Source organism: Rhea pennata, chromosome 14 (assembly GCF_028389875.1).
Source record: "Rhea pennata isolate bPtePen1 chromosome 14, bPtePen1.pri, whole genome shotgun sequence".
Taxonomy (NCBI): Eukaryota; Metazoa; Chordata; class Aves; order Rheiformes; family Rheidae; genus Rhea; species Rhea pennata.
In genome coordinates, this window is record NC_084676.1 from 21,285,583 (window position 1) to 21,429,761 (window position 144,179).

Sequence of the window (144,179 nt, forward strand, 5' to 3'; positions counted from 1 at the left end):
TAAATTTCATGACAGCAATATTATATAGCTGTTTGCAGCTGCTTCTGGTCCAACTAAATATTCCAAGTTGATGTTTTCATTTTGGCCCACTGGAGTCCGATAATTCGTACAGTCTATTCAAAACACAGAAATGAGAGCAAAGACTCCATACAATAAAGCACAGGGGTATGCTACTAGGAGTTGTTGCCCTTCCATTGCTAAGGCAGAAATAAAGATTTTGGAAGCAGAAAAGCTGCACCAGCCAATGATTCCAGCAGTGAGAATAATTCCCATCATTCCCCTGTAAAGATAAAAACAAAATAAAAGGAAAAAAAGCATTTAAGAGTTGTGTATGCATGCTTATAGTCATAACTGGACTCTGTTTCTAATACCTTCTAAAACTTCCAAAATAATCTGAGGACTTTCACTTTTTAAATGAAACAGAATTCCAGTATGGATTTCATAACTGTATTATTCAATTATGAAAAAAGTCTAAATTAACTTTTTGTGAATATGAAACCTACGTGTTGAATAAAGAAACTGTAGCAAGTTGTTTCTTGTTACTTTCCAATTCCTAACTTCTTGCAGCTATGAAGAATCAAACTGATTTTCTCCTTCTCTGGAGATATTCAAAGCCTGCCCAGATGCAACCCTGTCTAAAATGCTCTAGGTGACCCTGCTTTCGCAGGGGGGTTGGACTAGATGATCTCCAGAGGTCCCTTCCAACCTTATTGATTCTATGATTTGACAAATTCAATTTCCTGTCTCAACTTAAAAATTATCTTTTAAACTTTAGAGGTACTGAGATTTGTCAGATTAAAGGTTGACTAAAATCATAGCTTAACATTGTTATTTGAGTGCACGTATTTAAAAGCTGTGAATTGACTTACAAAACAAAATTTATTCAGTGTCTGAAGACTCTCAATATTTGTATTTTTCCAGTTACTACAAATTCCTATCATACTCAAATTACAAGCAGTTTCTAAACTGAACGTGATACCAGATTATAAAATTTATGTACTTACTGCAACGAAAATACAACTGCAAAAGCGGAAAGTAAGATCATAGGAAGAAGACAGTATCCAAGGACACTGGCAACACAGCCAAATGAGACACCCGTCATGCTCATTAGGTTCAGGAGACAAAACATCCCTAAACATCCGATTGCACTTATTCCATACACGTAACCAAACTGAATTTTACCAGCCTAAACAAAAACAAAAACAAGAAAAACAAGCAGATTAATGCAAGTTAGTTACATAACTGCACAAGTAGTGTATTTGACACACAAAATGAATGTTTACAAAATCTTTTTTTCCTTTGTCTTCCTCCGCCTCAAATTTCTACATTCAAATTCAACAGACCATTTTTCCACAATCTGAATTTCAGAACATATGTACATTTACACACCCAATAGGCACATTTATGCATCCTGATAGTAAGTTTATGTATTCTGATAAGCATATTTTGATCAAAAAAAAAAATCTTATTCTTTGAGTTGGGCTGCAAAAGCATATGAATTCTTTAGGTTTACTCAATTAGCTTTGCTAGCGGATTTTTCTCTAAAGATTAGCTGCAGGGTTTTGTATTAGTGCAATAATAATCTTTATTATTATTTAAAGATCAAAAAATTTAAAGTCAGGAACTTCTTGACAAATCCAGACCTAAAGTACTTTATTCACGATAGACTCCATGGAGTTATTGCATAATATAAACTTAGAATTCCTAGGAATAGACTAAGCTGAACTGGAAAGCACCATGCACAAACCACAGAAAACATATGCATCCTACAGTCAGATCCATGCTTCCCTCATAGCATTTTTCAAAATTCACATGCTGTAGCTGTATCCATCTTTACAGAAAGATGACTATGAAGATTCCAGCTACTGAAAGCTTTTGAAATCTGTCTCCCAAACCTAACTTGCAAACCAAGTTTATTTTATGACCTATCTCTTCCTCAAGTGCTATAGAAAACAATATCTGCTCCAAACTTTTCTTTTTGTTAGGCTGAGATTGTTTTCTCTCACAGAATAGGCCTGTTATTTCTTTGATCATCTTTCAATGATTATTTAAAAGAACATGTTTTGCTTTACATGGCAAGCAACAGGGAGCACACAAACTAAGTAATGATGTTTCAGAGGGCAAAAATCCTGAGAGCTACGGAAGGTAACATCTTAAAACATTCTCTTCATAGTATGACATTTTTTAAGTACCCAGTTACATTTTTATTCAATAATTTTCTTAAAAAAAATTACAGGAGAAAGTGATAACTTCTTAATAAGAGAACATTCAAATGTATCCATTATAAAAGGAACATGTTCATCAATTCTACTGGCCCAGTTTCCATAATTAAAGGTCACTTATAAAAGTAGGCTTACAGTCCCCTTGGTACCAAAATATTGTTCCAAGGGTTGTGGTAACGTGAGATTTTACACAAAAATTAAATAAAATGCCTGAAGACATTTATAAGGAAGACTGATTAAAAATACTGAAGTTTTCAGTGACAAAGAAGCCCGTCTGTTCCTACTCTATCATTTACTAATTGACACTTGAGTCATTACAGCACAATCTTATTTCAATTAAGCTCAGCAGAAAAGAAAAGAAACAGGCTTTAGCCTGTCCTGACCTATTAAGGAATACAAGCATTTTAAAAGGAGGATTACTTTTTAAAGTATTTTATCAAATTGGCTCTTAATATTGAAAATCAAGCCTAATATATTAATTGTATCAAAACTTTAAATCACTTTTTACATATTAATTTTAAACTTACTTGCCTAATGACTCCTCTGGAATATCAGTCAAGGGAACAACGTACAAAGAGTATGGAGAAAATAGATGCAGTGAAACAAAACAGAAATAATCTTAAATTTTAAACCCAATAAAAGTTAAAAAAAATTTAAAGGAAGATATGGACTAAACATACAGAATGTTTTATTAGTCCATTGTTCTGATTCCTGATAATGCAGAAGCTAAAAAAGACACTTCAAAAAAAAAAAAAAAAAAAAAAGTATGATTCTGAAAGTAAGACATTCCAAGGCATACAGAAAGAAAAAAATATGAAAAAAACTGAGAATGTGGGTGTCACACCCATTTGTATGACAAAAGAGCCACATTCCTCAAAAGCAAAATACGAAAAACAGTATGTATACCGCAGGAATAATTAGCAGGCAAAACCTAAGTACTAAAGATCTGATTCAAAATCCTCTGAAGAAAACAGATAGTAACCTCAATAATTTCAATGGGCTTTGTATCAAGCCCCAACACCTCTCTGACTGAACTAAAAATTCTTAGCCAGGATTTTTTTTTTTTTTTTAATGGCCTCCATGCTAAGACGTTTCTTAGGATCAACCTAGAGGGTAACATGGCTTCTTTCCCATGTTTCTGGTAGTGTTAAAACCACAAACAGTAATATTTTGCAATCAATATCTTACCAGTAATAATGTGGCTCCAAAAGCTAGACAAAAGACCATTGGTCCAGCCAAATCAGTCTCATTCATGATGCTGCCATCTGCTACTTTTAACGGATGCAGCACTGTTAGTGTCTTCTGCCAGATGTGGTCGAAATTGATCCCTAATTCTACAAGTTAAATGAAAAGGATTATGTATATTTATTTTATTTATTTCTTTTTTTTCCCTTTCCTGTTGCCCCCATTTGCTTCACTGATAGTTTTCCCTGCCCCTCCACTTGTAAACCTCCTCAAAGTACCATTCCTATGGAGACCAGAGAATTGAGTCATTCCATCTTTCCTCAAGGAGCTGTGTGTGCTGCCTCCACAAATTCCAAGTGTCAAATGCTCTGAAGCAACAGGCTGATTTTTACAGGACCAGTTAAGAGCATAAGCACAGTATTCTGGGTTAGACCAAAAGTCCATGTAGCCTAGTATCCTACCCCTGTAAGTGGCCAAAAGTAGACATGCAAGAAAGAGTGTAAGAACAAATCATGCATATTCCCCAAGTATTCTCCAAGTATTCACTGACTGATGGCTCAAAGACTTCTAATTCAGCTGAATGCAGCTACTATTTGCCCAATTCAAACATTGAGATTTTTTATGAGCATCTATAAACAAATATATTTTGTGAATAATGGGGAGGAAAAAAAAACACAGCTGGGTGGAGGAAAATCACGCATATCCATCTCTCTAACCAGCAGAAGCAGTAACAGTACAGTTTTTTTGTTTTCCGTTGTTTGGTACGGAACAATGATGTATACAAGCTGGAAACTCAAACCTCAATACATATACTTTTAATATATATCTATTCCGGCATACTAAGTAGGCTGTATTCTGATAAGAATTTCTGAAATGTTTGGCACGTCTCTTTAGCAATAAAAATTTCAGTTTCAATCAATTATGTGGTCAGAACAAAGATCATCAATTTCTTTTACAAAAAAGGCCAGTCTTAAGTATTGTTTGCTAACTGCAAACTAAAACAGCAAAAGTTCACTAGGAAACTGTATTTCACATACTGAAATACGGTATATGAAATACAGTTAATCAAAAAAATTTCAAGTAGAGAATATATACTGTACTATTCAACAGAAGTAAACAACATATACCCCTACTACTCATCGCCTGTGAGGAGTTTTGGATTTGGGCTATAAAGAACAAGTTATACCTTCTAATAGAGGAGGTTCATCCTCAAAACTACTTCCATAAAAAGACTGTGCTGAAGTTGGAGTATACGTCTGCGTTGGCTGATAAATCTGCCCTGTGTAAGGTTGCTGCTGTTGCATCATTTCTGGAGGGATAAATCCACTTTGCTGAGAATACTCATAGCCTCCATATTGCCTATAAAGAACATCATGTTATGAACAGATATAGAATTTGTTTTAAATACCTCCCTCCCCTACAAATCCAAAGCTTATTTTTGATAAAACATCAGGATAATATACAACAAACAATCCCATCTATCCTGTACTCAAGTACAAGCTTTTTAGGAATACAGCTATGCTCATCAACTAAAACCCTCACAAACAATACAAATGTAACGTACACAAGACAACTCTAGTTGCAAATATGCCAGTATTTGGAGAGCAAGGAGGTGTTAAGGTAAAGACTTTGATAAACAGTGTTATAAATTGATTACATTACTACTACAGGTTGTAGACCTGTCAAACAGCAGGAGAAATTTACATCTCAAACCTACTCAAATATTGTCCCTTAATTACCACTGATGCCTTATTTGATGCCAGCATTGAGTTGCTATTTAGAATGTTTATTTGCAAACTCACTATTCAAAAACAGAGTTCCTTACATGATTATTGCTTTTGTTCCCCTTCATAGTTCAAAAACAAGGTTTTAAAAAAAAAGGGGTAGTTTCCTTCTTCGTTCACATTATATGCTATAATACTACTTGACATAAATGTACAAAAAAGCATTATGACACAGGCATTAAACACATTATGACATCTACCTCCAAGACACGATGCAAGGGGGAAAGAAAAGAGTATGTAATTTTTCAGTTTATTTCATATATTCTCAATTAGTTACTAACTACTCAAATTATCTCTAGAATACTTCCTATTGTAGATTTAATGTATAGAAAAAAATATTGCTGTACTGCATCTTTAAAAACAATTGCTCAACAGACTTATCTTCTCTCATTCCTAAAGAATCTGACAAGCTATTCTTGCCACCAACCATTTCCAAGTCTGACTACAGAGATTTCAGTAAACATCTCTACAATAACTTACTTCTAAAATTAAGAAAAAAGGAAAACCCCAAGTTCAGTTCTCTCTTCACGTGTAAGTGGAGCTCAACCATATTGCAGCACTACAATTCTTACACATATCTACCTTTTTAATACAGCACCATGATCATGCATAAGTCATAATTAAAAAAAAAAAAAAAAAAATCTCAGCCTGAATCTAGACGTTCACAAAGTAGTCCTAAAAGCTCCCACGACGTTGAAAAGTCTGCCATGATTTCCTACAAATTTGGCACCTGGACTGATTTCTACTCCCTGGGTGACTGGGGAAGGACTTATGGAACAACAATGTTTCCTCTCCTAAAGACTTAGACAGAAGGAAACAATAGCCTTAAAAATAAGCATGCCTAAGCTATAATTACTATTATAGAATCTCTCTTTCAAGCTTCTAAATTTTGTTTAAAAATGCAGAAAAATGGGTATTCAACATATAACCGTTCTGTATTGTAAAATATAGGAAAACGCTTTATACTGTGGAATACAGGGATATAAATGGTGCTGCTCATAGAACACTGCAAGGGGCATTTGCTTGCGGGCAGCAGCAACCGGCTGCAGCGCCAGGCCCTTTCTGAACATATTTAGGCTTTCTCAAGCGGATCTCGGGTGAGGCTTCGTCCCCAGGAGGCGCGAGCGGGGCTGCCGGCGGACAGGGGCGAGGGGAGCTCGGGGAGCGTGCACGAGTTACTTGCTGTAGGGCCCCCCGCTGCCGCTGTAGTCATAGGGCTGCGCCTGGTCGTCGATGCTGTAACTCGTCTGGAAGAAGTCTGCGCTGAAGCTGTCAAACCCGGACATGGTAAGCGATCTGCAAGAGAGCAGAGCGGCTGCTCCACACCCCCGCGGCCCTCAAGGGCCTCGAGGAGCCCGAGGAGCCCGGTGCGCCGCGGGCGCGGCGCTGCGCTGCGCTGCGCCGGCCGCCTCGTCTCCGCGGGCCGCGCGCCCCCACAGCGCCGCGGCGGCCTCCCCCGCCCGGGCCCCGGCGCCCCGGCCCGCCGGCCCCGGCCCCGGCCCCGCCGCCCGGCCCTCACCCCGCCGCCCGGCCGCTGCGACGTGTCACGGCCCCGCCGCCGCCGCACCGCTTCCGGGCCACGGGGCCGCGCGTGCGCGCGGGCCGCCCGCCCCGCCCCGCCCCGCCCCGCCCCGCCCCGCCCCGCAGCCGCGCGTGCGCCGCCGCCGCGCACGCGCGTTGCCACGGAGACAGCGGGGATGAGGCGGGCGGACAAGATGGCGGCCGCGCGCCCGCTCCTGACTGGATTCCGTTAACCCGTGCGTCGCTGACCGCCGGCGGGTGTCGGGGTTTTGCCCCATCTCGGAGCCCCTTCCTCCCTTTTAAGCCTACTTTCAGACGTGGGCGTTTTTATAATTATTTTCATCTCTCATTCTTTTGCTTAAACTTTGAAGAGAAGTAGAGCAGTTGCTTGTTAATTAATGCATGTGAGGAATGTAGTTCTGCCCAGATTGTGCTGTCTTTAGGGAATGCTTCCCAAGACAGGTTTTATGACATTAAATCACCAAAACGTTCGTAAAGAAAGATTTCCTAGTGCTCTCCGCTGTGTGATGAGTACTGCAGTGTTTGTCAATCTCCCATCTCACCTGTTTTATTACCTGATTAAATTTGCTTTTGTGCAGAAGAGATTTCAAATTTGCAGGTCAGGTTCCTGTGTTAGTGAATTCTGATCTGTCCTATGCTTCACTGTGTCAGTAAAACATTGGATCAGCTAAAACCAGCATCACATAAATCAATTAATCTTGTCTGAGTTCTGTTATTTTCAAATGTAACATGATTTTTTTTCCACGAGGTTGTGATAAATACGCTAGTAGCCCTGTGCCTTAATAGCTAGTAAAAACAAAAAATCACAATAAAAGTATGTCTAGGGTTGATAGAGCATCTGGAAAATATGTTTATCTTGACTTCATAAAATTTCATATATAGATTAATACAACATTTTACATATTTAATACTTTACTTTTGAGGGAGTCTCTGATCTGAGTTACTGGTTTTTTGTGTTGCCTTTTAGATTACTTCATGCTCATCCCTGCTGGCATGAAGCTTTCGCACCCACTGATGCACTTAGGTGAGAGGGGTCTCAGCACTCCCCTACTGGTATGTATCTCACCTTAAACCTGCAAAACTCATGTGAGTATCATGTGTCCGTGGGAGGACAACTTTTTTTTATATTCTTACATGTTATAAAATGCTTGGTCAACATGAACAAAGTTCTGATTTGTGTGTTCATTGTTCATATCATATGCAAACATGCTGTGATTCCAGAAGCTCCTGGATTATAATAAAGCATTAATGATCAGTGCCTCCTTTATTGCTTTGCATCCTCATATGCTCTGACAGTCAGCTATCCTAGCTGTAAAATAGGAAGAATAATGCTGATTTATCTTCAGGTGGAGCTGTAATGCACCGTGTAATTGCTAATTGTTATTTATTAACTTCAGTGTTCTTTCCTAGTGCAACCACCAATTAAATGTAAAGATCTGAATACTGTTTGTACCTTCTTCAATATTACCCTCTCCAAAAAGTCTGCAGAAATCCAGTATGCAAATCTTGCTGTGATCATGCAGAGCAGACGTGATGGTGTAAAAAAATTGCCAGAAAATTGATCTTTCTTTATTCAGGAAGCAAAGAAATGGAAGCAGGTGTCTGGTGATTAAAGTAATAGTTGTACATTCCTCCCGTCTCTCATTCACTGCTGCATTTGCAGTTAGTCCTTAATCAGTCTGGAAAACCTTTTGGAGCAGGCAGAGGGAGAGACTGATTTTTATTGGGTAAAAATAGAATAGAAATACAAAAATTGCTGCTCCCTGTGCTAGTATTGTGGCTATGGGAGGCAGTGGCTGTGTTTGTGTGCTATAAGTTTATACACTGGTTCTGGGTTAAGGGTTGATTTTACCTCCCTCATCCTTCTTCCACTCCATTTCACTTTAATAGATCCATATTGTTTAAGGCTTCAAGTAGATGAGGTGGATTTTCTCCATAGTGATGCTTTTAATTTAACTTCTTAAAGTATAACACAAAGGCAAACAAGTTTATAGCAGTTGCCAGGTTCTTTTTATTTATGCTCATCACTGTCATCTGTTTTCACTACAATTTACATGCATAGATAACATCAGAAGGTTTTTAGAAAAGATTTAATATTAAAGAATTTGAACTCACAGTGGAAGTCACAGGCTAGACAAAAATATTGCTAGTGCTATGGATTTTCTTGTCTTTACTGAAGACTAGCTATTAGCCTGTCCCTTTCAAATAAACTGCAAGATCTGGGAATACTGTAGGAAAGAAGGGTGAAGTGAGGCTGACAAAAGGATGTGGAATTGAGAAAGAATGACTGGGACAGACTGAGATCGATATGAAATAACTATGGACTAGGAGAGACCTGCAGGAAAGATCTGCAGATGGCTTAGGAGCTGAGCAGGAGTGAGATGGAGACATGCCTGAAGGTGCAGGAGAGTCTAACTCTGAAGAAGATACTCTAACATGAAGAAACAGCAGTCTAACTAGGGACTACCTGGCGATGCAGAACACCACTGAGTTAAAGTTGCACAGACTTTATTTGCCAGCATTACCTAGCTTTTGTGTGCCTATCTTTCCAATTTGATAATCTTCACCTTTACTTTGAGTGTTGATAAACATAGTTGGCAGAGAATATTTCTGTACATCTCCAGTGTTTGCTTAGATTGTACCAAGAGAAGTTACAGTTCTGTTCACTGTGCTCAGGAGCCTCCTTTCCTTTGCATCCCCTGGTCAGTCACTCCATTTATCCTTCTAGTGTCATCACCTTGCTCCCTTTTTTTTTTGTGTAGGGCCAGGGGAAAAGGCTGTACTCCAACTCTGGTAATTAGAATTTGTTTTTATTAACTACCTAGGGTATTAGCATTCACTGCTGACTCAGATGGGTTTTGTTGTGGACAGAGTCAGGGAAAACCCCAGCTGAAGTAGTTAGCTGAAACTTCAAAATGAAATGAATCATAATTGGCACTTTATTGTTGTTGCTGAGTAGGTACATGGTAATGAGGTTTAGAAATGTGTTAGTTGTGCACTCAAAAACAGCTGCAGTCCCATGCTTGATGTAGCCTGACTTATGATATGCATGCTGGAACTGAACACTGGCCACTTGGGCACAAATGCTTCTGCACAAGTCCCTATTTTGAAATACATGTACATTTTTCTTCCTTTTTTTCACTTCAGCTTTTATTTTTTGGGACACAGTCACAGTTACTTTATTACAAAACTCTCATATATGTAATCTTCTTCCAGTGAGATCATTGTACCTAAAGTATAGCCCTGCTGTAAGCTTTTCCTGCAAAACTTATCTTGTGGTGCAGTGTGTACTCTGACTCCTGAGAACAGCCTTCCAGAAAATAAGCGTTTGTAGAACTGAATGAAGTAACAGTGGAGGAATTACACCCACAGATAATACAGAGATCAGTAACTGTGTTATAAGCTTCTTCTTGCAAATTTATCCTTCAGGTGAATTAGCATTTGAAGGGTGAGAAGATACCAGCTTTCCTGGAAGACCTGTGGAGCGTGCAGACCAAATCTGATGCTGATGACTTTGTGCCACTTTGCTGAGCTGTGTTACCTTGTTGCAGTTCACTGGACAGTAAAATGAGACCCCTGTCCCAGTCTCAAATCCCAGCCAATGTGCTGTTTAATTGTGATTTGCTGGTGAAATGCTCTTTGGCTAGAAATCTATTTGGGTTTGCTTAGATTATTAGAATTTACTCACAGCTTAGGTCTGAGCTTTTGTTAATTAGCTTTCTGTGTTTGCCCTAGGCATCTCACCATTACTTCAGGGTATCAGTTGTCTGCTTTAGGGTTGCAGGCTCAACTTCTGTGCAGCAGCTTGTAGTTGGATACAGGCCTGTGGGGACAAGAGACAGCAGACTTTGAAGCTACACAACTGCTTTCTTCTTGCATAATTTGACACGTGTATCAGGCTGGGCAGTACTAAGGGGAACGGGGGGAATGTCATCTTTTTTACACCTCCCTCTCCAGCAAATTCTTTCTGGAACTAGGCACATCAGTGAACCCTTCACTTTCCAGTGAAGCACCAAAGAGTTGCCCGCTGGTATAAGCAAGGCTATAGAACTCATCAGCTGAGGATACAAGGACACAGAATAAGTGTAATACTTCTGTCTGGCCTTGGTTGCTGAAAAAAGGGCCAGGTTCAATTTTTAGGAGTCACAAGCTCAACTTCCTACCTGGAGTTCTGGGAAAATTAGATCAATGGTGCTCAAGGAGATAAACTTCTCCACTCCCAGTGAATCAACCAGCTTAACAAAGTGGCACCTTATTGCAGGGGAAAAGGAATGATATATAATAGTAACCAACTTGTCTATTCCTGAACTGTAACAGCAGTCACTTAACATCATTTTTTCTGATTTTTTCATGAGGGCTGCTAGGGCTGATGGCTGCTTCATGCTTCCTGTACCTGATTCTCAGTAACAATTTATGATGGTTATGTCCAAGAACCTAATCTTGTCAAGGCAACTGCAGACCCAGTAATGCGCATAGCTCACTCCTGCAAGGTGCTCCTACTTTCCTAGCCACGTATCTTCTTTAAAATCAATGATTTATATTGCCTAGCAAAAGCTCAACTAGTGTACAAGACTACACAGAGAACTTATTACACCAAAAGTTTCTTCAGCAAACTGTCCTGCCCCATTTAGAATTTTCCTTTTGCACATGAAGGTAAAGTTACTGCCTTTGAATAGTGTAAGTCCTCACCCCATGGATGTGTAGGAATACTTTTCACACAGCTCTTTCCCTTCTGTCCGATGTTGATGGGGGGGGGGAGGCTCTCACTATATTCCCTTAGGACATGCACGTATTTGAGGCTCCTTGTGCACACCATGACTTCCAAAGCCGTGACAACAGCCACTAAAGCTGATGACAGCTGGGTTTTTTGTTTGTTTGTTTGTTTGTTTTTATGTTAGAGCAGAGAATAGGAAGCCTCCAAAAACCTCTACAGGCTGCATATAAACAGTCTGTCTCGCCATGTTTGGTGGCATTACCTGGTTGCATGGTAAGCCACCAAACACTGTCTGGCCTCCACAGGCCTGTTCTTGAAGGACCAACTCTAGCTGCATGTGAGCTTGTGGATAGGGAATATGGTTTTGCAAGATAACCTTGAAATGGATCCAAGTTGGAAGAACAAAAACACTGAGAAAATTAATGTATAGATTACACAGTGCCTACATTATACAAAGATATTACCCAGTGAGGACCAAATTCTCTTTTAGCTACAACATTAAAAAACACACTACATTTACATCAGTATAAATAATAGAATAATTTGAAAAGGACTTTGGAAATGTGGGAGGAAGGGGAAAAAGAAAGAAGAAAGGAAGAATCTGCTGAAGCAGGGTTTGTTACATCAAAACTTGCAAGAGAGAAAGAGAGTCCCTTACAAAAGGGTAATAGAAAACAATTTTTCTTTGGGTTTAACCAATCCTAGGATTTTTATGCGAGTGCAGTTGACATCTCTGTCTGCTTATACATGCCAGGATGTATTGAGTCATAAACTCATGGGATTGTGCAGCAGACTGTTTTGTGGAGCAATGTCCATAAAGTCCTAAAAGATTTGTCAATGTTGGATATATCAGCTCCTGGTCAAAATATTATCTGATGTGCAGTGATTGTTATTATTCAAAACAGTGGAACATGACTCCCCTTATTGTCAGTTTTTGAAAACCTAGGGCCTGGTGCAGTGAGGTTGCTTTGGATTTGATGTTGGATAATGGAAGCATAGTTTTCTTTGCAGAAGCTGTGCCCACTCCCTGTATGTTATATAATAGAAAAAAGAAAATGTTTTTGCCTGTCTTCTATTTGAATTGTCTGCTTTCCACCATGCCCACATGCTAAGCAGCTGTGAAAGCCATTCTTCGCCTTTTCTGATGAAAATACATTATGCACTGGAGTTATGAATTAAAGATCTGGGGTAGAACTGTATAATGCTTTACTACGTGTTTTTTAATAAGGCCTGCTTATGGTACTCGTGTTTTTTTTGCTAGCAAGTCCTTTTCTTGGAGAGATTCTGCCATTTAGAGTTTCTTTATGCTTTTTCTCCAAAGTGAAAGATTTGTTAGGACTTCCCATTCACACATACTGGTAGATTTCAACAGATGAATTTTCACTGTGTGTAATTCACACTGCTGCATCAATGGATAATGTGTTATTTTAACTCGGTACCATACTTCTTATCTGACTAAGTTCTTGGGAACACAGTTTCCAGAGCTACCTGAGAGATGCAAGACCATGCTACTCTAGGAATTGGACACACCTTTTACAAAAATGTCGAGATTAAAGAGTTGTTATTCTGCAGCAGCCTGGAATATATTCCTTCCAGGGCTCTTTTACTGTTCTGTAGTAGAGATTTAGATTGGATTGGGAGTCTGAGTGGAAGTGCCAGCATTTGCCTACAGGACTTGGTGTCTGATTCTCACGGAAATCAGCGCTCTGACAACCAGCGAGATTCGCATCTCATACATCTTGACCCAGACATTTTGTTTTCTCCTTCTGTACCTTGCCACCTTTGCCAGTAGTTGCACAGTTCTCTGTGGTTTTATGGAGCCTTGTCCTGAAAACGTTGTGTTGGCTCGGTATTGCATTATGAGACTGCTGTGGAACACTGAACATTGCAGTATCTGTGGCTGAAGACTCTTAGGTGGCACCTTGAAGTCATTTCTGGATCAAAGTGTAAGCCTAGGACTGGAAGTACTGTTTTGCTTTCTTTCTTTTTTATTTTAACTATTGTGTGTAAAAATCTCCTGTAGTGATCAAGTTCCCACTGGGCTTTAGCTGAAATCTTCTCTCTAAAATCCAACTTAAAATTCTTTCCAAAATTACTCCTTCAGTTTCTACTTGAAATTATTTCCTACTTCCCTGAATGCCTTAAAGTTCTATGTAGTGTTGCTAAATGCTGATAAATACCTTCTACATTTCTTATTTTATGTGGGTGACTTGATTCATATTTATAGCTCGTGTATTCACACTGTGAGATGTAAGGTGATATGTGTACTTATCATTACTACTATAGACTTAGCTAAATACTAGCCTTTCTCATATTCATTGCTGCTGCTTTTTAAAGACATACCTTTTTTAGCACCCACAAAATCTGATGAAGTCAGTTGTCCCATGATTCCTGAAAACCTGAGTGCTAATATATCACTTTATCATAAGCAATGACCTCAAAACTGTGACTGATGTCACATCATTAGTATATCGGATTTAAGCATAGCTCTGCTGTGACTTTTGGAACATAAACTTTTAAGCTTGGGCTAAATTTTCCTCTAGCTGCATTGAAGGTTATGCTGGCCTCTGTTAAAAGTGGAACATGCTTCATCTTCCACCTTTTGATAGATGCTGCTTTTCTTTTCATCAGAGAACTAGTGCTGGATTTCAAATGAGCTGCTTTGGTTTTGCAGCTGAATAGGTAAGATCCTAAGTGTGGTCCTGACACATATTTTACATTTAGGTCACCAGTGTATTTGGCCCAGATTTTGAAGTTTCACTCTTTTCAGGCTGTGTTTTGATGAATTTGGCCAATGTCTCGTATTTAGCAGGGAAGCATTATGTGATGCTTATACTCTGAAAGTCACCGCATCAAAGGAAATTATGTGATATTATAGCAAAATGATTGGAACATCCTGTGTAAGAAGTGAGAGTATGTCTTGAATTTCTTTCTTTTATTATTTGAAAAGTGCAGATGCATTTCTAAAGCTGTTGTGATTAAAATTTTGAGGTATTTGTTCTTTTCAAAGGGCAGTCATGATTATAATTTTTCAAACAGACATGGAGCTTAAACGTCTCAGTATTCGCTAATCACATGGTATCCATGTCACAGTGCTTCACAGAACTTTGTCAGGAATCACAGTTTTTTTCATAAGACCTCTTATCACCAAGCCATTCTCAAAGCAGCTTGAACATCTGACTTACTGCGTTGATTCTCTGTGCCCCCAAATGTCTGTCCCAGGAAATCTGTATTGCCCATCTTGGTGATTCAGATTTTAACCATACTATGTGATCACAAATGATTTTGGTCCTTGTTTGAACAAGATTAATATTAACTGACCAGAGTGAATTGATCTAAAACTCCTGCCCTGCCAACAAAACATTGCTGGCCTTATGAAAACTGGCCTAAATATAATTACAGCATAACAACTAGCATTAATAACTAATGTATTTGAAAAATCCCATGCAAAACTCCTTGCTTTGTGGGGCAGCACTCATGAGCTAAAATCCTAAGGGAAGCCTGTCTTTTAATCTGAGTGGTCATGCAGATGCCAAAGTCTTTGTCTTGACTGTACCAGCCTTTTAAAAATGTACTGAAAACATCTAAATTAACAAGTTCTCATGTCATACCTTTAAATCTCATTCTAGGGATTATGAAGCACCTGTCTTCAGCTGGTCTACAGGAACTGCAATACTTTGTCATATCTCTAAGATAAAATACGCAGCCTCTATAGTATTCCAAGCTTCTGTTGGTTTGAAAATATTAAGTCAAATCTGGAGTAAGATACAGAGCCTTGACTCAGGAGCCTAGCCATTGCTTCTGAAGTAATGAATTAGGTAAAAATCAAGGATTTGATTAACTGTTTAACTGCCAGGTTTAAGTTTGAAAATCTCTAAGTATACAAACTATGATTCCCTCAGCCTTTAAACACATGCTTTTTAAATTACCATATTGTGTTTTTAATACATGCATTTTGAATTATACCTGTTTTTTTCAGGAGAATTTCACCTAAGTATGTGCAACTCAAGCAAAAATTAAGTGGGCATGGTAATTTCTACAGAAAAAAAATCACTCTTAGCACTTTGAGTTTAGGTTTTGGTTAATGTTGGAATAGAAGACTTTATTACACACTTACCATTCTGAGTAACTTATTTTTGCCTAAAACTGATGTGTGCTAAACATAAAATCAGCCTTTTCCAATTCAAGCACATTGCTCAGTGACCTGTGTTAGCACTGGTCAGTGCAAGATGTCATCCTGCGTCGGCGGGATATTTAGGCCATTTCGTGGATTAATTTCGCTGCTGTCCTGGTCGCATGTCCAGCCCGCGGCATTCGCCGCACGCTCTGCGCACAGAAGCGGCCCGGGGCGCGGGAGCCGCCGCCCCGCGCTCATTCGCCGCCGCTTCTCCCCGCGCCGCGCTGGAGCAGCTCCGAGCAGCCGCGGGAGGCGCGGAAGGGCCGGCGCGGACGCGAGGCGGCGGTGCCCGCGCGGCTTGCGCGGCGCGGCTGCCGCTGTCCCCCCGCCCCCCAGAGCGGGACACGGGCGATGCGCGCAGGCTGCGCGCGCGGGGCAGACACTTGTCCGAACTGGGGGGGGGCGGCGCGCTGCGGCGGGGCCGCCCCGGCCGCCCGCCCGCGGCCGCGCAGCGCAGCGCGCCTTGCGCGGGCAGCCCGCGGCGCTGGCGCCGGCCCGACTCCTTTAGGATGATGTAATCGGCGCTGCCCGCACTGCCGGGGCCGCGCGGCGCCAGCGGCAGCGCCGGCCGGCGCGGGGCGCAGCGGAGCGCGGCGCGGCGGAGCGCGGCGGGGCGGAGCAGAGCGGAGCGGAGCGGAGCGGAGCGCGGCGCCGCCCGGCCCTGCCCCGCGCCCGCGCCCGCGCCCGTGTCCGCGCCCGTGTCCGCGCCCGCGCCGGGATGGACGCGCCGCCGCCGCCGCCCGCCGCCCGCGGACCCCGCGCGTTCTGCAAGTCATCCGCGCCGCTGCCTCCGCGAGCGGCAGCCCGCGCCCGCCCGCGCTCCTCGGGAGCCCGGCGGGACTGACCGCGGGGGCTGCGCCTTTCCCCCCGTCCTCCAGCGTCTTGCCGTGCCCGCGGGTTTCTCCGCTCACCCGCTGTGGGGAACTTTCCTGTGACTCGGTGTAACTCCTGAGCGCTGCGCGGATGCCGCTGGAGCACTTTCCTTGCCTCCGCTGCCCCTTGCTGGGGCTGGATGTGGTACCAGCTGGGCTGCGAGTGCCCCTGCCTGTGTCCGGAGGGTTCTGAAACGCTGCTTTCCTTTGCAAGAGCTGTGCGTTACTTGTAACCCAGGTAAGACCCGATGCTCTCGTTCTCTTACCTGCATGGCTAAATTAGGTGTTTGTTTAGAGATGAAGTATGTATTTTCTTTTAAACTGATTTTATACATTTATAGATAGTTCTCCCATGGATCAGTACTTGTGAGAAAGAAAAACAGAACTTGCCAAACCAGATCTATTTAGCAGGAGATCTAACTTAGCTTTCTAAGCTAATCTGCTTTTCTTCTGTTACAACTTTTATGATGCCTTACTGTGTCTCTTATTTTCTTTGCTCCTTTAACAGGTCTGTGAATGAGCATAGGCTTGGTTTGACCTTGATTTTGATGGCTTTTTTGGAAGATCTAATGATGTGATTGCATTTCACGAAGTGATTGCTCTCCAGCCTCTATTGCTGAGGGTATAAGCCACTTCTGCCACACAGTCACTCATGGACATTTCAGATTTTTCCTTAAACAAATCGTTTGGCTTTGTTTTCTTTCCTCACTTCTCATTTTCCCCATGTTTCTCCTTAATGTCAGGAGCCTTATTCTACGCTTTGATGTGATTGATAATCCTCCTGCTCCCTGCTGCTGATTTCTGTTCTGAAGTACAATGGCTCTAAGTGGCAACTGCAGGACTTACCTGCCTCCGAGAGAGCAGGGGACTGGTCTGCACTCCTTCCCAGAGGTAGTGGAGCTGAATGTGGGTGGCCAGGTTTACTTCACTCGCCATTCCACCTTGGTTGGCACCCCTCACTCCCTGCTCTGGAAAATGTTCACCCCAAAGAGAGACACAGCCAATGATCTAGCCAAGGACTCCAAGGGAAGATTCTTCATCGACAGAGACGGTTTCCTTTTCCGCTATATTCTGGACTATCTCAGGGACAAGCAAGTAGTTCTGCCTGACCACTTCCCAGAGAAGGGAAGGCTCAAGAGGGAGGCTGAGTATTTCCAGCTCCCGGACTTGGTCAAACTCTTGACTCCTGATGACATCAAGCAAAGCCCTGATGATTATTGTCACAGTGACTACGAAGAGGTCTCCCAAAGCAGCGACACAAGAATCTGCCCACCCTCCTCGCTCCTACCATCTGATCGGAAGTGGGGATTCATTACCATTGGGTACCGAGGGTCGTGCACTATTGGCAGGGAGAGCCAAGCAGATGCCAAATTCAGGAGGGTCCCAAGGATTTTGGTTTGTGGAAGGATTGCTCTGGTCAAAGAGGTCTTTGGGGAAAGTTTGAATGAGAGCAGAGACCCAGACAGGGCTCCGGAAAGGTACACCTCCCGGTTTTATCTCAAGTTCAAGCACCTGGAAAGGGCTTTCGACATGTTGTCTGAATGTGGATTCCACATGGTGGCCTGTAACTCCTCAGTGACAGCTTCCTTCGTCACTCAGTACACAGACGACAAGGTTTGGTCCAGCTACACTGAATATGTCTTCTACCGTAAGTACAAGAAATTTTTGAGGGAAAGATAGCCGTGTATTCCCAGTCTGTTTCCTCTGCTGTCTGTATGATTCTCAACGCACAAACAGCCCAGATTTCCTTGTATCTGCATGGACTGGAGCCTTATTTCGATCCAAGGGGATATGCTTCAGTTTAAGCTTTCAAATTGTAAACTAATGCTGAGCTCAGTGGCATGGTCTTGGCTAGGTGGCAGCACAGACTGCCAAAAACACCCCATCCCTGAGCTGGGTGCCGCTGTCTTTGGCTGTGTGCATCGGCCATCTGACCGCCTTACACGCTTCCTAAGGATGCGCTGGATGCAATGTACGCCTTGCAAACACACTGCAGATTTGATTACAGAAAATCTTCAAATGAGATTTGGTTTACAAAGGTAATGGCTGCTTGATTATAGTCGAGCACAGTTGGCCAAGCTGTGAGCAAACCTGACACACTTCCACGCAGGGAAGGGAAAACAAAACCCTGTCCCGCAGCTGCTTTTCAGCAGGGGCACTTTCTTGGAGCTAACTGATGTGCTCTGAAAAGAAGGCCCAGTGCAGAGAGAGGCAAGTTGCTGTATCTTGTTATGCAACATGCCTATTAAAAACAAACTGTCCTCGTAATGAGAAGTATCTGCCCTGCTTACTGCAATCACATCAGCTCGCATACTGTTGTAGTAATTTTAGCTGATAGCTCTAGCAGGCTCATTAACTTTCTAAGCTGATATTCAGGTAGAGGCATGGTTACCAGTGGTAACACGAGGGTAATTTTGATTCTATAATTCTGTATCAGAAAATCGTTCCACAACTGCTGTGCTTAAATATTCAAGAGGTTTGTGAGGCTATTTTCATCCATTTTCATTTCAAGGGGTGCAGGATGGAACATTTCCTGGTCCATTTGTAGAAATGGGCTTTAGGCAGCTGCTGCTTTGGACAGAGAGATTCAAAGAAGGATAATAACTGCTTTGTCTGCAAACCTGTTATGCTGCATGTGGTGGTTACAGTTAGTTTCCTCAGTAATGTGCAGAGTTGGCAAAAGTTTTAGATGAAAGATATATCAGAAAGTGAATAGTTTGTGCGCCATCTACTCTTATGCCTAGGCTCAACAGGCAGCCCTAATCTGCTTATGTAATGATGCTTGAGTTAGCGTTCTGAAAAACCATCTGCATTTTTGACATGCATAGATTTACTTAAAATTAGTTTTCTAGCTGGGCTTCTCAGCAGAATAGTTCAAAGGTCTTGAATCCGCTTATATTCAGATTAAGATGGATGATTCCTATAACTAGGTGTCTTGTATTTGAAATTGTAGTGTCTTACACAAGATATAGGAGGAGAATTAATGTAGTTAAAGGAATGGATTAGAGTAAATTGTGTTTACATTAAAACCAGAAAAATATAAATTATTTATAGAAACTAGGGTTTAATAATTGAAGAGAGGCCCAAAATAGATGTTACATGAATTAACATGTACAGACTACTGATTTCCATATGATCTGAATTATTTTTCTGCAGGGACTGCCAGTTGCTTCCAAAACATTACAATTAGTATTAGGTACTGAGATGAAAGGTACCTCAGAAATTTTGGAGAGAGAATGTGTACAGGAGGGTTCCTGAAATCTTCCTTCACCAATACAGAAAAAGCTCAATCCAATTAAAGTTCCTGGAAAGACTCTTACCTCACTCAAAAGGCTTTGAATTTGGCTTATATCAATCTTGTGGATTTTTGACACTGATGGAGTCATAGAGATGGGTTCTTCGAAGGGTCTTTCCCTTGGTAAAAGCTAGACCAATGACCATGATGCCAAATCACTCTCTTTTATCTACATCCAAATCTTACTATTACGTTTTCTGCCATTTGCTGTGACAGTTGTTGGGTTGCAGAGCTGCTACAGCTGCGTGTTTGTAGTCTGGCTGCAGCCAGGCTCGATGTAAGAGCAGGTACAAGACCTATCAAATTCACCAAAAGCGGAAGAACGCTTTTGTATCAAAGCTCTGAAAGTCATTTCATTTGAAACTTTGAGGACCAGTAAAGTTGACATCTGGCTTTATAGTGGAACATTACAACTTCTCCACAGCTGCTTAGCCATGGTGTTTTAAATAGAAGCTGCCAGCTGTGCTTATATAAGCGTTAATTCATCAAGCAGTTGTGATCAGGTCGATGGGCCTAGACATGAGAGGTGTCTAATACAACTGCTTAGATATGTGTAAAGGTGTTCTTTGTAGAGCAGCTTGGTATCTCCTGTGAAATGCATAGCTGAGGTGTTCTTCAGAGCTGGGAAAAGATTATTTTCAGAACGAGGTAGGACAGAAGGAGGCAAATTTTACTGATACACCAAATATATGGTATGCTCCAATTACTACTGAGGAGCTATACGCCTGTTGTTGGCATGAAGATAACGAATATTCTGGATGTGCAGTCCATTTGAAAGAAGATCAGATGGACTGAAGGGGGTGTAAACTGTGCAGCTGCTCACATGGGTACAGTATATGCTGTTAACAAAATAGTGTGATTAATATTGTATGACATTTTCTCCCCTTGTCCAAATATAGGTGCTATTAAGGCTAACGGGAGATTCATGTTCTCTGTGGAGGAAATTTTCCCGAAACGCAGGGCTCACAGAAGTATCCAGTACAACCCTGCAGCTGTTCTGCAGAGAGGGTGGCGAGATGGGCTGCAGGGCAGGCACACAGCGTGATGGTGCAGTCCTCAGCACAGCTGGGCTCTACTCCTATTTCAAATAAGCTAATGCAAAGGAGAGTTTGGAGACAGTCTGTGGTGATACGTTAGGGCCCTAATCGCATGGTTCTTTGAAATGCAATTTCTGTATGGGGAATAGGCAGGAGTCACAGTCTATATTCCTGCTCACAGGTGGAATCTGAGTTGAGGTTGTGCTCACGTTTTTTCTTCGTTGTCTCCAGTTTCTCTTGAGTCAAGGAAGATTTCTTAGATTTTATATTGGATAAGGCTGGATTTCTGATTTCCGTATTTCTGTTTTTTTTCTCTCTCTTGTTTTGATGATCTTGAAGTAGAACTTCATCTACAAGCATTTTCATTTTTGGAGAGGGTAATAGCCTGCACATGAGTCATCCTTTTTAAATACTTTCAAAAGGATAAATCAATGTCTGTTAAATGTTGGGGGCTGGCTCAGCCCTTTGTAGCATAACCCCATTCCTGACTTCACAGTCGCAGATGCATCTCCTCCACCATCTTCTATAACTACAATCCTTTTACTACAAGCCTTTTGCTTGACTCCAGCCTTGCTGTATTGCCAGGACTGTGGGCTACAATCTCACCCATGGACCTTGTGAGTGCCAGAGTTAGAAGTACTGAACAGCTGGGGACAGAGAAGGCTTCTGACAGCAGGTCAGCCACACAGCCAGCTGGGTGTCTGCATCTCTTCAGAGAAGCTAGAAATTCAGGTGAAAAGACATGGCAAAGTGGGATGGAATGCAGAAGAAACAGCATCTCAACCCCTGTCTACATGTTGCTTTTGCCACAGAGAGCCCTGGTGTCACATTCCTCTCTCGGCTTGTCCATAGCTGATACTGTAATTGGCTGTCAAAACAGTTCATAGTACAGAGGGGATAAAATCTTGACTGTGATGGAGGTGTTGGACCAGATGATCTCCAGAGGTCCCTTCCAACCTCAACCATTCTGTGTCAAAACCCCTTCCTTTACTCTCGTGGCTCCCTGCAAAGCTGTGGGTAGCACCAGTAGGTAGCATGGCTTACACCCTGGGAGCAGGTTGCCCTCTGCTTAGCTGAAGCAATGAAAACTAGGGGTGGGGGAAAGGAGAGCTACTGTGCAGAAAAGAACAAATATGTAAAAAGTACAGATGGAGGAAAGTTACACATGCCTTGGCAAGAACGAGCTAGGAAGAAGGCAGAGGAAGGGCAGAGAGAAGGACTGACAACTCTACCAACGTACAGTGGGGGAGGATTTAGTATGTCAAGTGTTCGATTTATCTCAAGTATTTTCTCACAACAACCAGATTGAGAGGGGTTGGCAGAGCACCTTCAAGTTCACTAACAGAAGAGAATGCAGAGATTTAGACAGAGAGCTATCCCTGTGACTGTCCCTACTGGTCCTAAAGTCATGTTTCAAAGTCTGGGCAAGCATAGGAAAATCAGACTCATTTCCTTAAGCTTTGCCACGTGTCTACCACTTCATAACTGCACCCTTGGAGCAGCTCAAGCACCTGAAGCTCAAAGGAAACTTTGAGGCAGTCGTGGCACTATGTGTCTGTAAGCCGAAAATTAATCAATTAGGCTCTTGCTCCTGACAGACATCTTCTGCCTCCACTCACTGTAGTGACAGTTGTTAATTTTGGCCTTGTTCTCACCTCGCTCTATCAAGACAATGCTGGTTGACTATGGTTTTCACTTGCTGGTGGGAGCCTGATATGCAGAGGTGGTTGTGAAGTAGACTTTGTATTATCCTGGGATAAGCAGGGTAGGGCAATGCAGGAGAAAAGATAAATCCTAAATGACGCCTTCTGTGAATGCATGTGTATGGCCTTTTGTGGGAAATGTATATCTGGGATCATTGCTTTGTCAGTGGTACAGCATATTCTACCTGAGATCTCTGTAACCTGCTGCAGCCTGACGCTTGGTACATGTGAACAGAGCTAAAAGATCATATACTACTGTACATATCACTGACTCGTAAGTGAATTGTGTGGTAGAAGTTTGACTAAGAAAGTGGGATGTTCTTGCTCAGTAACACCTACAGCTATGCTGTCAAAAGGGTTAGATATAGAAGATAAATATTACCTATTTTTCTCCTCCTTTATACTGATAACTGTTGTATTTTCTAGTAGTTTGTTGTGTCTGATTTTAAATCGGTGAAGATCAAAATGAACCAAAAGGTTAAAAAAATCAAGCCCATTGAATAGCGCAATATTCAATTCCTGTTGACATGAGATGTTTTTGTTTCCAGGGAATTTTTGTCATCACCAATGAATCTGGCCCATCATGCTGAATAAAAATCTGCCTCAGCTCTCACAAGGTTGCCTCAAATTTGCCTCAACTCTCACTCTCTCCTGCACTTCGTGGGGGTAGAGAATACTCAGCCCTACCTGTTAGCATATTTATGTGAGTCACAAAGACCTTGCTCATAGGTCTTTTGATCAGACTTGGATGATGATGGAATTTTTTTCCAGTTTGTCATGCCAGACTGAAAAGCTTCCAGAGCTTGATTAGAGGCATTCCATGGATGACAAATGCTATTATTTATTAGAAACCAGTAGTGTCAAATCTGACAGTCTGAAAATCTTCAGCTCTATAGTTAACTGAAGCAAAACTTGGCAAAAAGAGTAGTTCACTCTCCCTACTTTAAAAAGGATACTTTCCACCAATGTATAACCGGTAAGGATAGCCTTTAGATGCTAGCCCTTTTCTCTAACCAGTATTCACTGTGTGGATGGTTTTCCTATATATCTCTTCAGATTTGATCTTCATTGATTTGAAAGTTTGGTAGAAATGATTGGCATGAATATATAGATCTATTACCTTGCTGCTCTAAAATACCTCCAGCTACTGCAATACCTGCTCAGCACTTTAATAGATTTATTGCAATGGAAAATACATAGTAGTGTGTCCAGAGTTCATGTAGGTCTCTGCTGTGGGAGGGGGTCTGTAATGTTATGAGATACATTTAGGGCCCAGGAAGAGGCTGTTGCTTGGCTTTTAGTCTCGTTGGCTTGCTGCGTGTGGGAACACACAGGACTTGCTGGGCCTTTCAGATCGTCTCTCAGCATGGCTCTGTGCATGGTAGCAGAAGTTGCTTCATCATGCAGGGTCATATTGTACCAGCAGTTTTAAACAAATCGTCATAAGAAGTCGATTCTAAGACCTTTAGGGAGAAGTCCTTCAGAATTCAGCAGAGACAAAATCAGCAGGAGATCTAGTCTCTTCTAGGATGTAACGCTAAAGGCCTGTAAAATCTATAAAGAGCTAGCTCCGTGTCTCTTCAGTCATCCTAGAAACCATGGAGCATATGTAGTTCTTAATCCTTTTAGCAGCATTGACAAAAAGAAGTTGATAGTCTGTACTTTTCCATATAAACATTGGGTCTTTTTGTTTGAAAAGGGTTAAATAACAATGATAACTACTTAGCAATACATATCTGCTGTGTGCCTCAGCTCACATCTGCTTATCTTGGTGACAGAAGCTTTACTGCTGTGTTTTTCCTCTTGTCAGCAATTCAGAGAAAACCAGACTTCAGGAAGGCGAGATTGTTTCTTTTCGGAATGGGTGTCTCCAGAAGATTTTTGACTTTTTTTTTTTTTTTCAATGATAGGTAATGCAGGTATCAGGGAGTTACTGGGAGGATTCCCAGTGAGTTCGGTGAGCGGGGAGCCTGCCCCTAGGAGCAGAGAGGACTCAGCCTTAGTGTTCCTGGCAGCCATGTCTGTTGCTTGAGAATTAACAGGTATTAAACTAAAGGCAGAATCTCATGTATTGGTGGTGCTGCTGTGTAATCCAGAAGGCAACTCTAATGACTAAATGACTAGCCAAGGAGGGTTGGCACCCTTCTTGAGAAAGCATCCTAGAAAAAAATCAACATATTTTAAATTGCAATCCAACCACTTCAAAACTGGATGTTATCCAGGAACACTGCACCAGATCCCATGATACCATTTTGGTGTACTGACTGATCAGAGGAGAATCTTACTGTAATAAAACTAGATAGCTATCTGTGAGCTGTTTTTCCTCAGTGTCCTGGGAAGGTCTGGGAACAAGAGCCTCATGCTCAGCGCTCTGGATTCCTGCGGAGGGAGAATGGCATGTGCAGAGTTCCGGTGCAGGGCTCCTCAGAGCACGCCGGATGGCAGCCGTAGTGGTGACTGGTTGGGTTGCTCTCTGTGGACCCGTGTACAACTGCTCCCAACTGCCAGATTTCTAGAGCTTTATTCAGTCTGATTAGTTCAGATGTTTTTTTGAAATTTGCTGAGATGTTGTTGTTTTTCTTACAAAAAACAAAATTAGAAAGAGCAAAGGAGTGTAAATAAGAAAACATAACACATATTTATGGTTCAGTGCAAAATGAGCAACATATTGTATATACGCATATATAAACATTTCATTGCAGCAAGTTTTTTTTTTTTTTTTTTTTTTTTTTAAGCCATCCTGGATTAGTTTGAATTTATAGCCACTACATTTTCTCAGTTTGTTCTTTTTTTAGCTTTTCAAGTTCAAGGCTAACATACAGTAAATACAGAAAATACAGAAACAAAGTTTGAATTACATCTTTGCCAAAAATAAGAGTAATTGAATCTTGCTCAGAAACTTATTTTTTGTAAAGGAAGAAAATAGACTTCAGGTGAGTTAGAGTTGGTGGAATTGCTTAAATAGTCTCCAAAATGGAATGGCAAATGAGTAGGCCATGCCAAAGGATATTGCTTTAGTGAGCTTATCCTGCTGCTTTCAGAAGATGTGCTTAAGTTAATGCTGAAATAAAATAAAACCATTATTATGCCTTCTAATTTTAAGCTAAATGCTTATATTACATACATTTCAGCAATACTATGTTAGAGTAACTCTTAAGGAATGATAGAGGTTGAGCTTCAAATCTGATCGTGTGATAATGCGTGTTATTGTGCTGACTTGGGGAGTGCTGAACACCCGTAATACCTCTTAAGTCCATAAAAATTCAGTTCTGATGACTGATAGGTAATATAAAAGCTTAATGCATAAGATAAAGTCTGCCTTTAATGGTCAAGTGTAGGATGCCTAGTATTTACTTCAGTGCTAATGGCCCTTACTAAGATCATTGGACTTTTGGAATGAATATCCCTTGCTTTTTTTCTCTGCTAATGGTATCTGGATAAATAAAATGAAGAATAAACAGCAGCATGCTGGGCATCAAAGAACTGTTTGGCTGTTTCTCTTATTTTTCCCAAATAAACTTGTTGAATTTGCCTCCTAATAATGTTTAAAAGACAGCTAGTAGACTAGCATTGTGCTAATACTTTTTACATTTTGATAACTGGCTATGAACATTGTTGAAATACCCATAAATATAAACCATTCAATTAGAGTGTGGTCCTATTGACTACTTCTTATTGAATATCAGTCACATAAAGTGCTGTGCTGTGTGTGAGCTGAACGCTGGTGGGAGCGCTCTGCAGCTGTGGCAACGGAGCGGGCATAGGGAGCTGACGCATAAATCCCTAGTATTAATAATTTGCTAGCGCTTCTCCTGAATCTACTAACAAAGTGATTAGCAATTTGTAATAACTGATTGATTAGCTGCTAAGGCAGCTAAAAAAATCCTCTAACAAAAATATAATGATAAAAAAAACAACTCTTGCCATCTTGATTTCTAATCTATCCTGAAACTGTATTGTATACAAATAACTGTATTTAATGAGTACTGTGTCTCAGCGCGATGCCAGAGTGGTGTACCGGTTGCCCTCGGAGTGGGACTGCAGCAAGGAGCACCTTGGGGCAGCTTTCAGTCTGCCCAAAGCGATGGGACAGGAGGGCAGCATCATTTCCACTTAACAGCATCATTTTGGTCCTCCTTACACAGGATTTTTACCTAGGGAGAGCATAGGAATTTCTTCAATATAGAGTGGGGGCTTGGGGAAAATTGACTGCTATTCAGGTCTTCACCATTCTTAAATTGTTGGTTCCCTTTATAGGATGAAAGCATTCGTAGGCACATTCGCCTTGCTCCTTCGCTTCTGATGACTCCCAGCTCTTAATGTGCTTTGGAAGTAGCCTTTTATAACTGTGGAGATATGTGATAATTCGAAGAATTCAAAAATCAAACTCCTTTATGTCGTAATTTGAAAATCTCTATAGCTGTGCTCCAGACACAGGGATCTAGAATTTGATTTATTTCCATGCTTGAGATTAGAGATTTGAAAATTTTGTACTTTTTTTTCCAGCAAGGTTTTGGTATGTGTTTCTAGAATAACAGACTTACTTCTGAGGGAATGGCAGCGTGTCACATGCTCTCATGCTAGCTCTGACCTCAGCTCACATTTGGGAGTAAAGTTCCATGTGCACTCATCTTTGGCCAGGTCCTGAAGCCAAACTGAAAGAAAAATTCTCCTCTCTGCATATTTTGGAAGAGTCTAATGCTCATTTTAAGAACTTCAGACTGAGTTTCCATCAAACTGAATCAGAGTATATTTTTACACCAAAATTAAATCAGGGTGAACTAGAACCCAGTGAAACATGCTGATTTTGACTAAATTTTGCATGTTTAATGTTCTCAGAGCCAAAAACTAAGACCAAAACTTGAGTGAGCAAAATATACCATCAGAGAGCTTGCAAAAATGTTTATTTGTGCTCCTATGAAGGGAATTTTACTGACTTTTTCTCAGCTGAGAGCTTTCATTGATAATGTAGAAAAATTCAACACTTTCTTCCACATTTTCAAAGGCTAATTCCAACACTGGAAAGTAAAGGTGACTTTTTAAAAATTTATTATTTGTATACTCATACAAAATATGGTTACTGATCATCAGCTAAACTGAATCTAACACATGGATCCAGAATGCACGACTTCAGAACAAATTTGAACAGATTTTTGTCTTACAATGTCATTATCTTAGGAACTGCACTGGCAAATGAGCCAGTTGCTAATCATTTCCCGAAAGCTGCGTTTCTTTTGTTTTATTAATTCCATGATTATATACTATAGTCTGAGCGCATTTTTCCATCTGATTTTCCCTTCTGTCACCCCTGCTCAATTTGTAAATAGAACGACTCTCTCTGGATCCTGCCATCACATTCTAAACCACTAGATTTTAGGTTAAAGAGGTTTTGTACCTATAGTGTGATTGAATTCTTTCATTCCCTTGGACATGGTTTAACCTAAACTGCTTGCAGTCCAAGAGTGTCTTTACTTTCTGTGGTGAAGCCACAAAGGTATATCCAAGATGCAAAGGTATGTATTTTTGAGCTTGGGGGTAGCATAGTTTCTAGGTGCTCTTGATTTCTTTAATTTGTTCTCATTTCAAGAGAAGAAAATCCTTTATTCTCTGAAGTCAGTGCATATGTATTATATGAGGAATAACTCATTCCCTACCAAACTCAGAGTTTGCAGATAGAAAGCTGGTTTGCCTTCCCTTGAGTAGGCAAAGAATATTTAAATAAGGATGCTGATAAAAATGCTTTTGTCAATAAAGATTTGATTAATGAATCTGTTGTTATAAAGAGTCCCATAGGTGAAGGCAGAAGTCAAAAGATATCATTTCTTGCAAAGAACCTGAAAAGTTAGCTCGTGTTTGTGCTATGAGAATTTCCACAATTCAGTGACATCCCCGCTGCTGCGGCATCTCGGGGGAGAGGCCAGATCCCTCCTTGCTGATTCATTAGGTTCCTTGATGCAGTCTCCAGGCTGGCTTTTTGCTAAGATCAGCGCACCACTACCTCCCCAAAGAAAGATGTTTCTGATTTTAGAAGTCCAATGAACATTTTCTGAAGTTATCATAAAGACGGGAGATTTAGTAGCAATATTTATTCTATATACTCAGCAAGGGTTTTGATGCCCTTCATGATAGAAATAAATAAATAAACAAATAAATAAAATTCCCTCCCAGAAGGACAATATTTTCACACTATTTGTACATAAAATGGAAATGGATGTTACAGCTTGTTTTTTCCTGTTTTGTACGTGTTTGGGTTTTTATGTTCATAGGATGGGTGATGAATACAACTGAACCTACCTTACATTTTTAAGATGCAAACAAACTTCTCATGCATGGGATTAAGTAGACCATTTTTATCAACCCACGGTAATCTGCCATCCGTGGAACCTGGTGGATCTTCTGCAGATGGTTAATGGAGAGAATCAAACTCAAATTTAGTTTTCATCTGCTTTTAAATCTAAAATACTTGAATTGTAACTAGGACATGTCAGTATTTACTTTATAAATATTTCCTGGGATTAAAAAGGCAGAATAACCTTTCCTGGGTGGAAAATAAATGTGAAAGACTAGAGAAGATGATGCATTTTAACCTTTAACAATTGCATCCGCTTTCTCAAACAGTGGCTCCAGGTGTCTGTTCATGCTCCTAGAAAAGAGGTGGCACATTGGCAACTCAGTCAAGTCAGTGCAGGGAAAGTGACTGGTTCTTCAGCTTTTCCACCTGCATCTCTTTGTGTCTCTGATTTCTAAAAATAAGATAAATGGTTCAGAGCACCCTGTTCCTTATTAGTGAGACATTTTCCTTCCATTTTGATCACATGTTGCACACTGATGTGTTGCTGTTAATTCTGTTCCAGAATTAACTTCGCTGTAGTGGAGTAGGGGTTGGAGTTTGTTTGTGTATTTGTTGTGCAGCAATAAGAAGCTTGTGATCAAACTGAGTCTGGGTGCAAATAGGCAAAAGCCATGGTTCCCATAGGATTTGCATCTGCTGGTACCAGACCTGAGTTTCCTTCAAGTTCTAGATTTTTTTCCCAAGCAACACTCCAGATAGTTTTCCTATCTTTTGTTTTGGGCTTAGTGTTACAGATGAAACCAACAGAACTGATGCAGTGATACAGATTTGCATCCTACCAAGAGATGAAGTTGTGGAAACTCAATCTGAACAGATAGATTCAATGCCCAGTGGAGTTTGAGACCAAACCCTGGATCTAAACATCTTCTCTTTGGGGAGAATTTGCTGGCTCAAAACATAGCAATTCAAATATGGGTTTCCATCTCTGCAAAACAGAAAGAAGACAACAAAAGATAGAAAATGTTCATCTGGCCTGTCTGGAGAAACATCATCTCTTTAGATTTTGAAAATCTCAGCCTTGAAGGACAATAGTGAAACTCCCCATCCCCTTAATGTTATTTTTAGATAAAAAATGAGAAAAATTGTGCTTAAATGCAATCTCCTGATTCACGTATCAGTGTATCCAACCTTTGAGAGAGGTGATTGTCTTCCTGGGTGGCTCTGGTATCGCAGTTAGTAACAATATCTGTGGTTCTTCTGTAGATTCATTAATGGTCTGTAGTGCTTGATAAATCTTGTTCTCTTTATGTTGGCAGGTCTTGAGACAGCCTGGAGACAGATCTGCAGCCACTTCCGTACGCAAACATGTTTTGCTGTATTTTTTGCTTTTGTATGTTTTGCTTTTTTTTTCAGTCTCACTTACTCAGTTTGTGATCTCTGTGGGGAAAGAACAACCTTTTCCTGTACAGGTAGTGTGTGCGAACAGCAGACTCCAAATCCTTCTAGTCATTCACTACTAGAATAACAATAATTTGCAACAGATAACTCATCCCTAATAGCATAAAAATTATTTGAATGCTAGTAGGTGGTGTCGGAGGTCTTGGGGACTCCTACCACTGTGCAGAGTGTGGTTTGGGAGTGCTTCAGAGTCCTCCCTGGGCCAGGTACAGCCCGTCCTTGGGCAGAAGCTGTTTTCTTCACAGCTTGTCAAGTACAGTCACTTGGGCCTCGCAAAGCTGCGCAGGTTGGGGGTGGGAAGAGGGAGGCCTGACTTTGCACATTTTACTGAAGCAAGATGCGTCAAAGATTTTTGTGGCTGTCGTGGCATTTCATGTCAACATAGTTCAGGCTATAAAGCTGGAAAAATCCAAATTTAGAAAGGTTTTGCTAGTGGCTTCAGCACAAATGGCATCATCCTTGAAATGCGTCTAAATACATTAATAGATTTTTCTTTGCAAGAAGGCAGTCAATATACTGACTGAGAAACAAGAGCAAGCCTTTCCATAAGCCATTTTAAAAGAAGCCTCTTTACAGTGCATCAGCTAATGAAAATGCAGTGGTAACCAATCATTTTCTGGATGAAAGCTAAAAGCTGCATGACAGTAAATAAATAATTGCAGAGAAGCATTACACATAGATTTATTTTTGAGGCACAGAACTTAATTAAATTTCATGAATATGCCTGTGTGCTTTCATTGATTAGGAAAAAAAAATGTGTTTGTCCTGTATCTTAAAGATTTACTCACCTGACAGTGTTTTGCCTTGCTCCCCTCTCCTTCCTCAGTTTCATTCACTTTATAGCCTCATGCAGTGCAAAGAGGACAATTTTCTATTTTTCTTGCTTGAAGAAATTGATCCTAAGATGTACAGGAAGTGATGTATGGTTTGTAGCTATACAATATAGCTAAACAAAAAAATCACTGAAAAATGCTTGACAGCTATTATATTAATTTCTATTTTACAATGGATTTTTTTCCCACTGGGACCAATGAAAACTGTGTAAAGGCTTTCAGCAGCCTTTCTAATTAGTTAAAAGATGGTCCAACTCTTGCTAGGCTAATTTGTCAGGGTAGTTTTTTTAGACACGTCACAATTCTTTTTCGCCATTTAATTCAAACTCATCCCTGAATTCACAGTACTTGTTGCAAGGGCGAGGGCAGCTGCCCAACGTCCAGCAACAGCCAGTGGTTGCTTGTTCCCCACCTGGGTCAGCACCAAGCAGCCTGATTCATTCTGCTACAAGCTGGCTCCTTTGAGGTCTCCATCTCATTAAAGTGTGGTAGCAAGTTGTTTTGTAAATGAGGAGGCTGCTGTCCTTGCTAACATAATTGTGATTTGGCATATTGGTACAGTATTAAAATTCCAATTGAACAGATGGTGTCAGGATTTTAACTTATGCTTATGAGATGCAGATGGTCCAAGTAGTGAACTTGCATGGTAGTTATTTTTATTTTGAACTTTCTGACTGTTGTTATTATTGCTGTACTTGCCATTTTTGACTTTCAGGGTGTGCGTGCATGCATATACACGTGTGTGCAAGTATTCTCATAATCTCTTTTCCTTGTAACTTTAGATTGAAAACAACCCTATTTCTGCCTAAAAACTCCTCTCGCTATCTTTACACTTTCCTTGCTGGTGGCCCTTTTCCTTCACCTTAGACCTGTTGCTGTTCTCCTTGAAACGTGTGCAGAGGAGGACCTGACTGGAGCGATTACAGTTCAGAGCTCTCCAGAGATGTGAGTGCTGTGTGCTCAGCTTATTCTCCTCCAGGGGAAAATTGCCCTCTTTGTTACCAAGGAGAATAAATCCCAAGCCAGGCTCACAGAAACCAGGCCCTGAAACGTCTCCATGGCTCCAAATCCCAAGGCAGGGTTTGTGCAAACATGTACTGCTGAATGGCAAACGTAAATCTGGTGTAACTGAAAATGCTAGGGCAGGCTTCTGGTCTTGGTTGCACTGGAATAAATCCAGATCAACTCGACATTTATACCAGCAAGGATCTGATGCTTACTATCTAGTACTGGCTTGAAACACAGGCTTATTTTTTGCCACAATCTATAAGCTTCTTTCTTCATTTACAGATTTTTTTAGAAATCTTGTTACAGATTATTAAAGGCTACCCAAATATTTTACATCTACTACACGGTCTGAATTTTCATGCAGAGATATCATTTTTTTCATAAAGCGCCTGTACGTGTTTTCCATCCTGTTTTTCCTGCCGGTGTCAGGTGCCAGGCTGGACCCCTGGACTGTGCTCCTGGCACCAAGCTCTTCCCACGGGATGGTGGTGCAGGGGACAGGGCTGTGCAATGGTGTCTTCCCAGGCTCTGAACGGGCACGGGGAATTGCGTGGGCTCCCACTAGAACCCACATTTACACCCCTGTTTTTTCAGATTTGTTATTCCTCGAGCTCATTCCCCCTCAGGAGTGCTCATGTGGTGGGTTCATCCTCCCTTCTGTGCAATGAGCCTTTTACTCTTAGGTTGTTCTTGAGTTCGGGGACAACCACACTGTACTGGTGGCTGTTAAAGGGAGACAGTGCCCTCAGGCTGGCTTTCATAAAAATGAGCATGGTGCTTGCCTTAGCAGAGGCAGCGGGACGACGAGTCCAAATCCAGCCTGAAGGGAGAGGTTTGTTGCCCCAGACTCGGTTTAGTTGTAGCATCAGCCTCCTGCCCGGCCCCAGGGCTGGTCGCAGGGAAGCTTGCCCCAGTCTGCAATGCCAGGGCTTCATTTAGAGCCCAGCTCAGAAAGGAGGTGACATCCAGTACCTCTTATATTTTAAAAGAACTGTAGATATTTGAGATTTTAGATTGAGGAGAGGCTGGTTCCCGGGAGTAAGTGTCTGCCTGGCTCGCCTGTGACAAGGCAGCGCATACTGACTGCGGCCAAGTAGCTGAACTAGCCCAAATACATCTTAGTCTGTTACCTGTCCTTCATGCATTTCACGTTTACATCCTGGCGACAGAGGCTGGAGAGGAGGTTTCCACGGAAGACGAGGCAACCGTATGGTGTATGGGCAAAGAGGAAAGTTGCAGGTGTAGGTATAATCAGGTTCATTTATTCCTCCCTCATGCCTCCTGCCGTTACTCATTCCTCTCACATGCAAAAATCTCCCTACCACTTATTAAAGCCCACACTGTTCTCAAAGACACTCTGCTAGTCCTCCCAGCTCCCAAGCATTTTAAGACCGGCTCTGTCTTACCACTGTCTAGTGGGCCAGAGCACTTTCCTGTGGCTGGTCAGAAGTCCCAGCTCGGAGCCCTTCTTCTCCCTTTTCTCCTGCTCCCCGTGAAACTGGGGGAGAACGTGCAGCGAGTGTCCGGGGTGTCCCCTCCCCGGCTGCGGGAGGAGGCCTCTGCCGTCCCTCGCGGCTCGCCCCGTGCGCCTCTCGCAGAGGGGCCTGCAGCCCCCGACGCGCAAAGGCTTCCCGGGAGCTGCTGGAGCGCCCAGAAACTGTAACGTCCCACCTATTACTGATAATTAGTATTTTCCATAATTATCTTGGCTCAGAATGACATTGACTGAGAAGCTTGTGCACTAGCCAGAGGTACTTTAGCTAATTTGTTTTTTCTCAGGGTACCTCAGGAGAGTAAGTTTTGTGTAGCTTCTGAGCTGCCTGGTCATGGGCACATCGGGGAAGGGCACAGCGCAACCTCTATTCTGCTCTTAGAGGCTTCTGTGGATGTTTAAGTATTAATGGGGACAGAGTAAATGGGGGATGAGTAATGAATATTTCATGAAAACCATTACAGCATTGTATATGAAAGCAACTTCTGTCATCACATCCTTGCAGCTGCTGCCGTACCTTAGACGATGGATTTTTTCTTTCTGGTTACCTGATCTGCAGTGAGTCATGAGTCAGTGACAGAGTAAAAGGCACAATGCACTAATTCAATCTGCCATGTTTTCCCTCGGAAGCATAAATATTTGAAAGTTTGCATTGCTGTTTCTGAATGAATGGATTAAAGAGCTCTGAAATATTAACTTATTGCACTTTACGCTACGTTTGAAATATTACCTTCAAAATCAAAACCACTCTGGTCTGTGAAATGTGAAAGGTATCTCCCTCTTTCCCCCTCTGCTAAATCCTACAGGGTTTGGGAGAGCTAAATAGTCCTACAGAAATGGAAGTCAGGAAAAGAGGGAATAACAACTCAGGACTAATGCGTTTGCTGGACTGTAATTCACTGTGGCTCCTGTGGATGCAGCAGAGCAGCTGCACAGGCTCTCTGGTCGCACGCGGCTCCTGCCCCTTGTGTGCCCAGCACGGAGAGAAAGGAGGTGGCCGTGAAGCAGAAGTGAAATTGCATTTCACGCCGGGAGGCTCGGGGAAGCCGCAGGCACCGGCACCAGGCGCCGTGGCCTCGAGCTGTGCTCCTGGTGTCTGGGTGGCCACGTTGCCACCGCAGAATCACGCTCTGTCCAAGCTAGTGTTGCTGCTGGGAAGACAAATTCCTTTTGTCCAAATTCCAGGAAACTAGGTTCTTCTCAGCCCCTGCTCCCGTTGCTCAGAGCATATCTTCTTTCCGTGCTAATGCTGCCAGCTGCCCAAGTCAGCAGGAGCAGCGATGCAGGGCAGCAGTGCCAGGCTGGAGCCCTACTCCCTTGGGATCATGTTGTGTCAGACCCGAGCAATACTACCACGCTGTCTGTGAAGGCTGTGAGCAACATTGCCTGCCTTCGCGGGTGCGAGGAGCCTCTCTTCTGTTCGCTTTTAACTGCTGAGGCTTTTGCTGCTGGAGCAGGGTCCTCCTGCCTCGAGGAAGAGCCCTGGCCACCCTTGCGGGCAGCCTGGCAGGAGCTATGTTGATTGATGATGACAGAACCTCTCTTGAGATCCCAGGGTTGAAGATGTGTCCAAGGGTGAAACATTAACATAAAGGCTCCTGGCACACACCGCTTTATTCTTCAAACCTAGGACCGGCAGTATGAGAGCAGTCTGCATTTCAGAGGCGAGCGAGAGCCGGGCGGCTGGCTGCAGTGAGTGCAGCAGGGATGCTGGGACGGCTGCCCTGGAGAAATGAGGCTGTGGCCTTGGAGATACATGATTAGAGCTGAAGCTTTGCTCTCCCAGCCGTTGAGCCCGGCCTTTTGGCTGGTGCAGGCCCAGCTGGAGTGCAAGCTATTGCACCAAACTGTAGGTGCAAAATCATCGCTGCTTGTTTGCACGCTGCTTTCAGCCCTGAGCATTGGATCCGGACTGCAACATGGCCCCTGCTCCCGCTTGGCCCAGCCCGGCAAAGCCGGCGCGTGGAAGGGCTCTGCTGGCACCTGCACAGTCCTGGCCACCGGGTGTTTCCCGTTGTCCCGCTTCCACATGACACGCGTGCATCTCTCCCGCTTCCCGCTTAATGCCAGCAGCAGTCATTCCCCGGTGCGTGGTCCAGAGGGACTGCCCTCGCCTCCCTCATCGGCCCCCTGGTGACTTGGAACCAAACAAGTCCAGGAAATCAGTGGCAATGACTGACTTAGGCCACATCTGGGTTCAGCGTGAGGCATAAGAAAATCCTCAAAATGACTCCAATGTTACATTAGATAGCAAAGAATTAAAAAAAACTGAATCCAAATATCATAATCCACGTGTCTGCCACGTGTCTGTCTGGCTTGTGACACAAACCACCTCCCGAGGGAGAGAGAAATTTTCCTGCATTCAGATTTCATTAGGCTGAATCGCACCTTGCAGGGTCAGGCTTTCCTTCTGCATTGTTTGCGAGCTGCTTGCACAGGAAAACACTGTATGGAGAAACCCAGAAAAAAATCAGTAATGAAGACATTTGCAAGTTCTGTGACCTGGTTTTGAATATATTCCAAAAGCCAAAAAAAAAGTGAAATTCAATAAATAAAATATAGCTGGAATGTATTTGCCCAGCTGTAGTGATAACTTTAGTTACATAATGTATTTTTTGTTTGTAGATGCAGCTTTACGTAGTCACGGCTACAGAACAGATTAAACACTGTTGGAAAAAGTGATCAGAAATTTTGTTTGCAATCATGCTGTAGCTCTTCTCTAAATATTGGAAGCATTTTAAATTGGTTTTGTATTGATAATGGCATTGTAATGCTTTTTCTTGCTTGTCGAGATCCTCATTGTTTTAACACACTTATTCCCACGGGATGAAGTTATCTGAAGAAAACAGATTAAGTTAAACCTGAAAGAACGTTTCGTTACAGAAAATCGTATTTCCTTAAAAGGGCTTTGCACAGGGTTATTCGATATTTGATTGTATTTCTAACCATGTAAGTAAACAGTGCTGCTGGCTAGAGCACACTGGTCAGCTCTCTGGCTGCAGTGCCGTGGTCCACGTTCATAAATACATGCGCCCTGAGGCAGGGATATTTAAGAACAGCGGGAGCGAAGTGAGGAGAGCTGGTCCGATGGGGAGGCGAGAACGGCCAGCACGAGGGAGAGCGGCGTGCCGTGATGGTGCGGCGCCCCACGGGTGCCGGCCGCCTCCAAGCGTGCCCCATCCTGTGTCCTGGCCGGTTGTGCAGCGAGCCATGCCGGGTAATTTCTGTGCTGCAAGGAGGCAGGTTGGAGCGGCTGGATAGCTCTGCTCCTACATAAATGAGGCTTTAGTTCATGGACTTTCATACCTTGGATTTTGAATCCAAAGCATTTTCTTTTCCTCCTGTCTGAAGCTCCAAACCAAGAAAGACGTGCGAGTCGGGTGAAATGCTCGTCTGTATTTTTGCCTGTCAAAATATGCTCCACAATGTTCTGCACCAACTTAACATACAATGGCAGAGCCGCTCCTGAGAGGTATGTCAGGGTTGAGAAACTTATAAAGACATCATTTGCCATGAGCCGTTTGCCTGTACAGGATTCACATTTTTATGGCACTGTTCTGACCATGTCCCCTGGGATATATCTTCCTGTAAGAGAGTTTCCTTCGTAGGAAAGGGACACATGTGGTGTGTCCCAGAAGGAAACTGAATCCATCTGATTATCCCTTGCTCATCAGTGCTTCAACCTCACAGGTACTGTACTGATAGAAGGCCCTGGGTAAAAATGCATAAATCTCGTCATGATTTCGGAGCCAGAAAGACTGTTATGCTCATTCACTAATACCGTTAAACACAGAACTAGCTTCTAGAACCGGAAACAAGGAAAGGTTGCCATGTGCTCAGATATAGGATGATATAAAATCTTTCTTGACACCATGTTTTCTGTTCAAAAATGTACAATTGGACATTAAAGAATAATCCTATGTGTCTTCCTCTAGAACGTGTCACTGGCCACTGGAAGAAATCAGATACAGATCAGACAGACCTTTGGATAGTCACAGTATGGCCACTTTCACATTATGTTCCTGTGGGGTTTGCTCACAGCAGCGAGTAGTTTGCCCTCCTGTGCTGGAGGTGACAGTGTTTCCTGCCCTGAGCTTACTTGGACAGACTGGGGAATAGTAGGAGCTGTGATAAGTGGTTTGCAAAATCATGCCTGTGCTTATAAAACTGAAGGCCTGCTTGTAAAATAGCACTATTGTCTTTGCAGTGATTTAGAAAATCCTAACTAGTGACCTGACCTTGAGACAGTAAGTTTACAGGCTTTTCCTGCAACCACAGGTCTCAGAAAAAAAACAACAAAAATCCCATAACCATGCTGTCTTTAGGCAGGTGGATGAGGATAAACATCAGCTGTCTTGAAAAGCTCAGAAAGAATTATAAGAGTTGGCAGTGCTGATGCGTATGTTGTACTCTGTTTATGTTTATTGCAATGAAGAATATGATAGAAAACCCACATAACCAGTATTTCAGCTAACCAAAAGCTGACTTATTTGTTCATTTTTATTGATGCTGTGATCTCTGGTGAGAAAATAATTGGCTTAAGAATCGCAAGCCTACTCCACTTAAAATCACTCGCAGTTTTCTTCGGTGGAAGCAGTAGGTGACCCCATGCAGAGTAAACAAACAAATATGCTTCTTACTTATGTACCAATTATGTGTTAGATAATTTAAATTCCAAAGTATCTAGTTTGATTTTCACTAATTATTGTGCTGTCTTCTTGCATATGTCTTTACTTGACTAATTGCAGTTTTTTAAACTTCTAATTGCACTGCAAAATATCTGTAGGTTGGTAATGCTATGAGTTTTCCATCACAGGCTCTGTTGGGAAAGTGAACTTGTTTGAAAGCAGTATATGATGTATATATTACAGTCAAAAATACCTCTTTTGTGCATAGGGTAGGAATGTTCTACATTTTAGCTGACCTCAGACTGGGCGGGAAGGGCAAAGAGGCTGAATCTGAGTTCTCTAGTTTCTCTTTCATCTCAAAATAAGTTTGTGCTTGATGCAGGCACAGTGCAACAGGTTAGCAGTGGTAGGCGCAGAGAGCAGCTGTCGCGCTTGTGTGCTTGCATCCGCCGCGGGAGATGATTAAACAACATGAGTCATTTGGTGCAAGTGAAGTTATGTGAATTCAACGCAACATTGTCAGAGAATGACTCGTCTTCTAAAAATAAGTATCTTCATTTCCTAAAGTCATTTATTTTTGATAAATGCTTTGCATTTGTTTAGTAGCAGGACAGTATTCCTATATTCCCTGGCATTGTCTTAACTTCAAGGAACTTCTGAAGCCCAAGAGGAATGAATTGAATCATACGGTAGTCTTCAAAACCCTCTATCTGTTCCTACTGGTAAGCCTGTCTTTATCTGTTTCTTGGATATGCTCCAAATCACCACTTGCAGCCCAGCTTCTTCTGTTTGAGATAGCTATTATTTAAATGTCAAGCATATTCATCTCAACGGGTTAACTCCAGCTAAGTAATGTGGAGTAGACCGTGTCTGAGATGCAGAAGGGGGTAAGAGGTGAAGGTAAAGACCACAAGCCACATTTCTCCATTGCGTTGAGTGTGTGTGTGTGAACTTCTGGGCTGGTCTATTATAAAGATAAATATAACTTGAGCCTTTTGGTAGGGACTAGATCTGATGTCCACATTCTCATAACCTGGATACCTGATTAAGACTCCTTAGGTCCTTAGGTTTAACTGTATGATCAGCTGAATTATTTGGTATACAGAATATATTCCCTGCTAAAGTGAGAACATAATAGTATGGTTTCCATTTTTAAAGGAAATTTTCATTTTTAAAGGAACAGCATTAAAGACTAATCTTCTGTTAAGATTATCTCTCTACAACCATGTACAAATGTTTCATAAGAAAACCAAACCTGAAAAAGCAGAGAAAAAAATGTGTTTTTATGTCAGTTTAGAATTTGGTTTTACTCAGGAATGAGTACATGATCAAACTGGTAATCAGAGGAGGTTATTTTTCTCTTGATTTTTAAAACCATGCTGCATGCTAATGATTAACATAATAAAGGTATGCACTAATTTTCCACTGCTTTATGGAAAAATGCAAAATAGAGACGTTAAGACATCTGCACTGCTGCTAGCAGACAACTGGTCCTCCAAACCTGTTGATCAACTGAAATCTTCTTTTAATGCTGCAGTATGTACTATGCATTATGTGTTTTTGTCCCTATGTAGTGTAATAAGTAAATGGGGAAGAGGTCAAAGATGGGCCATGAGGAGCACGGCTGTTCTAGGCTGTAGCCATGCAAACTAGGGGTGCTGTGAGTGTGATCTTCTGTTTGGCTGGGGGAATATTGGTGGTTTGTGAGTTTTCTCTGCTTCCTTTTTTTTGTTTTATCTTGTCTCTATTATTAGCCTTCACAAAGCTTTATTCTATTTTTTAGTCTCAGGAATTTTCTCTCCACTTTCTTTTCCCAGTAATTTGCTTGGTATCGATGTATTGGATTGATTAGATGATGGAAGAGTCACCTGGTAGCTCCAGGGCATAAAGGCACCAGTACTGCTTAAACATTGCAGCATGCCTTGAAGAGCCAGCAAAGAGGGTAAGAGTCACAGGGAGGTTAAAATTTGCGTTTTACTGAGGAGAACGGTAAAAAAAATAACCTGTCTGTTTTCACTTGTGACTTAAAACACAAGCTGCTGGTTCTTTAAGGTACAGCATGGCTCAAGGGAGACATCACCCACTTCAATTATTTATAAGGCTAGAGCAAACTGCATACTCCAGAAAACAGCCTTTTAAAGCTCCATATCCATCTGCATGTTTTTGCCCATGAGGCTCAGTCGTCCCCCAGGGCCCACATGCATCTCGGTTGGGAAGAGGGACAAGCTCCCAACTTCCCATTCAGGTTTGGCCTGACAGGAACCTCGGGCTGGGCCTGGGCACAGCTGCTCTGCCACTGCATTTCCCACACTCTTGGCTTTCCCTGTGAACCTCCTCTTCTGCAATATGTTTTTTTTTTTTTTTTTTTTTAACAAAGTCCAACAAAACTGGGTTATCTCCAAAAAGTAGTTTTGTTTGGTTTATGTATAGTCAATTGACAGCTCTCATTTCTCCCCTCAAATGTGAACATTACTCAGATAACACTGTATTCACATGAAAAGATTTCTTGAAATTCTTTAAGTGCACATTAAAATGCAAATCGGTCTTCTTATTAAAGATTTCTGGAAGTTCTCTGACAACACATTTAAATGCAAATCGCTGAAACGTAGACTCAATATTAAAATCCAAACAATTATTTGATCCACTTGCTGAAATTAAAATGGGAACACATTATGCATCCTAGTAAGACCAGTGCCATTCTGGCAGCGCACGGCGGCAGCTCTGCGGTGGCCGGCTGGGCGCTGGGGATGGCGAGGCTGGAGTGGACTGGGCTGAATTGCCACTGAAATGGGACCTACATCGCACTCCAGCGGCCGGCTGCAGCGCGGCCGGGGCGGCAGTGGTTCGTGGAAGCTGTTGGGCCCCTGCTACCAAATTTTGAGTGATGGAGTGAATACATGTGCCTTGAATTTAAAAATATATCCCCAGATGGGACCAGGTCCTCTGCTTGTCCAGTTTGCAGACCGAGATGTCATCAACATGCAAATACAAGTGCAAGGATAAAAGCTGAAGCACTTGAACACTGCCTGTACAGATTCAAAAACCTATGAATATCCAGGAAATGCAAGTGGGAACATGTGAGGAAATAGAAAAGACTGCTAAGATATTCTGAATAACTAAGAAGCCACATGTAGATTTTTAAATTTTCCCCCAAATTATACAGAAAACTCCCCCTCCCCAGCTAAACTGTTAGGAAGGATTTGATGGAATTTTAATGGGCATGTTCTGAGGGCAGCGCTAACCCTGTTGATGTCCTGGAGCACAGTTTAACTGAATGCATTTTAGTTGATTTTATTTTAAGATATGGTAATCCATTAGGAACAACAGGATTTAAATATCTTTAAAACTGAATGGTGCCTTTTTTCATTTGCTCTGCTGTGCTTATGAAGTTCCTTCAGAAAGGCTCAAAAGGAGCAAAAGGTGCTTTTCCATCACTCTTACTCTTTTGTTTTTCCTCTCTGAATATATTTAGCTGCTTCCCCTCAGGTCTTTGCTCCCCTGCGAAGTAACTACTGGCAGCAGGGTGTGTGCAGTCGCCTCCCGGACAGGCAGCAGAGGCAGGTGGAGTTGGTGCCTTCATCACAAAGTACTGTCCAGTTCACTAGGAAGAGTAGATTTTTTCCTCCTGATTTCTTTCAGTCTTTTCCTCCGCCGCCCGCGGCAGCTCCTTCCAGCAGCAGGTGTGCGAAAGCGAACGCCGGGAGAGAGAGGAGAGACGAGCGGGCTGCGAGCGCGGGTTTGTGAAACGTGGACGTTGCACAGCGGCTTTCGGGAGCCCCCGCGATGGCTCGGGCGCTCACTGCTGACGCCGGCCACGGTGGCCCTGGAGCTGCTTCCTCTCAAATAAATTCCGGTTTTGCGTTTTCCCCCCGCTGTAGCCGGGTGGCAGTGGTCAGGGCACGCTCCCGCGCGTTCGTTTGTCACCTCGGGTTTCACTAATGGCTGCAGGTTTCTCCCCAGAGCCAACCAGGTGGTTTCCTCTCTTTGGGAGCTGGATTCCCACGAACAAGCTCCACCAGTGCCAGGTTCTTATTTGGGGTGTTTGTATTTGAGAGATTCAAAGCTCTGTCTGTGTTTGGATGTTTTGTGTTATTTCATGTGCTAATCAGAGCTTTTTAACTCGGCTCTACCACTCAAATGCTTCTTGATGACGACAAGCAAAACTAAGCTATTTACTGCTAAGCACGCATCACCAGTGAATTTTAATTGTAAAGGAAAAAGTATTCTTTTCATATTTTCAAGTATGATTATTGAAAAAAATGGATAGTGGTATTGGGCAGATATTCTTGTAAACAAAATTGAATCCAAAGTACAAAATGAATCTAGTTGTTCCCCCCTCCTCCATGCGCTGTTTGTGTTACATGAAAAATAAATGTCATTCCCAAGTAATTTTGAGTGATATACAGGGACAAAATGTACTGTAAGCTGCTGCTAATTGCTAGCTGGTATCTGTGAGTGTTTGAAAAAAGATAAAGAATGGGGACCTTTTCCGTTCTTGATATTCATGTGTTACTCACCTCTGTCCCACCCCTTATTGCAAAGACTTTTGCATTGGGAAAAGTGAAAATCAGATAATAAACTGCGGGGAACAGAAAAAGGATTTGTATGTAAGTGGATGGGAGCCCTAGGAAAAGGAAATATTTTTTAGAGTGTCCAAAGAGAAATTCGGGGTTTCTCATGTGAAACCAAAGCAACAGCGTCTGAGTGTGGGTTTACCCCAGCGTAACGGGGAGGAAGGCCTGGCGGCCGGTCTCCCAAGGCTTCGCTCGGGCTCCACTGCGACGTTCCTGTGCAGGATGGTGAAACGGGCAGCGAGGAGCAGGCAGCCCCGGGGGTCGCTGGTGCCTGTGCTATATGGGTTTTGCATAGGAAGCAGTGGCAGTGCAAGGGCGAGCCAGGCCCCCGCGTTTCTGGCCCTGCTTGTGCTGAGGAAGCACAGCGCCTGGTGGATCGATCCCTTTCCCTCGTGCAGGCACGCTCTGAGCGAGGGATACTGATACGCTGCGGTACTTCTACGTGGGCCCCTGCTCACAGTGAAAAGCTGTATTTTCCCGTGGCATTAACTATAAAAGTGCATAGTTGTCTTTTTACCATTTTAGCCAGAGAAAGAATAGTTTTAGAAGATAGAGAATTTTCTCCTTCATTTTGAGATTCAAGAAAGATGAAATATTTTTGCAGGCCAATTTCAAAGATAAAAGAGGAGTTGTAAAGCAACCTTGAGGTTGCTTTAGCTACATACTCTCCATGTTGCTGACCAAGAAGCAAATGTGAGAGAGGAGGAGCTTTCACTAAAGGCAGTGACATCTCTGACATATGCCCTTACTTGTTGTGGGGTTTAAGAAGCTTTTGTGGGGTTTAAGAAGTTTTCTGGAAAAACAAAGAAACAAATGTTTCATCAATCCCTCAGCATGATACACGATAGCTGTAACATATAGTACAAGCTGTATTGGAAAACTGTGTTATTTTTGAGCTATTTGACCACAGGTTTTGTTGCAAAGTTGGTGCTTTCTCATTTGGAAACAGAAGAGCTCCGGTGCGCGGGCTGGTGCAGCTCGAGGGGGCCATGCCCAGGCTTTCCCCGGAGGGAGCTGGCGTTTGCACTCGCCGTGTCCGAAACTGCCCGGCGTCCCGCTCTGGAAGCCAACCACATGCTCGGGCCATTTCACACAGCAGTTTGGTTTTTCAGATCTCTTTCTAATGCTTTATATATATATATATATGAAGGAAAATCGAAATGCAAGGTGATGAGCTCTCCTGCCACACGAGGGCTGGAGAGCCGCACGCCTGTGTCCTGGGAGACCGCATCTCGTGGGCACATTGCTCATGCTCCTTCGCCTTGATGTTTCCAGGCCCCACCATCACATCTGCAAATGTCTGCTCCCCCTCTCAGCTCTGGCTCTCGCCGACAGCAGAGAGGAGGCGGTTTCCATTTGCTGTTGAATGCACGCTCTCTGTTTGACCCAGCTTAGGAAACTGCTGCAGTCAGCATTCATTTGAGATTTCTAGGTGGAAAAAAAGAAACCCCAAACCCCAAGTAAACCACAGACAGTTCAGTCTGGCCCACTTCCCCCTTACCAGGGTTCAGAGGCATTTCTCCTAACAGAAATCACCCTCCCACCCAACCTGCCCTAGAAAATAATGCCCAAACACACTTTCTTTAATGGTCCCAGAGCAGTATTCAGTATTTAACAGTAGCTCTTTAAAGGTGCTTTCTGGGCACTGAGGAAAATTCCCAAAGAAACGGCTTGTAGGAAATGTATTGGAAAATTAATTTGATGCTCACCATCATATCATTAACAATTTTCTCAGCCAAACAATCAAAATTTCCTTGATTGTTTCCACCTTGGAAAAAGGTGAACACAGGCACCAGGCAGCATGTTTACTCATCGTTTACTTATGACAGTGTTGTTCCCAGTGGGTTGCAGCCTCCCCCGTGAGTGGGGACAGTACAGGGAAAGGCATCTGGCTCAGTACCTCGTCATTTATTATACTGTTTACAGCACTGAGTTCAAAAGCATTCAGCTTCTTAAAAATTATTTTTTGTTCATTTTTATGAGAAGCACAAACTCATTTGCTGTGGCTCGTTTTCCCTTTGAGCCATTCTCAGAGATTTCATTCCCTCCCTTTGCTCCGCTCCTTCGCCATCCAGTGCAGCTTGCTGCCTCTTCCTGTGTTTTCTGATGCCTCTTTTCATTCTGTTTCAGCTTTCAGCGCTGCCTGGAGAGCAGCCTTTTCTGGGGTGCTGGTCCCTAAGTGCGGGCTTACCTTAAGATGCAAAAGCTTAATTTTCCTTCTACTTGTGTGGGATAAATGTGAAGACAAAAAAACACACAATTTTGGGGGAGTGAGTTGTCTTACCGCCTGCCATTCTCCTTGTCCCCTCCCATGAACAGTGACAACTGCAATTACCAGCTAGCTTGGCTGATGTCCCCCAGGGCAAAGGTTTTGAAGGTTGTGGGCTGGATGTTTGCAGGGATAATTGTGGGCTGTCGAATTCCCTTTCAAAACAGGTCACTGCTTTCAGGTGTCAGGGTAAGAGGACCGGCTTTGCAGGCTCTTCCTCCAATAGCTCTGGATAGATCAGCATTTCACTTCCTGCACCAAGCTCCTGGAAGACAGCCACGAGCAAGATTTTGCACATGTGAGGTGCTAGGTGCTGTTCCTCAGAAGGAACGGATTTCGTACTAGGGAAGAGAGTTGGGATGTCCTGGAAGTGGATTTGGTAGAGATGTTCCCTTGTGAAAACAAGCCTTGAGGACCTGCAGCTCAGACAGGCCAAGGAGGATGCAGGAGGGTGCCAAGAGCCCGCACCTGAGCCAAGGAAGGGTTGTACCTGGAACGGCACCGCCTCCATTCCTACATCTTCTGCAACTACCTGTGACTGCTTTTGGGGAAAAGCAAGTGGAAAGTTAAGGCAAGCAACTTATGTTTATAGAGAAAGAGGAGCCAGAGAAAGGATTTGCCTAGCGTTAGATATAGATATAGATATAGAGGAAATCCGAGCTGACAGTGATCCCTCAATATGAACCTGAGCTGCTAGCAAGATTGCAACATTGACCACAGTGACTGAGAGAGGAGCGTGGTGAATACATCGAGAGAGAGTTGATTTTTCACAGTGTTTAGCTCAACCTGACAAACAGCTATCCCCAGGGTTGGGGGCAGAGGGAGAGAGACTGAAACTTTTGTTTAACTGAAGGAAATGCATCTAGAGCTGAAAGGTGATTCTGTGAATCATCAGCACAGAATTGTTAATTAACAATGTGTTGGTGGATGAAATTATGCAAAAACAAATGAGAAGCAAAGACAAAACTGGCAGTTTCCTGAGTACAGCACAGAAAAGGAAAGAAGGTGTTGAAGAGGAATCTCTAAATCACAAGCTGCAGGAGTGATTTAATAAACATGAGGAATTTAGGAGAGAGAGGAGTCACAAAAAGCAAGGGAAGAGGACAGAAGAATAATTATCTAAATGACTGTCAAAAGAGGATGGCAGACCAGAGATAAGTTCCTTCTTCTGCCAACACTGGACGAGTCGGGAGAGGCTCTTGTGGAATATGGTGGCTGGCCTAGAGGTTGATGAGACTTTAGGGTGGAATTGAAGAAAAGAGTGTTTTACAATTGCGACAACAAAAGCAAACAGTGCGTGTAATGCTCTTGGAGAAAGAAAGGATGCTGGAACAGCCATTGGAAAGGTGAGCAGGGTCATGGGTGTGTTGTTTCCTTGGCAGTGGGCTCCAAGATGGGCAGTCTGATGATATCAATGAACGGGACCATGCAGAGGTCAGGCAAGGAATTCAGCCTGACCATGGGATTTCCACAGAGGCACATGATTTACCTGGTTTTACTGAACAGGCAAGAGTAAGTAGGATGAACCATGCAGTCATTTGAACTTAAACGGCATTTTCTGCTACGGAGGATGCTCACTAAGTTACCTCTTATTTTGCTTGTTCTTACATTAAAGTGGAAATAACAATAGGGTAACAAAAAAGATTATTTTTAAACAGCTATTGACTTCCTATTGATACCAGTATACACTGACAACTCATTAGCACTTTCCAGTTATAATATTAGTATATCTTTAGTTTGCCTCAGTTGCTGCAGCTCCAAGTCAGTAACAAGATCTGCAGTGTCAGTCACTAGTTTTCCCCTATTCCTCCTGGCTTACTGGGAAAGTAAGTGTGAAAATATGATTTATCTTGTATAAAGAAATCTCCAATGTGTAGTAGTTTTTACCAGCATCATTTCTGCTGACTGTGGGCAACATCCCAGAAAAGATGCCAAGGGACATGGCTATGAGCTGCAGCAGTGGCGGTGGCAGCCAGGGACCCACATGCACCTTGATGGGGACCTCCCATGAAGCTCTGCTCTCCTCTGGGGTGGCCACAGGCCTTCCTAAACTGGTCATCCAGACACAGCAACAGTCCCCAATGTTTTGCACTTGACCAGTAGCTCTGAAAATCCAAATGTGAATTGTCTTCCGCCATGCGAAGGATTTTCTGCACAATGAAAGCTGGCGGGAGACACAGTGCCCATGGCTGAAATGTGCCATGCCAAGCTAATTTTGACTGCTGAAAATAAGTAGTAAGGTTTTGTTCTAGGAAAGTTTTAATGTTGCCTCTTACTTCCTTTAATCAGATTTTCCATGGGTTGTTGTAGGGTTATGCTCTTTTAATTACCTGCAACACTGATTTGGCTTTGTTTATAATCTTTATTTAGTGCTTGATAACATGAGCTGCCTCACTGGCAGTATCCCCAGCTCCTTTTAAACACGGTGAGGCGTATACAGGTGGTCATGATGAAAGCAATTTGCTAGGTGCACTTGAAGTGCACTGGCAATGCCAGGCTAGTAGACGTCAGAGGTATTTAAGGACCCTTGGCTGGCTGGAGTCCTCGAGCTCAAGGGCTGTGAGGACAGCGTACCTACCTGAAGAGCTAAAAGGGACTTTTTGATCACTAGGTAAGTCTTGCAGCTGGGAAATAGTATTAATATACCTTTTCACAAATGCAGCTGTAAAAGGGATATTGTAGACATACACAAGATTATCAGATATGTTGCCCCAGCTGAGACAGTCCTGGAATTTAGACCCTTGTCAGATATCTCCACGGAAAGACTGGAGATGTTACATTATGCCACTATTCAGAAATGGGATATCACACAAGTCCGGGTCAATACAGTCAAGGTGAACATGTCCTCTGGTGACAGCCAGGGAACTATTTCCATTTATTTCTGTTTTTATTTGCATTTATAACACCAGCAAGTGTTCAAGACAAATGACTATAAAAAGAAATCCATGACTGTAAGCTGTTATTCTAGAAAGCATCACACTAGACCTTACGCTTAAAAAGCCTTTCAGGACCTTGACAGCCTTGTAATAATGTCTCTTTAAAACTTTTGGCTTCTTGTCTGCCTGCATGCATCAGTCTGTCAGTCACCTGTCCCCAACACAGTTTATTTTCTAGAATTGGGTGAACATTTTCTGTCATCATTTTTTTTATTAAAACAGATTTTTTTTTTCTACAGGAAACTAGATTTTTTTTGAAAATTTTGAAGAAAACTTAAAGTGTACAGGGAAAACAATTTCCAAAGGTAGTCTGGATATTGCCTTCTTCCTGTTACTAGTAGAGTTTAAAATTAAATAATAAAAGAAAAATAATTTAAAAGCTATATATATATATTCATGTATGTATATATATATGCACACACACATAAATTCCTCTGAAATAGAATAGTATTGATAGTGCAAAATAAGTTATTTTAACACTTAGTTCAGAAAAAACTATTTGTGATAACTGATGTTGGCAGTGAAGAGACATACATAAATGCAGAAGTCTTATTCAAAAAAAAAAAAAAAAAAAAAAAGGAATACATAATCAAGGGAACAAGAGCAACAAATTGCTTAGACCAGAGTCTGCCACTGGTGGTAGGACGTCGTGCTTCACCCCCAGGGGAAGGTCCTGGGCTTTAAGTGGAGTCGAATGTCTAATGGGGAGCTAAGAGTAGTCAGTAATTGTATTTCACTGATCTAGAAACAGATTCTGAACAAATTACACTAATGATTGCAAATAGAATTGCTTCTGTATAAATGAGAGCAGTCTGACCGAATTTGGGGCATTACGTACGGTATGATATGCATACCATTTACGTGTGTAGTTGGCGTGTTTGCAGAATCACTGTCAGGGCCGCGAGTGCGCTGCTGGGCCGTGATGGCCCTGACCAGTGCGGTAGCTCTGTGCAAGGACGGCCAGTTAGGCAGATGAGCTCATTTCAATGTGCAGTTTTTGCAGTTATGTTTATGACTGCCATAATTACATGCATGAATTATCTGTTCACGTAGCATCGATGATCTAGATTTAAAATGAGAATAGATTTTCCTACATTTATTTCCTGTGTAAATGAAATGGTTTTATTTTTGCCTTACTTGTGGAAATTGATAATACTCACATGATAAGCATGAATGATATATACAACGCATTGCCTGCGGGAAGTGGTGCCAGTTATGGTAGCATTGGGATATATGTGTGAGGGCTGAAAGAAGCTGAAGAGCTGTAGAAGGACACTTTGTCAAGTATAATTTGTTCCAAGGCGTGTAAGTATATGGGTATAACACAATTCTGGGGCTCCTGTACTCAGTCTCCTTTGTTAGAGAATGACGGTTGTGCTATTACGCTACTGTTCGCATACTCATTACGTCCACTACGGCAGATGTCTGATTGTACCATCTTTTCTGGTTGCCTTTCCTCCATAAAGTCATTTCCCTGAGATCATCTTTCAGCCTGCAATTTATCTGACTTCCAGGCTAGGTGCTTTGTATGCTGCAGTTCTGCACTTGAAGACATTTCAAGTATGCTTGCAATTGTATATTTCCCAGTTTCCACCAGCCTTTTAGTGTCTCAGCTTTTATGAATGCTAATATCTGCCTGCTCATGGGGAAAAATAATGTTCTTGAGGAAATAAAAAAGGGTAGAGGACCTTGGGAGCAGAACGCTTATACTTCTGGATTTCCACTAACCGTATGCGATCACTTCTTATTACAGCACTGTCATTTGGAGCCAAAAGATTCCATCATGGGCTAATGTTTCTTCATCAATAACAGAAGTTCATTTCCTTCCTACATTTTTGAATGGTTTTGCTGAGTAAAATAGAACAGCTTCAAAAATCTCTTAATACATATCATGCTGTGACAGTTGTCACTACTACCCTTTTAATCTCCACAGGTAACTTTAACAAACACACAGGTCTTTTATTTTCAAGCAAAGAAGACATAGAGAGCTGGGTGAAAGTGAATGAGAAAAATGATGAGCTGCTCAGGAATCCCAGAGGAAGTTTCTATAAATCAGAGCGTGGCAGAACAGCCACAGCAGCGGGTTGCTCCTGTCCCTTGTAGGAACAGGGCCGATGGGCACAGAGCAGTTAGAGCCTCGTTTGAACGCTAGGGTGGCACAAAGCTCATGTCACCTTCAACACGACCCTTACATCAGCTGCCTCCACTTTATCTTGCCTTTCACTGCAGGATGCGTGCAAAGGGCTGTGCCTCCCTGGACGGCTGTGCACACGTCCCAAGGAGCCTTGCTAGTGCTTCTGCTGGGTGTGCACTGTGTCGGGCCCCTGCTTTGCACCTTGCACTGATGTCCAGGAGACGGGGCATGGCGATGAGGAGCTGCACGCATGGACCGGGAGCGGGAACGGGGAGAACTCGTCCTCTCTGCAAGGCAGGTGCGTGCTGGGCTCCCCAGCTGAGGGTAAGCAGCACACACACTGGAGTCTGGAATGTGCTTGCTGAAGGCATTTGGGGAGCAGAAAGGAACACTCTTGTGTGGACCTTACATCAGGAAGCCGGGGGTAAAGAAGAAGCTGTATAAGTGGCTCTACAAGCAAACAAAGGAAGATTAAAGCAGTCTTTTTAGGAAGAGATGGATTTGGTATTTCTGGTCTGCATTCATTTATAGCTTTCATCCACCCCCCTGCTTTATTGCAGTGAGATGCTTGCTTTTCCTTACAGACAAGTGCTGATACGAATTTACACTTGCAGAGGTAAAATCAGAAGTACTCTAAAAGCTGCATTTTAGTTGTATCTAGGCAATCAGACACCACCACCAGAAATGTGTTATTAGAGCTGGGTGGAAGCAGCTGCTGGCAGCCCCCTCAGCTGAGCATTTTTTTGTGTGAAGGGGACCATGAAGCAGATGTTCCTGGAGGCTGAGGGGGAGTCACTCGTATATGGGAGAACAGGAGAAAGGTGCATGAGCAGAGACGGGCATCAAAGTAGCCTCCTCGGGAGCCCCTCGGCTCCGGCACAGGTCCCCTCTCTGTGCGGGGAAGCCAGGAAGGGCTTTCAAGAGGGTGTGCAGAGTCGTCATGCACAAGTGTTGCTGTACAGCCTTGCACCATCCTAGCTGTAAAAGCCGCCGCACCTGGAGCGCTCGTCAGCTGCTGCTTGCCGTGAGTGGGGCACCTTCAGTGAGGCGTGCAGAAATAGACTTGATGTTGGACAAACAATCTGTAGGTCTAAGGCACTGGAATTAATATCCATGCATGGAGCAGTTGTCAGTCACACTACATGCATGCAAAAATTGTGCTGCAGACCTGTGCACGTACCTGCCTGGTATCTGAGAGACTCCCTATCGGCACTTGTCCAGGGCCTCCAAAGCCCTGTCTGCATCCTCTTTCTCTCTGTCCTTTGGGAGCAAAAAGCAAAATAGTCCTTTTCCAGTGCATGAGCAATGAAAACCAGGAGCTTGGGAACTGTAGATAGAAAGAAAATGGGAGGTTGTGTTGAGAGTCTGCTCTCAGTGTGATTACTGGGAATATGGCGCTGAGCCTGTAAACTGCTTTGAATTTGTATATTCTCTACAAGCCCTTTCTCAGTAAGGTGGCAGGAAATAACCAGTACAAGAACAGGTATAAGATGTGGGACATGCAGGCCCTCAGTAAATGTAAACCTTTACAGTAAAGGCAAATTAAAGGAGAATTCTCTGCTTCTTCATGTCCAGGACAGCCAGCGTGGCTGTGCGACAGTCTGTCTCACCCTGGAGATGGAGATTTTTAGGTTTATTTTTGTGTTAGAATATACAAAAAATAGAAGCATGGGGCATGCTTGGGAAGCACAGCTCATCTGCCAATCCCCTTTTATGTGCTCAGGATTTATTTACGTTTTCACTTTGTGAAATCTCCTTTCTAAAGAAGCTCCAATATAGCAGGTCCTAAGACAGAAGCAATTCTTCCTCCTTAGTATTGCAGTGACGACAGCTAATATCAGTCCAGCCCCTGCTAGCTCTGCTTCACTGCTCCCTAATGAGGAAAACAAATGGGATGTAGGTGTACATTTGTGTCAAGGAGAAAATATGTAAGAGCAGGAATAAGTGACCATGTTTTTATCTCTCTGCAGTCAGGCTAATCTATCCGTTGGAGTCGGTAACACTGGAATTATCATCCTTTCTATCTAGTCCTGTATATATGGATTTATCTGAGTGCCAATTACAGTATAAATAATTATCTGATTACACAATCTTCATTAACTGCTTCATTCTCCATCTTGTCTTTGATAGTTCAGAAGTGTTATGGGGTGAAATAATTGCATGTTCAGGGAATTTTCTAAAAAGCAGGTAATTGTTAATTTCCTCGTCGATTCATTTTCCCTGTGCATTTGCTGCGCGATGGATTCTGAGAAGAGCAGGTCATCCCGGGGTGGGGAGAAGGGGGGTCACAGGCCACTTCTTTTCTAATGCACATTCCAGTTACAAATGGTACCTTTTCTGCCACTTCAGAGGAAGAACGGTTGCGTTTGCTTTGTGTTACCACAATTACATCATCGTAGCTCTTGTCAGCCTAATGAACTTGGTCTAAATTCATTTTCCATGTATTTTCTGTGCTTTTTCAGCTGTCTAGTTATGTAATATAATTATCTTGTGTTTTGATTTGATGACCCTGTTTTATTAGTTATGATATGTTAATTACTCTTGTTCTGCATGTTGATAATTACTTCATATAATGATAATAGTTTCAAGATCGTGAATAATATGCAGCACCTCATCTTACGAGCTGATATTAACTAGTGCTGTTGCCTGCTGAAGCCTTTAAAATCATTTTAAAGCTCCCACTGCCCAAGTAGAGATAATATTGGAGCTCTGATAAATGTGATAAAACCTCATCTCCATCCCCCTTTAGATTTCACTCCAAATGCCTAATTATTCTTTCCCACAATTAGACCCACTCTGCACTAGCTACATATGAAATAAAAATCCACCTTATTGTGTGTGTTTTTTAGAAAGAATAATGAACCATTCATAAAAATTAAGACCAGCTACATGACAGAGGTAACTGGGGTGACTGTGACAGTCCTGCCTGGCACCGAGGCTCTGTGGTGCGACCAAGCTGCCACCGCCACCCCTGGAAATCGCAGCTGCAGCCCACAGCCTGCCCTCGCCGGACCAGGTGTGAAATTAAAACTTTACACTGTGCTGTAAAACCACGAGGTTAGCCTGAATTCTTTTTTCAGTTGGGACTTTATCCAAAACGCGCTGAAGTCACCGGGCCGTGGAGAAGTTGTGCTCTGTAAGAGCAGCAAGCAATCCACCTTGGCAGAGCTGCGTTACTGGGGGAGAATCACGCCCAGGGGCCAGGCCCTCTGCACTTCATACATTGATACACATTCCCGCACACCTCAATGATTTTCAGAAGCCGGTCCCTGGGGTGAGAAAGATCTAAATTTGTCCTTAAAACCATCGTGAGGTCACTCTCATGGTAATATCATGCCAAATATTTTCTGATGGCTTCTCTCACTGTCAAAAATAGAGCAAAGGATAGTCACGCAGTCTAAGTTGTTTTCCAGATTTAATGCTTGTAACTAAGTCTCGTAATTTCATTAAGTTTGGCTTAAGAAAATCTAGATAAGGCAGTGTCACCACTGTTTATATTTAGTCTCTTCTGGCATCTCCTAGTTAGCAAACACAGCTACGGAATCTCCTAACAATTGAGTCAAACTTAAATTTTAAAGAAAATATCATTTTGACTTAAACATTTTAAAGGAAGAGAAATAGTTCTGTTAATGGTAGGTAGAAATGCATGAATTTCTGAAGCAGAAGCTCTAATGAAGCCTGATCTAGCTCGTTTCTCTTACAACACCAGATATTTTAGAGGAAGAGGTAACTTGTCTTTCTGCAGATAGCAGAGGAATTATCTATTCACAGAGCATAATTTCTATTCGTTAGATACTCTTCCATGCTCGGAAACATGGAGTTTTACGTGCTTGCCTTATACATTTAAATCCTTTTCTAGTAAGTTCCATACATTCATAAATCATAACCTGTCAGTGTTCATTGCTGATTCCTGCTAAGGTCTGAGCAATGAGTTCCACCAGTGATAGGCAGATTTGTATGGAAAACTGCTTTGGTCTCCTACAGAACTTGAAATTTTCTACTTATTTTTTTCTGCAAAAATTTCCTGAGTTAGGAAACTAAGCATCTCATCTTCTGAAAGATAAATGTGGAAACATTTGTTTCCTTCTTCCTGTACTTGCAGGAGTTTAAAAAGACTAAAATAGGATATATGACATATGAGACAGCAAAACAATTATCAAAATGCACATATAATTACTGACTGTGTAGCACCAGGGAACAAGCTTTGTAATGTATTAGATAACAAATAGGAAACAAAGAAAGAAAAATAGAGGTTGTTAAGAATTGTTTGAGAAGGAGTTAATTAACTTGAAAGAATTTAGTTAGGCAGGCATTAAACATTTTACCCATATTATCCTCTGTCTTATTTTTTAATTTCTAAGTGAAATCTTTCCTTGCTATATTTTTGGATGCTACTTTGAGATTTTTATTAACTTCAGTGTTTTCATTAACTACCTATAATTAAATATTTATGAGGTGCAGTACATTGACATTTCTGTAAAATATTGAAAATGGGCAGCAAATATGTTTAGGATATGAAGAATCAGGCTAATAGTATGTATAGCTGAGTGCAACGCACGACCAGGTTGCTTTTCTTTGGGTCCCATAACAAAGAGTTAATGAGTAACGCTAATGTTATGCATTAACAAAGTGCAATGTTATGAATTTGCAAAATGCACGTGTTAACACAGGCGTGCGCGGAGTCCCAGCCAGGCCAGCGGAGCTGCCGGCCAGCCCTGTTCAGCAGCGTTTCTGTCTGTGTGTCTGTGCCAGGGCTGCCTCTGAATTCCCCTGGCGTTTGCTCAGGACTGAGGTGGGGATGTGGCCCCGAGCCTGAGGTATGGTCGTGCTGCTTAAGGACCTGTTCAGCGGTTTCCACACAGAGCTCCAGGCAGCAAATGTCAGACTCTGCTAAATTGGCATTTATGGTCAAAACAGGGACTTTGACCAATGTGAACCTATGAGCAACATGGTCATGAGAGCTAAGAACTGAAAGTGTGGCCACGGAAGTCAAACAAGAGCTATCTTTCACAGCAGCAAACATGTCTGCCTATGCATTGCGATTTTTCTTAAATTAATGTATTTTGTCAAGATACGCTCTAGTTTGTCATGAGTTGTATAACATTCAGCGTTTGCCCTCTTAAATCTTATTGTCAGTGTTTGCAACTCAAGCTAGTAAAATAGGCATGAAGTACTTGTGTGGTAGATCTCACAGGGCCGTAAAATTTGGGAGGTTTAGTAAGAATTAATTAATATCATAAAATAGTCTGTCAGACTCTTTCCTTATAGACCTCCGGCTGTGTTCATTTTGCTGTTTTTGCTAACACAACGTTGTCCTTAGAGAAGAGTCCGCTTTTGCTGAGACTGATTCCCATCTCTGAGCGTGGAAATTAGTTAGAAAAAGAGACTGCTTGACAAAAAATGAAGCTTCGTATTTTACTGTGAAAATGTTCCCCCAAAAAACAAAGCCCTCAACACTCCTTGGCAGCTGATAGAGCAGCCGAAAGGTCTTGGGAAACTCTGACATATTTTGCCTATGGAGGCACGTTTCATTTCTTCCTGCCGCTGGACAATATCAGGCAAAATACCCATCCCCATGAAAGAGAAACAAATGGTTATTTTAAAATCACAGTATATAGTTAATTCGAAAACATAGCTTAGAATTTCTGAGAACAAAGGAAGATTGACCAGAGAGGAAAATGGGACAGATTTTGCCTGAGGGTGCTTTTTGACATTGATTTCATTAAGGTTATCTCAAGTGTAGTTGGCATGATGTACAGGCAAAGGATTCAGACAACAGTTTTGTTTTGTTGGCAAAAGAGAAAGTGCTTAGTAGTCTAAATAACATCCTTTCCAGGTAAAAAAGATGATTGTGCACATATAACTTGGGTATGCCCAGCATTTGGACTTCGCCATGCTGCCTCTTGCGTCTATTGGTGAAATATGATCTGCTCTTCATGGGGCTACGACTGCTACCGGGCTGCTGCTGGGGCATTCGTCTCTTCAAGAGCTATTTAGACTGTCAATAATTCCAGCTATATATTAACTTGTGACTCAGTGGCTAAAAGAAGTAGAAGGGAAAAAAAAGTGCATCAGATCACTGCTCATTGACAGTGTCCAGCCGTGAATTCAGTGGCACATGTAAAATCCTCTGTCTCTGGCATCAGTAAGTTGCTCTTTGGGTAGCTGTGTGATGTGCTTCAGTGCCTCTTTGGTAAGGTGCAGTGTCAGGCGGGAACCGGAGCGGCAATGGCGACGCCGCCGCCCGCGCCCGCGGCTTGGCCCCGCGGGGCCCCCGTACTGCGGGCCGGGCCCTGCGCGGCCCCCGTAGGGCTGGCCCTCCCCGGCCCCCGTAGGGCTGGCCCTGCCCGGGCCCCGTAGCGGCGCCGCGGGCCCTCGGCGGGGAGGCCACGCGGTTGCCGTCGGCCCGTTCCCGCCCAGGTCTGCGCCGGGTGCGAGCGGAGCCCGGCGAAGGAGCGGGACAGGCCCCCGCCCGCCCGCCCGCCTTCCGGGCGCGGCTCCAGGCTTCGAGGAGCCGCTCTCTCCGTGGTAAGTGCGCTGGGCAGAGCGAGCCCGAGGCGGACGAGGGGCGGGAAGGCCTGGGCTGCGCGGGGGCGCTCGCTGAGCGGCGCCCGCGTTCAGTGCCGCCCGGGCTGGGCTGTCCCGTGCCCGGCCGGGCTGGTTTTCCCCCTGAGTTGAGGATCTTCGTGGCGTCGTATGTGGAAATAGCAAAGCTGGGCAAATACAGGTGGATGTTGGGTACTATTTTCCCTTTCATTGCTGCGGTGTTAAATGGTGCTACTTCAGAAACAAATGTGTCGTGCGATAGTTTGGTTAAGAGCCAAGAGCAGCATGTGCATTTGCATTCTGTGATTTAGAAAGCAATCTGCTGCTAGAGGGAAACTTGTGTACCCATTCCTAGCACAGAATACTCTTGAGATATTTCATTGAAAATGCTGTATGTCTAAGGCCGTTCCTTTTTCATGTGTCTCATAAAATGACCTCACAGGTGCTTTTTTGAAAAGAATAATTTGTAGCTTTTTGTGTCACTTGCCTTCTTTTGCTCTAGAGAAACAGCTGTCTTAAGATGGTTCTCAAGAAGAGCTAAGCATATTTTTCTATGTAAAGTTTTTCTGGGTAAAGCTAAAGACGTGGATTGTTTTCTCTTCCTGTTCAGAAAATGGAAGAAGTTTGCTTAGATTCTTAGTAGCATGTGTAATATGCCAGACTGTGCCAGAATGTCAGATCTGTGCTATTTGCAACAGGCCTAACATCTTTATTTTGACCGAGAGGATCATGACACTGAATAGTTTGTCTTGATCCCAGTCTTTTTTTTATTTATTTATTTGTTTTAATCTGTGTTGGATGGATACTGTGAAAGTTTGAAATTCATTAAGATTGAACTGAATTCCTAACCCACTGTAAAATTGTGTGTCACATTGCTATTGGAGAAAAATGAATTTTGGGTGAAGAGGTTATATACAGCTGTAGCATGACCTGGATTAACTGTAATGGTTGTGAGCCTTATCAATCACTTTCCCAAAGTCTATTCTAGATTTTATATTGTAGAATGATATAAAATCGATTAAATTTTGTAAGGGTGAGAGCTTTGCAAGGAAAACTTTATGTATATCTGAGATGGTCTGTAGGGGAAACTTTACTGTGGCATCTATCTGTACACTCACAAGGCAATTAGTGAAATAAGCCGTATCAGCATTTCAAGGTATACAGTAATTTCAGTAGGTAGGCAATGTGATGCAATAGTAATATGGCAGTAGCATACTTGTCTTTTCCATGTCGTACTTCACAATGTCATTACAGTGATGGCCCTGTAAAGGGTGTTCAGGCTTTGCAGGCAAGAGATCAAACTGCCCAATTTCTGCACAAGCATGTATACTTCGTAAAATAAAAGTAAGTGTCTGAACCCATAAGTACTAGTGGGGAGGGCATGTGCTGTTTTGGTGTGTTATATAGATGTCTCTGCTGGGTAATAAAATATATAAGACCTAGATAAGAGGGTGGCAAACATGACTTTTTAAATGATGCCCATTGTCATTCTGTGATGGAATAAAACCTGCCTTGATGATTTTTTCCCCACACAGCCTTCAGATGACTGCAGCTTTAGCTCATGGCCTTGCTAGCTGTTTGTCCCTGAGGTGGCAATTGGGGCAGCCCCAACACAAAGTATTACAGAGTCTGGCAGCTGCCACTCCAGTCTGATCTAACCAGCCCCCAGACCTGTATATAGTTTTTCCCCTCACTTTTTCAAATAAAATAAGCAAACCATTATGAGGGAGCAAAAAAGGGCTGAATAACAAAAGGGAACTATACCTAGGGAGAGTAAGCCTAAGGCAGTCGGCACCTTTTAAATCATTTGTCTCTTCTGTGCCCTATTTGCTGTTCCAAAAGATGAAAGCTTTCTATCTCAGTTCAGTTTTACTAATTAAACCGATCTGTTTAGCTCCCACAGCGACTACTGGATCAGCCCCACCTCTGCTTTTAGCCTCTCTAACATACTGCATTTTTAAGATAATACGAACTCTGGGAAAGGTTTTTGAAAGCACGCTGCATTAACTTATTCTGCTTCCCTTGAAGCCAGGGATTAGAGCTAGCCCAATCCTGCATGCTTTTGAAAAAATCTCCCTCTGAGCCTGTATGACCTTCAGACAATGGCAGGGTTAAAGCAAAGGGTGAGAACCTTTGTTTTTGTAAATTGTTGTAGTGTGGCTGGAGTCAGTGGAGCCCCAGCACTTCACACTGGAAGATAATTTGGCCCAGAACGAGGAGGCAGTAAAGGGAACAACCCTCTTGAAAAACATAAAAGTTAATTGTTATGCAAAGGTGATACATATTTTTCAATTCTCTTAGATCAGTGCTCATAACGTCCCCATAAAAATTGTAGCTTGACAAGATCTTTTACTTTTTCCTGTGTTTGTTGAGTGCATGCTTCCAGGTCTCAGGTGAAACTCTGAAAGAGAGCTTCTTTGAATAAAACCTTTGGGCTCTGTGAGAGCTTAGTTTACCGTTGCTGGTTATGAGCCTCCCATTAGCTGTGTTTACAGGCCTGGTCCTTCCTTCTTCTTTCCATTAAGTTCTCCGTGGTACGTGGAGAAGTTAGAGGCTGACCCACTCAGCACCTTCTAGGCACTAGGAACCTGATTCAGCCTCTGCTTTATCTGCTCCCTTAATCATTTACCCCAAACTGTCAGGTAGAGACCTAGGCTCTCATCCTTACACTGTCAGTGGGAAAGTAAGGGGGCTTGGTAAAAGTGTAGCCTGAATACTCTTAGCGACAGGAACTTGGATCAGTAGGCCTTTTGGATATGATCCAAAGCCTTCTGAAGCTGATGGAAGGACTTCAGTGAGCTTCCAATCGTACTTTAAGTACTGGTTTTTCTTCATTGTTAAAAAACAGATCCTGATTTTAATGCCTTTTTTTGTCAGCATCCCCGGAGGTTTTATTTACTTCAGTTGCTCTCTTTGCAAACTGTGCCGATTCATTTAGCTTGAGTCCTTGTCAAGTTGCTTGAGCTAAAATTGAGATGCAAATGTACAGCAGCTATTCCTTTTTTTTTTTTTTTTTTTTTTCAGATGTAGAAAGCAGGCATTGGAAGGATAAATTACTGTAGTTTCCTTTAAGCAGATATTGCTGAGAAGTAAACACTAAATATCAAATAAAGCCCCTTTTTCCTTCATTCTTTTTAAAACAAGAATATAATTATGCTCCATGAATCTTACAAGAGCACAGATCAAAGCAATTAATGCTTGCTTTTGGTGCTTTGGCTGTGGTTTTGAGTGGCGGCATGCCACATTGCTGGTGACATCATGGGACGTCACTGTCACCACAGGGAGCTTCCCAGGTGCGCAGGAAGCGATTGGGCCAGTGCGGCTCAGCGCAGCACAGTGGCACCTCTGCACGGCTGCCCAGGGTGGCAAAGGCACCAGAGGCAGCGACAGGCCAGAGAGAGGAGGGAGGGACCTGTCCTTAGCTGCAAACTATGGTTTCCAGGACGCCGCAGGCATTTATTTGGAGAAGATGCCTGCAGACTGAAGGTGAAGTGGATGTTCCTATCAAAAGTCTCCTGTAGCTTCAGCTGTTGCTTGGCTTGTTTGTCATTTAGGCATCTCTTAATTTTGAGGATGTCTGAACTGCAAATGGAGCTGACTCATACTTTCCAGTAGGCCAAGTCAGATCCTAAATTAAAGTCCTCATGACCCTCATAGTTTAGAATTTGGCAATGGGATTGGTGTCATTTTAATCAGCAAAATGAGACTGAACAGAGATAAAAACCAACTGCGATTTTTCATATAGGAAGACTTAGCAGAAAATTGACATTTCAAAATTGAAAGCATTTTATAATATTTTAAAAATAAAATAGTTCCCATATTTTAAAATTAAAATAGTTCCCTTCTTGCTCCTTGCTCCTGAATGCCTGACCCTCTTGCATTGTTAGTTAGAGCACCTTTATCAGAGCACCATTGCATTAGTTAGAGCACCGTTTTGCTTCTAACTATAGGGAGAATTCCTATGTCTGATTCACAGTCTCGTATTTGATGCACTTCGCACAATTGTTCCTTTTGTGGTACTCCCAGTAGAATCAGTATATTGAATGAATTACAGGGAATTTATGACAGCAGATTGTAATACAGATGAGAGTTGTATAATGTGGTTTGGAGAGGAAAATTCTGCATTAAGTGTTCAACTGCAATTGCGCACACCGCCTGCCGGCTCCTGTTGCTGCTTTGTGGGTCAGAAGCCTGAGCCTGCTTTGCTGCCATGGAGGCAGAGTTCCCCAGGCTTCTTCTCACCTGTTTTCCGTTAGAAGGTGAAAGAAGGAAGGGAGAGAGAAATAAGTGAACTGTGAAAAGGAGAAATGAAAATAAAGGATTAGAAAGAAAGGGAATAGCCCAAGTGGGGAAAAATTCAGATTCTGAGAAATCTGCCTGCAGCTCAGTTTATTTAACAGAGTACTTGGCCAAGACCCGAACCAGGCCCCAAACCTGTGCTGCGGGTCCATAGCAATACATTGGCCACTGTGCCACATAACTGGAAAGCATGCTCAAAGCGTGCTTCATGGTGTAGTGACTGTAATGGCAATAAGCCTGTAATTTCACTCAAAACATTGTCTTTGAAAAATGACTTCTGATTGTTGTCATGGTGACCTCACTGAAAAAGTGTGAAATAAGTTTTTTACACTGCAAAGGAGGATTCTTTAAAAAAATAAAAGAAAAATAGAGCCTCATTTGTCTTGGCTTAAATTCAAAATTTTCATTTGAGAGGTTAGAAAAAAAAGGAAAAATTTTCATGAATGATGTTCTTTACCATCTGTACTTTTTTCGGGATGTAGCAGGAAAGCTCTCAAACCATGGCATAGATGCAATTTGATTGCCAAATATGTAGACATAAACTGAAAGTTTCTATGAATTGAACAAGGATATTAATTAAAATATGTAATTGTGGAGCTTCCGTAGAAACTAAAGATAGGATGGATAGTTGTTCCTCTGTGATTCTTGTTAATCAAGAAAAGAGCCAAAGGAACAATATATTAATCACAAAGGTGAAGTTTTTTGAGGGCATGATGGTTCACAAGGACCTAAGTGTCACTGATTTTCACTGGGAGTTTTATACACAACAGTCTTTTGTGTCTTTGAAAATATCCCTGAAATGATAAAAACCATGAATCCTTTCTATGTCTGGGCAACGAGAAAAGGATAGTAATTTGTATGCCATAATTGCATGGAGGTTTAGTAATAGGAGGAGGATTTGAGCTTCTATCTGGGCACCTGCAAATCTTGAATCCCTGCCATAGCTGCTGGTTTGCTAAAATAAAAAAAAATGTTTGGCAGGCAGACTGGCTGTAAACAGTTTTACCTTAACTAATATAGACTATCGTCTGTCTGGCTTAATCAAAAATCTCTTCAATGGAACTGGAAATTGTTGTTCGGTAGAGTACGTGGAATACAAAGTACACTTTCTGTTGCTCCCGGAGGGGCACATAGCCAACGCTTTCCGTAGCGTCTATACCTAGAAGGTATAGGATTGAACTGAAGAACTTGCACCTTATTTTCTGATTTTTAAATAACTACTCATGTATTATTAATATGTAGTTACGCTGTCTTTATATATATATGCTCTACTAGTTGTATAACTGGAGCAACAACAAGTATAGTGTATCATTTGTCACAGCAGTTTGGCATGTTCACAGAACCGTGCACTTAATTACATCCTAATTTACATGCTTTGAGTAAAAGTAGTAACCAATAAAATGAAAATCAACGGGTAATTGCTTTATAATTATTTTGAGGAAAAATTGTCTCAACAGGAGCGACTGGAGATAGAGATGAATCTTTAATTTGATAGGGCAGACCTCAGCTGAAATCCCGTTGTGGTGCATAATAACCCTGGCTGGGATCCCTCAGCCCATTTGGGGTTGGGGTGGGTTGTTGGGGCTTTTTTGGCTTTTGCTATTGCTTAGTTAAGCAACAGCACCACCAAAGCAAAGCTGTAGAGTGGCATTATCTCTTCAGAGCAATTCTCCTCTCCAAGGGACTAAAGAGCTGTAAAATGTCTTGGCTGACCCAGCTACATAGCAGCTTTTCATTTCTGTGGAGGATAGTAAATTCTTTCCTATATTGTCTGATGCTCTCCCTACCTCTTGGTTAATTCTCTCATCCTAATTTTACTTCTGGTTTGAAATACATTTGTTGAGTACGCAGTAAAAGTCGTCACTCCAGCAAACGTTTAATTGAGCTATTCAGTCCTGGGAAGTCGTCTTCCTTTTCAGAAAATAAATAAATACCGTCTACTGACATACTTCTTACTTTTCTCTTCCATTCTTCCCTTTTTAAAAATAAAGATTTCCAGGATGTTACATTTCTCATCCATTTTGCATTCCTTCTCTGGTGTGTAAAGGTTTCTACAGAGGGTAAGCACTCAGGATGAATCCCTATGTCCCCGCTGTCTGCAGCACAGTGAATTTCTGAAGATTGCAGAGCTGGTGTCTCTCCGGTGGAGAACATGAGGCAGATTTGGTGGCCACGTAGGGGTGGTGGGATAGGCCTGTGCTGATTCACGTCGCTGCTCCCTGCCCCGTGCCTGCCAGAGCATTCTCTGCACTCCAATTGCTCAGGGCCACTGCTCAGCTCCGCAGAGGGTTGCTCTCAGTGGCCTGAATTAGAGCAGCCTTTGGCATTATTTGACAATATGCTCTACCAAGAAACACAAGAGTAGACGTAAATTCTTCTGTCTCCTCTGCTGGTTGTGTTCAGCTCAGTTACAGCCTGAAATTGGGGGCAAGGTCATTAAATAAGACAGCTTCCAAAGGAGGGATCAGCTTGCAGATTCCCATGAATTGTCCTTTTTGGGCAAACCAAGGTGTGCTCTTTCTAAACCCTTGGCTATATCAAATTCTGAAATCTCTCCAAACCACCTGACTGTGAAGGATGCAAATGCTCAGTCTCTGGGGCCAACTTTCCCAGCTGCCTATACATGGCTGCATGGGAACTAATGGAGTTCTTTATCTAGAATCTGGAAGCTGCCAACAGCCCTAAAAAAAGCAGAATTTTCTTCTCTTGCTGTTAATTAGATCAATAGGGATCTTATTCACCAGTTATTGAAAGAGACAGTTGTAAACTAATTAGGCATGCACTGGCTGAGCAATCATACTTGCTCTCACATCCCTCCCTTCCTGAGCGTAGGTAAAATCATCCCAGATTGCTGCAGGACCAGCTTAGAACGTTTGCTGTAGGAGGATATTTTTTCTTTGTAACCTTAATTCCTGTAAAATCCTCATGCTCCCTGTGATGCTACAGAGGTGAGATATGGAAGGCGATTAGATTGCAGCCTGCTCAGTAATGTGTTGCTATATTTAGGTCTTTGCTCTGAGTTAGCGTGTGGATAACATTATAAGAGATGAGAGTTATCTGGAATCGAGCAGGACAGAGTCAGTTCATCTGGATTCCCCTTACTGTACACGTAATGCTCTACTGTCTGCACTTAAAGCCAATATAAAATAACCTGGATACGCACATCGCAATGAGTGCCTGCTGGGATGCTTGCCCATGAAGTGATCTATTGCATTAGACTAATTGGAGAACAACGCTATTTGCTGTTACAATAATTTTCAGTGTCAAATATTTTACCGTTAATTTGAGCACATGAGGCTTTCTTTAATACTGTTTAGGGCTTTGAAGTTAAATTGTAGTTTCATCAGTTGCATGATAAATCACTTAATGGAATTTCCCAGATGTTCCAAAATTAAGTTTATATTTTCTTAAAAGAATTTCAGTCTCGTTGCTGTGATGGGAGGGAGCTAGGAGATCTTTTACAGTTTGCTAGAAATGTAAACTTCTTTCTCTATATCCTCTTCTAAGTTCAATTCCTGCTCTTTCTGATCATTTCACTGAGTGGGAATGAGCAAGGTTTTGTATGAACTGCCTGCGGTGTCTACAGAAGCTTTAAGCAGCTCTCTGTAGCTGCTCCTAGAGATGGGCTGATGCTTGCGGCTCAGATCATAACTGATTTAAATTTCAAAGGAGCTTAGACTGCTAGTGTGGAGTTGGGACCCACTTTCAGATATTTTTTGTTTTTGTTTTATTTTCTTCTGAGAAGGGACCTCTTCTTTGACCCTTCGAGTTTGATTGTAGCTGAAATTTCCTACTCCTGTAGAATATCATTGCACAAAATTACATCATTACCTAGAATATTCAGTTATCTTCTGAAGAGTCATTGGGGTGATTTTAGAGACACATTCAATCATTAAAGTGTGAACTTAAGAGATAAAAGTCTTGCTCTAAATGAAAATCACAGTGTTGCCAACAAACTCATAATGAAGAAATAAAAATAAATGAAATAAATACTACTGTGAGCTTGTGGGAACACTGAAACAGCAGTTCATGCTGGTTTTCATTTTGTTTGAATGCAAATTAAGTACACAGTGCAACTTCGAGGCTTATGTAGCAAACACCAGCTCATGGTGGGCAGCATTTTCCAAGGCTCTTGTTTAGGCACTGAGGCAGCCGTCAGCCTTCAAGCTCCTGGAGATTAGATGCAACCTGGAGGTGCCCTCCTTGCTCATGGGAAAAGGAGAGGGTGGATGCATCAAAACTTCTGAGCTGATGAAAGGGAAACATTGAGATCACATACATCTTTCATCCATGTCAAATGAAAGCCACTGCAATGACAGTGCCTGAGAGGGGAGAGAAGGGTGAATGAAGTATTGGGCCTCAGAGAAATTGGTACTTCATGCTGCAGGCTCCCACTTAGCATGCAGAGAGCAAGGCAGCTAAAACAACAGAGCCTGGTGGCTCTTAATTCAATCATCGTGTTGCTTTGATTTCTTTAAAAATTGTCCATTGGCTATGAATGTCTCAAAACATGATTCTACATAGGCAAGATGTCAAGATTCAGATGGAGGTTTTGCAGAAGATCAGTCTGGAGTGGCCTTACTAGCTCGCACGTAACAGAGATCTGCTCATGCATTTGGATGTCTGCTTGATTTGCCCTTGATTTTCTGTCTAGAAGCATGACTTAGGTAGGGGAAGCAGAGGTTGCTGCAGCAGTCCTGTTTCAAGGTGCTAGTCTTGCTTTTCAGGTTTGGTATATTTGATAGAGTTTTTTGTCTCCTATATAATCCTTAGCTGGGGTAAGCAGCTGCAGCCATGGCTGAACAAGCTGACAAGGTGGGCACTAGAAAAACTAGTCTTCAGCTACTGAAGTGATAATCACAGTGTAAATTTGTTGGTGAACATACTGTAATATTACAGGGACCCATTTTAGGGTCATTAAAAGGGTCATTAAAAGACCCACCCCCAGCCCACGAGGTGCAAATTACAGTATTTCTGTTCTGCAGGTGCTTCTTAGTGTCACAGAGGATACATACAATAACTGACCTGCCCTTTTTGCTCAATAAAGCTCTTGATTCTGTTCCTTCTACTAAATGAACAGATCTACCTCCAAATCACATGGTAGTAGCACACAACCTAGAGTCTTTAATTAAATCCCTTTTGAATGATGGACTGAAAGACAGCTAGATAATACACTGGGCCAGCTCATTAGCGTGGTACTTCTGATCTGAATTCAACTCCTGGCTCAGGTTAATCAGGCAATGTCAGTTGTGTTGCCTTCTTCTAATCCTCTTTTGTGCATATCATAAAATTATCGAGCATGGTTGTGCAGTTAATAATTGCAAGGCAGTGGCATATGAGAAGGAGGAAGCCCAGTCTGAACTGAGGACTTGCTTTTCATGTCAATTTTCCACGTGAATTTTGTCTCCCTGAAAGGTATCCAGCTGTGTGTTTTCAGACGCGCGTGGAGACATACATTTGTAATGGTGTACACAAGGATGTTATTTGCATTAGCTGCTTGCACAAGTCATTTCCATCAGAAGACTGAACACTTGTCCCTTTGGTCCTGTCTACGTGACAGTTCAGATGTGCTACTTGCTCACGTAGACTTACTCAAGCTACTCTTCAGCTAGCCTGCTCAGACTCTGATAACAAAACCAGGACACCATTTTAGCTGAGTGTTAATGATTATCTAAATCACATGGCTTTTCCTCTCATCCACAATCAAAATTTTTTAAGCAGGGTGCTTCGAAGTGAGGACTAACACACAACAGGAAGTGAGTAGTGCATTTCTGGTCTGACTCATGTTTCTCTAAAATCCTGGGGAATTGTCAGGCTATGCAATACGAGTACGCTGTCAGCTGAACGTCTTTTGGGTGAGACCTTACATGGTCCCATGTAAAGCAGTGAGATGTAACATGACTGAAAATCACCATAGCATTGGCACTCACAGTGCAGTGAGGTTGCAGTGACTGTGCTGGTTGAAGGGAACAGCAAGTCATGTGCTGAACACGGAAGAAAAGTGCTTAATAATGTGTCAGAACAGTTGTCCCAGTGAAAATACTATAAACTCTCCCAAGGTTAGGGAGAACTACTATTAGGGATCTGCTTCCTGTCACAGAAGTGATTTGTGCCATCAGGTAGATTTTTATATATAGAGAAACATATTTGGAGACTTGAGGATGTTTGGAGGCCAAATATCTTTTGCTACACTTAGATGTACCCATTGCTCCTCTATTTTGATTTCCACTCCACATTTTTGAACACAGGCCAGGGGAAGATATGAAGTAAGACAAGAGAGACTTTTTGATGGAGCTAAGTAAAAGGACCCTTGTTACATATGGGGAAGGGTGAGCTCGAGCCCATGGGATGGGAGGAGTATGTACCACATGCGCTTGCTGCGAGTCCTGCACCCTCTCTGCTTTTGTATGTATTGAATTGTTTTGCATTAGCTCCGTTACTACATCCAGTGCTTTCATAACAGTTCCAGTGAAGCGATCAATATTTTAAGACTACAACTGCTCATTTGTAGAATTTCATCTATGCAGGCAGCAGCATTTCTCCAAGCATATGCTTCCACCCTGTTATAAAACTTCTGCTGGGTCCTCCTTCCCTTCCTTTCCCGGGGTTGGATTTGACTCTTATTATATATTTCCTGAAATAAGGATACCCGCAAACACATATTAGACAAATAACCATATCATAAATATGTATTTGCATTAGAGTGGACAAATATATCTGCTGAATGATTTTTTTTTTTAACAAAATAAATTCATGGACGAAATTATCCAATATATTTGACCAGTTGCAATGTGTGCAGAATTATCTTTAATATGTTTGTAGACCAGAGTCAACTCAGTAGTATATAGTGTGTGCACAATATTTTTACAGGTGTTAAATATTAAGAGTCTGACAGTCATATGCACTGAGGCCCCATAAATCACTCTGACTGTGTAAAGGGGCCTTGAAGCAGAAGTAAATTACATTGGTGCTTATTTTATGGCCCTCCTGTGCAATAGGAGAGGTAAAAAAGGGCTTAATGTGTAAATGAGAATCTGACTTCATTGTTTTTGGATTTCTGAAGCTTTTCAGTGATAACCTCTCTGCAATAAATGGGAGTTTGGCCAGAGGCTGGTGCTGAGCTGCTCGCTGGCAGGCGTGAGCCCCCTCGCTGCAGGGCTCGTGGCAGATGGGCGGGCGGCGGGTCGCTGGTCTCCATCAGTGCGAGCGGCCGCCGGCCGGGCTGCCTCCTGCTCCATTTCCCAGGCAGGCACCCGCCTCGTGCCCAGACCAGTGAAAGCACAGGGTGAGCAGCCGGGTGCCCTGGGAATGACCGACTCCCCGCCGAGCCTGATTGTCCATGCAGAGAGTGGGGGGACAGAGCTGCCTTGGGGCAGTGGCAAGTTGCCTTAGGTCAGCTCATCTGCTAATTGTGAAACCATGCCTTGAAAATCAGTAGAATTTGGAAATTTTCCTGGTTAAGGAAGTCATTAGCCTATGCTTTTTAGAGACATTTTCACCTCCTTCTTAAGGGCTGAATATCTATTTTATAGAACGATCTCAAACAAGTGAAATATTTTCCCCTAAGTGTGCTTTATTAAGGAGATGCAGTACTTCATTCCATTTTACAAATTTTTAAAATGATGTCCATTGATAGGCATACAGTTCCTGTATTGAATCTCTGAACTCTGCCAGATTTTTCCAAAAGGGTCTAGTTAAAACTCTAAGGCAGAAGGCTAAGATGAATGACACTAACAATACATGAGATGCAGTAATTCCCGCGAAATGTGCTCCCCCTCACTACAGGCTGGTGTGTTGTAACAGAGAGCACTGCAAGGAAAATCTATGCCCATACTGCTTTTCTGGGTTTTCGCTCAGTGGACTACTGGTGGGACAAGACTTCAGAGGAGGCCAGGTGCCAGCAGAGGTGCACAGCGGAGCCTGGCCATGCCTTTCCACTGCTTCCTGCTTGTCTCCTGGTCTGGGAGGTGAGAGCACAGCATTCCTGCTCTGCCAGGGACTGGAAACGACACTCTGCCAGTGCTGGGCCTGGCACCCATTACCCTCCGTGTTAGTGCAAAGGGAACGAGCCTCCTCATCCTGTATGTGTTAGCACCAAAGTCCCTCCTAATTACAGTTAAATAACTGTGATAAAATGTATATGGCTCTCCCAGATACTCCACACTGGTAATATTTGTTTTAATTTTCTTTTCACTTAACATATAAGAAAAATCCGGTAAAATTTAATGAAATACATAGACTGACAAGGCAAAAAATGTCTCACCGAAGATGTCACTGTGATATCATAACTAGTGCAAGCAGCTTTGCATTTGGTAATGGAAATGAGGCAGACCTTTAGCTGTAAATTATTCATGTAAAGGGCTAATGCACCAAACATTACAGTGCTGTGCCAAAATACTACTTGGTTATTTGTTATGCTTGACTGCAATGTGGATGAATGATTGCTTTGTCTTAGGCAGTATTTGGTAATATACTGATCTTCAGCTAATGCTTATCATAGCACAAATGTAAGTACCCATGAAATGAAATTTTGCTGTATTAATTAAATATTTTGTGCTAGAGATTAATCTTCCATATTGAGTACTAGTTTGTTTTATTTTTAAGACAATGGTTGAACTTTGAGTGGAATGCAGTATTAAGCCCCAGATAGTGCATAAATCCTGCTAACCCAGCCATCCATGCACAAATACCCCATTAATAGCAGTGCAGTGCAGTGCAGTGCAGGGATCCTGTAACTTTATGGATAGAAACTGCATTTTCTCCCAGCTAGAAGCTGCTGAGTTTTTCCGCTGCTTTTTGTGGAGAGAGGAGGTAGCCACAGTGAGTGCACCCAGAGTGCAGCTGGTTGGAGCACCACGTCGCTAGCCGTGCTCCCACCCAGGTCTGCTGCTGCCCCTCGGGGCAGCCTGTACCCTGTTGTTCCAGTCCTGCGATCACCACATGCCTGTTTGGCAGCCCTGGGGTGCTGGTCTGCACCTCTGGCCTGTCCCAAGTCCTGCCCCGGGCCGGCAGCTGGGACGAGCTGTGCGCGCAGCACACTGTGACGTGTGTGTGCTGGTTCTCATTAATTCAGAGTTAAATGCTCCCTTTAGAAATTATTTATTCTAATCACTGCAGAGCAAAGCTGTCAGAAATGCCAAGTCCTCCCAAGAAGGAGAAGGTGCATTTGGTCAGATTCACACTCCTAACATCAGTTTTAACAAGGTCTGATGCCACTGCCTTCTGCAGATGCAGGTCAGAATATGGCAGGTCTGGCACTGGGAGGAGTTGGGCATGGCAAGCTCACAGGAAAGATGTGAACAGCGTAAGCAGGAGTTTTTCTTACACTATAATGTACTGTAATCAAGCTGAGACATTTAGACTCTTTTCTTTCAGTTTGACCCCAGTATTTCTTTTTGTTTCCACCGCTTAAAAACTCGGTTCACTGCTTGCTTAATCCAATTTTTGGCTGGAGCAGCTGAAGTTAGACTGGGGTAATGCACTGGGGAACCAGACCCGTGGCATCTACTGCTGTGATGGGATATTGTCAGCAGGATTCCCAAATTAGCTTCTGGTTGTTGTTGAGCCAATATGCTTATTAACTCCAAACCCAGTCCGAACATCTAAGAGTACATCAATAAGTCTATAAACCACTCTATCTTCAACGTTTCATATCGTATCTTCAGCAGCAGATCACAGATGTGGTTAGAATATAATTTCTCTTTCCTGAAAAAGATGCTTAGACTGCAGCATTTGGTTTTCACCAAATAAAACTGAAATGAATCAGTAAGAAAGACCTGAGCAAGATCCAGTGATCAATTCAAAAGAAAATTACTCAAAAAACTAGCTCTAAACTCTTCCCTTATGTCTGGGAACTAAGTTAAGAAAGAAGAGATTTTAAAGAGATTTTTAAACCATGAACTACTTACATATCAAGAAGTAAGGAGAAAGAACATACTTGGGGATAAGGAGAGGAATCTAAATTTGGTGTCTGTTCTGGTATCAAGTCCTCCCCCACAGAGACATAGCCAGTCATCCAGACAGTGGTCTTCCATTTTGGGAAGGCAGCACAGCCTGGACTGGGGTGGAGCAGTAGATTACTCCCCACCCTGCCCAGGTACCTGTCATCAGAGTTTGCAGAGGACACAGAGGCCCACTGAGCTGCAGAATCAGCACTTCAGGTAGGAAACTGATTTTAAGAGGCATTCATAATGTTGAACAAAACTCCTGCTGAATTTCCAGCTGTGCAAAACATGGATAGCAGTGCTCGCTTGCTCTGCCCCACACAGGTGCTATAAGAACTGATTTATTTTAATAAATGCCTTGACTGTGTAGGTGCTAAGTAGTATTTTATTACAAATTCAACTTTCAGTTATGTATTTCTTGGATACTTGTTTTCCTACTACTTAAAGTAACTTTGGGATACCAGTATGTAGATTACAGATTGGTCTGAAAACTCATCTTAACATTTCATGAAGTTTTCCATCAGAGCAGTGACAGTATTGCACCTGTAATGACAGCCAGACACGATCTCCTTTGGGAATGATGGCTGTGATCACGTTTCCCACAGAAATACTCTTTATGGCTTTGTGCTACAGCCTGATAGTGGTGCGATTAACTGGTGCCCTCTCCGCAATGACTGTGCGGAAGGGTTACGCGGGATGAGGTGATTTTCTTGGAGCAGCGCAATGAAGAATGACCACAGGTCAGTTCTGGGGCCCCACCGTCTGGCTGAGCATCTGGCAGTGCACGCTCTGCATGCCTGCGCTGGCCAGAATTGCTCCCGGCACGGCTCCCTGTGGATTATTCCTGGTCAAAATAGGTGAGAACAGCAGATGGATGGGCTGTTTAATGTCTGTTGCTGGATTGTACCGTACACATATCAATTTGCTGACTGTAAGTCTTTGGCCCCATCCTAAATTGGTCTCCAGGGACCTCTCCTGTAAAGAGCTGTGGAAAGCTTCCCCTTTGGTACTGCAGAGAGTTAACAGGTTAATGTCCCAGCCTCCCCATCTGCTTTGGGTTTATCTTGGCTTAGCAGAATATGGCTCTGTATATTCAATAACAGTTACCACAGATGATGGACTGTTGCACTAACTTTTTGTTTCAGTGTAAGGCTTGATATAGGATGAACAAGGAGAGTAATTGGCTGACCCAGCCTAATCCTGAGCAGGCATGTCTGCTCGCAGTCTGCAGCACCACCACCTCCTGCACAGACTTCAGCTTAGTCAACTCTGGTTTCAAGTGCCTAAAATCTTTCTTAATGTATCCTTCCCCAGACTGATTGTAAAAAGGTACTGCAGAAAGTGTTAATGTGAAGGCACATTTTTGCTTTACCTCAAACACTGTTTCCTAAGACAGGGTTACTATTGTTCCTGCTATCCTTGGAATAAATCCTGAAATCCCTTGTTTATGTGTAGATGGAAAATACTTGCTGAAGTTTATCTCAGGATTTGGTCCATTTTTTTCATGGTTCAGAGTCAGACCTAGAATAATTTCAAATCATTTATCAGAAGAGATCCAGATGTCTTAGCTCCTTTCCACTGATGGGCAGCTGGGACTGTTCCTGGATGCTTGGTCAGCACAAGGTCCTTAGGAGATGAAAAGACACCTGAGGCCTCTCTTTACTGGTAGGCCAGTGGTTGGAAAGTCCCTGCTCTGGCTGTGGCTCCCAGCTGAACAAGATGCCTGAGGCAGAGCTGAGACCTCAGCTGCATGCATCGTGGCATCCTCCATCTCTGGCTGGTGTCTCCTCACCTTCCGAGTCACCTCACACCCGAGAGGACCTTCTTGTAACATCCAGATCTGTCTACTTAGGAGTTGGGAGGGACAGACCTTTCTGTTTTTCTGAATTTTCTTCCACCATTGAACTGCATCATGTGTTAATAAGCTTCTTACTTGACCAAATTACTTTGTTTCTGTAGCTAATCTGAAGGCAAAAGGTCCCAAGAGGAAGTAGGAGGAAGGGGAGAAAGGAAACAGTCTCTAGCAATTAGTATGATTAGAGCAGCTGAAAACTCTACTTCACTAAAACTGCACTATTTTCTCAGGAGATTTTTACTGTATAATCGCCTGCATGGCTTTATTATGAATGCCTTCAAATCAAGTGGAGACTAGGAATCTTTCCTTAGAAAATGGTGTGTGCTATGTTCAGTGGAAATTTAAGAAGACGTTAACATTACTAGGCCTAGGTGCTGTACAGTCATCTTGTCCTAACTGGCTTTTTTGTTTTCCTGATTCTCAGAATACAAAGCAATTAGTACTGGGTTTGGAGCAATGAGCTAATAAAGGATGTTAAGATAAATAGTCAAAAACACATTCTAAAATGCTGCATGCACTGGGTGGTTAAGTGAGGTATGCTAATAATTGCCATTCCTCCCACTGGTCCATGTCAAGGAGAGATTTTTGTGATTTGTTGATATGAGATGTTTGACTCAGAAATCTCTGCCCTAGTTGAAGTTCTTCCCTGCAGTCCACATTGAACTGGGAAAGCATATTTGAGGCTTGTTCTCCATACTCAAGAGTGATGACCTTACTAGCCCAAATAGTACTCCATTTCCCACTCACTTGCTTTGGGAGATTCAGGACCCTTTTACATAGGATGTTTATTCACAATTAATGGGGAGTAATTAATTGTGAAGCACTGGCCATAATGCTCAGCTACCTCAAAGACTTTTAGCCTGGGAAAATAGGCTATACTTGCAAATGTGCTAGCCAGACAAGGCCAGTCCTGAGAGAGACCCGCTAGTTAACTGAGATAATCTAAGATGTTTTACTGCCCACAGTGGTGCTTATAAATGGATTAGTTCAGAGGCACTAGTTGGTAGGTTTTTCAGCATGACCTCTTTTCCTTGTTGGTGGCCTCGCTATTGTAGCAAAAATGGATAATGGACTTTTACAGAGCTTCTTCCTTTCCTTAGACATTATTAGATGCTTCTCATGAAACCATACTTTGTAATTTCTTTTCATTCTAATTGTATTTGAAAGAATCCCATTGCAAATGGTATACTGTGAAGTATTTTACGCTAGGACAGGAACACTTCTTTTCACTTCTCCCGCATGGACTGCGCTTATGCTGCCGTGTCTCCTGAATGGATATGCTTGTTTTCCACACAGCAAATGTAAAACACATCAGAAAAAGATTGGCAGTACTGAGGCAGCTCTGAGTTATTACTTGCTCATGCTGTCGCAGTGGCTGCAGGCCCAAGGAGTCACGTTCTCAGGACATACGTGTGCAACTGAGGCAGATGCATGTGCAGACTTAAGATCCGAACGCCTGCACTAAAGCAGAACTGATGGGAGGTGCAGAAGTGGCCGAACCCAACCTTTGATAAAGCTCCAGTTTGGTCACAGGCCAGTTGCAGAAACAGTTTGAATTTTTATACGTTCTTGCTAGCATGTCCAGCAGCTTCACAGCTGGCGAAGGGTCCAGGAGCCAGAAGTCCAGCTTATCTGGGCTGTGTCCCTGGCCAACCCTCCCGACGCCTGGCACTGTGAGTGAGCTCCCTCCGCCCCCGCAAGCGGCCGTTTCTCACGCTGCTGCAGCTGGCTGGGGAAGGGACAGGGTTACAGAGCTCCTTTCTTGTTCTAGACCACCACATTACTCCCGCTCAGCTCCATCTAGGAAATGAGTACACCTCCAGGTATGGAGAAAGCTCGCTTGAGAATCACATTTCTTCCCAATATTAAACAACTGTATTGAACAAAGCAAAGGAATCCATCTCCATTCTTGAAAGAAAAAATACATTCTTAGGTGTTGAAACTCCAGAGTGCTTCTTACTGTTCCACAGTCAATCTTTTCTCTTTGGCAATAATAGGGCTGTAGTGCACAGATTTCCTCAGCCCCAAGTGGCACAGGGTCTTAATTGCCCTGTGCAGAATAAAAATGGGACATAGGCAAGTGCAAATCATAGCCAAAAGAACGGAGTAGAAGCATATACTGTTAATTTCTTCATCATCGTATCTGCTAAAGTAGTTTTCATCTCAACTGAATGGAGACAACTTACAGAATAACTTTAATCAAGATGGAATTTTCCAAGTGCTTTTTCTTTTGCTGTTGAAGTCACATGTGAAACTCTTGGTGGCATTTTTTTCTCAGCCTGCCAGTTAGATTTATGCTTTTGCCCCTATAGCAAAAAAACAAAAATCAAAAAAAAAAGAAAAAAGCTCTATGTGAATTAATGAATCACACATTTTCGGATACTAGCAGCAGATGAACCAATTTTCACTGTGCCAGAAGTAGATATATTAAAAAAAATGACTTTAGAAATCAATAGTGTGCCCATTTTATCCTGATCTTGCAGGCTTGTGTGGGAAAGTATACTTTACTCCGATATAAAATATTTAAAAAACATTGAAAGATCTTCACTGCAATTCAAAATGAAATAGCTAGTCCATTGTGGCAGCCATAAGGTAGTATCTGATTCTTGCTGAAAAAATTGTATTGCCATTTTATCACTTCAGCTAAGCAGTTATGTGTCTGTTCATGTATACAGAGGCTTTATGAAATATTAAAATGGTGATCCCTCAGTCAGAAAGCACTGTTTGTCTCTGTTAGTGCAAAGTTCCCCTTTGCAGCACAGAAGGGCCTGCCAGCAAGGGGCTGTCGCTGCCCTGTGCTGCACCCTGTGCCATGGGCACCCGGCACCGCCTGCACCCCTGGCATCGCCTGCCCCCTGCGCAACGGGCACCCAGCATCGCCTGCACCCTGCACCACCGGCACCCGGCATCGCCTGCACCCCCGGCACCGCCTGCACCCTGCACCACAGGCACCCGGCACCGCCTGCACCCCCGGCACTGCCTGCACCCTGTGCCGTGGGCACCCGGCACCGCCTGCACCCTGCACCACAGGCACCCGCCACCGCCTGCACCCCCGGCACCGCCTGCACCCTGTGCCGTGGGCACCCGGCACCGCCTGCACCCTGCGCCATGGGCACCTGCCACCGCCTGCACCCCCGGCACCGCCTGCACCCTGCACCACAGGCACCCGCCACCACCTGCACCCCCGGCACCGCCTGCACCCTGTGCCGTGGGCACCTGCCACCGCCTGCACCCTGCACCACAGGCACCCGGCACCGCCTGCACCCCCGGCACCGCCTGCACCCTGTGCCGTGGGCACCCGCCACCGCCTGCACCCTGCACCACAGGCACCCGCCACCGCCTGCACCCTGTGCCATGGGCACCTGGCACCACCTGCACCCTGCGCCATCGGCACCCGACACCGCCTGCACCCCTGGCACCGCCTGCACCCTGTGCCATGGGCACCCGACACCGCCTGCACCCTGCACCACAGGCACCCGGCACCGCCTGCACCCCCGGCACCGCCTGCACCCTGCGCCATGGGCACCCGGCACCGCCTGCACCCCCGGCACCGCCTGCACCCTGCGCCATGGGCACCCGGCACCGCCTGCACCCCCGGCACCGCCTGCACCCTGCGCCATGGGCACCCGGCACCGCCTGCACCCTGCGCCATGGGCACCCGGCACCGCCTGCACCCCCGGCACCGCCTGCACCCTGCGCCATGGGCACCTGGCACCGCCAGTACCCCTGGGACCGCCTGCACCATGGGCACCCGCCACCGCCTGCACCCCCCGGCACCGCCTGCACCCTGTGCCATGGGCACCCGGCACCGCCAGTACCCCTGGGACCGCCTGCACCCTGCACCACAGGCACCCGGCACCGCCTGCACCCTGGCACCGCCTGCACCCTGCACCACAGGCACCCAGCACCGCCTGCACCCTGGCACCGCCTGCACCCTGCACCATGGGCACCCAGCACCGCCTGCACCCCGGCACCGCCTGCACCCTGCACCATGGGCACCCGCCACCGCCTGCACCCCCGGCACCGCCTGCACCCTGCACCATGGGCACCCGGCACCGCCTGCACCCTGCACCATGGGCACCCGCCACCGCCTGCACCCCCGGCACCGCCTGCACCCTGCACCATGGGCACCCGGCACCGCCTGCACCCCCGGCACCGCCTGCACCCTGCACCACGGGCACCCGGCACCCTGCGTGCCCTGTTTAGCAGCCAGTCATGACACCTAGCGGCGCAGGGACAGCTTGTAGGGAAGAGCGTGTAGGGACACTGTGTCAGGCCTCGAAAACCCCAGAGAACAGGGCGTGGGGAAACAACCCCCATGAGGAGCTAAACGAACCGGATGCCATTGCTCTTCTCAGGAATTTTACCCCCTTTGAGCACATTATTTCGTGAAATGTTTCTGCTAACATACGTCGCTCGTACAAAGGTCCCTCTGGACCTGCATGCGGCCTGCAATGATTTAATTAATTAATTAATTACTTTATTAATAAAAGGAGGGATGTACCAGTCAAGTGAATGCCTTCCTGCATCTAAGGTGCCGTCCTGCAGATGGTGGGGTCAGCGGGGGCTCCAGCCTGCTCCCCCACCGCTCCTCACCAGCACCCTCTGGTCTTGGGCCTGTTCAGAATCGCCGACGCCGGGTCAGTGCAGCCGGCATGCTCGTGCCACTTGTCTGAGCTCGACACACTATTTTTTCCAGAACCTGACCTGCAAAGAAGGCCACAGCCTTTCCCTTTCCAATAGCCCAGCTAGACTAGGTTAATTCATTACCTTTTCCTGGCTGTTGCAGTTAGTAAGGCCAGAGCACGTTCAGGGAGTGGGAGATGGTGATAATCTGCGCTACCCCGACCTTTGCAGTATCTCTGTGATTTTACTAGTTGTCCATTCCCTTTGGTTGTGGTTGTCACCTGAGGGGAAGCTGCAGTGAGCAGCCGGTCAAAATCCAATCTAATGAAAAGGTCTAATGAGGTGTTTAAATGCTTATATCTAATTATTCTAGTTATTTGGGCATTGTAAGCAATTTGGTGGTTATGGCTGTGACAGCTGAAAACCCTTTTTAAGTACAAAACAGCAAGTGCACAGACTGCAAATTCCTTTCCAGCATATCTTGGGGCTTATCTCTAGTAATAGAGCCTGTTCTTGCACCTGATTCCTCATTGCCCTCGCTCTGGGCGCACATCCATGTGCCAGTGTATCCGAGGGTCCTGCCGCTGCTGACAGGAGCTAGACAGGTGCACGGCAAGAGCAATGTCTCTTCCTACCTCAAAAGTGCAAAGACCACTGGACTCGCTGAGAGTTACAGGAAACATTTCCGGGTTTTTGTTTGTGAGAATCTTTTCACTCAGTTCATTTTCTCTCTGGATCTCTTGAGCGTGCTGCCCCAGAACCGGCAGCAGCCAGGGCGGGTGTCTTGTGGCTCGTCCTCGCGTGTGGCTCGCGGAGAGACCAGCAGCGGACTGCGGCCCTCAGGGAAGCGGCGGCTGCCGACGGTCTTGCCTGGCCACAGCTGAGCGGGCTGTGGGGCACCTTCGAGGGCCTGGGGGACAAGGGGAGCCGCCGGCCAGGCTCCCCCCTCTCCGAGGCTGCGGGGAGGCTCTGAGGTTGGCCAGACCGTGGGGCAACCTCCCTCCAAACCCACCCGAATGAGAGGAGCAACTGCAGCTGACTGATCTGTGTCTCAGCGCGCCATGCTGCCAAGTCCTTTTGTGGGACGATTAGTGGAAGCACTGCTTCCTCAGCTTATCCAGTTTTTTAATCTCTTTGAGATGCCTGTCCAGCAGGCTGTTCATGAACACTTCTCAGCAACTCTTGCAATGCTTAAATTCTCAGTAATGTGAGGGAAGGAGAAGAGTTAACTGGCTGCCTTATTTTATTGGAAAATGTGGCTTTCATTTCATATTAATTTTCTACATTTTCTTTGCCAATTTGCAACAGCTTGTTTCTCATCCACACATTTGTTTAAAGCTCCATAACAGACTGATTAATTTTTTCATGCCGTTTTCTAAGTAAAAAGAACATGACTTTGCACGTGGCCAGGCACCTTGATGAGGCTCCTCTGGACATGGGGACTGGCAGCTGCCCCCGTCATACAGATGTGCAATGGGCAAAGCTCTGCTTCCAGCCTGACTCTCCAGGTGCCGTTCCTAGCCGTCATCCTACGCGAGCGCTCGTGAAAGCCACCTCCTTGCCAGATGGAGCTGTGCCTGCTTCCTGGGCGCCTGTCCTCTGCCCGTCGTGGTTCACGCCACTGCCGGATGATGTGTCACTGCTCCCTTTCCGCGCTGGCTGCGTTGCTGACATTATGTAAAATTCCCACCCCCAGCGGGACACCTTCTTGGGTGTAATTTGTAGAAAGCGAGCGTCCGCAGGGGACACAGGGCACCTTCTTGGGTGTAATTTGTAGAAAGCGAGCGTCCGCAGGGGACACAGAGCACCTTCTTGGGTGTAATTTGTAGAAAGCGAGCATCCGCAGGGGATGCAGGCCACTTTCTTGGGTGTAATTTATAGAAAGCGAGTGTCTGCAGGGGACAGTACGTCTGCAGTCCTCAGGGTAAGTTGCCCATACTACAGGTTGAGATAGATGACAGGTTGCAGCACGAATGAACATTCGGTGGCCACGGATGAATCTCTAAAGTGAGCGGGAACAGCTAATGACCCATGGGAGCAGCGGAGGGCCTCCAAGCACTGGTCTCTGATGTGCTGGAAGAAGTAAATCATTTGCCTGAGCTGGGTGGCATCGGCAGCCGGGCGGTGGGTGGGTGCAGCAGCCCCCAGCCCCGGCCGCGTGCTGCCCGGGCCGCGGGCGCACGGTGCCGGTGCAGCAGCCGGGTCCGCAGGGCCGCGCTGCGCCCTGCCCGGCCTGAGCTCACGGCTGCCGGGGGTGGGAACCAGCACCCGGGGAAACGGCCCCGCAGGGCTTCCAGCTGCTTGCTGCTAAGCTCTGATTTGGTACTCAGTGCCTCACAAAGCAGAACATAAAGGCATTCCCAAAGAGATACACAGCAAATAGGACCCAGTGGGAAGCACAGTGGAAGGAATGACTAATGCTTTCCTCTTTAATATTTGTATTTATTATTAGCATTGTCTGCAAAACCAGGGTGAAATTTCTTCTTTGTAGAAACCACGTTTCGCCTATTTTTTTTCCATTTGTGAAAATTGCTGGGGGAAAAAAATCACTTTAAATCATAATGCAAACAACTATTTCTTAATTTGGCTGTGAATGGCAACTTATATATTACATGCAAAACTAACTCAGGAGAACTGTTGTTTCCCCTCTCCAGATAAAATTTTATAATATTCATTTTCTTTGAAATGTTGTGGCAAATGCGTACATTTTTAGACAGTTATTCAATGAAACAAAAATTTTTTATATTTTTATCAAAGATTTTGCTGGTAAATGTATGCAATTCCAGTGCTTGGGTATTATAAAGAGTAATCTGTCTAGAAACAAGAGACAAAAACCTGTCTACAATTCTGCCTGAACTGTGGCATGCCAGGTTACTATCTACCTCAGCTTTCCATCTTTTAAATACTTCCTTTTCAAAATATGAGGTCCCTGGGTTTAATGAGAAAAAGAAATGGAAGTGTTAGTGTTTGCAGTACCAGAGAGGGCAACGCTTGTACTGGGGAGGTGAACGAAGAGGCTGGTAGGGCGGGGGGTGGCTTGGCAGGCGGGGGGGGATGGTGCATCCGTACGGAGCGGGATGGGAAAGGCACAGCAGTGATTGAAAGCAAAAGGAAACAGGAGCCATAGGCAGTCAGAACATGAGGAAAAATATTTTTGAGAATTTTGTAGGATATAGTTTAGTAAATTAATTCCTTTCTTTCTGGAAAAAAAGTGCTAAGGGAGACTAGCGTGGAAGACAGTGGCGAACATGGTACCCCGAACGTCTTCACGCTTCAGGAAGAGCGTGGGTTTGAAAACTGGCAAAAGTTAGGCTTGTTTCTCTTTTTGGGCGGAACATTTCAGTGAGTTCTGCGGTAGAGCCTCGTTTCTCCTCGGAGTCGGGCCGTGCTGTGCCATGGATCCAAGGGCCGTCAGGGCCCCGTGCTCGGGTCTGGGACAAGTGCGGTGGGTTGCGTCTGCCCTGGGATGTACTGCCCCGAGGGTTCCATTTTGGAGAGTCTGTGGAAAAGGTTTCTGTGACTGCTGATTTCATATTGCCTGCTGGAAGTATTACAGTCCCTGCAGACACACAGTACAAACTCTTCTGATCTAACCTGAAACGAGTAACAGCAAATCAAGACTGCACAAGCAGTAGGTTCAGTCACATCTTGGCTCCAACTCCTCGCACTGGCCAGGGCGACATAGGCTGCTGATGCAGGACTTCCACAACCTCCTTCCTGCCACTGTGGCATGACGACCACAAACAGATTCTAATATTACTGTCTAGGTCTTGTTTCCTGCACATCAAGGTTTCCTTTGTGACACCCGTAGGTCAGGTTGTGCAAATGAGGTGGTTAGCTAGGTGACCGCAGCTGGGTTGCTCTCACCCTGGCCTTCCCCTGCTACCTAGCATACCTCCCAGGCGCTACTGGGCTTGCTAAGTCTTGAAGTAGTCCTGGAAGCCTGGCATATGAATCCTGAAATTAACTTTGTATGTATTCTTATTTCCCCTGAAAATTTCTTTAGATGTAGCCTGCCTTCACAGTCTACCTTAATAGCTTTTGAATAGCTGCAAAGTGTAGTAGTTTCTAGAGAAAGAAAGTGAATACAAAAGTACCCTACAACTGTGGCTGGTGTACGCTTTTAGAAGATTCATGAAGCCTTTTCTAAACAGTAGAAAGATTCGTATCTTTCCAGAGAGATTAGGATCAAATCTTCACATAGCTGAGAGTTCAAGTAAATTTCCAGCATTTCTTCTAGGTCAAAGGACAATCGGTCCAATTTCTCCATTGTTTGATGCATTTCCATGTTACAGCTTGTGGAAAATTCCTTCCATTATTATTATTTTGAATATATCTCTAATGCTCTGAGCTTTTGAATACATTTTTCATCCATAGGGGTACTGCGCTCTCTGAGACTTTCTGCGTTCTTATGGAAAAGTATGTGAAATGTCTATATAAATGACACTAAAGCCCCACAGAGTTTATTAGGAAGTACTAACATCTTTGAAGAGTTTTTGTACCTTCCTGTAGAAAAGCATGGAAGAAAATATCTAGTAATCTGTTAGATTCTGCAGAAAAATATGTATTTTCCTCTATAATTTCAGAGCAGGGTATATTAGTTAACTGAAAGAAGTTTAGTTTCCCCAAGCTGATCCAACTCAGTGTGGCCAACTGGAAAAAAGAAAAAAAAAAAAAAAAAAAAAAACTCCTAGGCCCATTAAGGAATCTGGTAGAAAAGCCTCTCTGCAGGGTATGTAAATATCTGCTAATGTTTAATACAAAGTGGTATCACTGCTTTCAGATTTACTGGATGGCTGTACTCATGCCCTCTCCACCTCACCTCCCAGAAACAACTTTATCAGATTCACTGGGTCCCAGCGCATCACCCGGGCATGGGTGCTTTGCTTTGTTTCATTTTTGCTCTCTAAATGCCATTTATTCCAGATTCCACTTGGATTTACTCCCACAGAGCAGGTTCACAAATGCTGCGGATTCGTTTCACGGGAATCATGGTCTGAAGAGCTGCATTCCCTCTGCCCGGTGCCTTCGAGTTGGAAGTGACGGAGTAGGTTAGGCTTGGCAGGCTAGTTCCTGCCAAGAACCAATTTTTGCTTTGCCAAAATAGAGGTAGCCAGGTGTTTCATTCATGCCAACAGTGCGTGTTAGAGCGAGCTCCCGCGTGCTGCACGGAGACCTGCCTGGCGGCAGGGAAGGGAGGCGGCAGCTGCACTCGCTGTCCCGCAGGGGCTGCAGCCGCCCCACCGCTGCCCTCGGGCCTCCGCCCCGCGGAGGAGGGGCGCTCACAAGCTCCGGGTGCGTGGGGTGTCCGGGCGTGCATAACGCAACTGGTCCTGCAGCTGGTGCTAAAGATGTTTTGAATACACTGGTGGATTTTTTTAAGCAGTATCTGGAGGGTCTCCTGTTATATGCACTTACTTGATGCAAAACTGCTTTGGTCTAGATGCTAACACTGATAAATCAAACCATTCCTTCCTTAGAATTTGGTTCACCGCTTACAGGTGGAAAATAAACCAAAATAACCCACAGCAATATTAAACAGCAAGATACAGAATTTAAGGCAAAGCTCACTGTGGCTGGGAATGTTTCTCTCACATAAACCAAATTTATCTTTACATAGCAGAAAGCTATTTTATGAGGTTCACACAGAAAAAAAAAGAAAAAAAATGCTTCCAAAAAGTGTCTTAAATAGCTCATAAACAAGAAGCATCTGTCCCTATGGAAAGGGATCTCTGAAACTCCTAGAAATACAGAAGACCAGAACAGATCTCTGGTACCATCCCTTGCCCCGACCGAGAATTCGGACTTTGTTCCTCTGGTCTGGAAGGAGATGCCTCTAATGCAGTTTGTCAGAGTCGTGCTCAGAATTATTAAGAAGCAATAGCCCTGCAGGGCTCCTTTCTCATACAACATCCGCTCACTTTGGGGGTTTCTTTGTAGCTACAATATTTGTCTCGATACAGTTGAACTGAAACTTACGGAGAACAAACGCGGGGATCCGGCGGCACGGCACGGCACAGCACAGCACAGCACAGCCCGAGGGGCATCCACGCACCGGCGCTGCCGCTGCTTGCCATCAGTCGCCTGATGTGCCAGTGCCACACAGTGTTCTTAAAAAGTTGTTTATGAAAAATGAGGCTTGGCTCAATGCTATCGAAAATGTGCTATTACAGCAAAGAACGTGAGTTATTTCTTAGTGCTTGTTGTCAGAGTGAAATACCACAAAGAGTTTTCTGTGATCCTAAGCAATAAATAAGCAGGGAATGCATTGCAAACAAGGCTGGCCAGGTACTGCAGGAAATTATGCTTCTGTTGCAGCATTAATTCCTGATAACTAGGAAGTAATTCGTGACATCATTCAGGGATGCATCCCAACTAGGGGAGATCAATGCCTGGGATCAATTGGTGAAAACCAGGTAAAGCACTACCTGTTTGGTCAGGAGACTCTGCAGCCGTGAGCCAGGCTTCTAGCGTTGCCACTGAGGGTTCCCACATAGGATGCTCATGGTTAGTTCTTCACTTTTTACAATACTAAATGATGAGTGAAGGACATTAGATTATTTAAAATAAATCTAGGATAAGAAGAAAACCAGATCATGGCAATTAGCAGATTAGTAATGGCTTTTAAGTAGGAAAGAAGAGAGTGATTTTCAAAGAATTTTTTTTTTTTTTTTTTTTTTAAGCAGAATCCTCAGTTGCATCTATTGGTAGGAGAACGGTTTCTGGCTGGTTACCTGGTCTTCAGCCCTCTAAGTGCAGCCTGGTCCAGGTGCAGAGGCCATGGTTTGTTCTCCCTCCGTAATGACTACATACATCCCGTCCCTGTTCGCGATCAGGGAAGCACCTGTTTCTCTCTGCTCTGCCAGCAGCATCCAGGCTGCAGGACAGAAACTTTGCAGAGTGGGACTAAGCGAGGTGGAACAGAAAAGCCACTAATGAACTTATTGCAGGTTGGTAACTATATGCCTCTCCTACACACTTCTTCACTACCTGTACAGGTAGTACTTAGCAGTGCTTAACAGAAGGCTGCAGCGCATCTGAATTTTAACACCACCGCTCCAAAAGCACGGTCTCCGCTGTCAGACTCGCCGGAGCTCTCACTGAAACGGCTCGTTTCCTCCGCCTCCTTCTCTTTGGACAGACGTCCAGTCCACGCTTGCTGCCGTCTCAGAGAGCTGTAACTGCTGCCTGAGCTCTGCGGAACTGGCAGGCAGCAGAGTCGAGCTATTTGTGCGTCCTGCCGGCAGAAAGAAGCGGAGACGAGGATAGAGGAGCGAGTGCTTCAGCCCAGACGTCAGGGCTGGCTTTGAGCCGGGGCAGCGCCCCGAGCCGCGGAGCGCTGGGGGCAGCGAGGGCTTTCTCCAGGGCTGCATCCCCGCACGTGTCCCCCTCGCCTCCCTGCAGCCCCTCCGCTGTGCCGGAGAGGCAGGCGACGGGGACGCGGCCACGGGAGCAGCGCGCTATTGCGCTGAGTAACGCAAAACTCTACCGAGGTCGTTTCACCCCAAAGCAAGAGCCGGGGGCACAGAGACAGGCCTGGCGTTTGCAGGCACGCTGAGCCGGTGCGAGTCACCTTCATGTTCGGAGCAGGGGCGAGCGCTGCCCCGGGGTGGGGGCAGGTCTGTTGAATCCTAGCGGGGAAGGGGGCTCTCTGGGCAGAGCGAGGGAGGCGGCACCGACGTGCTCCAGCCCTGGGGAGCCAGTCCGTCCCCTTGTGTCTCGAGGACGAGGACGCGGGGAGGGAGAGCGGCTTCAGCCGCCCGCCAGCCTGGCTCCGGCAGGGCGGGTGGACGTCGGGCCGTCTCGCTCGCCTCCGGTGACCGCAGCCTCAAATGCGGAGACCCTCGCCTCCAAGCCGTGCCTGGTTTGTGCTGATTGTGAGTTATAACAGCTCACTGCTTATTATTATTACTGCTTGATTATTAATTTATGGCTTCATAAACCACCATGCTGTATGTATAAAGTGAAAGAAAAGGAGTAGTAAAGAGACGGGAAGTCAGCAGCCCTAAGGAAGAAGAAAGCCGGACAGCGGAGCGCACGGGGAGATGAGGCCAAGGAGCTCCCTAAACTGGCTTCTCAGAGAGGAACTGAAGTAGCGGCGAAGAGGCAGCAAGAGGATACTCCAAGAATAGCAAATCACTTGATACTCAGAGAAAGAGATGAGAGAAGAAACTAGAGCAACAGAGAGGCTGCAAAAGCATACCAAAAAAACCCCGAGAGGTGAAAGGAGGGTGAATTTAGCCATGTGGTGATGACGAGCGTAACTGTCCCCAGGAGCTGCTGACGGGCCCCGAGGGGACGGCTATGTGCGAACCAGGGGGCAGGTGGAAGCGAGCCCTGGACGTGCAGAAGTGGGCAGGTGGGGAAAGTTAAACTGCATTTGGCGCTTTTGGGAAGGACAGCTGAGTTTACTCTGCCTACGAGCGTAATAAACTGCAATGAAAGACAGCTGAACCGTACATTGATTTTTTTAAAAAAAAATCTTGCTAGCTGGTTGAAACCAGTGCTGTGAGGAGAAATTCTTCATTTAAGAATTAGTTATCTTTTTGCCTGAGGATTTTTCTACTTAACATCATGAAATAAATTACGAAGCTAGCATGTTCCTGAATATAGATGTCAAATGACAGACTTGCTGCGGTGGAGTTCGCTGGTGTTGCTGGTAACCGTCCCTTGCCCTCGACAGCAGTCCCTGCTGGGTTTGCCTGCCGCACCAGCTTTGCAGCCAGCGTCTAGCCTGTTGCTGAGTGCTGTATGGTCATTTAGGCCGTTGGATTTTTGTGTCGAAAATAAACCTGTCGGGGCTTTTGAGCCTTTGTTGCAAAGCCCTTCACAAACGGTTGTGCAAACGCCCAACACAGCCCCCTGCGCCGCGCAGCGCGCGGGCTGGCGGCGGCCGCGGCCGGAGCGGGCGGCAGGGCCGCGCCGGGGCTCGCCCGGGCGCCCGCCGCCTCTGTGGAGTCTCGCTGCTGCGCGGGCTGGAGCAGAGCCGCCGGGGCGCGGGAGGACCTGGGCCAGCCCTGGCGCCTGGGCCAGCCCTGCCCGGCCCCGGCCCCGGCCGCCCTCGCTGCTGAGCGGGCGCTGCCTGCGGCTCCCCCGCCCGTCTGCTCTTTGCCTTTGGAAATTGCTGATCGGTTCATAACACGTTTGTTGCAAATGTCTGTTTCCAAAAATGTGCCTTCCTCTGCCTACCGCGGACAAGCGGACGTGGTGGGGCTTCGGGGACGGCCAGGTGCCTGCTGCGAGCCGCGCGTCTTCCTGCCGGCCTTCCTCCGCCGGCAAGCGCAGGGGCTCCGCGCTACCCGCTCCCTGCGGCGCCAGGCCCTGTTCATATGCAGCCATTGCAAAAATATTTTAATCTTGTCTTTTCTCAGCCTGTAAAAGCAAAACGGTTTCTAGTTTCTCTCCAGATCCTGTGATGTATCTTTGGACAGCGCCTTTCCGTGCTATACTAGGAAAACACAGGCTCTGCTGTTCCTTCTGCCTTTGGTTCCTTTCCACCGTTACTGCTCAGGTTTGAGACGCAACGTCCTTTGAAGACAGTGGTTTTAATTAACAGAAGAGACATTTGTGTTTTCTGGAAATTCAGTGTGTAGGCACGTGTATTTATTCAGTAATACTAGAGCTGCCACTGGGAAAGTTTTAAAAGCAGAGCTCCAACAGGTGACAGAGATTCCTCATCTCTTAAATGCTTAAGATTCACAGCTCCTAATTTTACAACACCTGCTAAAAGAGGGAGATGCAAGAAATCAGGCTTCCTTTCACCTGTTTTTATTCAGCTTCCTGAGAGCTCTTTGCATTGAGGTCATTTGTGGTGGTGGTGAGGTGAAAGGGAACACAGGAATTACTTTTATATTATGTTCAGAGTGATGACAGGTCTTATAATAGCTCTCAATTAGCAATTGATTACAATTAATTGGAACAACATAGGCTAACGTGATGCCTTCATATCTCTAGAGGATTTTTGAGTTCATGAGTCTTCATTTTTAAAAATTCAAAAACTGTGGCTCCCATGTTATCATAACCATCTGTCAGCAATTTATAATGTATTTCTTCAACAAGCAGGATTTCTAGTAACAGGCAGTTTGTGAAAACCTGTTTTTTATTGGGAAAGGCAAAGTGTTCAAAGTTGAATGTGAATGTTTAAGGAGCATAATAAAGTAAAATCTGGTAATATTATATATACGTATAAAGCCTGTGATTGCAAAAATAAAGTGTTTCTTATTAGATTGGAACAATGTGCAGTCATGGATCTAAAAGCAAACAGAAAATAACTTACTTTGTAGGTTAGAGTAGAGATTAGAAATCAAGTGTTTTGGTCCGTCCCAGTGCCGTCTCCTGACTCCGACCGCGTGCCACCACCTGCGCGCTGGCAGCAGCCGTGCGGCGCGGGCTGGGGAAGGGACCCTCCTGCCCTGTCGGCGTTAATGCCTTGTTGGCGCTAGGCTACTTCTGAAATTCCCAGAATTAGCGGCTGAGGGATCTGCAGAAATACTCGTGCAAGTAATTCTGAAATTGGAGCACGGGGAGGAGGTATGCTTTCTTGTTGTTCTGCTTAATTTGGTTTTACTTACATTATTTTAATTAATAGAGGATTTGAATTTCTTTCTTCGCACACATCTGGAGCACATTGGTGAAGAATGACCATGGGAATTCAAGCCATAATCCACCTGCATTACTTCATTGGTTTCTGGACTGCTTGATATAATGTCCCATTGGAGTATTTCGTGTCTTTTGCATAACAGAAAGACAGTGCCAGTCTCAGCTTGTTCTTTGATTAGTCCAGGAGATTGTTCAGAGGATACAAGTAAGCCCTCTGTCTTTAACCCATACTGACTTAATTAAATCAAATCGTTTTCAAGTTCTTGAGTACAAACTTAATGTAACAAAGTAAAAGGAAAGACTATGTGATCTCTTCAGCTCTTCCCACAAAATTGGCTCTTTTTCTTTTTCAAGCCAAATACTACTAAACTGTCAATGAAAAATAGAGGTAAGAACTGAAAAAGTATTGCTTAGCTGTGTTTCTGTTTTGGTCTGGCCAAGATTTTTACTTGGTGCATGAGGAAAGAAAAGGTAGAAATGGGTATGTCTAGAAATTAGGCTTGCAAGATCTAAAGTGCTACCAGAAAAGGGGTTTGGTTAAGTGGGCAGGTATGGTTAAGAGGATAATGAGATTAAAAAAGAGGATTGGTTTGTAGAGACTGTAGTCAGAACCAGTGAGAAGTTGGCACGTGACCTGAATTAATGATGGTAATATTTGCTGAGATATCAACGCACATCTTTATAATAAGTCAGAACAGGTTTTCCTGACTGCGAAGTGATTTACGTGGCGCGTGGTGATATGCACTCTGCTGCAGGGCCTTCTGCCACGGTCTGGATCCATGCAAAAGCTGCAGCGTGTCCTCAGAGAGGCCGTCAGGCAGATAATGCAAAGGCATTTGCTGAGCCGATTCTCCATAAATCGCGTTGCTAATCAGGAGCTGGACGCTCGCACGATCACGCAGCCTTTGTGAAACCTGCTAACGTGCGGGCACGGAGGGCTGCAGCTTGTTTCTGCAAAACAAGAACAGAAAATTGTTGAACTGAAGAATTGTACCAGGGCCTGTGTTTGCCACGTTAGGCACATGCTGAGCAGCTCCTCTGTGGTCTGGCAGTATCTGTGGGCGAGGTGGTGTGGGGCCGCCCAGGGACAGCGGCCAGAGCTCACGTCTGCCCCCTTCGCCTTTGAGATACCCTCGGGTGCAGAGTGGCCGTGGGGCCGAGCTGCCGGGCAGTGAGAGGCCTTGTCAAGGCTGCGCCTCTGTTCCTGCAGAAATACGCAGCTGAGCTCCAGGGTGCGTGCTGTGCATTTTGCTCTTGCTGTTTACAGCTGCGGTACATCCTGGAGCTGCCCAGCCCAGGAGACCATAGGCAACCGTTGCTGGCCTTTGCGTGGACAAGCTCAGAAAACTTCAGCGCACAGGTTGTAGAATGGGCAGGGACGGAAGCAGGTGTCTCCAGGGAGCTGTTCAAGCCCTGGCGGTGTGCTTCTCTCGTCGTGGAAGAGAGGAGAAAATTCAGGAGAGTCTGGACTGGTGGCATTGCTACCGCAGCAGCCAGGCACCGCAGCTGCGCCCGGAGGGGCAGAAGTGCCCGGCACTAGCCGTTACGTTCACACGAGTCCATTCCCGGCCTTTTCACTACTATCCCTGCACGTGTGGGAGCGTCCAAACCAATTACATCTTGTCTTTCCCTAGTTTTGTTTGCTTGCTGAAATTTTGCTCAAGATACTTGATCCTAAATACAAATAAGTCTACTACATGTCGTCCTGCTGCCAACACCAATACCAGAGCCAGTTACTTACATGACATTTGTCATTGTTCCTAAGCTTTACTTTGGCAATTTTATTTAGACAGGGACATTTTCTGCTGATAAATCCAGCTAGACTACCAAGTCACAAAGTATTTATTAAAACACCAATTAGACCTTGGTCTCTCATCAATCACAACACCTTTAATTCATGCAAGGATGCAAAAACTGTTTGAGGCATTGTGCATGCATGAATGAGTGATCTAAATCAAATTGTCACTTTACCGGCATTACCTTATCTTCAGACCTAGAGGCAATCAATTTTTTATTTACCATATGAATAATGTGTGATATTTTTAAAAGCCTCTGCCTGCCATTTTTTGATGTTGAAAGGAGAGCTCCTGCCTCGCAAAGTTGAAAAGAAAGATGACCGCAGAGGTGAGGGACTCAGCCCATCGCACACCCAGGCTGTGAGGCCCACGCTGGATGGGATGAGCTGGTGTTGGGAGCACCTGAGTGCTTCGGCAGTGGGAAGGTGCATCCACTCTGCCCATCCTGGACCTTGTCAGACCTCCCTGCCTAGCATTATTTTGACTCAAATGGGAATCAGCTGCTGCAGTGATGCCCAACAGAAGAGATGAAGCATGGAGGAAACAGCAAAAAGTGAGGACAGAAGGGGCTTCAGAACAGAGTTTTTCTTTTTTTGGGGGCAGGGGGGGAAATGGGGGGGGGGGGTCAGAAAGCCACAGAGACAAGGGAGACAAAAAATACAACACAGAAAATTGGAAAGTCCAAGAGTCCAGCTGCGCAGGAGACTCTCCTGCTTGGGGAACGATGGCCAGCTCTGCCCCCGACAGCCCCTTCCCTGGGCCGCTCCAGCGGCACTAGGAGTGCTCTACTGCCACTGAGGTTTCTTTTCTGAGCAAGAAAGCTCGCTTATATCTTTTGATTACTGATTCATTGCTGTCTCCATATTTGTATGGAGAATAAGAAATCTGTCATTCACTATTTTATAAGACAGGCTCAACCTTCCCCCTTCCTCTAAAATCCCCTGAAACCTCAGAAAAAAAATGGCTATGAAAAATGTAGAAGTTGAATAAATGCAATGTAATTCAGAAAGCAATGAGCTTTCCTATGTATAATGTCAAGGCACATCAAAAAGGAGAACATCCATCTCACTGCATGTTTTTACACATCATCATTCCAAATCTGGTAGGAAAAAACAGTTTTAAGCATTTTTGTAGAACAGTAATCTGGAATAGTTTGATTCTGAAACATCAAAATGTTTTGTTTTTTATGAATCTGAAACATTAGAACAGAAGATACTATATCAAATAGTAGAACTACAGAAGAACTATATCAAATATGATATTAAAGTTAATAGTGTAATACAGATGTGAAAATTAAAGGAGGTATGGAAATGATTTAGTGGAGTACTTTCCTAGTGCCAATATCATGAAAATCACCATGTTCTCTCATAATATTTGAGTTTGAAGAAAACAGTGTTTCCTAGTGAAAAATTGCCTAAGAAGTGTTCATACAAGTCTCCTGGGATCCAACAGAGGTTCCTATATGTTTTATTATGCTCCCACTGCATTCTCAGGTGGGCTTGGAGAGCAAGAGGTAAAAGATTTCTTTCCAGTGTAGCAGTTAAGTAGCTGGATAATTTGTTAATGGGATTAAATCTCATCCACCTGGAGACACTGCTTAAATACCAAGTCTGGCATGGGGGGCTGGGCCAGGCTGCTTACACAGTGGCAGTTGCAAAGACTTCAGGCTTTTGTCAGGTATGTCCCTGCAGGGGTAAAATTGTATTTTACAATTGTAAGATGTGTAATAATTGTATTATCTGCAGGTTTTTCAGTCAATGGGTAGTTTTTTTTTTTTTTTTTTTTTTTTTTAACTAGCTGAGGAGGTCATCATAGGTCTAAGAAATATGTTGCTGTACATCCCTAGCGTAAAATATTCTTCAGTTTAATTAAATTGCAATTAAGATCATACAGAGAGTTACCTTTGATCAGCAGAAATATCCCCCAGAATCTCAGAGCCAAACCTAGCTGTGTGTTTCCCTCTAGTTTGGAATTCCCAAGTATTTTATTGTGCTTTTAAGAGAGCTCCTCCATTCAGCCCCAGTTGTGGGTACATGTCTGTCTGGTGAAATGACTCTTGTTTAGAAGTTAATTATGGATAGCATTTAAATACGAATAATAGAAAGTCTCCTGGCAGCCTGGATCCTGCTCCACCCCCTCATTTACCTGGCCTTTGGTGCCACTGAATTCAAATGCCTCCATCTGAGATGGATGTAACGATGGCTGGTGTTAGTGTCTGTAAGCTATTTCTCACAAAAAAATGCTGTATTGATTTGGGATTTGAAGGGTTTTTTTTTGCAATTACTTGTTTACTTAACGTGTTTACGTGTTTACCCTTAAAGCACGAGTGCTCCCTCCTGGCTCGGTTTCCTCCTGCCAGCCCTTCTTGGAGGGGTTTCAGGTTCGGCTGCTTGCAGTGTGCCCTCTGTAAAAGAGGGAGAGGGGATCGGGAGCCACGTGGCTGGTGGTTTTTGTGTCAGTTATATCAGAGGCTTACTGCTTCTTCAGAAGCTTCTAATAATAATAACTATAATTAGGGCAGTGGGAGAGAAACGTGCTGAGCTCATGGAGAAAGGCAAGAGAGCCAGATCAGAATTAATTAGACCCTTTTATCCAAGAATCTCAAAGCATTTAAACATTAATTAATAAAGCCTACAGTTAGGTTAGCATCCTCTCCTGTTACCTGCCGGGAAGGGTGGCCTGTCCGGCGCAGGGGCTGGGCGCGGAGGCAGCGCCGGGGGTTTCCTCCGGGCCAGGCGCCGCCGGGGCCCGCGCCGGTCTGCCGGTCGGTGAGCTGGGCTCTGCGGCACGCTGCGGGCCGGCTGCTTCCTGCCGCCGATCCGGACCCAAACGCAGCCCTGCTGCTCCGGGTGAGCAGTTATCCCGGGATTCTTTATTCGTTCTCTCTGGGACTGCAGCAGGAAGGCTTATTGTGTGCAGAGCGATACCCGACAGAATAAAGTGGCTGTGGAAGCAGTTTTCCCCTAATCAAAAGGCTTTCGTGGAAGGAAGTAGCCTAGCTTGTAGGATTTAGGTCCCTCTTGGCCCTTTAGATATATATGACTTTACTTACGACGTAGGATGCAGTAAGAGAGCGAAGCGTCCCCTCGCTGTAGGGTGCTTCTGCATCGGGTGGCACGCTCGTGCCGCCGAAGCCCACGGCCCTGGGAGCGGGGCCGCGTGAGCGGGTGGCCTCGTCCCGCCGGGAGCGGGCGGGAGCACGGGCTGCCTCCCCGAGGGCTCTCTCGGCTCCTTCAGCTGTCCCGCGCTTGCGATCAGCTGCGATAGGACGTTGCGCCTTTTCCCGTGCTGGCGGGAGCCTGATCGTGGGAAAGGCTCCTCCAGAGCCCCTGTTCGGTTTCCCCGCGGCGCTGAGCGCGTCCGCCCTGCGGCGAGGGTGTTCGGTGTTCACCCTGAGGTGCCCAAAAGCAGCAGAAGCGCTGCGCTCCGCTTTGCGGCGGCTCTCGGGCGACGCTGGCGGGAGGGAGCGGCGGGGCCCGAGGGCAGGCGGTGCCGGGAGCCGGCACGGGGAATTCGGGCTGAAAGCCCGCAGCTTCTCCCCAAAAGCAACTGCTAGTCGTCCCTGTAATCTCGGGCAGTTCTTACTGTTAGAAACTTGTTGTATCCAGCAAAATAATGTGCAGTGTGCGTGCCTGAAAGGTGTGAAGTACACCGCTGTGCTTATTTCCGTACACTATAGGGCAGAATCATTTTTCTGCTGTAATTTGGCATGCTAGACGCTGTTGAAAAATTTCAAATACAGAAGGATTTATGTGGAAGTGGAACGTGGCACAGCCTTGGTTCAGTGCCCCTTTCCCTCCCATTCTCCTTTCCACGCTCCAAAACATCCTAAAAGGGAAAGTGACTTTTTTTAATAGCCAAACGATGTTTTTAATTTTTTTTATATAAAATGTCTCCCCTTAATTAGTAGGTAGTGGCTGAACTGTTTCAATTTTAGCATTTCTGGGGGCAGGAGGGGGGGGAATCAGCCTGCGGCAAACACTGAACACCTTTGCAAATCACGAGCTCTCCTTTGCAAAGCTCTTTTCTTGCCCGTGAGAGGCGCAAAGTGCCAGCCCTGGCTCACTCACTAGTGGACCTTGGCCCCCTCTTACGTCTGGCTGCGTTGACATCACAGTTATTTTCTTGACTGATATCTTCCTCCTGATAGCCTACAAAAATCCTTGTGTTTTGTCTCTATTTCCCTGCTGAAGATACTGTCATCTTTCTGTCTCCACTCTTCTACCTCTTGTCTCTGATTTAGTAAAAATGTCTTCTACTCTAATCTTAATTTTCTTCCTTGTGCCTTGCTGATGCTCCCTGGTGGCACTGCTCCGATTGCTCCCTTCTCTTGGCTATTTTGGTGTCCTTAGAGAAGCCATTTCCAGCGGGCCGTGGCCTGGCCTGGAGGAGGTTTGTGCAGTCTTTGCTGTACGTGGCCTCTCGCAGACCCGTGTGCTTTACAGCCGTTACGCGCACCCGTCCCGACCCACGCCGCGCGGGCTGGACACTTCCCGCAGTGACTGTGGTGTGACAGCGCAGCGAGGCACTGAAAAGAAGTCAGTTCTTCTTTTAAGACTAAAGAAGCCTGTGCTTTACTTTGAAATTTTGCTTTGAGCCTAATGAATCAGACTAAAAGATTAATTAGCAAAACGTGACACTGGAATGATGTTACAAAACATCGTGCCTCTGTTCCCATTGCAGATGGGTTGGCTCGGGGGCTGCTGAGGGCGCTGTGTCTCCTTTGCACAGCTCACGACTGAAGTTTGTTGGCTTTTTAATAAGGTTCTGTCCAAGTCACTTTTGCTTTTTAATGCTTCATCCTTTCCTTACACTGACCAGCCCTCTCCCGCCTTAGATGGCAACCATGTGATGGACCGGAGAGAGCAGTTTGGTTACCTGATGCGGTAACTTCAGGTTTTGTATGATGCGTCTAAAATCTCAAACTTCTTTCCCTGGCGGGATTTCTTTCTTGCATTTCCTTACCTCAAAGCCTGTGAAACCTGACTGGTGTTCGGCGAACAGAGATGTTGAAAGAGCACGACTGGGCCACAATTAGACAAAGTGAGTTTGCAAAATAGTAAGCTGGACAACTGTGCCTGCACGAAGCGGAGCTCTGCTGCTTGACTGGAGATCAGATAGTTTCACTGCACTGTTTTAACTAGCAGGACTAACGTTACCAGCATAGTAATTGCTTTGATGCCAGTTGGAGTTGGCACAGATGTATTTTTCATGTATCATTGCTTGATATTGGAAACCTTTCTTTCCCTCCCGCCCCCCCCCCCCTTTTTTTTTTTTAATACTTTCAGTATCTGAAGATAGTCTTGAGGGCTTTTTTTTTTAACCTACTTCGTTAAATGCTAAAGGGCAATTCAATCTGCTCTGTAGCTTTCCCATTCTCTTTAGGTTTTCTTAATGGACTGGCTACCCTGATATGTTGTACTTACAATGATTATATCAAGGTCTTCTTAGCATAAGCTTTAACTCCCTCCTCCCCCCCCCCCCCCCCCCACTAAAAGTATATTATTTCTGGCAATTTACGTTACTTGCACCCTGGACTGCGCTTGTCATTTAGTTGATACTAGAATAAAGCCAGTAAGTGCAGTGGTGTTAGTAAGGTTTGAAGCCAGCAGATTGGCCAAATGGTTTCTAAGAACAGAACTGTATCTACAGAATTCCCCACCCTTCTAAAGCTATCAAAAAAAAAAAGCATATATCAAGAAGCCGCCTATTCACCTTTGCCTGCTCTTTTTCAGCAAAGAGGAACAATTGTACAGCTTGCAATGTCAGATTGTGGGTTTTAACTCTCCTGGTTGATTCTTCAAGGGCCTTATCCAGCGATACACCGATTCGGCCCTGCTTTTGCCCTTGGCTGGGGCATCTGGAAACCTGGTGCATTTGCTGCAGGAGCCGGTATTTGGTGTTAATGAAGCATGCACAACTGCAGCTGGTTGTGGCCCTGCCCGTTGCTGGGATCATCTGGACGCAGGCACGGGCCAGGCGGCCGCTTCCTGGGAAGCTCTTGGCGTCCCCGTCTGCGGCTGGAGAGGCCGAGGCTGCCCGGGGCCGTGTCCCGGAGGCGCCGTCCCCGCAGCGCGGTGGCTTTGCCCTGCGAGGTGCGTGTGCGCGGTGGCCGTTCACTTCAGCAATACTCCGTGTTCAGTTCCGAAATCTCCAAGTTTGGAATCAGATACGTGAAAAGCATTTTGTGGAGAGCTAATTAATTAAATAGTTTTTAAATGGAAGAGAAATATTTGGAATGAGAGTCTTCTGTGTTCCTCCTCCAGGGACAAGAGCTGTCTCCGTCAAAGGGACTTGGCCTGTCTTGCCTGAGAGGAAACTCCTGGAAAAGCCCTTAACGAGTGAAGCATGTACAGGTGGAGTGAAGCCTTGTAATACCGTGTAGGAAGAAAGGATCCTGGCTGTGGCCCTGGCACCGCGTGACCTCTTTGTGCTAATTTTTTGGTGACGTTTTGTCTCTCCCTTCAGCATGGGCTTCGGACAGAGTTGCTGTTCAGCTAAGCAGCATCATCAGGCAGTCGTAGGAGCATCGCGTGAGCACCGCTGCAGTGCCCGACGCCTCGCGGCTGCGCCGCTCCGGCAGGCCGGTCCCGCCGTGGTGCTGGGAGCGCGGCCCGGAGGGGGCTTCGCTGCGCGCCACGTGCGCGCTTTACCTAAACGGCATCAGAATTTGCTTACAAATGGCCAAGGAGGCCGTTTTCCCCAGTCCGCCGGGATTCTCTGCCGTCCCTAAATGCCCACAAGCAGCCAGGGAGAAGGACTAAGTTTACAGGTGGAAAAAGTAATTACAGCTAAGTACAGAGGGAATGCCGAGAAAGAGGGCAAGAGGCTCGGGCGAGCCAGGGCCACGGCAAGTCCCTCCGCAGCGGGCGGCCCTGCCGCCCAGCGCTGCTCCCGCCTCGCTGGGGCCCGGTGCCTGGGCCTGGCTGAAGCCCATCGCCCTCCGCTGATGCGAGTGGCCGGGAGGAGCCACCGGCAGGGCGCGGGCAGCTGCCACGTCTTGGTCGGCCACCAGCTTTCTGCAAAGGCTCCACACATACTGCCTTTGCCAAAGTCGACAGAATTGAAAAAAAAACCCCACCTTTATTGACTCTTTTTCAGAGAAGATACGGAACAAGACTTGAAGCGAGTCTGTAAGTTAAATTTGGGCATGCAGCTCGCAGACCGACAAGTAGTTCCGTCGCTGCCAGGGCAAAGCAAGGAGTGGATGCAGGAGGGCTTTCTCCTTTTTGGCTTTCTGCCCATTTCCACAAATCATGTGTGTTGTGTTCAGGGCTGCTAACAAGAAGGAGAAAGGGGAGAACAGGACAGCAACTATTGGCAGCGCGAGATTTTCTTAAAAGTTTGCCTCAGCAAGATTGCAGAACCGCTCCCTCCAGGCTCTGCTGTTTTGCTGGCAGCAGCACAATTTCCCTGCATTTGGCAGGGACCAGTTTCCTGAGCACCAGCACAGAATTTTCAGCCTGGATCCTGGCGCAAGGAGCAGGTTTCCTTATTCCACGTCATCCCAGCACAGCCCTTTGCCCCTTCTGCCGCTGTCCTTGCAGCCCACGCAGACGCTACCGGCCTGCTGGCAGCGTGCTGGCATCGTCCGGAGCCCTGGGAAAAGGCTGCAGGTCAAGCACCCGTGGTGGCCAGAGGCTTCCCAGGACTGACTAAAAATATGATGTATCAGGTGTGCAATGCAGTAGGGCTCCCGTTTCCTTTTTATGGGTGAAATGAAGGGCTCTATTGCTGATATGAAGTTGCTAAGCTAAATTACACTTTGCTTGATCTGAGTAATGTGACCAATTTGCGCAAGTTGGAAATGATAATTACATTTTAGTGGGAAGATGGATGCTTCCAAATGATGCTTAAATCCATGATTTTTTTTCTCAGCAGCTCAGCCAGGGGACCATTTTTATCAATGCCAGCTCTTCCCCTTTGTCATGGATTATTGCTTTTGGGCAGGTCTCCAGCTGAACATGAGGGAAAAAAAGATTGAGCTGTGTGCTATGTGAATCAGGAAAGAAATTAGGTACTGCTCAGGGCTTCCCGCCATGGATTCTGCAGGTGAAGTGCCACATTGCCACGAAGCCGCTGGTTCGTGCGAGCGCGGGGCCTCGCGGCAGGAGCGAGTCCCCCCGGCACCTGCCCTGTCACACCGGCCTGCGGCCAAACCCAAGGTGTCCTCAACCCACGGTAAGGAAAAATGCTTGGAGAAATTAGAGTTCTTAGAGGTATCAGTACAGGAAAAGAAAATTTCTGAGCACTGTTGCTGGGGGCTTTGGAAGCAAGGTGTCTTCTGATGCCCGTTCTGGAATTTTAAAATGGGCTGGATAGATCTTGTTGTTGCATGGGAGGTTCTCCTTGACGTACGTAGCCAGCAGCCACATGGATCATCATTACTGTTTGGTTTGTTACCTTAAAAAAAAAAAAAAAAAAGTTGCATTGAATTCAGTGCAAGTATAAAGATTGTGATGACTAAAGGAAAACATAAGTGTTTGTTGGAACAGTGGGTGCAGTGCGAGTGCACACGAGGAACAGCGTGTTCTGTTGTGTTTTCTTTCAGGCTCCTGGGGAAACGTGGGCTTTCCTCGGGGGCAGGTTTGAGCATCTCTCTAAGGCGCGCGGATCGATGCCAGCTCTCTCAGGGCTCCCGCAGCCCCATGCAGGGAAGCACCGTCCTGGGCTGGGGCTTTCTGCTGGGTGCTAGCACCGAAATATGGCAACTACTGTAGTCTTGCAGGAGACCGGGTAGAAACCCTCAACTCTGAATTTCTTTTGACTGACAGGATTTTACCTTTAAGATCCTGACAGAGATCAGTGCCCAGAATCTGTGCACGTAGTTTTCCGTACACGTTTCCCTGCCGTTTGCTTCTCGTCTCTAACTTGCCGTGCCACTCCGGGCCGCAGAGCATCGGCCGCGAGTCACGTGCAACGTGTTCTCCCTCCGACGTGGCAGCGTGCGTCGTGCCGCAAGGAGACGGGCAGAGCCATCGCCAGCTTTCCCGCCTGCAAAACGGCTCTGTGGGGCGCCGCCGAGCCCGGCGCCGCGGCTCCGAGTGCAGCGTTCGACTCCCCCGTGCTTGCCGTGGCGGTGCTGGGAGAGGCCAGGCGCCTCCGCGGGGCGGCGGGGGGCTGCGGTTTCTCCCCCGGCTGCCTGGGAGAGGCACCTTCACGCTGCGCCGCTGGCTCTGGTCTCGTGGCAGCGTTTGTCTGTGCCGAGTTGGTTGCTAATGAGAGCTGGGCCCTGGTGTTCATTTCTAACTGTGCCAAAAAGATCATTGCAGAATCCCCGGGTTGTTGGTTTTAACCTGGACACAGCAAATATACAAGAAGGGGGGCAGGGGAACAGACATGTTGGCTTTAGTGGTATAACTTATGCTGTCCCTTTAAAAGACAGAACAAAATGAGTTGGAGTATTTGACCCAAGTCTAAGCAGTCTGCAGTCTCTGGCAGGCTCGTTGCAACTCCGCTTTGAGAGCACTATGGGCAGCATCTTTTCTAATTGAACAGTTTCCATTTCCTTCCATCTAGACTTGTGTTTACTAAATGGAAACCCCCTGAAGAGTCAGTGCCAAAATGAGGTGTTGGACCGTTTGCGTTGAGTGGAGACAGCAATTTTGATGTGAATAGGCAGTAACGTGATCACTGGGCTTCTGCTGAAGTCCGCTCTCACAGATACTGGCTTTCTCCAGCAGTCAGTAATTTACTTTCTGGTTTGTCTGTTTTGAATTGGAAAACTTGGCCTTGATCCTATAACTGTTATTCCCACCTGTGAGCTTGTTGGCTTCAAAGAAATGATGCAGATGAGTAAAACTGGGAGGAATGGCTGTTTGATGCCAAAAGCTGAAATCCTTATTCTGTTCTTTCTGTGTCCTTCCTCATGCAAAAATTGCACAGACTTCATGAGGAATCCTGTTAAAGGAGAAAAAGCCCTGTGCGATCCCTTCAGGATTCAGCCTGGGTCCATGTGTGCAGTTAGTAGCAAATCATCAACCCTGAAAAATAGCTAGAGATTGCTGAAGCAGTGCTCGCTCCCTCAGGACGGTCCAGCCCGGATCCTCAGGTGAACCTGGTGTCATCACTGAGGATCTCCGAAGCTGTTCAGGTGTTACTTGATGCATAGGATGAGCCACACAAGTCCTGAGCAGGGTTTGCACATGCACTGGAGGACGAGCTCCAGCGGTAATGAAAATGGGGCCCAGAGGGCTGAAGGGCCTGATCCTGCGGAGCCTGTGTGTAAACGTCAGGCCCTTGAGAGTTCTGGACGTTTTCCTGGCAGTTGGTGCTGAAAGTCGGCAAAGGGCGCGGAGTCGTCTTGCCGCCCCGGCTAGACTCGCTCCCCGCCAGCCAGCGTGAGCCTGGCGCTGCGCGGGCAGCCGCGGGCCTGGCCCAGCAGGCCGGTGCGTGCCGCGAGCGCAGGCTCGTCCGGTCCCGGTGCCTCGCGTAACGCCAGGGCGCTCTCTGTTCCTCTTGCAGGTGAGCCCTCCCGGTGGTCGTCCTCCCACTGCGACTGCTGCTGCAAGAACGGCAAGGGAGACAAGGAGGGAGAAAGCGGCACGTCGTGCAACGAGCTGTCGACGTCCAGCTGCGACAGCCAGTCCGAGGGCAGCTCCCCACAGGAAACCGTCATCTGCGGCCCCGTCACCCGCCAGCCCAACATACAGACTCTGGACCGGCCGGCCAAGAAGGGCCCCGTGCAGCTGCTGCAGCAGTCCGAGATCCGGAGGAAGAGCGACCTGCTCCGAACTCTCACCTCGGGCTCCCGGGAGTCCAACTCCAGCAAGAAAAAGGCCGTGAAAGAAAAGCTTTCTATTGAGGAGGAGCTAGAGAAATGTATCCAGGATTTCCTCAAGATCAAAATCCCAGACAGGTTTCCGGAAAGGAAACATCCTTGGCAATCTGAACTGCTGCGGAAGTATCATCTATAGGATCAGGGCAGGGAAGTGCATAACCCTGTTACCATTTAGAGCAAGATTCTAAGTGATATGAAAATAATTCCTGATAATAATTTATTAGGTCACAAGAAACAAATCCGTCTCTATAGTACTGCCCAATTTGCCTATTTCACTTTAATGTTTATAGTTGTAGGGTAACAATACTTTTCCAGTTGTGGAAGCACAATGACAAATACTTCTATTTGTAAACTCCGAGTCCTTGCACAAGCTGAATACCTGAAGGGCACAACAGTATCGACAGCAGAAGCTACTCGAGCGCAGGCGCTGCTGGCGGCAGTGGAAGAGCCGCGCGTGGTCAGGCACCGTCCGGGAGGTTTGGGACCTGCATGCCTTTTGAGCCCTCGCTTACATGGAGGATGTGCACAACTCCGAGAAACAAGCTATGCCATGACCGTTTCCATTAAGCATGTGTGTGTGCGTGTGTGTATATATATATATGTGTATATATATCTCTGTGTATATATATGTGTATATATATATCAGTATGTATTGCTTAAAGATTTTCTGGCTCTCTCCTTATAGCTGCACTTTCTCAGAAAAGGGTAATCTTAGCAATCTGTAGATGTTCCATTTCTTCTTCAGATCTTTGAGCGCAAGTAGAAAACTCTTTTTTTTTTTTTTTTCCCCCCCCCCCGCCTCCTCCCCACTTCCCTTCCTTCTCTCTGCCCCCCCCCACACACTGTAAATGTATGTTAGTGGAGACCAGGGAAAAGTGCGTGGGTCTTATTGCCATCAGCAAAACATCCCATTTATTTTGATGATTTTCCCCGTTTCTTCCCCAAGCTTTTTCTGTATTTCTCAAGGCTTTCTGGTGACAGTGGGTTAAACATGTAATGATTCCAGTTGGAAGGTTGCAGGGATTTTTCCTGGCGTCAGCGCTGCGGCGGGTCGGGCTGGGCTCTGCGGACTAGCCGGGCGCAGTTGCCAAAAGTCTTTGGCCCAGGCTGGCGGGGAGGGCAGGCGCTTGGTCCCATCCGACGCAGAAGCAAATTCAAGGGCTTACCAGCCTAACAAGATGCATTTAGTGCTTTGATCGGCAGGGAAGTGATTGCTAAACAATAAAACAGTGCCGTTCCAGCTACCTATGTTTCAAGAGAAAATTGAAACCAGCTGGATTCTGTAAGCGAGACACCGATCGCAGTGTCGGCCCTTTCTCTAGCCAGCGGCACGGCGCCGCTCAGCAGGCCGAGCGTCCCTGGTTGTTCGTAGTGGGAGCCGTCGGGAAGGTCAGTCCGGGGGACGGGCCGGCGCCCGCGGGCAGGGCGCAGCGCCTTGCCGCCGGCGGGCCGGCCCCGTGGGAGCCGGCAGCAGAACGCCAAGGGGCAGCCCTTGCCCGCGCGGCACGGTACACAGAAGTACGTATGAATTCTTACATGTCTGTGTATAAAAGGGATGTGCCCGTGCTGGTAACCCAGGGTGTTTCGATAGCGACTACTGAGCGACCGCCCGGTTGTAGGCCTTCGTTTCCCCTCTGTGTTTCGGCTCCTGTGGAAGGCGATGTCAAGTCGCGCAGGTTCGTTCTGTCTGGATGCACTTTCAGCTGCTGTGCTTTTCTTTGCCGGAGGAGCCGCGAGGTTCCTCTGAGCAAACAGGCGGCGGCCGGCCCTCCGTGGGCAGGGGCCCGCGAGGACGCGGCGCGCGGCGCTCGCCCAGAGCGATCCCAGCGCGGGAGCCCGCTCGGGGGCAGCGCCTCGAGCAGCCGCTCCCAGCCGCGGCGGTCTGCGGCGAACGGCGTTTGGACGTGGCAGCTCAGGCTCGTGTTCGCTGAGGCTTTATGCGTGAGAAGGGTGAATTACTTTATTTACCGCACAGCATTATTAAGCCAGAACGTGGATTGGGGAATGGGGGGCCTGATTTAGGAAACGCTAGGCCAGGCACAAGGGTTCAGCATTTCTGTGTATGAGGCTCTAGCACCAACTCAGGTTTGAATACCTTAGCTCATGCTCACGTTCAGTCACGTTAAACGTGTAGCCCTCCATTTACCCACCAAATACGTGTGTTTTTGCAGCAAAATCCATCACCTTTAACATATGTGGGACAGATGTGGCCCAAGTTATGTGTTTGTTTTGTGGCACCTGTGTCTCCTGCAGTGCCATGCGTGTGATGGAGTTTTTGTTTTGTTTTGTTTTTCCTCTTTACCGGCCGGTTGGAGTCTGTCGGAGCCTGCAGCTGGCACGCACAGCCGGGGCCTGCTCTCCCCTCGGCATCAGGCCAGGTCGCTTCCTGAACAGTGGCTACAGGTGAAACATCGGTTTCTATTCATTTCCTCTCTTTTGTATCACAAATATTTGTACTACAAAACGAGGGACAGATGGGGCACGTGATGTGCATGTACATGTGGGGGGGGTGCGTGTCTGCATAGTGGCATTTGGTTTGCACAGAGCTGCGTGATGAGCAGTAACTGTAGAAAAATTGGACCAAATGAAATGCTCCAGAACAGGCTTGATTTATGTGGCCTTCAGGTCTTTGGTTGTAGATGAAGTGGTTATTACTCTCTGCTGCAAAAATAAGTCTTTAATAATCACAGGCAGGCTAAGCCTACTGGAAAACATCATGCTGTATTGCTGCCTAGGATGCAAGTTGGAGGGCAGGTGCCTGCAGGCGCACGCTCCGGGTCTGGGTGGCTTTGCCCCTTCTGCCCTGTGTCCGTAGGGAATGGATTCCAGCCTGGGGGAACAGCGCGGTTGTGCAGGAACCAGCCGGGCCGTGGGCCGGAGCTGCACGGGAAGCGGCCAGGCCGGGCTGTGCAGCGACTGCAGTCCGTGCTCTCCACAGCGCTTTCATTGCTGACGGAGGGGAGCAGAGGATCCGCAGTTTGGAGCGGTTAGGGAGCTGTCCTGACTCTGCGCGCAGCCCCCTTCCTTGGGGCAGTAGCTTTGCTCTTGGAGTAGCAGTGCTTTCTAGTTAAGAAGAGTCTTTTCTTCCTCCTGGCCTGTGCTCCGTGATGGCCTTTGGGCTCGCGGACTCAGAGAAAAGGGCCTGACTTCCCTTGCTGATGCTGTCCTTCTTGCAGTAAACATAAAGCAGAACAAAAGGCACCACGAGGATGAGTTCATTGCAGAAGGTTGTATTAATTTTGGATGACCGCATCCCTAAAATAATGTTCATGCATACATACGTGTATGTAGCCAGACCGATTCCTGCGTGCCCCTCGGCCTGTATTTGTGCCTCCACGGCAAGGGCTGCGACTGCCCGCGCTCCTCCCTTGCCGCGGGCTCCTGGCGGCTCCTGTCCCGCTCAGTCTTTCCCTCATTGCCTCATGTCGGTGCAGAGGTAGAAAAAGAACAGAGCACAGTGTGCGGAAATGAAATTGGAATAACAAGTTGTCTAAAAAAGTGGCTTTTTTAAGCACTAAAAATAGTTCTCATTTGTTGGAGCGAAAGGACCATGTCTTTCCCCAGGACCTTTTCGGCAGTTTGTAGGTAGCAAGGCAAAACGAAATTCAGGTAGCAGCGTACCTTACTCCCTGAAATATGTGGGGAACAAAATGGATATTGAAGCTACTCTGTACACGTGACAAAGACCGACCAAAGTGCTTTCGAAATTAACTTTAAAATGTACACTGGCTTCAATGGGACCCAGATGCTAACAAAATAGCTTTTATCAAGCAAAGTGGGCAGTCCTGGTCAGTGAGGATGAGAGAAAGCCATTAAACGGCCATAAAATTCACATCCATGTCGATTGCTTACAGTGTTTGTTACTTATGCTTATGGCAAACGAGCAGTTTCTTTTTTTTTTTTTTTTTTTTTTTTTTTTTTTTTTTTTTTTGCTATGTTGCTGCTTCAGGTACCTTGTTCTGTTTCATCACCCCACTTTACCTGTCCATGACCAATTGCTTAAGACCTTAGGTTAAGAAAGTGTTGTAACTAGGTGTTACTGCCCTGCGCAAGTGCACCTTGGCGTGAACGTAGGGAGCTGGGCGAGGCGCCGGGGCACCGCGTGCCCCAGGGACGTGCCTGGGCCTGGCGGTGGGGCGCCCACACGGCCCGGGACAGCGGCTTTGGAGGGAGGCTGGTGCAACCTGAAGGCAGGTGCCCGGCACAGCGCAGGTTCGGCGGGAGCCAGCGGGGAAGGGCTGGCCCCGGCCCTGCCGCCTTGCCCACGCACCACGGCTCCGGGGACTGCGCCTGCACGGGTCAGTCTGGTTTGACTTGCGAAGTGGCGAGCTGAAGCGGGAAGCGAGGCTGGGCCTCGCTGGCAGCGAGCAGGCTGCATCCTCCAGTGCCGTGCCCCGGGCTCCGGGGCCCCGAGCGGCAGCGGGCCCGGCCAGCTCGCTGCCCTCGTCAGCAGGCCCTGGCTCGACCAGCGGGGTGCCTTACGGCCAAGGCCCGTGCTCGTCGTGGTACAAACCAATCATCCAGTCTTACGGATAGCTTGTGCCCCAATGGGGTTTTGTAGATTAATAGTAAAAGAACAAAAAAAAAAGCAATTTTAAATGATTTATATTACAAGATGACATTATTTTTCTTGGCTCTGGTGTCACTGAGCTCTGTACCAGTTTATACATATGATATTGCAGCTTTTATTCTATCACAATGAACACACAAAAAGGTGGACCGCAGACCTAAGCAGAGGCAAACGTTAGCGATGGTTGCGGAAGGATGAGGCGGCCCAGCCATTTCACCGGGCATTGCTCTTCACGTCCTTGCAGAGCCCCTGCACGGGGCAGCTCCCTGCGGGGCCGGCGCGCTGCCTCGCGCAGCACTGCCGCCGCGGGGGCCGGGGGGGCCCGCGGAGGCCCAGGGGGGCGGTACTGCGACGCGCAGGGGCCTCGCGCGTCCTGCCTCTGCCGACCTGGCGCAAGCGCACGGCACGCCGCGGCTGAGCCAGCGCTTGCACAGTGCCGCAGCTGCAGCAGCACCCACTGAATTACTTCTTTCCAACATGGTTCACTTGTACATAAAAGTGTAATGCCAAACTGTTTACAAGTTATATTTTGTGCGTAATTGTGGGGAAAAAAACTACAAATTTAAAGGAATCAATTTTACAGGAAGGTGTTTTAAAGAAACGAATGTGCTTAATACAGTATAGCCATCGTTGACTATGGTCTCACACGAATGCATGTATCTCTGTGGTGTCAGTCCCCACCAGTGAGGTTATCGGCAATATTCTGCAGTCTGTGAATAGCAAATATGCGTAAACTACTGTGACTCTGACAAATATAACTCGGTAACTGTTTCTACTGTGGTATGTTTTAAAAAAAAAAATATGTAGCTTTTAGCCTGCTGTATTTCCTTGGTACAAATAAGACCATGAAAGCAAGAAACACTTGGGGGGGGGGGCACACCTGTGACCTGTGTGCAGTAAGTCGGGGGGGGGGGGGGGGTGGGCACAGGCCAGCTAGCTCTGGTCCAGCTACTGGGAAAAAATATATATTAAAAAAAAAAAAAAACTATTTAGAGAGGCTCTGATGTGGTAAATATAACTCTTGCTATTGCCATTCTGCTCTAGCTTCACTGCTGGCAGAAGAACTGACCTGTTGTTTAGAGTCAAGATAAATGAAGAGAGCACCTACAGATGAACAGTTTCTGCACAGGCTTTAGATGCTGCACAGCACTCCAGTGACACACAGAGCTATTGGTGTTGTGGCACTGGGTGGCTGAAAACTGCAACTTGTGTCCTGCCATTCACAAAAAAAAAAAAAAAAAAAAAAAAAAAAAGAGGCGGGGGGGCATATACACTGTAGGAGCACAGAGAAGAATAAGTTGATACCTTTCACCTGTCGCGCGTGTGTGTGTGTGTATGCACCCACGTACACACACACACATTACATATATCAATACACAGCAGCTTACTTGCCCACTCTGATTTAGCTTTAGTTCATGTTAACCAGTTCCTTGTAGACTGGAGATAGTGCACTCTTGTTTTGTTTTTTTTTTTTTTTCTCCCCTCATTTATTTCTGAGCTGACTGAAAATAAGTAAGTTCTGTGGTTGCAGGATGACTTTTCTGCCTCCTTGTCTTGAACAGAGATACTTTCTGATACCATCATGTGCAAGGGCTGTCACAAGCAGCGCTACTCCTGGAAAAGCCATCACTGCATCGGTGGTACCTGCCAGAGTATTTCCCAGAACAGTACAGCTGAAATGGTGAGGGGATAGGAAAGAAAGCACACCAGGAGCACAGGGTTTATTTTTTCCTTATTTTCCTATTTAACTTGCTTTGACAAGAGAAATCTTCATTAAAGCCAGTGGCTGAACTACAGTGGGGGAAAACATGGGGGCCAGGGCAAGGCGGTGATGGGCGGGGAGGCTGCCCCAGCCGCAGGAGCAGGGGCAGGGGCTGGACCCCCCGTGCTGGGGAGGTGCTGTGCGGGCAGGAAGAGAGAAGGCTGTCGGGGTGGGCGGCTGCTCCTTGTAACCCCCCAGCAGTGCTCTTCGGCAACAACAGGCGCGTAATTGGGGTGTACTGTCACCCGCTTCCTTCCAGCTCGGCACTCAGGATGATCGGGCTTGGTACTGCAGTGAGCACAGCTCTTAGCAGCCCCCATGCCCATCTTCTTTGCAGCCACACACTCACATGAATGCAATTCCAATTGGGAAGCACAGCTGTAGGCAAACTAGGGCTGGAAGAGCCAGAAAACCAGGCAATTGCTCACTTGTGTTGCTGAATATCCTAGTGTGTTTTTTTTGTTTGTTTGTTTCCGTTTTTGTTTTAATCGTTGATATTTGGCTGTTTTTCAAAGGAAGCACTGTCTGAGGTGCCCTTCTTGCGAGGAGGTGACAGAACCCCTCCTTGCAGCGATCCCTGCATATGGTGCTCAACCAGGGCAGGGATTTGGATGCCACAGAAACTGCACAAGCATATGGAAAGCAAAGCATTTCTGCAAGTCAAATCTTCTCAGATGATGGTGAGGCGTGATGCTAGCAGAAAACAATACAGCAATTACAGCTTATTGTAACAGACCATTGCATTGGCAGCCTACAAATGACAGCGTCCTGGAAGGGACACGGGCCAGACAACGCAACTCCTTCGCCAACTCCAACAAGGCGCATCGGTGCGTTACACATGGTTTGACAGCACGTCTCAGCCTGCAGCACCAGTGAGGGGTCGTTGTGGTCTGTGAACTGTCACTGCAGCTCCCTGGCGAGCCCTGCTCCATGGGAACAGCCCCCTGCCTGCAGCCACGGAGATGGCAAAAAGGACTGAGCTGAAAACACTTGTGCTGGTGTCACATCGTGTGTTTGAACAAACCCGTGTCTGTCAGACAGAAGGCCTGTGCGGCCAGGGGCGAGCGTGAGGCTGGTGTCAGCGTGCCCAGAGCTGCCAGGCGCCCGCCTGGGCGCAGCCAGGCTGGCCTCGAAGACGCTGAACTCGAGCCGCAACGCTTGCGCGTGCCGCCGCGGGTGGGCGCTGGCGGTGGTGACGCGAGGCCGAAGCAGCTGGTGCGTGGCCGCGCTGGCGTGGCAGCGCTCCTGCGCGGAAGGGCACCCGCCCAGCCGGCTTCGCCGCCACCCGTGGTCCCAAGCTGCCGCTCTCCACGCTGGTCCCTCTCCGGCGGCGTTTGCAACCTCCCGCAGCCGCTCCCAGGTCCCGGCTGGTCAGTGGCTCCTGTCAGGGCTGGTTACGGGACGCGGAGCAGCGTGGCCGCCCCCAGGGCTCCTCGGCCGGGACCTGGCCGCCTCCCCAGGGTGTCAGGCGGGCGCCGACCCTCCGCCCCGCAGCACACCTTCCTGCACCGGCCAGAAACCAAGAGTGATGCTGCTATTGCCAAAGTCCTGTTAGAAGCCACACAGGTTATTTCTCTGTGTAGATTATTTTTTTCCTGATGACATATATCTACATTACTGTATGTGTTCAGTGGCAGTATCAGGAACCAGTAAATGAAAACAGCTGGGCTCCAAGTGTCTGTGGAGATCTTGCACTTGTGTATGAAAAAGGTCTTTGTGACTAATGGATTTTGTCTTTGCTGGTAAATTTTTTTTAAAAAAGGCAGTTTGGAATAAACAAAAAAATGTGTTTTCTTTTTTTTTCCCTCTTCTTTTTCTTAATGTGAAACTATAAATCTCAGTTCGGCTGACCTAAAATGAAAGAAATGTTTCAGTTCACATGAAAAAAAAAAAAAAAAAAAAAAAAGCTCCTCTTTGTTCTTTTTCAGTTAGGTCAGTTTTGAACAAAAGAATGATCTGAAAACAAAACTTGAAATTTTTCACTTTTAAAAAGGCAAAATACATGTATTTTCACATTTCAAGATGTCCCCTTCCACACATTTTCAGCCAAATCTGTTTCCCACACGCGCTGTGACTGTGTTTCGGTTCCCCAAGCCGTGGCGCTTCCCAGCAGCCCCGCTGCAACGGCACCTGCCCTCCGCGTCCTCGGGGCTCCCCGGGCAGCGCCGTACTCGCCCCTGCTCACCCCGTGCTCCGCTGGTGGCTGCTCAGGAAGCAAAGCACACGCGTCCTGGGGGCGCTGGCTCCAACAACTGCAACGCCGATTCTGTTACACAGCTCAAGAACAAATACTATTTAAGCTACTGAAAGAAAAGGCGAGTACTTTGGCTGATGAAATGTGAAATGCTCGGATGCTGCGTGTCGTTCCCCAGGACGCCAGGCACTCGGGAAGCTGATGCAGCTTCAGAGAGCTGAGTCACAGCCTCTGAGCCCTCCAAGGCAGCTACCCCTCAGGGGAACCAGTGAGAGCTAATCCTGGCAGGTGGAAACCGCTGCGCCCTTCACAAACACCCGGCCTTCTCATGCAGCACATCCACTGAGTGGTGGCAGCAGCTCTATGTACTCGCTCACACCAGCTGCAAGCCGTACTGAGGTTCAGAGAGGGATTTCTAGGGTGCATGCAGCTGTGCATGAAACTGCCTGCACTGGCAGCGTGTTTCATCTGCAGCATGTAGGCAGAAGCAAATTCATTTGTTCCAGGGGAGAGGAGTGGGGCAGAGAACTCTTTAGGAGTTTCTGAGCTTTCAGGAGATGCAGTTAGATGTTCTGAGTATTTTCATTACCTGGAAAGCCAAGCAAAAAAAATTGAAGAAGCCAATTCAGGATGAAAGTTTGTTTTCTAAAAATTATTTGCTGTCCAAATCTCTTGATGGCTCAAGAGATCATAAGCAGAGCAGTAGGACTGTACTTGCTCTTTGACTTATTTCAACTTTATTTAACTACATTATTATTTTTCCCCCTTTTTTGGCAACGTTTCTGATGATAGTTCTTCAGAAATAGTACTAAGGACACTTCTGATTACAGTTGGGTTGTTACTGCAGAATCCTAGGAAGAGGGGCAATGCCAGTCCTCTTCAGCATGAGCATGCATGATGCTGCATAGCCAAATACCAATTAGTGATGTTCCATCTTGCTAATGATAAATCTTAAAAAAGAAAGGCAAACTGCTCTGGAATATATAGTTGTCCTAATTCTATTTCACATACAAAGAAAAAAAAGTAGCTCCTCTACTGACCATGAGAGTGAAGATAAATTTCAACAGTCACCAGGAAGAAAACGTTATTTGAAGTGCTCCTTCATAACTCAGCCCAGGCTCAGTGCTGTCTCCTCTCTCTTTCACCCTCTCCGGCACAACAAGCCATTTGGGACTTCATCTAACTCGTTTATCTCTCTTTCTCTCTCAACATCTCTGATTTCCTGAAGATGAGAAAATAACAGAAACATTTAAAAATGTTCAGGCTGTACTAGCTCTTCTCTCCTTGCAGGTGAGCCTGCTGCCCTCCTTCCCCTTGCACTGCCACCACCACCATCTTTCAGAAGCAGGATCAGCTCTGAAGGCTCCCATAGATTTTGTGCAGGAAACCCAATATTGATATTCTCAGCTACTAAGTACTGCCTTCTCTTGGTTTCATCTAAAGGCAGGTGCAAAAGAGCAATGGATGTTCAGGTTAGAGTATCTATACGACAATCTCTGAAAATTTAATTACCTCCCCAGAGCAGTACTGAATAATGGGCATGGGAAATTGAAGTCATTTTCTTTGATACTAGGTAGTATCAGAAAATAATTTAAATATGTCATACAACTGTAATTAAAGGAGCTCATATACAGAAATATATACGTACATGTATTTCTTTGATTCCTTTAGAGTTGCTCTAGCCTATAAGAACTAACAGGATAAGTAGCATCAAACTAGATTAGGACTTGCTCTGTAGTTGGGAGGTAAGCAGCAGCGGGAAGAACAGCAATCGTAAACTCATCACATGTTCAAATCCTTGTCACAGCAAAGGACCCCTTCTCCATTGATGTAACCCCTAAACCTCAAAAATGACAAGTTGTCCAAGCATTTAATATATGGAAATGAAGGTGTCTGACTGGAAGGTTGCAGGCTAGTGCCCTTTCAGCTCTCTAATATTAGCAATTATCACAAGATACAATGTTCAGGCAGGGGAAAAAAAGCAACAGTGCACACAGTCCACAGGCTTGACATAAATTGGAAGGGGTTATTGTGCCCAAGAGCTTAAAGGCAGAGTGATTTAGGAGCCCAGCAGTTCTCTGATACATAGCAGAAAAGGAAGATCCCTCCTGAATGCTTGGAGGACCAGGGTGGGCTGCTGTCATTTGAGGCACAGGTTGTGCCAGCTCCACCCTGCAGCAATAGCCTCCTCCCGCTTTACAGAGGACAGCGGTACAGCAAAGACAAAATCTACTGCATGGCCCTGAAATGGGGCAATGCTGTCTCAAGCTAGAGCAGAAAGCAACAGATACCTGCTCCTTGCTCTACTTTCTCTTCCCCTGGTTTCTGCAGCATGCTGAGGCAGCAGTGCCTGCACAGTCCCTCAGCTGGTGACAACACCCTGGCTTCCTTCTGGTCCAAAATTATGTAGGAAAGAACTCCATAAATACAGCAGGTTAAAAAGTGGTAAGTAACTGCAGATCCGTATTTAATACAGATGTTTCCAACGTTTTGTAGTATCGTTTTAGTGATAAATAAAAATCAACCGAAGATGAAAAGGCATTTAGCAGTATATGAGAGACTGGGAGCAAGTCACTTGCTTGTACTTGGTTACAAGGAGGTAGATGCCATTACATTAACAGCTAGACAGCACAACCTTGTTCTCTGAGCTTCAAACTGTCCTCCAGACTTTGCCTCAGCTGGAGGAGGTGGGAACCACAGGAAAACCCCATCCTCTGCCTGCTCTGAGGAATATGGTAGCTAGCCCGAACCACATCGTTCAGAGAGCTGGAACCAGGCAAAGCCGTACTTTCTGCACTGTAATGGAAAAGGTCACAGCACCACCTTCCACCAGTCTCTGCTGCTCTCCCCAGGACCCAGCGCCCAGGGCCAAAATCACAGGCAGTTTTGTCACCAAGCCCTCGGTCACACACCTGCCGGGGCTGATACTCCTGGAAGCCTCCTGCAGAGGTGAAAGCTCCTGCCTGGCACTGAACCTGCCCTTCCCTGTGTGTCATGGGGGGACTGAAAGTCACCTGGTGGAGACGTAATGGTGACAGTGCACTGGCCTCCCTCCCTTGCTCCTCTGTACAGGAAAAGGACAGGAAATCAGAAGGTAAGGCCTGATCCTGCTCTGTGTCTTGCTTGAGCCCAGCAAAAGCTCTTCACAGAGCAGAGTGCACTGATTCCCATGGCATCGATCCGCATACACAACCTGAAAAATCAGGTCTGCATCCTGCAGACAGAGCCGCGGCCATCGCTAGCGTTCGAGCAGTGGTGGCAATAGCTCACCTGTCCAGGATGCTGCTGTGGTAGCTCCCAACAGCACAGCTCCTTGGGGCACAGCAAACAGTGCCATGGCTCCAGGGAGTCCCTCCGACACAATTCCTGGGATTCGCAACAGAGCACGAGGACAACTGGTCTCAGCGATGTGTTCATCTGCGTTTTCAAAAACCACTCACAAACCTGAGACAAAGAAGAGGACCTGACTTCAGTGCTGGAGTACCCCACAGTTCTGCAAAACACACCTCAATGGCCTCTAGATGAGCCTCTAACTGGTCTCTAAAATTGAAGCTGTTACATGGGATCCTCACTTCATATCACCTAGCTACCCTCATTTTCCAGGTTTCTCCTCTTACCTCAAGGTACCAAAAAATGGGTCAAGTTCAAGAACAAAGACCAGCAGATGATAGATTTTTTTCTCCTGAACAGAATTTCCCTCTAAGGCACTTAAACAGAAGATACTTAAATTAAAGCAGTCAATAAAATCATATTTAGATTGACAGCCATTTTTACCCTCACAAATATGGATTTCTGTAGTTTTTCAGTTTCCTGAACTGTTTTCTCTCAAGGGCAGTACCAGCCTCCTATACGCACTCTCAGGTCTCCTCTCCTCCCCTCCATACCACCTGAACTGCCACCGGAGTCAGGGGAGACTCTGGGCACACTGGTTCCTCTCTTACGCTAGAGATGTTGCCCTCATTTGGGAGACAGCCATTAAAGGCATTTTGTAGAAACCCCACAACACTACCCTCCTGTTCCACAGCCCCGTGACACAGCAGAGGTGCTTTGTGTGCGCAAGGAAATACGATTCTACAGAAAGGAGCCTGTGGACATGAGGCTGCGAATTTCAGAGCATCCTTCGTCGTAGCAAATGTGGCAGCGTGCTGGGACTACTGCAGGAGCACTGAACGCGGCCAGGAGAGGAACGAGGGCCTGCAAACGCAGGCGCCGAGCTCTTACCTTGTTTTTGGAACCTGGCTGGCACAAACCCCAAAAGGAGGTGTTCCAAATTTATCTTTCAGTCTTAAAATCCTTAACGAGAAAAATCTGTGAAAGGCTGGTACACAAGGGATTATAGACCTGGCACTTGCGTGGCCACACAAAATGAGACACATCACATATTCTTACCGATGAACCTGGAGTGATTTTGTATGACAGAGGAATGACCTACTGGGGAGATTTTTCAGTTTTTAGGGAGGTAGCAGGACTGCTTCTCAAACTTAAACATCCCTAAACCTCACCCAGTAATTACACAGCAAGCAAAGTATCTTTTGGGGCTAGAGGAGAAGGGCTGTAGGGGGTATACAGAGTTTCACAGCTCCGAGGAAGCGGGTACTGTGCAGTGACTGTGGGTTTCACCTAGTTTTGTCTAGTGAAATGAAAATATGGGAACTGGGTTGGTCAGGGCAGCCATCAGTCACAGTTTAGATTAAAATTCAGGGAGACAGGCATAGACATAACTATTTTTTAAACTTAAACAACTTAATACATGTCTATTACCTAGACAGCCTAAAGTATATGGAATTAATAAAGGAATTCTGTGTTGAAGCCAGAGGAGTCAGAGCAGCCCTGTGTTTTTTTTCATCTCACTCTTGTCTACCTCAATAAAGGTAACTGCAAGAAAGGAGGCAAAAAAAGAATCACAGGTGCTTTTCCAGTAATGTCATTTAAGAATTTGCTTTTTCCTCCTGGTGGCACATGCCATCTCTGCTGTGAATGGTCTCTACCCAATCCCTGGGTGAGAAATATGACCAAAATACTGTATTTTGGGACAAATCTGAGTTTCCTGTTACACAGGCAATCTTTTAAAAAAAAAAATCTCAAAACTCTCTATTACAGACAAGATAAGAACAAAAATACTTCTGAATTTGCAGAGGCAGCGAATAGCTTCAGCAATGCCAATTAAGAACCAAATTAGAATCTAAACCACAAATTTGATTCGGACTCATTTTTAAAAGCAGTAAAAAAAAAATCTACAGTGCAATTGCAAACTGGCACCTCTGCTGCCACTGAGCAGGCAGGCCAGTGGGCAAAGTGCCTGCAACAGCCTCGTGCTGGTGCAGGGAAATTCCTCCTGTCCCTTGCAGAGTGAGGCTGAGTGATGGATTTAAGTGCAGATGCCTGAACTCCGCTAGTTTCAGGTCAGTGGATCAGCACCTTTTACACACACTGCAAATATTTCATTTCAAATATTAACACCAGAACACCTCCTGGAAAGGTGAGATGAACTGAATTCAGGACTGAAAGATAGGAGCAATTCCTAAAATACAAACCTTGTCTTCACCACTAGCAATTCTGAAGTCTCACTTCTCAGATACTGCACTTCACCCTGTATTTTCAGGGCTAGATCTGTATATATATAGGATATTAAAGGTTAATGAAAAATGGGCACATGTGGTGAATTTAGCCAGTATATAACCAGTGTTAGGGTACGTATTTCATTCACCCAGCCCTTGTTTAACCATGAAGATATGAGAGGCTAAGACTCAGTCTGCTGAGCAGAATTTTAACAAAGGAGAACGCTACCTCGAATTTGCCATTTGAATCCCTCAAAATTAGGGGAGGAAGGACCTGAATTTAATTATCAAGTTCATTTCCAACCTGAGAGAGAACTCTATCTATAAAAAGATAGCCCCAGAATCATAGTCTGTTATTGCCTTGCCTCTGGGAAGTAGCATTTGTGTGTCTGTTAAGAGAATGACGAAAAGGCAGCTCAGATGTTTGTGGAGGTGGCTGTGAAATTACAAGTGGAAATTCACATGCTACAAGCACGAGGTTGGACCAGATGACCTCCAGAAGCATCTTCCAACCTCAAGTATTGTGTGAATCTGTGTTGGAGGGAGAACATGCCACAGTGAAGGCAGATTAACTTGGGGAAGAGAGAGATGGAGAATTATGATTTCCGGAGACAGGATGAAAATAAGGATTAGAAGTAATGAAAAGTGAGAGCTGGAGTGGCTCTTCAGATGGAAGAGCTAGAGCTAAAGAGCTATAGACAGCGGTGTAAGAGAACAGGCGATTCTGCTTGGTCCTGGAGATGTCTTAGGGGCAAGACTATTTGGGGAAGACACCGAAACTGTTCATCCTGTGACTGGCTCCTGTGAATTGCTTGTCAGATTTTTTTTAACCCTGCAATCCATACATTATTTGCTCCATATTGTAGAACACAGAAACCATGTTCTTTCAGAAGAAAAGGACAAAAGTCATTTAGCAGGGAGCCAGGAGGGCAGCTTATCTGTGAGCTGAGTAATATCCAGGCTTTTGTAAACCGTTCTCAGGAGTGCAACTCCAGGAGACCCTTGCTGTGTTGTGTAAAACTTGCATTTTCTTCTCAGCTGGAGAAGATGCACTTAGAGCAAAAACAGTAATTCCCACATATCTCTTTGCTGGCAAATAGCATGTTTGGAACTACCAGTGAACCAGTGTACTCACATCAGCTACCAGGTCCTACACTGCACAAGCCCTCAAGCAATTGCTTTATTTTGACAAATAGTCAAGGCTAAAGCAGATTCAAACTAATTTTTTTTTATGTATTTTTTTTTTATCTGAGAGAGAGCTGCTTCCACAGACCACTTCAGATCCTTTGATCCCTACAGTTAGTGAGCACTGATACCTATCTGATCTCTAGTATTTATTTCTCAAATGGTACTTATCACAGATAAGAACTGTAACGCACTTGTTAGTCAAACTAAGTTATCAAAATTAATAGCCTGCATTGTACAGTCACCATAAGGTAATGATATCATCACTGTCTCTAGCTAGAGATGCTGGCAGGGTAATTGAAAAGTAGAGTTGTAGAGCCGCAACTCGACATGCTCCGCCTAGGTTTCGTGCTCAGCTGCATCTGAGCACTCAAGAACTCGGTCTGCCTCTGGCTTTAGGTGCATTATGCTGGGGACCCAAAACTGGAGGTCCATTTGGTCTAAGTAACTTGCCTAAAGCCAAAGAAGAAATCTGTAACTGGCAGAAACAGAAGCACAGACCTCCTGAGGCCTACTGCACTGCTTTGACCATAAAAAACATCTCTTCTGCCCATGCAATGAGCCAGCCAGCTAAACTCTGAGCCTTGCCATGTGCCCCTTTACAGCAAGCAGAGGATTTAACAAGACTAAGCAGCAGTGGATAAAGATGAAGGCAGATTTCCTGCTGAAGGTGGCAGATCCCTCCAAAAATGCAACAGGTAGCATCATCCAAAATGATTTTTAGGCTCTTCCTTATTACAAGAAAAGATGCAACACGGCAGTCATCTGTAGCAGCCCAGATAACTTCACTTAATTGTGAAGCTCAGGGCTTTTTCTAAACACAAACATCAGGTAGCCTTCTTCATTTGAAACAAAAACTAAATTACAAACACTGCCCTGTAAACACTCCAGCCTGACAGAACATGGGCAGTTTAACTGTCGAGCATTTAATGGCATTACCATAAAACCAGGTTTCTATTCCCATTTAGGTTTGTAGGGAAACTTCCACTGACCTTATCAGGAACATGAACGGGGCTCTCATCAATGGCTATAAATACATCTTGCTCTATAGAGAGATCTGCAACAGGACTGTTGGTGTAATAGTGAGTCATGAGGCAAGACTGTAATGACAAAAATATCACTAATGGCTGACAAATTATCCAAAAATGCTCAGCATTTTTAAAGCATATCAAAGCAAATGAAACATGAAGTAATTTAACTGCATGTAAATTAACTGCATCCCAAAGAAAAGCTTGTGAAAAATGGTTTCATCAGAGACTTGTTAAAAATATTACTACTCTAAACATGCTGTCTGTGGCATAAATTGTGCATTAAAAAGCAGCTTTATTTAAGAAAAAAACACATAGCACTATACTTTCCATTAATGCTTGCTTGTTAGACCTTAAAGATCTTTGCAGATGAAACTCTATTATTATGCCCATATTATAGGAAGGGAAAGTGAGGCACAGCTATTAGAATTATTTTCCCCTAGGGTTCACAGAAAAGCAGTAGCCAAGACACACTAAAAAGATTTCATCTTATCTAATTCCCAGTTAAGTGTACCTGTGCTGCACTAGGCTGCCAAATCTAAAACCATTTATCAGATTTTATTTAGTCTTTACTGAAGCAAAACCTTCAGCAATTTCAAGATTTAGTGTGACTGTACCAGGAAGCCAATACCTGTGATTCCTATGAATGTCCATTTACCTATGAAATACATCTGGGGGAGCAGAATACAGCAAAAAAACTGTTTTAAAGTTAACCCTGTTAACTGTCTAGGAAGCACTTACACAGCTTTTCTAGTTCTAGACTACGTTGAACTGTCAAAAATTATTTAGCTTATTTTAATGTAAACACATTTTAGCATATGGGTTTGCTGGGCTGCTAAACATAGAATTATGAGATTGTTTCAGTGTTTGCTGTATCATCCTCCAGTGTTTGCTGTATCACCCTCCACCTCATCTATAATCCTGAAATTCTGGAAATTAAAATACTAGGAACTTACAGTTTTTTGCAAGTAAGACAGTGACTACCTTGAGAGATCTGAGATCTGCTGATGGAGAGAGATCCAGTCACAGAAGCAAATTCAAGGTTCTTCTCTAGGAAACAGTCACAAAGACTTCACTGGCAGGGAGGGAAGAGAAGGGAGATGGCACAGGAGATACCTGTTTCTCAGCCCATTTCTTCAAGTTGCACTCTACAACTATGCTCTCAGAGACGTCAGAAGAGATGAAAAGGGAAGACAGAAGCTAACTGAATACTGATAATTTTGCACTGAACTGAAGTTATTTCAGGTAGCTGCTGAAGTTATTTTGTTGTCTCCTGGTCAGTAAGCTGTATCGCCAACCAAATGACATGAAGCAAAAATCCCTACAAGGGAGCTAAGAGAGACAAACAAGACCAAATCTTTCTTTAGTCTCACTTGGTAGGAATAAGGTGTGCTCAGCTTGAAGAAGAGAAATGAGATTCTAACATTATTATTACCTTCCTCCCCACCCCCCTGCTTCCCTCTTTATAAACTGAGACAAAATGAAGATCAGCTAGAACAACAGATGAACAGTAACAGATAAAGGGCTTCACATATGTAATGGACTATACACATTGATTTCAACAGAGTGGATGACCTTGGCTGTATCTCGGAAGATATATCAGCAGTTTCATTCTTTTTTATTTAGTCACAGATGTTAACCCTAAATTACATTAGCCAGCCTGTTAGGACACAGTCCCTTTCCAGTATATCTGAAAGAATGCAGGCATTTGTAGACACATTATCTAAAATGTAATTTCTGCTTTGTCTATGATCTTGCCTGGGTTAGTTGCAACTATTATTAAGCTAGTCTACTTATTTTTTAAAATGCTATAAACACATCTAATATGCACAATTTTAACATAATGTATCAGGAATAGCATGTAGTTTAGTGATTTTACCAGTGCTAAAATAAATGGTGCTACTCATATAGCTCTGAGCTTTTACTTTCACCATTAGCCCAAAAGAACTGATCTTGATCTGTTTATAATTATTAATTAGAACCATAGTATTTGATCTCGTTCTTTTGCCGTAAGATGCTCTGCCTTACTGTGAACACTGAACAACTGCAGAATATTACTTACGTTGTCCTTTGATTATTGTACGTAGGTACGCATATAGACATACAGACAGAGAGAGATACGAGAAGTGCTCATACAACTTACGTGGTTAGGACATCCACATGCAATGGAGCCAGTAAGAGGGAAACATAATTCTTCCTGTTGCCACCAGAGTTCTCCTTGGCCCCTCTCATTAATGAATTAACCCAGTCTACACTTGTGACAGCCGAAGAGTGCACAGGTTGAAACAGTATGTCTTTAGGCATATTGATAAGGAATACAGAGGCTGCAGTTTTGCAGTAACAATAACCTAAGTGTGATTGCGAGTTCATGTCATCAGGCTTTTGGACTTCTGTATTACAGAGTTAAACCTTGAAGTACCCTTTCATCCATGCCCTGGGATGGGCAACAGTGAAGGCCAATGCCCACGCATGCAGTAAGAGAAGGATTAAAAATATGCCCTCTATTAACAGCAATATTAACCTGGATGCTTCCACCCCTCCTTTTCCTCCAGATGACCTCCCCTAAACCTGTGTGCGAGCCAGAATCACAGAATCAGTAAGGCTGGAAGGGACCTCTGGAGATCAGCTAGTCCAACCTCCCTACTCAAGCAGGGTCACCTAGCATGTTAGACAGCTTGTTGATAGCTGCTGCCAGCTGACTGGCAGCAGGCAGCACACTGGCCACCCTTTGCCACCACCGGCCTTGCTCCTCCTCAGCAGCCTTTACCAGCAACTTGCAGACAGTGCTGACTGCAGTTACGGATTTACTACACTGCAGGCTCCGCTCCTCTAAGCCCCTGTCCAATCTAATGACTGGTGTGAATAGGGAATTTAGGGATGCGGTAGCTTAACTCGCACAAATTTCAGCATGCAGATAACTCACCCCACACCAATGTACACTAACCATAGTGTCTTCTCCAAATATCCCCTTCAGTCACCACAGGGATGCTCTCACTGAAATGATAAAGCAGATAAGCAGCTGCAGGTGTATCAATTCTGTATTTTCCAAAGTAACCCCTCAACGCCAGGAAACTCTCCAGCTCATGAAAGCAGATGCCTGTTCTACCAAAATTCACTTCTATAACCAGCTGGCTCTTGAGAAACTGTCTGCTCCTCAAGGCTGACTGCTTACAGTTCTTGGAGGCAACACAGTATCATTATATCATTGCTTTGGGTAATCTAACCCCACACCACTAGGTCCCACAATCCCTTGAAGAGTCTTCTTGAATTAGCAGCATTAGTATCAGTAGCAGCAGAGGGAAAATGAACAAACAAAAACCCCCAATAACCTTCCCTTCTTTCCTGATAAAGGTGTTATTTACAGGAAAAATTAGCCTTGACTTCAGTAACAAGATTTAATCCCCTAAAATGCAGAAGTCTAGATACCTTCACCCACCATCTTTCCCTCTACCCTGGTATCTCTGCTTTTTCCTCCAACTTTGTATTCTGCTAATGACTGCTGGTTTTGCATGAACTATTTTATATGCAGCTACTGCTGCGTTTATCATTACATTACAATTTAGCTCTTTAAGCTGTCTGCAAATCTAATCTATTGATCTAATTAATTATCAACAGAAATATTTCCAGTCTTTGTCAGCCTCTTTGTGCATTCTTGTCTATGCAACTTTTAGCCAACACAGAAGACTGAAGGTTTTAAGGTTTTCCCTGGTAACAACTTTTTTTTTTTTTTTTTTTTTTTTTTTTTTTTAATTACTCACATCTGCATGCCTTATCTAATACCTTCCTTTATATCTAGGGCAATCTGCACTGAACATAAAACATTTTTCATCACCTCCCCTCTGCTACTACTTCAGGCTGCTTGTTATATCCTACATTGCATGCCAGTATTAATACTTCTCTCTGACAAATATGTTTGAATTAGTTTTTTCCAGCACTAAGGATAAGAAGAAAATTCAACAAACAATGCAGAACAAAATCTGGCAGTTTAATTGCAATTGTACAGTATGTCTCCCTAGTAAAAAAAAATCTGAGCAAGAACATTCCTTCCCTGCTTCCTTGGTGCATCTAGTAACTGTGACTGTAGCTGGTTACCCTGTATGACAGAAAACTGAAGAGGAGAGGAGTGACAGCCCTCATCTTCTTTAAACTTTTGGTGATGCATTCAGCCAGATCTGCAGCACAGATCAGAATAGCAGCATATGTCCATTACCTATGGGACCTCAGTTGAAAGCCAAAGAATCACTACAGCTCAATGCTCAAGCACTGCCTTTGGAACATTTTTGGGGCCAGGAAACTACTTTAAAAAAATAGAGGGGCTATTAACTTAACTCTATGGATTATCTTGGGTACGCTCAGGATCCAAAATTGGTCTTCCAGCCAGATTGTATAGCCAGAATAGACCAAGATGGAATACTGCAGAGTCACTGAAGAAGAGATTATTGTTTTTAATATAGAGAAGATAACTTACTCATTGTCTGGAGTTAATTAACTGAAATTGAGTGTATCAAGAATAATAATAAAATGTAGTGTTGGAAATGATCTTGAAAGGCAATCAGTCCACCCCCCTACAAACGTGTATCTACATCCAGCCCTCTGAACTTTGTATAATCCGGTTTTAGGTATTTCCAGTGAAGGATACTTAACAGCCTGCTTAGTCAACCAATATCACTGGGCTAAACAATCCCTTATCAGGAGAATTGTTACAGTGTTTAATGTCAGTCAACCTTGCTGCAATGTAAAGCAATACCTGCAGCAAACACTAAGGACAATTTATACTCTCCATTTCATTACTAATTCAATTATTCAGAGACTTCTCATGTCTTCCCTATGTCCTCCTTTTTCTGGTGAGAGCAACAGTTCTTTCATACTTTCATTATAAGCCATTTTCTGTGCTATCTGGTAGAACACCTCTAGCCAGCATTTCTTTGCCTTCGTTCTTCATAAAGACACTCTTCCTTAGATATCTAAGTCTCAGAGGACAATTCTCAAATACCAAAGATGCTTTAAAACTACCCAACTGTATCCATTTTTGGAGAAGCTAGTTTTCTGTAAGCCTATGCAGTCTGTGCATGCACTGATGTGTGAGAGATTCCTATCTGAGATGTGCAGCAGTCCACCACTTCAGCTCAGCTGCTCTAAAATGATCAGGGCCTATCCTAATGTTTAAGTCTGTGGAAAGGCCTAGTTCATAAAATGCAGTCCCAGTGCCCAGTTCCCTGCAGTGCACCGAGTTCAACTTAAAAAACAGCTGAAGCTGGAGGCAAGAACAGTGTGCATCTAGAAAGAGGAAACTCTCATTAGCCTGTGGGGCTCAGCCCCACGGCTGCTACTTTCTAAGGCCACAAACTAAGCAGTAGACTATAGAGGGAATGGAAAAGTTTCATCCCTGACTAAAGCTCTGCAGGAAGGAATGAGATTTACTGAGCCAGAAAGTTAAAATAATGAAGAGTCTAACTCAGTGAGCAAGCTGAAGTTTTGATTTCTAGCCTCTTTTCAGGAATGGCCTGTGCATTTTCTATTTACTAATGAATGCACAGTTTATAAGAATTATTATTTCCCCATAACCAATACATCTGGCCTTGATTTTTGACAAACTGTCCTAGGATCAGCAGGAAGGGCAAGGAATGGTGAGAACATCCCCTGGTGATGGAACATACTCTACCTATTCCAACACTAGGACCAAGCTGCTGAAACACCCTGACTGAGCTTATTATATGCCCCACATCTAGGGATTCTGCTACCAAGCAAAAATTATGGGTTCTGAGCATCTCATACTAAGCAAGGCTCTAGAAACCAAGCTCCCTCCTTGGCAAACTTGTAATTGAGCAGTTAAGCCAATTAAGTGGAAAAAGGTACTTTGTAGTGAAGGTGGATAGTTCTACTTACTGGATGCATTTCTTGTCTGTATTCTCTGCATAGCCTAAGGAAGCATTCAGCTCAGATTGCTTTTTAGCAATCTTTACCTTTCCTGTTGATCTCCCTTGACTAAGCAGAAAACCAAAGCATCCTAGATAATTTGTTTATAGCATCCTGGATCCCTTTACTTCAAGTGTTGCAGGCTACTAACTTTGGCACTAACATATGCAGGCAGATTCTCAATCTATGCTAGATACTATATAACAAAATGCAATTTAAGTGTTTTGTTTTTACATACACAAGCTGGTATTTAAGCCTAACAAAAAATGGGTATATTTCATCAGGACAGAGCCATCATAGAATCAGTAAGGTTGGAAGGGACCTCTGGGGATCATCTAGTCCACTGCCCCCCCCCCCCCCTCCAGCAGGGTCACCTAGAGCATGTCAGACAGGGTTGTGTCCAGACAGGCCTTGAAGATCTCCAGAGAAGGAGACTCCACAACCTCTCTGGGCAACCTGGTCCAGTGCTCCGTCACTCTCACAGTGAAGAAATTCCAGCTCATGTTCAGGCAAAACTTCCTGTGGTTCAATTTCTGCCCATTGCCTCTTGTCCTGTCACATGGGACAACTGGAAAGAGTTTGTCCCCATCCCCTTGACAACCTCCCTTCAGGTACTTACACACATTGATCAGATCCCCCCTCAGCCTTCTCTTCCCCAGGCTAATGATGCCCGGCTCTCAGTCTTGAAGAGTCACCTACTGCTATGCTATCTATACTTCCAGTGGTTCCTGTATGCCTAAAGTTAATTAAGCACCAAGTGTTATACCAGGATCTGAGTGCTGAACCCATCCTTAATAAATTAAACTGAATTTGCTCCTTTGAGTGGCCTCTTTATCAAGTATTAAATCATTTCATAACATCAGCCCTAGCAAAATATCAAGCTGTTATGGCTTCTGAGGCAACAGGTTATCTTCCTTAGCGCAATACTCAGAGCTACAGCCAGTATCTTATTCTTCAAACTAGAGTTTAAAAAACAAAGATACAGGGGAAATAAAGCACTTTGTAACTTCTCCCAGGTACTAATTCATGCCCTGAAGCAAGAAAATTTGACATTCCCTTTAGATCTACCTCCTAGGGATATAAGCTATTCTGCTTTTAAAAAATGAATTAATACTGTATTTAAGTTTTCTCTAAAAGGATAGAACAGGTGAGATCTGTTTTCCAGTGATCATTTCTCCAGGTGGACCCAATTTTCATCCTGCAGCTATATTTTAGCACTCTTACAACTAATAATCTCCTCCAGGTTAAATCTTCAAAGGCATCCCAAATCATGTATTTAAATGATAACAAAAAAATTCCCCTAACTCCTTGAAGTTAATGATCTTCATTTTCCACATATTTCTCTCCTTAGAATAGCCATTTACTACATCTTCATGAGATTTTTTTTTATAGTTTCAGTGACAGAATATTTGCATAACTATTAGTGCATAATCTACTTTAATAGTCTGACTGATTTTTACTACTATAGCTAAACCGATGTGGTGTCAAATTCAACCATAGGAAATTCTGGGCACTTCTTGAACAAATACTGTGCCTGCTGGAAAAGAAATTGTGCTTGTACCTTGTCTCTCTTCAAAGGAAAAGATTGTTAACATTAAAAAAAGAAAAGAATATATGATATATACTGCATCCAGGAAACCTGACTAATGTCTTCAACCTTCTCACCCCTATGCTTCTCATATTGCCGTCTGTTTTGGCCCTATTCTGTGTTAATCTTGATAGAAAAGAAAAGATAGTACTCACAGGACTGGAGAAAGCACTGCAACATTTAGGCAGGATGTACTGGAGACAAATACTTTATAAGTCCATTGAACAGCTAGAGGGATTTTGTTAAGGCTGTGTTATACGTGTGCCCATGCTGACCTGTGTACACATCTGAGCTTCGCTGCTCGGAGAGGTGGTGCGCGGATCTCAGCAAGTCCCCACTTCGGCATGTGGGGGTCCAGCTTCGAAGCTGGGCGCATGCATGCCCAGCAGCAGCCCTTGGGTGTTGACAATCCTGTCCTCTCTGGTCTGTCCATATTTTACTGCAGCCCATACATTTCTTGCACTGAAGGACTACACAGAGATTTTCTGGTGATAGCACCATCTTCCTGCTCCGAATTTCCATTTGTATCTGCATCCCCCACTACTTCTGAAAAAACATTCAGGAAGTGGGAAGTAAGGATTTGCAGTAGCTCAGGGCACCAGCACTGAAGCAGACCACACGCTACACCCTCTGAGGACTCCTGAGTCTTTGCACAGGTTCAGCTGAGGCAGGACAAGACACAAGGGCATCAGCCTTCTGCCTTGAACAGCCCTCTGGCCCTGCCGAGCGTGCTTTCCTCTGTATGCCCCTAGAAAGGCTAGATATAGATGGGCCCTTGAACAGTGCCATTGGTCAGGTGAGGAGACAGATGGCAGCCCAGGGCTGGCCCTGAATGGAGACAGTGGGCCTTGGTGGTCTGCAAGGCACAGAAGCACTCACAGATGATGCTACTGCAGTGTTGCTCTAGTTTTGGGGGAATCCCAAAACAATCTAAACTTTGCAACACCTATTTTGAAAGTAATTTCTAAAATGTAACAAACACATTCCTTCCAGAACAGTGGTCATTTTATAACAAAACTTATTTCAGTGTGATTTATTTTATCACACATTAAATAAGAGAGCTTAGGAAAAGAAAAAAAAAAACATAAAACCGAGCAAAACAAAAAGGTTTTTGCAGATAAGCACTAGTGCTCAGCTTTGGGCTGTCGGTACTGTATTGTCCAGAGATCAGTTTTTGCCTGCATCAAAAGCTGGTTTTGATGCAGTACAAATGCCTAATCTTGCATTCTTTGATGACTGCTCAGTTTCGGCTGAGCCTGTTACCTCTTGTTTTCAAGGAGCCAGAAGTGGCACTATTGTGGGACTTCACGTGGAAGCAGCACAGAAGCATTAGCAGGAGGCAAATAATAATCAAATAACACAAAGAGGGAACAGCTTATGTAGCTGGTGTTCAGGCTGTAAGACACCCACAAATCTTGAGAAAAAAACAATTAGCTTAAAGCAGGACAAATATACCCTAATTTTCAACCATGCCGCCTGGAGTTTCAGGAAATACCTGTTTATGTGCAGTTATGTGATGCTCTTGATCAAAACCCCACCGCCCAAAGTGTTTCACACTAGGTATAGTGCCTCATCTACATTACCTTTTGCAAATGCATTAGTTCTTTTCGCCATACTACTGACTTCTGCTTGCTGTAAATGCTTTTATGTATCTTTTTTTTACCTGACATGAGACAAGGAATATCCTCTCTCTTTCCGAATGAAATTATTTCACCTGTTCATCATCTATGCCCAGGCAGAAACAGTTTTGTCTTGCTGATGCCGTTATGAGAAAACTGAACCCACTCTTACTGGATTCAGACCTGCAGGGCTCAGCAATCACCCAGCCCTGGAAGAGTAGCAAAAAGGAAGTCATCACTTACTATTAATTACTGCTTAAGTACTATGCTGGGGGATGAAAGCCACAAGAGAGATTCAGGACCTACTATGCCTCTTCCCCATACAGACACAGTTCTCTTGAAATACAAGATCTCTATTCAGCAGGTTTTGACTCAGCATGTTTCCTCTTAGGGAGGAATAACCCCATGCACCAGTACAGGCTAGGGGCTGACCTACTGGAGAGCAGCTTTGCAGAGAAGGACCTGGGAACGCTGGTCGACAAGTTGACCATGAGCCAGCAATGCGCCCTTGTGGCCAAGAAGGCCAATGGTATCCTGGGGTGCATTGGGAAGAGTGTTGACAGCAGGTCGAGGGAGGTGATCCTGCCCCTCTACTCAGTCTTGGTGAGGTCACATCTGGAGTCCAGTTCAGGGCTTCCCAGTACAAGAGAGACATGGAGTTACTGGAGAGAGTCCAGTGTAGGGCTACAAAGATGACCAGAGGGCTGGAGCATCTGCCCTACGAGGAACGGCTGTGAGAGCTGGGCCTCTTCAGCCTGGGGAAGAGAAGACTGAGGGGGGGATCTGATCAATGTGTACAAGTACCTGAAGGGAGGGTGTCAAGGGGACGGGGCCAAACTCTTTTCAGTAGCACCGTGTGACAGGACAAGAGACCACGGACAAAAACTGAACCACAGGTAGCTCCGCCTGAACATGAGCAGGAGTTTCTTTACTGTGAGTGACGGAGCACTAGAACAGGTTGCCCAGAGAGGTTGTGGAGTCTCCTTCTCTGGAGATCTTCAAGGCCTGGATGCAACCCTAACGCACTCTAGATGACCCTGCTTGAGCGGGGGTGGGGTGGGGTGGACTAGATGATCTCCAGAGGTCCCTTCCCACCTCAAACATTCTCTGATTCTTTGTGTGTAAGTAAACCTGAGAGAAAAAGCCAGCTGCCTGGAGCCACCCAGTGCTCCAGCTGCACTACAAACCTCCCCTGCCCACTAGGGCTGACATCCAGCCGGTCACCCCGAACCCACATGCACAGGGGGATGCTCTTGCTCTTGCCCCAGCAGACCAGGAACATAGCAAGGGGCCACATGAGGGATTTACACATCTCCTATAAGACAACACGCTTGGACTACTTTTGCTATCAGGCCAACTCTTGGAAGGGAAGTGCTCCAGTAATAGGCAGTGACAGAGAAAATGAGAAAGTCATCTTATGATTAGGCTGCTAATACAGGCAAATTTAGACAAACAGCTGTCTGTTCTGCTACAGCTTTAAGCATGTCAGTTGGCATTACACTCAGCTGGACACAATTCCGCTCAAATCCCTGCATCAGATATTTCTTATTAGTTAGCTTCAGGGACTTAGGGACATTGGCCAATAGAAAACTGTAGGCTCAGTGCTTTGGGTAGATTTTATGCTGTCTGGATATGGTCTAGCTTCCTGGTATCCCTTTTTGGAATCTACAGAATGCTACTATCTTCCCTCACAGAACTGATATCAAAACATAGAAAAGCAATCTCCTAAAATAAGAATACTGAGGTATTTGGCTGCTGTAATAACAAGAACTATGTAAGGAGACAATAGAGAATTTTTGAGAGAAAATATCAAGCTTCTGTTATTTTCCAGCCAGATCATATTCTCTATACAAACTGTCATTTCTATTTTTTTTTTAAGACTCTTCTAATAGATACTGATAAATATTCCTCTCCTTAGGGCTTGTCAAGAATTGCGATGATTGATACTCTGTGCAAGAGGTAGGCAAAAACGTTCTGTACAGTATCTGTCAGTATGACAGATCACATAAATAATAGTCTAAGGCTAAACTATAATAAATTTTTAAAAAATATTTAAAATTGCTACAACAGTAATTCACATATAAATCATACCTCTCTATGAAAGCCACAGTAAAGCTCTTTGACTTGTAAAATCTGGGAAGTAAGTAAGAAAAGCCAAATATCTCAAATATATTAGATGAGAGTGTAGTGTGAATACATCTTTACAGTTATTTATACTGTTTATGAAAATGTCAATGTCCAATTCATATTATTTAATTAAAACATGTTGGTATTTTTAGTAAAGAGATTCCTCTAGTCTGAACCTGTAGGCTGGCAATGCCAGTTATATCCCAGATTTTAGTTCAAGCCTAAAGTTAACTCATAATGCCTTATTAGGAGGAAAGTCTGAAGTGTAAAATACTCTATTCTTTAAATGATATAAAAAATAATCCTTACTTATTTTCAGATGCAGTATTTCTGCATAGTTCTAGACAGCAAAAAGATTAGCTGACCGTTTCTTTTTCCTTCATTGATAAAGGACTCAAGATCCCAAATATTTCCAGACTACTGCAATACTGGTCTAGACTCTCAAGTACTGTAAATCAGTGCTCAGCTCCATATTGCACTCTGTCATTCTTTCCTTTTACTCACAATTCCCATTGAAATCGAAGAGAACCAATCATACAATGGTCATATTGGTTCTCTGAGGAAGGAAATAACACCAGGAAATTAGAATTTGACAGATGATAGGTTCAGCTAGAAGCAGCCATGAACACACACTATAGAATTCAGTAACTGTTTTTGTCTTTTTTTCTGTATTTTTAATACTGTTGTATGAATAAGAAAGCTAGATGATGCGATCAGACATTAATCCATGCTCTTCTAGACTTAGTCTAGGCACCTTCTTGTGGTGTTTACCACAAGTTTTTTGCAGGATGACCCACCCACTCAAAGTCTAGTCACCCTATATTGTCAAAGACATGAGAGGATCTTTTAAAAAGTGTTTCAGAGTAGTGGCCAAACTTTAGGTTTTTGAATTTCCTCCTGAAAGAGCTCTTTTCCATTACAGAAATACAAAATTTTTCATCAGTCTGAAGATAGATATTGTGAATACCCTTTATGTATTTAGCTTCTCAGATTACTCTTTCAGATATAGCTTCAAAGTTGTATGAAGAAAAGAGGTTTAGATTCATATTTTTATCATGATCTGTTTCAAGTGCTATAACTTCTGTTGGTTATTTCAGAAGATCCTATATTGATTCATATCCATATAAAATTAGTTTATACAGGATAAAAGCACTGACACATGCCAGGATTTGATGCATCTGATGCGCTATCACTTTTGCTTGGGAGAAGACATGCTAATAATGAACATCCTTCTGTTTATTACTTATTATATTCCAGGGATTTAAGACTTCTAAGACAGTATATAGTATTTGAGATTTGTTCTTGTGTAACACTTAATATATAACACTAACTGTTAGCATTTCAGCTATATACAGGCAACAGCAGTAGAAGCTTATGACTTTTTTAAACTGAACCTGTTAGAATAGTATGATTAAATATTGTTGTCATATTCCAAAATTATGCATACTGTAATCCTTTTTTTTTTAAACAGTTTTGATGGTTCCTTATTTCTATAATAACAAATAAAAAATCGTGCAGTACAAGGCTATAATTTCAATGATCGTTCCTGGCAACCTTGTATACTGTGACAGCTCCCGCAACTCAAGTGATTTCTCACTTGCAGCTCAAGATGGAACTCCTCTGTATTACACTGGCTCATATTTTACATGCTATCTGTTTAGAATTCATATCTACAAAATAAAAATATAAAGATCATATAAGAATCTGATGCTTCATTTTCCCCAGCTGTAGGAATCAGTAAAGGCATCAAACTACTCAGGCACCCAGAGACAAGGTTTCCCTCTGGTCTCTAGTACTTCCTTCCTCTCCTGTCTCACCTTGGTACCTAGCAAGGACCGAGCCATCCTCCTTGTGACTTCAGGCAGGTATTGAGGGGCATGGAAGAAAAAGTTCTCCTTTGAAAAGGAGCTGATGTGCAGCTGGAAAACTTGGACAGTCATGTCCATCCTGAGCTGGCTTCAAGAGCTTCTGAGGTGATGGCTTCGCTCTCCCCAGATCTACTGAGACACAAAGTTCAAGAGTGTTGAATTAAGTAACTGGAATAGCTAGAATTAATTGCTCTGCAATACTTGCCACCTTTCTAACTCACTGTGGGACAAGTACATCAAAATGTCAATGGGACACTACATTTTATAATTGAGAAATGTCTATGGAAAGCACCACTAACATATGGGTGTTCAAAATTTAGTGCTATCTTCTGTATGACAGACAAATGATCAGAGTCCTCCCTCATAAATGATGCAGCTGTAAGGAATTAGGAAATAGCTTCTAGAAAAATGGATTTATTGGAGCAATTTGGTTTTACATGGCTAGAATGGTGTTTATAAAATATTTAAAGTTTGCCTTTGCAGTAATGAAGTAAGAATGAGTTAACAATGTGTGGATCTTCATTAATGCTATTTCACATGCAGGTTTGTTCTGTTTTGTCTTGTCTCTCCTTAAGTCTTCCCTCATGAAAAATTGTCCCAGATCACTAGTTAATAATTATTTCTTCAGTATAAAATCAAATTCCTCGAGTTAGCACTACTGGTTATGAGTTTAAGATTATGCATAAACCTGTACGCATTTGCTCCTTATTTAAGTCATTCTGCTATTCATCCAAAACCTCATCAGAACAGATAATAAACCACTTCATGAACAGATGTGCCACTTATTCATCTAGTTCTATAATGATAATGAAGAAAATTTAATCTGGAGTGTCTATGGAAGATGATCTAAAAGACAGATTGGTATGAATAATAAAGGCACTACACAAATTTAAAAACTGACATGAAAAGGCAATCATTAAGTACTCTACAATACTGCCTTTGATACAGTCCAACAGCGTACAAAAACAGGCACCTCTTGGGTGATGGACTCCACAAGGAGCTACCATTTCTACAGATGTAAATGCTCTAAACTGCTTTTACTTTAAAGTAAAAAAAAAATAATTTCTCTTACAGCTGGAAGCAACATCTGACATTACAAATGGTTGAAAGTATGTTGAAGAGAGACTGGCTATTTCGAAACATTCAAGGTGAGGAGAATAACACATGTAGCAGAATGTTTAGCCAAGAATTAAGAAAAGGCAAAGACAAGTGCAAATCTGTGAAACAAACTTGATCTGAACAGCTACTTACTTTTTATTAGTGACATACATTTATCTGTTTCATTAGATATGCAGCATTAGATATGATTCTTGTCAATAGAAAAAATATCAGGAATGCAATAGAGACAGGATACACTTGTAGATGAATTTTTTCAAAGACTAATGGCGTTGTACAGCTATACCATTTCTGTTAACTGCTGAGAAGATCAGTTAAAATGCCCAACATGTCTTTGAAGACAAAAAGTCCTTGTATTCAGTGTTGGTGAAATGTCCTAGACTGACAACTGTCTTCTATTTATTCCCAACGCAAGAAAAGCACAAACTGCGTAGTACGAGCTTTCCTGATAATATGCTAAAAAACAAGCAAAACCAAAACGAAAACGAAGAGATTGCTGAGGGGGGAGAGGATATTGTAGTCTGATGTCCATAAAGCCGCATGAACTCAAAAGCTTATGCTAGACACCCGTTAAACATTAACAAACGTGCAGTTCATGAGGAACACATGAACTATACCAGTAGCAAAAGTTGCTCTTTGTTTCTCCAAAGGATAGTCTTACGCAGGAGCAGAACAGGTGACATACGCAATTCCAGCTACAAATAGTCATTAGCAAAGTCGTGTGGTAAAAGTTAGGCCTAGAGTGGGGCACTGCTGCTGTCTTTCAGCTGGAGGGAAGTTAATGAAGTTCATGTGTTCATGAAATCACCAATGCAGAAAAACTTGCAAGCATAAGTGTGTGTTCAAGATCATTTTAACAGAATGAGCCATGCATTTGACCCCTCTCCAGACCACAGGGCTGCTCAAGTAGGACCAAAGTTGTAAGAAGAGATGGAGCACATGACTGTTAATCCATTTAGTCCTCAGATTTCCCACATTCTTTGTGCACAGAGCAGTGGGAACCCCTCATGTGAGGCCTCTGGTGCTGGTACAGTGCCAGAGTGGGGTTGGCTGCTGTACCTGAGGCCATGAGTGCTAGTGAGCATCAGCCAGCACTAGCACAACCATTACTGCAGGGTGCCAAGTCCAGGAAAATAAGTGGCACTGAACAAACATGACGACCCTCCCTGTTCTTGCTCATCAGCTCTGCAGGCAATAGCAGGAATCAATGGAGCAGGGACTTCCAGCTTCCTTCTCCTTCAGTGCCTCTGGTTTCGAGGAGACCAAGCTCAGCCCAGAGACGGGCCGTGCTTCCACCTATGCCATTTGGTGCTCCCCGCCTGCTCTGCCTCACCCAGGAACTTGCTTAGTAATCTGCCTCTCATCACGAGCAAGACAACCAGACTTAGAGCTGAATGTCACTAGTGCAGGAAAACTGAAAGGGAATGTGGTGGCACAAATAGAGATTCATATCTGGACAAGCCACTACTAGGAATTACTTGCATGAACACACCGTACACTGTCTTGTTCCCTTAGGCCTTACTATCTTTATATCCTCTGTGCTGTGCTCCCACATGCCCTTAACTGACAGAACTAAACTTATTCCCTATAGGAAATGACCCTGAGAAGAGACAGCCCCATAACAATAAACCTTTCTTTTAACAGTTTGTCAACAAAGAAATACTGTTTTTAGCACCAAAAATATTGCCAGCCTCTTTCAGCATCTGTCACAACAGCAGCAGCAGCCACTGCCACAGATTCTGGGTTAAAGAAACAGGAAATTAAAAAATGTTTGGGAGGGTAATGTGGAAACTGGGTTTCTCTTTCATGTGAGGTCCTTCAACATCAGATATACCCAGCAGTAACACCTGAGGGGAAGGATCCAGCCCCAGTATATAGATGGGTCCAAGAATTTACTTAAGCTACATGAGTGTAGCAGCTGGAGCCTGCTAAGGCAGAGTTTCTTCAACCTGTTATGTTTTCCTACCAGATCAAATCCTGGTTTATCAGCTTTCATTCAATTTTCCCACTGATTTCAATGGAACTAGGATTTGCTTCAATTTACTGAACTCGTCTTAACTGATACATCCGATTCTGCAGAATGTCCTCCTTGTCATTTACCAAAATAGAGAAGGACACAGTAATATCTGTGCGGGTTCAGACTTAGCATACATGAGTGCCAGTGTATCAATAGTTTAGCTATCAACTTTTTCACACATTTGCTGTGGCAATACCTGAAGATATCAGCCAGGCCAGAGTCCTATTTGCTAGATATTGTCTACACTTGTGCCCGTCTCTTGGTCAGAAGTATTCAATACACATTGTTGAAGAAACTATGAATATATAACAATATAATGTTAAAAGAGTAAATCCTTGCATATCAGCCAGTCTCCTCACGCAGAAGTTCAGAGACACTGGGTTTTCTGTTCCTCCTCTTGCAGTAACAAACTAGCTGTGGTACACGCCATCTTTTACTGACAGTTGCCAGAGATCATGATGGGTGCCTGAGATGCTTTCAAATCCTAAGAGGAAAAACAGGTGAGCTATTGCCTGAGATTGCACGATGCTTCTCTCTCCTTGATCAAAAGGAGATACACTGCCACTCATTAGCAGCATCCAGCAGAACTGTTGGTTTAAAATATGATGACCCAAGTAAAGTCAGAGATGAACAGATGAAGAATTATAGGCAAAGTTGTTGTTTATTTGAGAAGCAAATGTGAGAGTATGTATTTTGAGAACTTGGAAATATGCTAACTTAGTAACATGGATATAAAGACAAGAAGGAAGACATCCAGATGATTTCCACTTATTGCTATGGTCGTAGACCTTGCAAAGGCAATAAATAATCCCACAAAGCATTTTAAGGGCTACCTCTTTAAAGTGCTGGTGACTCAAGACCGAACCATGCTGCTTTTGGTGGCTGTCACAGATAATACAACACGGCAGAACATGTAACATCAGCTGACAAGCTGTAGGAAGTGCACGGAAATGCACTGGCCTGTTATACTGTGTCTGCTCCTCTGCCTGATGTACGCTCTGTGCTACTTCACTTTTACATTCACCAGTAATGGCGCACACCTTTGGGCTCTACTGCACCGTGCACGCACCTCAGTTGAGGAAGCACAGCCTCAGCAGAGCGGCTGCTCCAGCCCACAACCTTCATGTCCTGTAGGCAGCCCGCAGGCCTCGCTCTCCTCCACCGTGGTACTGTGCCCAGTGCATACCACTGCAGCACTCAGACGGGCAGGGCACATCACCAGAGAATCAGTCACATGCAATCTCAAAACCTGGTGCACTTTTTCTTGCGCTACCTATTATTAAAGGTTTGAATAAACACATCAAGGCAACTGAGCGTCAAGTGGATCCTGTATATTTTCTCAGACTTATCAAAATACAACACATTAAAAATGTCTCATTAACCAGCTAGGCATACTGCAGTCCATACGAGAGTACCAGCCTGGACCACCATGCCTGACGCTGCAATCCCTTCAGCTGAATTGCTCCTGGGCATCTGTACCCTCCACTGGCCTCCTCTATCAGGACTCCGAAAAAGCCAATAGCTGTCACTAGTAGCTGAACAGCTTCTCGTCTGATCTTCCAGCAGTCTGCCCTTCACCCAGGAGGAGCACCAGAGCGGCCAAGGAAGCAATGGGCAGTGAAACTGTGTCTACTATCTCTACTAATTTCAGACTCCAGGTAGATTTTACAGAACCGTACTTTAAATCTTGATGGTGAAGTGGCAGAGCGAGTAAATATGGCCACTCACTGATCAAATATGCACTCTGATGGATTACACACAATCTTAGCTATTACAGGACAATGTTTATCACCCAGACAGGAAATTTTAAACAGGGCACAATAAACATCCTTCCTACTATATTAATAATTTGCCATCTGAACTTTATCTTCCTCTTGGATAAAAGCCAGAAGACACTGGCTAAGAAACAATTGATTTAAGATTTCAATCAAAAGGAAGCATTCCTCTCATCTGTACAGCCAACCAATTAACAGTCATCCAGAGTTACTGTACATCTGTCAGTCCATTAAAAGTATAGACTCAAGATCATTTGCTAAAATGACACTTGCAAAGAGCTCTTTTTAAAGAGCTTGCAATCTATGCCTTTCCCTTCATTTCCAGGGCATTTACTAAAAAGACAAGGAAAAATATAATTTTGTATACTTCCTTTATACTTCCATATGCTTTTGCTTGGTAATTTAATTGCTACTCTGTGCATGTGTTACATAACATACTCTTCCCTCTGTCCCTCTGCAGTTAGTCTGGACCGTCTGCAGTGTCCTTACCCACTTTGCTTCACATGCAGGGAATTTCTTCCTGTGTTTGGAAATAAAACCACAACATCTCAGTATGATTTCACTCGTATCACTCTGTGCTCTGAAATACTTGCCACAATGAATTTGTTAATGACCTATTCCTACCTAGCAAAGCAGTCTAAGACAGTGGTGCTTTCAAATGAAAAGTGGAGCAGTATTTGATATGGTTCTTTCCAAACCTGGTCAGCTGCTACAGACAGAAGAAGAATTTGCCACAACTTTAGAAATGTGAAAAGCATGTCAAGGTGAGAATGAATCCCCCGTACTGAATGTGAACGTAGTTTGAAATGCTCTAATTAATGAGTAATAGCTGATTTCAAACAAAACCAAATTGACACCAAACAAAACCACATTCTGCCATCTCTTGTAGAGGTCGCATTGACATGAGGCAGAGATGTCAAATGCAAATTATTCTGAATTTTAGATCACAATACTTTTGTTGACAAAGCATCTGAATTCTTTTTTTCTTCCTCCTTTTCCAGCAATTACTTTAAGCTCATCTTCATTTGGGCTAAATGCAGCCTGTACTTACCTCATCTAAGATATCTAAAGCAAGAGCCTTGCTATCCCAAGTTTGCTATACTGTCAATGGATGATGCACTGTTATCAATCAGCTCCAAATTACTGCTGATCTAGGCCAATGTTTATGAGAGCAAACATTGATTGCAGATGTTTTAGTCTGGCAGTACATACGCCATATTAATTACAGGAGCTACTGTTAAAACACCGTTCTTCAAAATTTGTACTGAGGAGAAAAACAGCCATGAATGTTACAGATTTCTATATATTATGTAAGAATGAAATAAAAGCAGAGAGTCATTAAAAAAATACAATCACAGTGTATTTCAGTTGGCAAACCATTTCCCATTATTTACCTGCAAGCTGCCTTCACATGTATTAGACAGCTGTGCTGAAACTGCAATGCTGAAACAGATAAAACCATGCCCACAGTTTTCAGTTTGTTGGGTCTAACCTAGACCACTAGTGTATTGCCACAAAACAGGCCTAATGGCAGAAGCACCCCTGTGCACACGCGCAGATTTCAGCTGCTTCTCCAGAACACGGCTCCGGCACCCGCACAGCTAGGGAATGCGTGCCCACATCAAAGTGCTCTCTGGGAGCCACGGGCTGCCCCTCTGGCGTGGTCCCCAGCCTAAGGCACCAGCTGGCCATGGGCCATGTGGTCATCCTAGAGAAGACTTGTTCTTTCTTCCCTGGATACAGTTCAAGAAAAAATGATTCTGATGGGTACAAGTGCCCCAATGCCGCACAGGCCTCAGCATGCGATGCTCTTACCCAAACTGAAACAAATTTCTAGCAGTTCTCCTACACCGCACAGAACTAGGTGGCTGAGGAATCTGGTGCAAGTCATGTTTATTTTTAACATGAATGTTCTGCAAAGATAATTGTGTCAAACCAAATGCACAGTGCACTGGTTACATTTCTATTCCAGTTACCATGGTTGCTAATACTTAAGAAATTGCCTGAGAAAGTAACAGAATTGTTCTCTCTATGCTGGGAAATGTCTCCCCATCTCATTCCTGCCCACATAATACAGCAATGCTGCTGGCCTCTCCTTCAGATGTGAAAGTTTGCACAAATCTGCTTAGCCAGGTGTGGCGTACAGAGCTCTGTTCCTTGTAGTTTATCACTGCACTGACAGCACAAAACTCTTTATCTCTGCTTTGTTTTTACGTAGGGAGAAATCTTCCTTACTATAGCTGCCAGCAGACATCCTTGGGAGAGAAGTACACTTATATCCCAAAGACTGTTCTTGCATGCATCATCTGACCCAGTAACAGTATGCAGTACTATAACTAAAGGAATAAAGCAGAAGAGCAAATTAAGTGCAGACAAAAATGATGCTCCCTTAGGCAGAAAGTTACTATGTTATCAAGCATCCCAAGATGAAAAAAAAAAAAAAAAAAAAACATGGACAGAGAACAAGTATTTCTGAGACAGGATGGACTGAAGCACAATGAAGCGAGCTATTTGATGATGTGCTCCTTTGCTACTGTCCTGTTGCTAAGCAAGGGTAGCTTGGCAGCCAGGCAGCCCCTCTTCTCCATGAGGTGCTCAGCAGTACTTACAGCTAACCAAGCAGCCTGCACTTCATCCAGTGCCTGTGTAGTATGTCAGTGCATGTCAGCTGCCTCCCGCACTGCATGCCAGGGCCTCCCACGCATCTGAGGTCCAGCTCTCATTTCCCTGCTGCTATTGCCTCTACGTGGGATGGACCTGACCCATCTTGTCCTCAGCCGTCACCACTGACAACCTATACAGAAACCTCCCAGCTGCTCATTCCCATAAGTATTCTCCATAGTTCAGAGCAATAAAAAAGTATTACATCAATACATCTTTGGAAAGTCTTTTAACTCCAGGTCTGTTGCAAATCCTCCAACAGGTTGATTTCCCTCAGGATGCTGAGCTCCCTACATCCATGTGATGATCTCCATACAACAAAGTGGGGGGGAGGGGCACCAAAAGAACACCTGAATGCTGTAGTTTAAAATTCACAATGAATTATACATTATCAATCAGAAAACACAATTAGCTAAATCATTACATCTCTAAAATGGATTCCCAAGCAAAAATGGATCTTGGTTCAATTTAGCTTAATTTAGGAGAGTCAAAATGGGTTTTAGTGCCAGTTTAGCTAAATTTACATGCCAACTTATCTGATCATTTCCATGAAGATATTTCCTTTAGTCCAAACATGCACTTTGCCCAGAAAGTATAACGAGTAAAATTTTTTCATCAGTACCAGTTTCTCTTTTCTATTAGTTTACTGAAGTATTTAATACAACCCAAGCTTTACTAGAAATCTTGGGTGAGCAAGTTAAACTGGGCAATGAAACAGTAACAATCCCTGTTCAGCGTTCTCTTCATTTCAGCTTTTGAGTTTTACCTATTCAACGCATTAAAATATCCGCATAAATGGTTTCCAACAACAGCCTTCATCCCTAAGCAACTCTTCATTTCAATCGTTTAACCTAATTCCACACGAATCTGCTCCTACTAGCATTCCACTTTTAGTTTATTGTAAAATAAACTCTCAGAATATCAGGGTGTTGAATATGAAGTTATTATTCTATTAAAAATAATTATTGCATCACTTTAAACTATTTTTTCTAGATGACTGTGTCCTGCAGAGGCACCCCACTGAGTCCTCTGCAATATAAAAATCTTAAATGAAGGTATTAACTTTAAAGCTATCTAATACCAAAATTAATTCTTTTGAAGAAACAACACAAAAAGAATGTTTATACTTTCCCAGATTTTCCATTAATTGACTCAAATTCCACAAAATAAAAAATGATTTTCAGAGAATGGCCTTGGAAGACAGACAATTTGCAATGCAGCAAATTGAGCCTTTTATAATCTATCATTCCTACCCCAAATTCAGGGAAACAGAAATATTTTTGCAGATAATATAGTGTACAAAAAACCTGCAGCTATCTTTAACCAAAGTTGCCTTGTGTGCAGCACATCCTGAAGCAGGCAGATTTTGCACTCAGGCAAGCAGAGGGAAATACAAGGCTCCTGTGGGAAGCCAAGCCCAGCTGGCTGTGAGTTCAGATGGCTCTTTCGCTATGAACATGATGTCACCCTACTGTGGCCAACAGTACCACTTGACTGAGGTGACAATTCATACATAAATACAACTATTTTAAAAATAGAAACTAATCTTTAAATGAAATATCAATTGGAAATTCCTGAATTTTCTCAGATTTTTCTTAATAAAATCAAAATATGTTTCATTTCATTCCAGAGAAAAGTAAACATACATGACTAAAAATTGTTTCTATTGAAACGGGTTTTTCCTGTTTTGATAAAAAGCTGTTTTGCCCAGCTCCTCCTCAGCACCGTAGCATACCATTCCCTGCCATAATCCCTAGGCTTCATTATTTCAATGCCTAAGCATCCCTTTCAAAACAGAATGGAAGATGGTGCTCTGCAAGCATGATTATTTTTCCCTATTTCCAGGTCCTCAGCTGACCAGAAGGCATCACCGGATGTGGTTGCAGCCACACTGGTGTTCAGACACGTCAGTCCTTCCACAGTGAAGTAAGTACTCAACCGGAGCAGGCCTCAGCAGGTGTTGAAGGCAAGACACGGCCACGCGTCAGGGCTGCTCTAAGCCTCTGTGATGGCTACTTAACACTCCCAGCCATCTCTTCCCTTACATTATGTTTTTTTTTTTTTTTTTTTTTTAATTAAAGCTGCTAATGAAAACACTGTGCATTTAAATTACCTAATGTCATCTGGTGCTCAAGGACTGCCTGCTGCCCCTGGGTGAGGGCTCTAGCCCAACAGCACTTTATCTGACCTCCTGCTGCATCTGGGTGGGAAGAGTTTTGCCCTAGTCCCCTGGAGAGGTCAGTCTAGACAACCACAGCGGCTCTCCTCCGTTTCAGGATCTGCCAACAGGAAAAAACATACTAATAAAAATATCTGCATCACTGAAACTTCAGTGAAGAACTGTCATGGTATTAAGGCTGACTCGGCCTTACTGTCTCTTACCAAATGAGTATCTATCTAGTTGATCGCTACCTATTCATAAAATTACCCCTCATTCCTCTCAAAACTTGGTATGAACTTATGTAAAAAGTCATGACACATAGCAGCACTCACCTTTGTTACTCTCTGTCTTGAGGTTCTGCTCAGCTGCGCAGCAGGGCGAGACGAGTACATGAGGCAACGTGCTGGCTGTACACACAGTCTGTCCCATCTCAATCACACCATTCACAGGCAGCTAACAGCCCAGTAACAGGCAAGTCCCCGCAAACAGCTACTGCCCGAGCAGAGTGTCCAGCTGAAGTGGTGAGCTGCCTGCCGTGCAGAAGCCTGATCCTCCTGCTGAAGAGTTCTGTGATTGACCATCTGCTCTCAGAAACGCTATCCATCAATGTCACCGGGGGGAAACCCCAGGACGGTGGAGTAAGTGGGGACAAAGCCATTTCCGCTCCTTCCACCACTGTCACAGCGAGGCAAGCTGAATCCTGCAGTCCCCTCGGCACCCTCCAAGCCTGCCTGCCAGCACTGTGGAACTGCATGTTGGATTATTGGATTATTTTTAGACTTCTTTGAGCAGAGAGGCTCCTTTCTAGTGCTCTATGACTCTCTGGACTGCTCTATGACCAGCTCTGGGAGAAAAGGGACACAGATGTCTGCTTTCAGGCAGTTCTGAAACTTAAAAAAAGCAAGATATGAATAATACGAAATTCCCCTGGCAATGTATATAATGTACGCAAGAAGCTCAGAAAAAAGAAGTGCGCTTGAGAGCCAGTTCACAGGAAGCGTTCCGGGTGCAGCATTTCACATGAACACATCAAATAATGTTTTAGTGAGGACTTGTAAATATTAATGCAGCACCTGTTTCAATTACTTTCAGCTGTAGCAGCATTCATGCCCAGTGTGCATGGTGACACAGAGAAAACGCAGTCCACAACAAGTCTCCCATGTTTACTTTCATACCCTTTTATATGACTGCATGGGCTTTACTTTTAATTGGCACTCTGGGGTAAAAGCAAAGGTAATCTAATCACGGTCAGAAGAAGGTAAAGCTTCACAACTTAATCTCATGGGTGCAATAAATGTGCACCACATCCTCACAAAGAAAAAAAGGCCAGAACTTAAGGAAGAGATCTCAGAAAGGATATCGGTCTGAGCTATGCATGCCTATATCTAGAATTGCCTTTGGCTACTTGAATTATTTAGAATTTCTCTGCATATTATCTCACAGTAAGCACCCTCTTACAGAAAGAAAATGCAGCAGATATTAACATTTGCTCAGTGTCAATAAAGAAGTTTTTCTTCCCTTCATACCCCTTTTTTCTTCCCTTCATACCCCATAAAACACTACTTTGTCACTGGTAAGAGAATCAGAGGCTGTATGGGTCAAAGCTCTTTATAAACGCTAGAGAAATTTAACTTCTGGATAAAGGACAATCCATTCAGCTCTGCCCACACAAAATTTACAATGGCTGAAAGCAAGCTGCTACATTTCACCTGATCCTGAAACCTTCCTTCACTCATAGTGTCCAAATCAAATTTAACTTCTGAATGTAAAACCGGCTATGATTGCTACCTCCCCCAGAGCTTCCCAGAACAGGACATCGTGCCTTGTGCACCTTTTGGACTTGAATTCCCTGAACTAAGACTTGTCTTGCCACTACTGCCAGCACAGATCTGAGTACCTTGCTAGAATTCAACTAGCAATAAATAATGATGGCATGACATTAGAGCTTAGAATATGAGTGGAAGAAATAGAGAATAACCACGAAACGTTTTGCTCAAAAGCATCATTACTTAAGCCATGAGATACTGCTATGACACAGTGATGAACACATTTAATCATAAAAATATTTGTATTTGTTGTCAAGTCACCTCCAAGCATTTAAGTACAAAAAACTGTTACATACTGCCATTGTAGCATAGAGCATATTACCATCTGTATATTCTGAGTGTTTCTGCACTCACAACACACAGAAAAGTGGCATTCTGCTCATTTTGTAGATGAGGAATAGTCACATGAACATACTTGTGAAGGTCAAAGAGACAGACAAAGGAAATAGAAACTTGCTCCAGAATCTCTTATCTCCAGACAAAAAAAACCATTTCTGCTGGAGCATATTTCATCATTAACATGCATGAGCTTTCTAATGAGGCACCAAAGCAAGTGTTTCAGAATAACCTGAGTCAATGAGGAAGGGAAAAAGACACTGGAAGTAACTCATCGACTGTTTTATTTTGCTGTACACCAACAAACTGATAAACATTCTGATTTTATTCAGGAAATATTTCCTTCTGCTCTCTTTATTGAAAGAATTAGACATGGACTCCAAACAGCAGGGATGTTAATTCTTTTGCCTCTATCTCCACATGAAGATACTGACTGTTCTGCTGCATTGGAAATCAGATTTAGTGGACTGGCATAACAGGAATAAAAATGTGCATGGATAATACCTCCTATGGTTATTAAAAGATTAGGATCTCTTTAGAAGCATACAACCCTAAGAAAGACAAACCTCCATCTATAGCCTTAAGAAGATTAAGATGTTTTAGAAACATCTGCAGAGTGGCTTACAGAGCTCCAGAAAGCTCAAATGGGGATGTGAAAGGACAAATTCATGGAGAGGGACCGGGCTTCCTGTAGCATGAAGAGCTAGAGCAGCTAGGTTCTGCAGACAGGTCTTTTAAGCCAGGGAAAATCCTGGCAGTGAAGTTACTCAAAAGGCCAAAGCAAGAAAGAAGCTGTTGTGAATGGCAGGGGCTGGAGCAGTCTGAAAGATCAGTGAACAAACAGAAAAGCTGCTGGATGGAAGGACTTTGGAGCAAAGAGAGAGAAGAGAGTAAGACAGTTTTTTCCATGTATTACCCTAGGGATAGAGTTTCTGGAGGATTAACATTAGTTAATATTCTAAATAATCCCTGCTTTTCTCTTCTTTACCTCTCTTTTTCGCTCAAAGTCTACATACACCAAATAAGAACACTGTCATTTGGGTGTTTTAGTTCTTCATTCTACTACACCAGTATCTTGAGACCAAAGTCTGGATGTTCTCACTCTGATCTGATCTTCCCCTTTTGTTTCTACCTTCCCATTTTAGCAGGATGGACCCCTAAATCCTGACCCCCTGCTAACTTCACCTTCTAAGGGGCTGGCTTGCTGTATCATCGTTCTTCAACTGTTCCTTGAAGCTGTACTCCATTTCTGACACGTTTTCCCAGAGCAGAAGTGTTTTTTTTTCCCCTCCATTAGCAATTTTCTACAGCAAATAAAAAAGGAAACAGAATAACTCCAGTAAGTCCCAGACTGCTGAGGCTTTTTAAGGGGGATCAAGTTCAGATTAAACACAACATAGACATTTTGGTCCAGTGCAGAAGATGACAATTCAGAGTTACTCAATGGAAGAATAATTATGGAATGAAGGAAGAAAAACAGCAACCTGAGCCTGAACAAGATACAGAAGAGTCAGTCTCAATGGTGTTACATCCTATTTGCCAGAACTAAGTATAGACATGGAAAAGGCTTCCTTTATGTGACTATTACCCCACCATCTTACTCTAGTCTGCAAGAGATCATCAACAAATTAATTGGGTCATGTCCTTATCCTGCTCTTTGAGTTAGGTACTTTATAGAAACACTATTTCTGTTGCTGCCTGACCTACAAGTACAGAGTATCAGCCACTCTAAACAAGCTTCAACATGAAAAGTATGGAGTGATGAGCAGCACATTAATAAAGTGATGGACAAAACAGGCAATATTCCCAATGTCTCATTCCTTAGATTAACACTGTTAGAAAGATCTATCACATGGAAATTTACCCCTCATTTAACAAAAACAGGTTGCTGTCAACAGAAAGCAGTGCTTGACAAACATAATGATATCTCTTCATGCAGCTTTAGTGCTCTGAAATGGTTGATCTTTGCTCAGTGTTCCTTTCACCCCCAAAATATACAAGATGCATTATAGTGCCTCCTCTACTAGGAAACCTACACATAATAAATAGCACAGTAATCAGAAATGAAATTCAAATCCCTTTGTCATTTTTTCCTTCTCCTCTGCCTACAAGAAATGCAAGTTAGAGCGGAAAAAAGAAAAGAAATGGAAAAGCTTCTGTTGCTATAGGCACACTTGTCCATTGCAGGTTGTGTTGTTCTGCTCGCTGAACAGCTGGCTCCTTGCTAATGGTTTATTTACTTGTGATTACCAACTGTGTATCTCCATCTACT

The 144,179-nt window shown here is 44.4% G+C and overlaps 2 protein-coding genes across 3 annotated transcripts in view; one reads left to right on the forward strand and one right to left on the reverse strand.

Annotated features, from left to right (window-relative positions):
• The window catches only part of YIPF5 (Yip1 domain family member 5), a 6,955-nt gene extending 187 nt beyond the window's left edge, over positions 1-6,768 (reverse strand). The window contains exons 1-6 of one of the 2 annotated variants that reach the window (XM_062587206.1): positions 6,711-6,768; positions 6,371-6,487; positions 4,594-4,766; positions 3,411-3,556; positions 1,005-1,186; positions 1-280 (exon numbers count right to left, since the gene is read on the reverse strand). The exon at positions 1-280 is cut by the window's left edge and continues 187 nt beyond it. In XM_062587206.1, the coding sequence (XP_062443190.1) occupies positions 118-280; positions 1,005-1,186; positions 3,411-3,556; positions 4,594-4,766; positions 6,371-6,477 (771 nt within the window). In that variant the 5' untranslated portion in view covers positions 6,478-6,487; positions 6,711-6,768 and the 3' untranslated portion in view covers positions 1-117. Of the gene's footprint in view, positions 281-1,004; positions 1,187-3,410; positions 3,557-4,593; positions 4,767-5,671; positions 6,488-6,710 lie in introns of those variants that run through there. The other variant, XM_062587207.1, reaches the window with a different exon arrangement.
• A 10,544-nt stretch (positions 6,769-17,312) lies between these two features.
• Positions 17,313-101,054, forward strand: KCTD16 (potassium channel tetramerization domain containing 16). Its single transcript, XM_062587185.1, has 2 exons — positions 17,313-18,144; positions 100,285-101,054. Exons 1-2 carry the CDS (start codon positions 17,313-17,315, stop codon positions 100,734-100,736), a joined length of 1,284 nt encoding a protein of 427 aa, XP_062443169.1. The 3' UTR covers positions 100,737-101,054.
• The last annotated feature ends 43,125 nt before the right edge of the window (positions 101,055-144,179 follow it).

Coding starts and splice junctions, on each gene's coding strand:
- KCTD16 (XM_062587185.1), top strand. CDS start 17,313: ATGGCTCTAAGTGGCAACTGCAGGACTTACCTGCCTCCGAGAGAGCAG. Junction 18,145..100,284: donor CACTGAATATGTCTTCTACC/GTAAGTACAAGA, acceptor TTCCTCTTGCAG/GTGAGCCCTCCCGGTGGTCG.